Below are 144,179 nucleotides of genomic sequence, written 5' to 3'. Positions count from 1 at the left end.
GTGCATTTCTCACACCGTCCACACTGGCATTGTGGGAGGGAATCACAAAAGAACTGGGCAATCCGCAGCAGTTCTGAAAGGAAGTCAACGCTTTTAGAACTCAGCTTCTCAGTGGGCGGAATTCTGGATCTAGCAGTATCTCAGATCTCTGGCTATTACAGAAACAGGTCAGATCACCAGTCCGATTGCTAGTACCCCCCAGAGCAGGCACATTGAAGCAATGAAACTTAGAGAAATGGGGACCTACCAAGTTCCCACGGATTCACTGTGTCTACTCCAGTTAGGAGGAGCAATTGAATTCAGGCCATTATCTCTCTTTCAAACCAGAAAGAACAGAATAAGGATGTTTCTCTAATGTACAACTATCATGACTATCAGAGGTTGCTACATCCCATACACTGATGAAGCAAAAGCATATTGGTGGCATCTTCCTTTCCCTTCTAAAATGTTCGAGTAATTCAACTGCTGCCAGCACACGTTTCGTAATTTCCCTTTACATAGATTTCAAGTATAAAAAACGATAGATCTACTGGTCTCAGGCAAAAAGTATCTGGACATACTCTAATTCTTAATTTTAAAGTTCAGTTTATTGCGCACAAAAGTTCAATATCTAACCCCCATCACGTGTATTACGATGTTCAACACACTAAAATAAAACCACTTGGAGAGCATTTAGCTAAATTCACAGGCAACTTCTTTTTAAGTGCATCTCAAAGACTTTGCATAGTTCAGATTTATTGAGATTTTCATCACCTGTTTTCTCCCATTAATCTAACAGAAGAACAATTATATGGAAGAGGCTAGGGTGACCATATTTTGGAAAACAAAAAGGAGGACAACATGGTCGCCCCCAAGGGGGCGTGTCCAGCACCAAGGGGGCGTGCCCACCCGAACATAGCCTTGGTCACATGTCTGATTTTACAGCACACATTTAAGACAAATCTCTTCTTCATAACATCTTAATGTTAAAATCACTGAAATAAAGAACAAGTGAGAGATTCAATGTATCTGAAATTAACTTCACTCACTCCTACTTTTGTAGGTTTTGCTGTACTTTGAAGCTTTTGCTATACTCTTTGCGTTATTTTATTTATTTATTTATTTATTTATTTATTTATTTATTTATTTATTTATTTTATTACATTTATATACCGCCCCACAGCCGAAGCTCTCTGGGCGGTTTACAACAATTAAAAATAGTAAACATTAAAAGTATACAAAAATTTAAAAAACATAAAAACAGTAAAAACAACAGTATAAAAAGTGTTCCATTCTCCCCTTCCCTCAAATATTTTTTCTGACTGTATCTTCACTCATTGCAAGCTGCTGTTGATGTTAACAGGGTTTGCTACTGGCCCCAGATCTGTTTCAAATTTGGTATGGCTAAAGCTCTACCTAAAAGCTATCATGGTGCCAACTTTCAGCTCTTTATCTTTAAAAATGACGATTTTAAAAATAATAATTTTAAAACCTCATTTTTAAAAAAATTCTTAAAAAATCAATGGATGAACGGATCTGTTTCAAATTTGGTGTGGCTAAAGCTCTACCTAAGTCCTTTCATGGTGCAAAGTTTCATCTCTTTATCTTTAAAAATGATGATTTAAAAAATAATTTTAAAACCTTAATTTTTAAAAAATTCCTAAAAAATCAGTGGATGAACAGATCTGTTTCAAATTTGGTATGACTAAATATACTAAATAACCCTACACCTACTTACTTAGGAGTAAGCCTTAAATTGACAGTGCTTACTTCTGAGTAGACATGGATAGGAATGCACTGTAAATGTCATTTGCGAACCCAAAGAATGAGATTCTTTGGTGGCATTTCCTTCTACACACACACACAGCACCTGTCTTTCTTCCCCTCTCCTGGGAAGCTTTCTGTTTCGACATCTAAAATGTATTTTAACAGCGTACGCTAGGAACACCCGCTTTCTCCTTTGCTCGTCCTAGCTATGCTCCTGCAAAACGCGGTTGCGAAAGGTTGGAACGTCATCCGCCGAACGATTCCCCCGGTGAAAACCTTTGCACCGGCAAATTCATTCGCTGAATATTCATCTCAAATACATGACTATTCAGGACAGACGTGGAGAAGAGATAGAAATTCTTTGGGCACAGACACCAAAAACTGGACGACAAGGCCATTGCCAATGCGGTCATAGTCTGGGGTGAGCTGGGAGCTAGGCGTGGGTGGAGAAATGTGTTTGGTTCTTCTTCTTCTTCTTCTATTATTATTATTATTATTATTATTATTATTATTATTATTATTATTATTATTATTTCTATACCACCCCATAGCCAAAGCTCTCCGGGCGGTTTACACAAGATTAAAAACAATTAAAAACTATATACCGAATTTAAAAACCACATAAACATACATCACAGAAACATATATCTAAAAACAACTATAAAAACAGACCCAGGATCGATGAAACTCATCACTTATTGCTAAAGGCCTGGGGAAAGAGAAAAGCTTGAACCTACGCTGAAAAGATAGCAATGTGGGCACGAGGCGGGCCTCGTTGGGGAGAACATTACATAATTGCGGGGCACCACAGAGAAGGTCCCGTCCCTTATTGCCATTCTCTGAGCTTTGCTTCTTTGCGAGATCATATAATAATAATCATAGAATCATAGAATAGCAGAGTTGGAAGGGACCTACAAGGAATCCACCCTAAAGCATCTCCGACAGATGCTTGTCCAGCTGCCTCTTGAAGGCCTCTAGTGTGGGAGAGCCCACAACCTCCCTAGGTAACTGATTCCATTGTTGCACTGCTCTAACAATCAGGAAGTTTTTCCTGATGTCCAGCCGGAATCTGGCTTCCTTTAACTTGAGTCCATTATTCTGTGACCTGCACTCTGGGAGGATCGAGAAGAGATCCTGGCCCTCCTCTGAGTGGCAACCTTTTAAGAGATCCTGGTTGCCCTCCTCTGAACACGCTCCAGCTTGTCTGCGTCCTTCTTGAATTGTGGAGCCCAGAACTGGATGCAATACTACTACTACTACTACTACTAATAATAATAATAATAATAATTTTATACCACTGGGTATATTAACATCTCTAAGCGGCACACATTAAAATACCATATCATCACATTGTAAAGTATTATTAGAATATTAATACTATTATATTCAGTATGTTACAAGGTAGCTTCTGTGAGCAGTACTGACTCCATTTTGAAGCGACCCAAAACCCCACCTACAGACTGAGAGCATTCACAGAAGGCCTAGGTCAAGTAACCATTTCCTGAGAGACTTCTTCAAATGCATGCCTCAGAGACAAACTAAGCAGAATATGAATGCTGGGTAGCAAGAGTCATACCTGGTCATACACCTGCTAATGCAGCCCTGTGGCTGAACTCCAGGCTGCATCAAGTACAGCCATCATCCCAAATCACCCTCTTTTGTTCCTATAGCAAGCCGATCTTTAGATAAGATCATACAAAAACCCTCAAGTTGAAGGGAAGGGTGGAGGCTAGCTCTTTCGCTCTCTCTTGAACCAGCAACACAGGGCATACTAGACTTTCCAAAGCACTATGGGTGAGTGCTTTGCCTCGCTGTATTCTTTGCCTCTTCACCTAAGACCAGGAGTTGCAACGCTCCCCAAGGAAAGGTATATTGCCTTTAAAGATTCCCACTACTCTTTCCCCTGCTGTCTCTGTGTGTATTCTCTTAAGTCTAGGGCATATGAAAAGGAGGACAGGACTCCTGTATCTTCAACAGTTGCATAGAAAAGGGAATTTCAGCAGGTGACATTTGTGTATATATGGACAATCTGGTGAAATTCCCTCTTCGTCACAACAGTTAAAGGTGTAGGAGCTATACTAGAGTGACCAGATTTAAAAGAGGGCAGGGCTCCTGCAGCTTTAACTTTTGTGATGAAGAGGACATTTCACCAGGTTCCCCATATATACAAATGACACCTGGTTCACTTTGTGTGAATGACTAGGCAGTGTAGCCGAATCCTACTCAGAAGTAAGTTCAATGGAGTTTAGTAGCGTGACCATATTTTGGAAACCAAAAAGGAGGACAAAATGGCCGCCCTCAGGAGGCGTGGCCACCCTAACATGCCCACCCCCAAGGCGGAGCCAACTCAACATGTCCGGCCCCCAAGGGGGTGTGGCCTCCGTCACATTTATTTATTTATTACATTTTTATACTGCCCAATAGCCGAAGCTCTCTGGGTGGTTCACAAAAAGTAAATGATAGCAACCAATGAGTGCCAAAGGCACACAACTACTATAATAACGTATTAAATACTAAAAAAAAGAATTAACACTTATATAATACTATTTCTTTATTTTTATAACTTAATAAACAACCACAACAGTCATAGAACACATTAGAATAGTGGTTCCCAATTGGTGGTCTGCGTAACCCACCCAGGAGGTCCACCATGGCTTGGCATTTGAAAAACAATATACAATTGTAGAAACATATAATCACAAAATCTCAGCAATATTTTATCAATTGCCATAAACTTCTTTCAATAGGCTTTTAGCCTGTATTGCCACAAAAATTGAAACCATAAAAAAGTAATAAAACATCAAGACTAAAAACACAAATACAAAATACAATATAAAATACAATGCCTAATATGCAGTTTCAGAATTTAACATATTTTTATTTCCTGTACAAATTCTAAGACTTTTCTTCCTGACATGGCCTGGAATATTTTTCACCAGACCTTATTTTTCTTAAAAGGGGTGGAGTGTTTAACAGGAAACGGTAAAACTGCTTGCAAGTCCAATTCTTGTAATTATATTTAAGCTGTAAGAGTCCTTTCAGTGTCTCCACAGACAACTGGCTCCTTTCTTTCGTCCACTGTGTTTCCATCATCGAGAAGATACGTTCCACATTTGCATTGTGTGACGGAATTGCATAAAAGAACTGTGCGATCTTCAGCAGTTCAGAGTAGTAATCTGCAGTTTTTGAACTTTCAAAAAATTTAGTCCACTTTTGATGTGCCATCAAGTCTTTGAAGTCAACGTCATCACACATACTTTCAAAATATTTTTTCAGATTTGCAAACTGATCAAAGCAACTGACATCATTGATGACCACTCCCTTCTCTGTCAAGTACTCCATGGTAGTCTGCACATCAGCCCATTTTGGTTCCTCAGTCAGGGCAACCCATTTGAATATTGAGAACTCTTCTAGGGGTCTCATCCACTTCTGGAGATAGTCAATGCACCTCTTGTACTGCTGATTTATTTGGGCACAGAATGAGTCACACCGTGCATCAAGTCCCTCCCTGCGATTTTTCCCCAGGAGTTCCCTAACTTTAAGAGACAAAAAATTGTTGGTCTCCCGTTCACGGAGGACGTACATGACAGAGTCCAAACATTTCAACACTTCCACCACGGAGTTGTTCTCACGCTCCAGCTCCTCGATGTATTTGTGGAACATGCTCAAGAGTGCGTGCATGTGCCAGAGGTAGATCTCGCTGAAGCTGTCTTCAAAGAACTTCTGGATCTCAGGAGGTGGATCGTCTAGAGAAAGAAAGAAGGACTTCACGGCTGGAAACATCTGTAGTAGCCTTGTTATTGCAGGGAATAAGGATAGCCACCGTGTCCTGCTGTGGGAAAGCATCTGTCTAAAGTCAATTTCCACAAAATGGCAAAACTCCTTCAGACTCTCTGTTCTCACTGTGTAAATGTGGAAGTATTGGTATATGTTAGAAATATTAGTATCCACTTTCACATCTAGTTTCTGTGCCCCGTAATGTACACAATTGTTCAAAATGTGTGCTGAGCAACCCACACCAATCAAAGTGGTCTTCTGCAGCAGCCTTTTCAAGTTTGCAAAGACGTTATTCCCTTGCTCAGCCCGCCGTAGTCCACCAAACATGGTATTGCAGTTGTCACCTGTGAAGGCAATGCACTTCTCCAACAAGCCGTTCTTCTCCAGAGTGCCCTTCACATAGTTTGCAATTGTATCTGCTGTCTCATTTGGTGTGTTTTTCAGTTCGATGAGCTTGGACTGCAACCCACCATTCTTCCAGTCAAAATACTGAACTAGAACTGGAAATATTTTCACCGCACCATGGTTGCTTGCATCCGTTGAGACTCCACAGTATGGAATGTTGTAGTCTTTCATTGCTTGCAGGGCATATTCCACAGACTGTGGTGCAAGCACAGAGCTCACAATTGCTTCTGTCTTGGTGCGAGCACTTGCAAACTTCCGGGCGAGTCAGGGAATAGTGTCTTGAACAAGTCAGAGGTGCAGTCCATTGATCTAAAGGTGTGGTGATGCATCACAGTGTGGAAGGCCATTGTACCCTCCGATGCAGTGATCTCATCCTCCGTTTTGGTTCCTGGTTTCACAAAGAAATCGGTCACTTTGCAAGAAGACTTTTCTCCTCGAACAGCCGCCCTGTGCTTCGCTGAGTCCACATGGTTTTGCAAATCCAAAGCAGCTTTATGTGCAACAGACACGTAAGTGCCAGGCCTGCATATGGTGCACTCAGCCTCATTCTCATCACGACCCTTCTTGAAGCAGGTAAATTTGGCCATCAGCTGTGGTGTGAACTTGCACTTCGTTTTTGGCATGATAATGTATTTATGCAGTGTTATAAACCAGAATCTAAAAGACAAGACAGTAAGAGATCACTGAGCATCTCTGAATCCTACAACAAATCTGTTACTGTCGTGAAATGCAGGAAAAAGGGACAGAACTACAACAACAACACTTCCCTTAACATAGATTTCAACTTTGAAAAACTGTATAACTTCTTGTCCAAGGCAAAAATAATCTGGACATACTAGAATTCTTAATTTTAAAGTTCAGTTGTATCGAACACCAAAGAATCCACATTAAGTGTATGTTCAACACAATAAAACAAAGCCACCTTCAAAGCAGTTAGCTACAATTCACAGGCAAGTTCCTTTTCAATGCAATCTCAAACACGTCACTTATTTCAGCTCACCCTAACAACAACCGTGCCACTACACAGTATAGCATAAGTATATGGATTTAAAGCATCCCTTTTTCAGAAGCAGGTAAGATTCAAGGCTCAAGTACATTTTACACAACTGTTTCACATGCTAAGGAAATTTTGCAGAACTGCATCACATGCAAGTGAAATGGCCCAAAGTTATTTCCTGGTCTGGAGAGCTATGTCGAAACAGTGAGTAGCAATGAAGATGCAGGGCAGTTGTTAGATATCAAGATGTCTATCACATGAAAACACTTTCAGACAACATGTAAAATTACTGGCAAGAAAATGATAAGGTTTAGAATATGTCTAAAGTCATGATTGGCCACCTTTATAACTTTGATCTTGCATTTGCAATGCAATGCATAGCTACTGGGTTTAAAGGCCCAGAGCAGTTTCCATTAAAGATAATGGTTTTTGCAGGTTCAATGCTAATCTATTATCTCCATGGCACAAGGAATTATATTAGGGCGTGGAAAAGTAAAGGATAACTGGCATTATTAATATCATATTATCAGCATCAACAGCAAGAGACGGAGCCTTATTAATATTAAAATCACCATGCATTACAACACCGGCAAGAGACGCAGCCTTATTAATATTAAAATCACCATGCAAGAGACGGAGCCTTATTATAGCATCACCACCCATTATCAACAGCAAGATTATTATTATTATTATTGTTTATTTATATAGCACCATCAATGTGGTGCTGTACAGAGTAAACAGTAAATAGCAAGACTCTGCCGCATAGGCTTACAATCTAATGATTGTAAGGAGCATTTTTAACATTATCACCACCCATTATCACATCACCAGCAGAAGGAGTTTTATTAGCATCACCACCCATTATCTGGACACGTAGATACTGGGAAATAAGTTTGCATGGTCTTGCAACCTGGGCTAGTTTCCCTGGACCCCAAGCCTTGGTCAAATGTACCTGTTTCCCCACACATCCAGCATGGGAGCCCAGCCATCTAGCATGGGGAAAAGACCTGCAATAATAATAATAATAATGGAAACACACTCTGTGTACACTCAGAGGAGCTTTAATATACTTCATTGTATTTAGCACTTTAAAAATATGGACAAATGGAAGAGAAGGAGCATTTACATCACCATTTCCATTTTTCAGGGACAAAACTTGTAAAAAATAGCCATTTTAAAGTGGTTAAAGCAATGAAGCCCCTCTCTCAAGCTCTAGTCTCCCCCCCCCCGCCTTTCCCTAGCCCTGCATCCCAGCCTCTCCCCCCTCCACCTCACCATTATTATTATTATTATTATTATTATTATTATTATTATTATTATTATATTTTATTATTATTATATATTATTATTATTATTATTATTATTATTATTATTATTATCACCACCCCCATGCCAAATTAGGGAGGATGGTGGCCTTGCCTTGTCCTACCTTTTCCCACGTTGTCGTTGCAGAGTTGCCTCCTCCCTCCTCACCTCGTGTCCTGCTGCTGCCTGGTGCGTGGCTGGTGGATGTCCTCCGCCTTCCTTCCGCTTCCGCTTGACCGGCCCACGCCTTGCTCTGCCAGGTTGTCCCCGGCTTCCCTTGTCCTCCTGATGACCACCTTGGTCCGCCACCAGGCTGCTTCCCCCCCCCACTGCTTGTTCTGCCCCCCCCCCGTTGCCTTGCCACAAGCGGTGGCGGGCAGGTGGCACAAGCGGCGGCACTTGCACCGCACCAGGCCGCGCCGGGTCGGGCCGCGCCAGGCCATGCCGGGCCGCCCGCCTCGCTGCTGCTTCTCCTCGCTGCCTTCGGCCGCGCCAAAACGGGCTGCGCCAGGCCGCGCCGGGACGGGCCGCGCCAGGCCGCGCCGCTCGCCGCCTCTGCCTTGCTTGCCTTGGATTAAGACGGCCACCGAAAATGCTGCAGGCAGGTAAGGGCGGCCGCAGCCGAGTCCCCCCCGCCCCGGTGTTTCAGCGGCCCACTCCGGATCGTCCGGATCGTGTGGTTTCCCCAGTGGTTACCGGAGTAATCCGGTTTCTATGGTCACCCTAGAGTTTAGTGAACACAAAAGGAGACAAAGCACTCCATCTGCTTTTCTTCCCCTCTGCTCCCCTTTCTCCAGCAAGTGCAACCCCCTCCTGTCAAGGGAGGTTTGCCATAGGATTACATTGGCCTAAAGAAATGTCTATAACTTTTTTATTTTTAATGATATAAAAATGAAATTTGGTGAGCTTACAGATACCTTGGAGATGCTTAAGGATTTCCAATTTTAGACAGATATTTCCATCAGTTTTCTTGCAATGACTTTTTTAAAATGTGAGTTCCAGTCACTTCAAAGTGCTATAACTTCCTCATTTTTCAAGAAACACACATGTAACTTTGCATTGTGATAGAACCTAAGCGGGGCTTGATGCATGGCACTTTTGAAGCACATATGTTCATCCACTGATTTTTAAGATTATTTTTAAGATTTTACCCTCAAACCATCCCCCCATTTACAAAAATGCATTGATCACCATCATTTTTTAAGGTAAACACACATAACTTGGCAACCGGATAGCTTCTAAATATATCCTTAGGAATGGCAATTTTGAAGCACATGGCTTCATCTGCTACTTTTTAGGGTTTTAAAAAAAGTTTGAGTTTTTAAAATTATTCTTTAAAAATACGCTGTCATTTTTCAAGCTACACACCTGCAATATTGCAGCATGATAGAACCTAAGTAGGGCTAGATGCATGGCAATTTTGAAGCAAATAGGTTCATCCGCTGATTTTTAGTAGTTTTTTTAAAAGTTTTACCATTCTCCTTTTACAAAAATGCATTCATCTCTGTCATTTTTAAAGGTAAAGCCATGTAACTAGGCACCATGATAGCCTTTAAATATGGTAGGTCTTTATAAGGGCTTGATGCATGGCAATTTTGAAGCATATAGGTCCATCCGCTGATTTTTAGTGATTTTTAAAAAGTTTTAGCCAAGTTCAGAAAGCTCTGTGTGTATTGGCAGCCGACAAGTTCTTCAATAAATTAGAAACTTCCTCTCAGCAGGAGTGTTAACCACTTCAAAGGAACACAGGCAATACTAAGACAGGGAGGCCCAGTGGTTTGGCCCAGTATTCGGGGAATTCCAACACATTCACCTGCGGCAGCAAGTGGCCTATCACCTTTCTTGCAGGGGGAGGGGTACTACCGAACAGAAGATCCAGCAGAGACAACCAGCTCAAAAATATGTATAGATTTATTAGTATTTACAGAAGTTTTAAATCAACAGATTTCAGTGTAATGAACCAAAAACATAAAAACATAAACATATAAAAACTACGTTGGGAATACAATGCTGACATCAACTGATGTGTCTTCTTCCCAGCAGAACCCAGAGAGGATTGGAGAATGTCCCGGATCCCTCAGGAGAGTGGAGTGTACATACTGAAACAAGACCTCTGCCTAGCCCACGTCGTGAACCGTCTAGCTGCCATGCCAACTCCTCAGCCGAAACAAGTGCCGACCAGCCTGCCGAAGGTGGTGGAGGCCTTCTTCCAAGGCCCGTGATTGAAAGAAGGGCCCCTTGGCCGAAGCCAGTACAGGGCCCTTGTCAAATGCCAGTAGAGAAGCCTGTGCCGCCTCCAACAACGGTACAGAAGCAGTTGCCGCCTCCTGTGCGGAGCCCAGATATCACCAGGTGGCCAGAGCCACCCCACACGTCTACCCCGAAGCCGGTGCCTCCCCGTCTGCAGAGCCTAGTGACAACTTCGCCGCCGAAGCCACGCCTGACATCTCTCCCGACATCGATGGCGGCCTGCGTGGAAAAGGCCGTGGCAAAGCCAGGGCTGACCGATGGACCCAAGATGGATATAATCAATCCTATGGCACTCTGGAAAAATGAAGGCATAACATGTTAGTCTTCCATTCAGACAAAAGGGTTTTCAAGTGATTCTGTGGAAGGAACTTAAATTATCTTGACTAAGGAGGAATACGGCCCTGAAATGGACTTTGTTGCCTAAACCGTCTTTTCTGTTTCATACCTTGCCAGTAGAGATTCCTGGAAATGAGTTCAAACGTTGGCAACAAGCTCTAGCCACGTGCAGTGGAGGGGGCAAGCGCATCCGTGTCAATCAAGCGACTCTCTTCCAGCCAACTAAACTAGGGGGGTTGGGTGTCCCAAATCTTAGGCTGTACCATGATGCCTTTCAATTGAGGCAACTACTCCAAATAATTAGGAACAAGACCGCAATCCCGTGGGTGTCAATTGAAAGCGCCCCCTGCATCCCTACGATCAGGGCGATCCCCTTTCTTCCAACACTGAAAAAACATGTACAAACCATTAAAAACCCGTTTTTGAAAGCAAATGTCAAGCTTTGAGCAAAATGGGCAAAATGGTTTGCAACAACCCCTTCCCCCTAACCCTGATTTATCAATAGGAATCCTGGCGAATCCTTACAAATGTCGTAGTCTCGTCACTGACCTGTGCGGCGGCTTTGGATAGTAAAGCCGCGTTGGCCTGGACGAAGTCGAAGGTGGTGGGTTGGGTCCATCGGTCTTTTGCCAAGGCGTCTCTCTCGCTTTTGCCGGAGCGGCCTTTCCGACGCAGGTCGCCTTTGACTTTTGGAGAGATGCCCGGCGTGGCTTCTTTGGCGAAGTTGCTCCTCGGCTCTGTGTTGGGGGTGTCACCGGCTCCAGGGTAGTCGCGTATTGTGGGTTGACCCACAAGCTGGTAATATCTGGGGTCCGCACACGAGGCGGCACCGGCTTCTGTACCGTTGTTGGCGGCGGCACAGGCTCCTCTACTGGCACTCCTCGAAGGAAGAAATTATTTCTTTCGGGCCTCGGCAAGGAGGCCTCCACCAACTTGGGCAGTCTGGAGGGCACTTTCATTGGCTGATACGTTGGCCATGGTTTTGCTTGAAACAGAGTGGTTTTACGGCTCCACTCATCACGACGTGGGCTTGGCAGAGGTGTTTCCTTGGTCATTCCTCTCTCCTGAGGGATCCGGGGCAGTCTGAAATCCTCTCTGGATTCTGTTGGGAAGAAGACACATCAGTTTATGGACGCGTTTATTGAACTCCCCCCCGCAAATGGCCAACTTTGATTTTTAAGAACAGATGTTTTGTAGAAAAAATAAAAAGCACAAAACTTGAACTTATTCTGTTTTTTCTTAAAACAGCTAATTGGTATAAAACGGGCGGAATATATTTACCCTCTATATTATATAGAGGGTAAATATATTCCGCCCAATGCCATTGTGGCAATTTTCGACATCCATTCCCTCGATGCTACCCCCCATATTGAGGCACGCAATACTGTTGAATGGTATCTCAAGAAACGGGAGAATCTTTCTCCACCTACCTATGTCCTATTAGAACTTACTGAGATCATATTAGAAAAAAACTATTTTAGGTTTGATGAAAAACAATTCCTGCAGATTCGAGGCGTTGCCATGGGAAGCCCTTTTGCCCCTAGTGCGGCCAATTTAATCATGGCACGGCTGGAAGAGGATTTTATCTCTCATCCGGCTCAAAACCCCTTCTATATTTATTTATTTATTTATTTATTTATTTATTTATTTATCATACTTATACCCCGCTCCTCAGCCAAAAAAGGCTCTCGGAGCGGCTTACATTTAGCAAAAAAGACAGTATAAGGAAATACTATTCTATAAACGATACATAGACAATATTTTTTTTAATTTTTGCAAATCCACATAGTTTCATTGACTTTTTAACCTGGATCAATACTATAGCAACATCAAATTTTACTCTCATCAAGATAGAAATGAGACTGCCTTTTCGGATACGTGGGTTTACTGCCATTCTGATCACTTATATCTAAAAAAGTTTATAAAACCAACAGACAGAAATTCTTTCTTACATTATTCCTCATTCCATCTTCCACATCTAAGAAAAAAATTCTTACCTGCCATGATGTTGAAAGGCCACGACTCTGGAAAGTTTCCCTAATCTCTCTCAGATTCAGTCCTTACCGTCCCAAAGTCCGGTAAGGAATAGGCCACACACTTGCAATGATGTCAACCTGTTTATGGCTGTTCCCATGGTGACCTGGGATTTGTGAGGCGGGCTCAAGGGAAATATTCAAAGTGGGGTATGGTGATGAAAGACGATGTCATAGCAGAAGGTAGGGTGGCCATATGGAAAGGAGGCCAGGGCTCCTGTATCTTCAACCGTTTTAGAGGAAAGGGAATTTCCCTTTTTATCTCAACAGTGAAAGCTGCAGGAGCTATACTAGAGTGACCAGATACAAAAGAGGGCAGAGCTCCTGCAGGCTGAACTGTTTGATGACAAGGGAATTCCATCAGGTACTCCATGCATACAAATGACACCTGCTGAAATTCCTTTCCCTCTACAATTGTTACAGAAGCCCTGTCCTTCCTTTTCATAGAGTCACCCTACAGAAGGCAGAAGAGCAGACCAAGGGCTAAGAATTCAGCTAGGCAGGGAAGAGAGTTAGTGGTTCACAGACTCCCTGTATCTGTCTGTCGAAGAGTCAGTGATCTCCATCTTGACCTCTAGAGAGCAAGGCCTAGTCTGAGATGGCTGAGATAGTTCAAAGAGAATCACTTGAAAGCCCTTTTGTTTGAATGGAAGACTAACATGTGATGCCTTCAGGTTTCCAGAGTGCCATAGTAGTGAAGGGTCCTTTTAGTTACCCTGGCACTAAGTATGACAGGGTCCAGAAGATGGTAGAGACATTACCTTGGATTCCTGTATTGCAGTAAATTTGGTGTGTGTGTTAATAAAGAAATAGCCTTGTTAGTCTATGCGCCCTGAATGCAAAAGTCTTGAGTTCAAATTTCCACCAATGCCTAGGACTCCCTAGATAACCTTACGCAAGCCTCTTGGAAGTTGATTTTCTAGAGCCATTTCTAGATTCTAGGGACAGTCCTCGATTCAAGCTAATCAACCTAGGATTAATCCTATCAATGGGTATTAGTCATGATGACCCTATATTAATTACCCTCAGTGTCAGATGCGGTTTGGCACTAAATACCAGTTGCTAAGGAACAAGGAGGGTGCCACTGCGATCACGTCTTGGTTGTGCATTTCTCACACCGTCCACACTGGCATTGTGGGAGGGAATCACAAAAGAACTGGGCAATCCGCAGCAGTTCTGAAAGGAAGTCAACGCTTTTGGAACTCAGCTTCTCAGTGGGCGGAATTCTGGATCTAGCAGTATCTCAGATCTCTGGCTATTACAGAAACAGGTCAGATCACCAGTCCGATTGCTAGTACCCCCCAGAGCAGGCACATTGAAGCAATGAAACTTAGAGAAATGGGGACCTACCAAGTTCCCACGGATTCACTGTGTCTACTCCAGTTAGGAGGAGCAATTGAATTCAGGCCATTATCTCTCTTTCAAACCAGAAAGAACAGAATAAGGATGTTTCTCTAATGTACAACTATCATGACTATCAGAGGTTGCTACATCCCATACACTGATGAAGCAAAAGCATATTGGTGGCATCTTCCTTTCCCTTCTAAAATGTTCGAGTAATTCAACTGCTGCCAGCACACGTTTCGTAATTTCCCTTTACATAGATTTCAAGTATAAAAAACGATAGATCTACTGGTCTCAGGCAAAAAGTATCTGGACATACTCTAATTCTTAATTTTAAAGTTCAGTTTATTGCGCACAAAAGTTCAATATCTAACCCCCATCACGTGTATTACGATGTTCAACACACTAAAATAAAACCACTTGGAGAGCATTTAGCTAAATTCACAGGCAACTTCTTTTTAAGTGCATCTCAAAGATTTTGCATAGTTCAGGTTTATTGAGATTTTCATCACCTGTTTTCTCCCCTTAATCTAACAGAAGAACAATTGTATGGAAGAGGCTAGGGTGACCATATTTTGGAAAACAAAAAGGAGGACAACATGGTCGCCCCCAAGGGGGCGTGTCCAGCACCAAGGGGGCGTGCCCACCCGAACATAGCCTTGGTCACATGTCTGATTTTACAGCACACATTTAAGACAAATCTCTTCTTCATAACATCTTAATGTTAAAATCACTGAAATAAAGAACAAGTGAGAGATTCAATGTATCTGAAATTAACTTCACTCACTCCTACTTTTGTAGGTTTTGCTGTACTTTGAAGCTTTTGCTATACTCTTTGCGTTATTTTATTTATTTATTTATTTATTTATTTATTTATTTATTTATTTTATTACATTTATATACCGCCCCACAGCCGAAGCTCTCTGGGCGGTTTACAACAATTAAAAATAGTAAACATTAAAAGTATACAAAAATTTAAAAAACATAAAAACAGTATAAAAACAACAGTACAAAAAGTGTTACATTCTCCCCTTCCCTCAAATCTTTTTTCTGACTGTATCTTCACTCATTGCAAGCTGCTGTTGTTGTTAAAAGGCTTTGCTACTGGCCCCAGATCTGTTTCAAATTTGGTATGGCTAAAGCTCTACCTAAAAGCTATCATGGTGCCAACTTTCAGCTCTTTATCTTTAAAAATGACAGTTTTAAAAATAATAATTTTAAAACCTCATTTTTAAAAAAAATCCTAAAAAATCAATGGATGAATGGATCTCTTTCAAATTTGGTGTGGCTAAATCTCTACCTAAATCCTATCATGGTACAAAGTTTCATCTCTTTATCTTTAAAAATGACGATTTAAAAATAATAATTTTAAAACCTTAATTTTTAAAAAATTCCTAAAAAATCAGTGGATGAACAGATCTGTTTCAAATTTGGTATGACTAAAGCCCTTCCTAAGAGCTACCATTGTGCCAAGTTTCATGTCTTTATCTTAAAAAATGACAGCGTTATAAGCATTTTTGTTAATTCCCATTAGAGCTGCTCTTTGTAAAAAATCCGGATTTCCCTCCCCCTCCCGGATTTACCGGCTTACAGTAGAAATCCGGTCATATGGTCACCCTACTGCTAACACCAGAACTGGACACAATACTCTAGATGAGGCCTAACCAGGGCCTAATAGAGAGGAACCAGTACTTAACGCGATTTGGAAGCCATACTTCTATTAATGCAGCCCAAAATAGCATTTGCCTTTCTTGCAGCCATATCGCACTGTTGGCTCATATTCAGCTTGTGATCTACAACAATTCCAAGATCTTTCTCGTTTGTAGTATATATTATTGTATATCGCCTCGGGTAGTCACAGAGTGGAAGAAGAGGAGATTGGAAAATATACTAAATAACCCTACACCTACTTACTTAGGAGTAAGCCTTAAATTGACAGTGCTTACTTCTGAGTAGACATGGATAGGAATACACTGTAAATGTCATTTGCGAACCCAAAGAATGAGATTCTTTGGTGGCATTTCCTTCTACACACACACACAGCGCCTGCCTTTCTTCCCCTCTCCTGGGAAACTTTCTGTTTCGACATCTAAAATGTATTTTAACAGCGTACGCTAGGAACACCCGCTTTCTCCTTTGCTCGTCCTAGCTATGCTCCTGCAAAACGCGGTTGCGAAAGGTTGGAACGTCATCCGCCGAACGATTCCCCCAGTGAAAACCTTTGCAGCGGCAAATTCATTCGCTGAATATTCATCTCAAATACATGAATATTCAGGACAGACGTGGAGAAGAGATAGAAATTCCTTGGGCACAGACACCAAAAACTGGACGACAAGGCCATTGCCAGTGCGGTCATAGTCTGGGGTGAGCTGGGAGCTAGGCGTGGGTGGAGAAATGTGTTTGGTTCTTCTTCTTCTTCTTCTTCTTCTTCTTCTTCTTCTTCTTCTTCTATTATTATTATTATTATTATTATTATTATTATTATTATTATTATTATTATTTCTATACCACCCCATAGCCAAAGCTCTCTGGGCGGTTTACACAAGATTAAAAACAATTAAAAACAATATACAGAATTTAAAAACCACATAAACATACATCACAGAAACATATATCTAAAAACAACTATGAAAACAGACCCAGGATCGATGAAACTCGTCACTTATTGCTAAAGGCCTGGGGAAAGAGAAAAGCTTGAACCTACGCTGAAAAGATAGCAATGTGGGCACGAGGCGGGCCTCGTTGGGGAGAGCATTCCATAATTGGGGGGCCACCACAGAGAAGGCCCCGTCCCTTATTGCCATTCTCTGAGCTTTGCTTCTTTGCGAGATCATATAATAATAATCATAGAATCATAGAATAGCAGAGTTGGAAGGGACCTACAAGGATTCCACCCTAAAGCATCCCCGACAGATGCTTGTCCAGCTGCCTCTTGAAGGCCTCTAGTGTGGGAGAGCCCACAACCTCCCTAGGTACCTGATTCCATTGTTGCACTGCTCTAACAATCAGGAAGTTTTTCCTGATGTCCAGCCGGAATCTGGCTTCCTTTAACTTGAGTCCATTATTCTGTGACCTGCACTCTGGGAGGATCGAGAAGAGATCCTGGCCCTCCTCTGAGTGGCAACCTTTTAAGAGATCCTGGTTGCCCTCCTCTGAACACGCTCCAGCTTGTCTGCGTCCTTCTTGAATTGTGGAGCCCAGAACTGGATGCAATACTACTACTACTACTACTACTAATAATAATAATAATAATAATTTTATACCACTGGGTATATTAACATGTCTAAGCGGCACATTAAAATACCATATCATCACATTGTAAAGTATTATTAGAATATTAATACTATTATATTCAGTATGTTACAAGGTAGCTTCTGTGAGCAGTACTGACTCCATTTTGAAGCGACCCAAAACCCCACCTACAGACTGAGAGCATTCACAGAAGGCCTAGGTCAAGTAACCATTTCCTGAGAGACTTCTTCAAATGCATGCCCCAGAGACAAACTAAGCAGAATATGAATGCTGGGTAGCAAGAGTCATACCTGGTCATACACCTGCTAATGCAGCCCTGTGGCTGACCTCCAGGCTGCATCAAGTACAACCATCATCCCAAATCACCCTCTTTTGTTCCCATAGCAAGCCGATCTTTAGATAAGATCATACAAAAACCCTCAAGTTGAAGGGAAGGGTGGAGGCTAGCTCTCTCGCTCTCTCTTGAACCAGCAACACAGGGCATACTAGACTTTCCAAAGCACTATGGGTGAGTGCTTTGCCTTGCTGTATTCTTTGCTTCTTCACCTAAGACCAGGAGTTGCAACGCTCCCCAAGGAAAGGTATATTGCCTTTCAAGATTCCCTCTACTCTTTCCCCTGCTGTCTCTGTGTGTATTCTCTTAAGTCTAGGGCATATGAAAAGGAGGACAGGACTCCTGTATCTTCAACAGTTGCATAGAAAAGGGAATTTCAGCAGGTGACATTTGTGTATATATGGACAACCTGGTGAAATTCCCTCTTCATCACAACAGTTAAAGGTGTAGGAGCTATGCTAGAGTGACCAGATTTAAAAGAGGGCAGGGCTCCTGCAGCTTTAACTTTTGTGATGAAGAGGACATTTCACCAGGTTCCCCATATATACAAATGACACATGCTGACATTTCCTTTTCAATATAACTGTTAAAGATAGAGGAGCCCTGTCCTCTTTTTCATAGGGTCACCCTATACAGCCCTGTCCTCCTTTTCATAGGGTCACCCTACTTAAGTCTCAAAAAGTCTATTTTTCAGTCTTGAAACTGCTTCTAAGCCTCTACTTGCTCAGCTAATTTCCCCAAAACTAGCTTGTGCCTTTGTATTTGTTTCAGCCTCAATAAATCTGCCATTGTGGCGTTATCCCCTTCAGTGCTGTAAGTTTCTTGAGTAAGAATCGCCTTACTTAGCCACAGACGCTCTATTGCCAAGGGTGTGAGTCTCATTAGAACGTGTGCAAGTCTGTACACGAGTCTAATGAGAGCACATCACGTAACTAATAATAATGATAATAATAATAATAATAATAATATCTGGTCAAGAGAGCCCTGCCCTTTTGATCAGATGGAAAAGAGGGCAAGGCTCCTGCAGCTTTAACTGTTGTGACGAAGAGGGGATTTCACCAGGTTCTGCAGGCGTACAAATGACATGTCATGAAACTCCCTTTTCTATACAACCCTTGAAGATATAGGAGCCCGGTCCTCCTTTCCATAGGGTCACCCTAAGCCTACTTCCTGCTATGCCTGAAAATTCTCTCTGGAGGGTTGTAGGACTTATTTATTTATTGTTGCATTTATATCCCACCTTTTTTCCACCTTAAGAAACCCAAGGCGGCATACCTAAATCTCCTCCTCTCCATGTTATCCTCACAACAACAACCCTGTGAAGTAGGTTGGCCTGAGAGTCTGTGACTGGCCCAAAGTCACCCAGTGGGTTTCCTCGGCTGAACGGGGACTCGAACCCAGCTCTCCTCAGACCAATGCTCTAACCACTACACCACACTGGCTCTTTTTCCCCCCCTGTGTCAACATGCATGAGATTGCACCATAAAACCTCCTCCTGGCACCAGTTTCAAGTTTACCTCTCTTTTTAAAATAATACTAATAATAACAACAACAATAATAATAATAATTCTTCAAAACCACCTAGCCAACTTGATCAACGGCTTCCTGTGTAAACCACAAGGACATGTTTCGTTTCTCAAAGTCTGCATTTATTTATTTTTTAAAAAGAGTCTGAATTTTCGAAAGCGTTTCTCAGACATGTCAAACGTCTGTCGCGGCTGAGTTCTCCACCCTGTCATTGAAGCACCTGGGTGCGAGTCAGCTTTGATCAATTTAGTTATCCGAGAAAGTGTCGGTGCGGTCAGATTTTCTTTCTGAACAACGAGGCGACTAAAACTGAGAGGCTGCAATGAAACTTGGCTCAGCAATACTACAAACGAGAAAGATCTTGGAATTGTTGTAGATCACAAGCTGAATATGAGCCAACAGTGCGATATGGCTGCAAGAAAGGCAAATGCTATTTTGGGCTGCATTAATAGAAGTATAGCTTCTAAGGACCCATGATTCTATGAAACTCTAACTCCCATCATCCCAAGGGAGAGGGCCTTTTCGGTGGTGGCCCCCTGACTGTGGAATGATCTCCCCGATGAGGCTCGCCTGACGCCAACACGGTTATCTTTCAGGCGCCAGGTTAAGACTTTTCTCTTCTCCCAGGCATTTTATTTATTTATTTATTTATTTATTTATTACATTTCTATACCGCCCAATAGCCAAAGCCCTCTGGGCGGTTCACAAAAATTAAAACCACAATAAAACAACCAACAGGTTAAAAGCACAATTACAAAATACAGTATAAAAAACATTTAACAGTATTTCATAGAATCATAGAATCATAGAATAGCAGAGTTGGAAGGGGCCTACAAGGCCATCGAGTCCAACCCCCTGCTCAATGCAGGAATCCACCCTAAAGCATCCCTGACAGATGGTTGTCCAGCTGCCTCTTGAAGGCCTCTAGGGTGGGAGAGCCCACAACCTCCCTAGGTCACTGGTTCCATTGTCGTACTGCTCTAACAGTCAGGAAGTTTTTCCTGATGTCCAGCCGGAATCTGGCTTCCTTTAACTTGAGCCCGTTACTCCGTGTCCTGCACTCTGGGAGAATCGAGAAGAGATCCTGGCCCTCCTCTGTGTGACAACCTTTTAAGTATTTGAAGAGTGCTATCATGTCTCCCCTCAATCTTCTCTTCTCCAGGCTAAACATGCCCAGTTCTTTCAGTCTCTCTTCATAGGGCTTTGTTTCTAGACCTCTGATCATCCTCGTTGCCCTCTTCTGAACACGCTCCAGCTTGTCTGCGTCCTTCTTGAATTGTGGAGCCCAGAACTGGACGCAATACTCTAGATGAGGCCTAACCAGGGCCGAATAGAGAGGAACCAGTACCTCACGTGATTTGGAAGCTATACTTCTATTAATGCAGCCCAAAATAGCATTTGCTTTTCTTGCAGCCATATCGCACTGTTGGCTCATATTCAGCTTGTGATCTACAACAATTCCAAGATCCTTCTCATTTGTAGTATTGCTGAGCCAAGTGTCCCCCATCTTGTAACTGTGCATTTGGTTTCTATTCCCTAAATGTAGAACTTGGCATTTATCCCTATTAAATTTCATTCTGTTGTTTTCAGCCCAGCACTCCAGCCTATCAAGATCACTTTGAAGTTTGTTTCTGTCTTCCAGGGTATTAGCTATCCCACCCAATTTGGTGTCATCTGCAAATTTGATCAGCGTTCCCTGCACCTCCTCGTCCAAATCATTAATAAAAATGTTGAAGAGCACTGGGCCCAGGACTGAGCCCTGCGGCACCCCACTCGTTGCCTCTCCCCAGTTTGAGAAGGTTCCATTGATAAGTACTCTTTGAGTCCGATTCTGTAGCCAACTGTGGATCCACCTAATAGTTGTTCCATCTAGCCCACTTTTAGCTAGTTTGTTAATCAGAATGTCATGTGGTACTTTGTCAAAAGCTTTGCTGAAGTCAAGATATATGACATCCACAGCATTCCCACAGTCCACAAGGGAGGTTATCCTATCAAAAAATGAGATCAAATTAGTCTGACAGGATTTGTTCCTGACAAATCCATGTTGGCTTCTAGTAATCACTGCATTGATTTCAAGGTGTTTACAGATTGACTTCTTTATAATCTGCTCCAGAATTTTCCCAGGGATGGATGTCAGGCTGACTGGTCTGTAGTTCCCAGGTTCCTCCTTTTTGCCCTTTTTGAAGATAGGGACAACGTTATCCCTCCTCCAATCGTCCGGCACCTCACCCGTCTTCCATGATTTTGCAAAGATAATAGACAAAGGTTCTGAGAGTTCTTCCGCTAGCTCCTTCATTACTCTTGGATGCAGTTCATCGGGCCCTGGGGATTTGAACTCATTCAAGGAAATTAGGTGTTCTTTGACCATTTGTTTATCAATCTCAAACTGCAATCCTGCCCCCTCAACTTCTGCTTCACTTTTTCCAGGGGGGTCATAGATCCGCTTTTGGGAGAAGACCGAGGCAAAGTAGGAATTGAGCACTTCAGCCTTTTGTTTGTCGTCTGTTATCAATTTGCCATCCTCATTAAGCAGTTGAACCACCATTTCTTTCCTCTGTCTTTTACTACTCACGTATCTGAAGAAAGCCTTTTTATTGCTTTTAGCATCCCTCGCTAATCTCAGCTCATTCACAGCTTTAGCCCTCCTGACGCCATTTCGGCACTTCTGCGCCACTTGTCTGTACTCTTCTTTTGTAGCCTGGCCTTCCTTCCACTTCCTATATGTATCCCTTTTTGTTTTCAGTTCATCAATAAGCTTTTTGTGGAGCCACATTGGTTTCCTCTGTTGTCTTCTATCTTTTCTCCTTGTTGGAATTGTTTGTAACTGTGCCTTTAAAATTTCATTTTTTAGATACTCCCACCCATCCTGCACTCCTTTTCTCTTTAGGCTCCCTTGCCACGGGACCTTACTTATTATAGTTCTGAGTTTATTAAAATCAGCTTTCCTAAAATCCAGAGTACGTGTATGGCTACGCTCGACTTTTGTCTCCTTCATAATCAAGAATTCAAGTATGACGTGGTCACTTTCCCCCAGAGTTCCCGTAACTGCCACTTTATCCACTAAGTCATCCCTATTGGTCAATAACAAGTCAAGGATTGCTGACCCTCTAGTTCCTTCCACCACTTTCTGTAGGAGAAAGTTATCACCCATACATGTCAGGAATTTCTTGGAAGGGCCGCTTTTGGCAGTAATGGTCTCCCAACAGATATCAGGGTAATTGAAGTCCCCCATCACTACTACATCACACTTCCTTGAAACACTGGCAATTTGTTTCTCAAAAGTTTCGTCCTCGTCTTCTCCTTGATTGGGTGGTCGGTAGTAGACTCCGATTATCATATTCTTTTTATTCCTAGCCCCATTTATTTTAATCCATACGCTCTCGACGGGGCTCCCAATCTCATCCGCCTGTATTTCTGTGCAGGGATAGGTATTTTTAACATATAGTGCAACTCCACCTCCCTTTCTATTTCTTCTGTTCTTTTTGAACAAGTTATATCCTTCAATTGCTATATTCCAGTCATGGGAGTCATCCCACCAAGTTTCAGTTATACCTATCAAGTCGTATTTGCCTTCATGTAATAAGAGTTCAAGTTCATTCTGTTTGTTTCCCATGCTCTGGGCATTAGTATATAGACATCGAAGACCATGTGTTTTATAGTCTGGCTTTGTTCCTACCTTGTTGCAGACACTATTTTGGGACTCTGTTGGAGCTGTTCTCTGTACTGTGGTGCATTGGCCTTCATCCATTGTTGCCTCAAAATTTACGTCTCCCACCCCCGCAAGATTCAGTTTAAAGCCCTCCTGATGAAGTTCTTCATGCTGTGGCCGAACTCATTCTTTCCAGCCCTTGTGAGGTGCAACCCATCCCTTGCCAGCAGTCCATGTTCCAAGTAGCGTAGCCCGTGGTCCCAGAATCCAAAACTCTCACGACGGCACCACTTTCGAAGCCAGTCGTTCATCCGGAGTATTTTTCTTTCCCTTTCTAATCCTCTTCCAAGAACCGGGAGGATGGATGAGAAAACTACCTGGGCCCCAAAGTTCTTCAGTTTCCTTCCCAGAACTTCAAAGTCTGAAATGATTTCTTTGTAGCTCTGCTTGGCGACATCATTTGTTCCCACATGGATGAGAAGAAAGGGGTATGTGTCCGTGGGCTTTATGAGCTTCGGTAACCCTTCAGTCACATCTCTAATCTGTGCTCCAGGGAGACAGCACACCTGGCGAGTCCATGGGTCTTCACGACATACTTGGGTTTCAATCCCACGCAGCAGGGAGTCTCCCACAACGACTACTCTTCGCTTCTTCTTGGTTGACCTACCTTCTGTCTCTTGGTCACTGTTGCATGGTGCCTCCTGTATTTAACTAAGTTTGTTTTTTAACGGACCCCAGGACTGTTGTTTTTAAATGGATACCGTTGTTTTTATACTGTTTATGTTTCTGATGGTTTAAAATTTTGTATGCTTTTTAATGTTCACTGTTTTTAACTTTTGTAAACCGCCCAGAGAGCTTCGGCTATGGGGGCGGTATAAATGTAATCAATCAATCAATCAATCAATCAATCCCCAGCTAGCATCTGGAGGGCACAAGGTTGAGCAAGCCTGACCTAGGTACACCCGTACCCTGGCTATGGGTCCGCACAACACGCCGACCCACACTCCGTGGGTTGTTTGTTGAAACATGAGTTGGTGCGTTGTCTGAACCCAGGGCGTTTTCTGCAGCATGGCTTAATTTTCTCCACCTTGAGAACCCGTGGTTCATTGCTGGGCTGCTCAAGGGGGTTAATGAGCCACCCCGCTGAAAATGCGCTGCATTCAGACAACGCAACAACCCACGGTTCAACAACACCCCACACCCAACCACTGAGTCTGGGCTGGAGTATCGACACCCACCCACCCACCCACCCACATTTCCACATCTCCCTTTCCAACTGACTCGCCTACCTTCTTTCTGCACAAAAGCCCTCTTTAATTAGACAACAAATCCCATCCTCCCCAGCTGAAATAGCTGGGGATGACCAGAGTCGTGTTCCAGCACATCTGGAGGGCTGCAGGAATGCGGATGGAGAGGACTCCCCCCCTTTTTTTTTTGCGGGTACCTGCGCGTTTCCAAATGTTGGAGCTGATTAGTTTCGTTTCTCCGGCGTTGGGTGTCCCCCTACTGGTGCCTGTTTTCCTCTTGAATCATGAATTCTCCGAAAAGGGAGGAAGAGGGACGTCCGGAGGGAGGGACGAGGCAGCGAAGAGCTTCGCTTCGCACTCTGAGCAGGAACTCTTTCTGTTTGAACTTCTCCTTCGATAGGTAGACAGGAGGCCTATGTCCCCTGCCCTTCGTCCCCGACAGGTTCTATGGACGTCAACATGTCAAACAAGAAAAAAATGCTAATTTGTGGCCTCTTCCAAGCCATTGGGTGGTTCCTATTTATCATCTTCTTGGGTTTGTACATCTCGGAATGGCTTTCGGAGCCGTCCGTCCGACTGGCCGAATGCCAGTCAGAGCTACAGAACCAGAGCTCTCAGACTCAGGCTCGGATCGCGTCCCTCGGGCAGTGCATGGAGGCCATGGAGAAGGAGAAGAAGAAGGACGAAGAGGAAGGCGGCAGGCTGAGAGTCCAACTGGTGAACGCCAACCAGAGCGTGGACGAGATGAAAGGGCGTTGGGATGCCTGCCAAAACCAGCTGGTAAATGCTTTGTGTTCTCTTGACTTCACTTCAGAATGAGACGTATTCGCGGAGGGAAAACGCAGCCGCGCAAACACAGGCCTCAGGGAAGCGTTTGCACCGCGAACCAAATGTATCGGCTGTTTGATTATTATCGCACCTTCCCTACCAATGTGTGTGGTTCCCTGAACACATTCGATACTCACAACAACCCTGGGAGGTAGGTCAGGTTGGGAATGAATGACTGGTTCAAGATGACCCCGGAGGGATTTGAACGCAATTCTCTTAACATCTCTTGGTCGGATGCTTTAACCACTATGACGCACGGCCTGGTGCTCTCGGTTAGACAAGGGCCCGTGGACAGAAAGTTGCAAGGCGGAAAGGGAGGCAGAAGAAGTTCATTGATTTATTATTTGTTAAAAAACTTGCTAGCCTCCACCCTTTCCTTGCTAGCTAAACCCGCCTCTACTCTGAGGAGGAGGACCGCCGTGCCCTCTTCTTCTCCCTGCTATAAATGGTATGGGTCTCCCACGCCCCCTTGGGCCGCCTCCCCGGCCCCTTCCTGAATAGAGGTAGTGTGCCTGTGTCAGCGCGGCTGCAAGCATCGAAGCTTCTTCGCGCCTCTCTTTCTTACGCTTCTCACTCTCTCTATCTTCTCTACCATTGAAAATGTATTTGGCTGTGGTGACAATTTGAGAAACAGAGTTTCTTTGCCACCCTGGCTGATGTAATTTGAAATATTCCTTAATGCCAGTCGCTGCTTGATCAACAAACAAACTAACCACCAATGCTGCATTTGTTCAGCCTCCGGATCGATTCCTCCCCATGTCCTCAGCCCTTTTTGAAACCGTGCCATAAAATCGGCTGGGCTCTCGATTTTTTTCTTGGGTAATGGTTTTTTACTTTTGACCAATTGATGGTTTTCCATCCCATGTCCTGTAGCACTGTCAGAGCTCTTTGGTTCAATGTATCCAACGGTCCCTTTTGGGCATCGCTGTTTGGGTTTATTGGGGATGCTACAGGAAAAGATGTGACTACAGTTCCAGCTCCATCTGCTAGAGGGGTGGCTGTCAAATTAGCGGTGAGTCTTCGGCAAAAATCCTGATATTGGGTAGGTTTTAAAACCGAACTTAGGAGATGAGCCAGATCGCTTGGGGTTGGCTTATACATATCAATAATCAGTTTAAATTGGCTCACCGCTCTGTCTGGATCTTCAAGAGGCAAAGGAGGAAGCCAGGAGGCACAGGCCAAGGGATAAAGCCAGCAAGATCTGAGGGTTGAAACCAGACAGCAAGAGCCAAAGGAGGAAGCCAGGAGGCACAGGCCAAGGGATAAAGCCAGCAAGATCTGAGGGTTGAAACCAGAAAGCAAGAGGCAAAGGAGGGAGCCAGGAGGCACAGGCCAAGGGATAAAGCCAGCAAGATCTGAGGGTTGAAACCAGACAGCAAGAGCCAAAGGAGGAAGCCAGGAGGCACAGGCCAAGGGATGAAGCCAGCAAGATCTGAGGGTTGAAACCAGGAAGCAAGAGGCAAAGGAGGAAGCCAGGAGACACAGGCCAAGGGATAAAGCCAGCAAGATCTGAGGATTGAAACCAGGAAGCAAGAGCCAAAGGAGGAAGCCAGGAGGCACAAGCCAAGGGATAAAGCCAGCAAGATCTGAGGGTTGAAACCAGACAGCAAGAGCCAAAGGAGGAAGCCAGGAGGCACAGGCCAAGGGATGAAGCCAGCAAGATCTGAGGGTTGAAAGCAGGAAGCAAGAGGCAAAGGAGGAAGCCAGGAGGCACAGGCCAAGGGATAAAGCCAGCAAGATCTGAGGGTTGAAACCAGACAGCAAGAGCCAAAGGAGGAAGCCAGGAGGCACAGGCCAAGGGATAAAGCCAGCAAGATCTGAGGGTTGAAACCAGGAAGCAAGAGGCAAAGGAGGAAGCCAGGAGGCACAGGCCAAGGGATAAAGCCAGCAAGATCTGAGGGTTGAAACCAGACAGCAAGAGCCAAAGGAGGAAGCCAGGAGGCACAGGCCAAGGGATAAAGCCAGCAAAATCTGAGGGTTGAAACCAGACAGCAAGAGCCAAAGGAGGAAGCCAGGAGGCACAGGCCAAGGGATGAAGCCAGCAAGATCAGAGGGTTGAAACCAGGAAGCAAGAGGCAAAGGAGGAAGCCAGGAGGCACAGGCCAAGGGATGAAGCCAGCAAGATCTGAGGGTTGAAACCAGGAAGCAAGAGGCAAAGGAGGAAGCCAGGAGGCACAGGCCAAGGGATAAAGCCAGCAAGATCTGAGGGCTGAAACCAGACAGAAAGAGGCAAAGGAGGAAGCCAGGAGGCACAGGCCAAGGGATGAAGCCAGCAACTCAAGCGCCAAGGACTGAAGCCAGGCACCAAGAGCTGGCAGGCCACATGAACACAACCAATCAGAAAGGGGTCATGTGACATGGTGGCACATGTCGGCATGCCGCACGCCGCGATTCCGAACTACGGCTCCCAAGATGCACCTCAAAATTGCACATGCCCAAAACCTGAGGTTTCACATTTCAAAGAGAACTTGGCAGCCAGTTCAAACTTGAGCCTAGGAATGGAACAAGTCTTCCTACAAGCACAAACACACACACACACACACACACTTTTCGACACTCTGGCTTCATGGGAAATATGGGTGGCTCCCATTTCAGAGTGAAGTGGTGCTGCCCCCTGCTGGCCAACCTGTGGAAAGAGAGCTGCCGGTTTGCGATTCCAGCTGTTGCTTGGTAAAGAGGACTAGCCTCTTTGTGGAATTTTGGACGGCCGGTGAAAATGATATTGTTTCGTCAAAACATCAAGACTGAATGCCACTCTCCGTTTTGATCCCCAGTTTCAAAATGCATTTTAGGACATATTTAGCCTTTATATACGTATGGAATCATAGAATCGTAGAGTTGGAAGGGGCCTACAAGGCCATCGAGTCCAACCCCTTGCTCAATGCAGAAATCCACCCTGCAGCGTACCTGACAGATGCTTGTCCAGCTGCCTCTTGAAGGCTTCTAGTGTGGGAGAGCCCACAACCTCCCTAGGTCACTGGTTCCATTGTCATACTGCTCTAACAGTCAGGGCGTTTTTCCTGATGTCCAGCTGGAATCTGGCTTCCTGTCACTTGAGCCCCTTAATCCGTGTCCTGCACTCTGGGAGGATCGAGAAGAGATCCTGGCCCTCCTCTCTGTGACAACCTTTTAAGTATTTGAAGAGTGCTCTCATGTCTCCCCTCCATCTTCTCTTCTCCAGGCTAAACATGCCCAGTTCTTTCAGTCTCTCTTCATAGGGCTTTGTTTCCAGACCCCTGATCATCCTGGCTGCCCTCCTCTGAACACGCTCCAGCTTGTCTGCGTCCTTCTTGAATTGTGGAGCCCAGTGTTAGACAAGTTCTTTGCCCTTACGAACGAGATCCAATTCAGCCCCTAAGAACGACTCCACACTTTCCAGCGACAGAGGGTTCAAAAGCGCTTTATTGATTATAATCAAGATCTGAGAGTCTTGAAAGCAACAGTCAGACAAAGAATTGGAAATTCAGCACAGCTTTTCAAGCCTGAAAGGGGCAGTGCCCCATAGCAATATTAACCAATCAGAATGTAACACCAGAGCTTCCTGTCTTCTGCAAAACAATCCCTTTGTAACAGTAAGTTACTGCAAGTTAACTTTCTGCCTGGAGCCATGAAGCTATTGTTTTGGTTAGATAAGACAGTTACATGAAGCCACCCTTGAAGACGCCCTGGTCCGTGACATTTCGCCTGGTGTGTAATGGATACTTTACAGCTTCCTTTAGAAAATGGAGGTGGTTCTGCTAACATAGCGTGACCCTATTTTGGAACCCCAAAAGGAGGACAACGTGGCTCAAGGAGGCGTGCCCAACCCAACCTGCTCAGCCCCCAAGGCGGGCCCATCCTGACATGACCGGCCCCCAGGGGGCGTGGCCTTCGCCACATGTCTGATTTTACAGCTCACAATTAAGACAAACGTGTTCTACAAAACAGGTTAATGTTAAAACCACTGAAATAAAGTGAGCCATTCAATGTATCTGAAATTAACATGAATTTTTAGTTGCTGTAAACATTTCTTTGTGGAGGTTCTTTTTGCTGTCCTCATAGCAGACCAATGCAAAAGAAAATCTATAATTTTCCATTTTTCTAAAGAAAACAGGTCCTGGATTAGAAAAAACAAAGGCTAAAGCGCACTGGGGGGGTTAGGACCTGGTACACAACTGCTAGACTAAACAGAAAATGGGGAACTGGCAGTAAGGAAAGAAATGTCCTACAACTCCCAGCACTGCACAGACAGCATGCAAAGGATTGTGCCCTAACCAAATGCAAGCCTCACTGAGATTAACAGGACTTATTCCCAGACAAGGGTGGAGAAAGAAAAGAGGAAGAATGATTGGGTCACTGCAGCAATCTTTTCTCAGGCCCATTCAATGTGATTGAATATTGAGCAAGAAAGAGCGTCTCTCTTTAAAACATTGTAACACTTGAGATGTAATATAAACTAGATTTTCACAATTTCTATTAAAGGTCTTGCTCCAGGCACAGCCTTTTGCAGATTTTTATCTGTACAATAGTGGGAGAATTGGTGAGAAGCACCCACCATAAGGCCTCAGTGTTGCGTTTCTACCAATCTCTGTTACAACCACTATCAAAACATCTGACTACAAGAGTTAGGTTTTATTTATTTATTTATTTATTTATTTATTTATTTATTTATTCCATTTATATCCCACCATTTTCCCTCTAAGGAACCCAAAGCAGTGCACATAATCCTCCTCTCCATTTTATCCTCACAACAACAAGCCTGCGAGGTAGGATGGGCTGAGAGTCTGTGACTGGCCCCAAAACACCCAGTGAGCTTCCATGGCTGAGTGTAGACTAGAACCCAGATCTTCCGACTCTCAGTCCGACACTCTAGCCACTACACCCCAAACCACAAGTCAGACATTTAATATGCTAGCAATATTAAAGGGATAGTCAGTGTGAAGTTCAGGTTAATTCTGGTTCACTTTGTGTGAATGACTAGGCAGTGTAGCCGAATCCTACTCAGAAGTAAATTCCATGGAGTTTAGTGAACACAAAAGAAGACGAAGCGCTCCATCTGCTTTTCTTCCCCTCTGCTCCCCTTTCTCCAGCAAGTGCAACCCCCTCCTGTCAAGGGAGGTTTGCCATAGGATTACATTGGCCTAAAGAAATGTCTATAACTTTTTTATTTTTAATGATATAAAAATGAAATTTGGTGAGCTTACAGATACCTTGGAGATGCTTAAGCATTTCCAATTTTAGACAGATATGTCCATCAGTTTTCTTGCAATGACTTTTTTAAAATGTGAGTTCCAGTCACTTCAAAGTGCTATAACTTCCTCATTTTTCAAGAAACACACATGTAACTTTGCATTGTGATAGAACCTAAGCGGGGCTTGATGCATGGCAGTTTTGAAGCACATATGTTCATCCACTGATTTTTAAGATTTTACCCTCAAACCATCCCCCCATTTACAAAAATGCATTGATCACCATCATTTTTTAAGGTAAACACACATAACTTGGCAACCGGATAGCTTCTAAATATATCCTTAGGAATGGCAATTTTGAAGCACATGGCTTCATCTGCTACTTTTTAGGGTTTTAAAAAAAGTTTGAGTTTTTAAAATTATTCTTTAAAAATACGCTGTCATTTTTCAAGCTACACACCTGCAATATTGCAGCATGATAGAACCTAAGTAGGGCTAGATGCATGGCAATTTTGAAGCAAATAGGTTCATCCGCTGATTTTTAGTAGTTTTTTAAAAAGTTTTACCATTCTCCTTTTACAAAAATGCATTCATCTCTGTCATTTTTAAAGGTAAAGCCATGTAACTAGGCACCATGATAGCCTTTAAATATGGTAGGTCTTTATAAGGGCTTGATGCATGGCAATTTTGAAGCATATAGGTCCATCCGCTGATTTTTAGTGATTTTTAAAAAGTTTTAGCCAAGTTCAGAAAGCTCTGTGTGTATTGGCAGCCGACAAGTTCTTCAATAAATTAGAAACTTCCTCTCAGCAGGAGTGTTAACCACTTCAAAGGAACACAGGCAATACTAAGACAGGGAGGCCCAGTGGTTTGGCCCAGTATTCGGGGAATTCCAACACATTCACCTGCGGCAGCAAGTGGCCTATCACCTTTCTTGCAGGGGGAGGGGTACTACCGAACAGAAGATCCAGCAGAGACAACCAGCTCAAAAATATGTATAGATTTATTAGTATTTACAGAAGTTTTAAATCAACAGATTTCAGTGTAATGAACCAAAAACATAAAAACATAAACATATAAAAACTACGTTGGGAATACAATGCTGACATCAACTGATGTGTCTTCTTCCCAGCAGAACCCAGAGAGGATTGGAGAATGTCCCGGATCCCTCAGGAGAGTGGAGTGTACATACTGAAACAAGACCTCTGCCTAGCCCACGTCGCGAACCGTCTAGCTGCCATGCCAACTCCTCAGCCGAAACAAGTGCCGACCAGCCTGCCGAAGGTGGTGGAGGCCTTCTTCCAAGGCCCGTGATTGAAAGAAGGGCCCCTTGGCCGAAGCCAGTACAGGGCCCTTGTCAAATGCCAGTAGAGAAGCCTGTGCCGCCTCCAACAACGGTACAGAAGCAGTTGCCGCCTCCTGTGCGGAGCCCAGATATCACCAGGTGGCCAGAGCCACCCCACACGTCTACCCCGAAGCCGGTGCCTCCCCGTCTGCAGAGCCTAGTGACAACTTCGCCGCCGAAGCCACGCCTGACATCTCTCCCGACATCGATGGCGGCCTGCGTGGAAAAGGCCGTGGCAAAGCCAGGGCTGACCGATGGACCCAAGATGGATATAATCAATCCTATGGCACTCTGGAAAAATGAAGGCATAACATGTTAGTCTTCCATTCAGACAAAAGGGTTTTCAAGTGATTCTGTGGAAGGAACTTAAATTATCTTGACTAAGGAGGAATACGGCCCTGAAATGGACTTTGTTGCCTAAACCGTCTTTTCTGTTTCATACCTTGCCAGTAGAGATTCCTGGAAATGAGTTCAAACGTTGGCAACAAGCTCTAGCCACGTGCAGTGGAGGGGGCAAGCGCATCCGTGTCAATCAAGCGACTCTCTTCCAGCCAACTAAACTAGGGGGGTTGGGTGTCCCAAATCTTAGGCTGTACCATGATGCCTTTCAATTGAGGCAACTACTCCAAATAATTAGGAACAAGACCGCAATCCCGTGGGTGTCAATTGAAAGCGCCCCCTGCATCCCTACGATCAGGGCGATCCCCTTTCTTCCAACACTGAAAAAACATGTACAAACCATTAAAAACCCGTTTTTGAAAGCAAATGTCAAGCTTTGAGCAAAATGGGCAAAATGGTTTGCAACAACCCCTTCCCCCTAACCCTGATTTATCAATAGGAATCCTGGCGAATCCTTACAAATGTCGTAGTCTCGTCACTGACCTGTGCGGCGGCTTTGGATAGTAAAGCCGCGTTGGCCTGGACGAAGTCGAAGGTGGTGGGTTGGGTCCATCGGTCTTTTGCCAAGGCGTCTCTCTCGCTTTTGCCGGAGCGGCCTTTCCGACGCAGGTCGCCTTTGACTTTTGGAGAGATGCCCGGCGTGGCTTCTTTGGCGAAGTTGCTCCTCGGCTCTGTGTTGGGGGTGTCACCGGCTCCAGGGTAGTCGCGTATTGTGGGTTGACCCACAAGCTGGTAATATCTGGGGTCCGCACACGAGGCGGCACCGGCTTCTGTACCGTTGTTGGCGGCGGCACAGGCTCCTCTACTGGCACTCCTCGAAGGAAGAAATTATTTCTTTCGGGCCTCGGCAAGGAGGCCTCCACCAACTTGGGCAGTCTGGAGGGCACTTTCATTGGCTGATACGTTGGCCATGGTTTTGCTTGAAACAGAGTGGTTTTACGGCTCCACTCATCATGACGTGGGCTTGGCAGAGGTGTTTCCTTGGTCATTCCTCTCTCCTGAGGGATCCGGGGCAGTCTGAAATCCTCTCTGGATTCTGTTGGGAAGAAGACACATCAGTTTATGGACGCGTTTATTGAACTCCCCCCCGCAAATGGCCAACTTTGATTTTTAAGAACAGATGTTTTGTAGAAAAAATAAAAAGCACAAAACTTGAACTTATTCTGTTTTTTCTTAAAACAGCTAATTGGTATAAAACGGTGACCCTTAAAGGGCAGTACGGCGCCCCTCTGAGGTCTGCGCCCTAGGCGGCTGCCTAGTGGGCCTAATGGTAGCACCGGCCCTGCTTCTCCCAATACGTTGACCATTTCTTGCACCCCTTCGTGGCACAAATGCATTCATATTTAAAAGAAAACTTTGATTTCATCTATAAAATAGAGGGTAAATATATTCCGCCCGATGCCATTGTGGCAATTTTCGACGTCCATTCCCTCGATGCTACCCCCCATATTGAGGCACGCAATACTGTTGAATGGTATCTCAAGAAATGGGATAATCTTTCTCCACCTACCTATGTCCTATTAGAACTTACTGAGATCATATTAGAAAAAAACTATTTTAGGTTTGATGAAAAACAATTCCTGCAGATTCGAGGCGTTGCCATGGGAAGCCCTTTTGCCCCTAGTGCGGCCAATTTAATCATGGCACGGCTGGAAGAGGATTTTATCTCTCATCCGGCTCAAAACCCCTTCTATATTTATTTATTTATTTATTTATTTATCATACTTATACCCCGCTCCTCAGCCAAAAAAGGCTCTCGGAGCGGCTTACATTTAGCAAAAAAGACAGTATAAGGAAATACTATTCTATAAACGATACATAGACAATATTTTTTTTAATTTTTGCAAATCCACATAGTTTCATTGACTTTTTAACCTGGATCAATACTATAGCAACATCAAATTTTACTCTCATCAAGATAGAAATGAGACTGCCTTTTCGGATACGTGGGTTTACTGCCATTCTGATCACTTATATCTAAAAAAGTTTATAAAACCAACAGACAGAAATTCTTTCTTACATTATTCCTCATTCCATCTTCCACATCTAAGAAAAAAATTCTTACCTGCCATGATGTTGAAAGGCCATGACTCTGGAAAGTTTCCCTAATCTCTCTCAGATTCAGTCCTTACCGTCCCAAAGTCCGGTAAGGAATAGGCCACACACTTGCAATGATGTCAACCTGTTTATGGCTGTTCCCATGGTAACCTGGGATTTGTGAGGCGGGCTCAAGGGAAATATTCAAAGTGGGGTATGGTGATGAAAGACGGTGTCATAGCAGAAGGTAGGGTGGCCATATGGAAAGGAGGCCAGGGCTCCTGTATCTTCAACCGTTTTAGAGGAAAGGGAATTTCCCTTTTTATCTCAACAGTGAAAGCTGCAGGAGCTATACTAGAGTGACCAGATACAAAAGAGGGCAGAGCTCCTGCAGGCTGAACTGTTTGATGACAAGGGAATTCCATCAGGTACTCCATGCATACAAATGACACCTGCTGAAATTTCTTTCCCTCTACAATTGTTACAGAAGCCCTGTCCTTCCTTTTCATAGAGTCACCCTACAGAAGGCAGAAGAGCAGACCAAGGGCTAAGAATTCAGCTAGGCAGGGAAGAGAGTTAGTGGTTCACAGACTCCCTGTATCTGTCTGTCGAAGAGTCAGTGATCTCCATCTTAGAGAGCAAGGCCTAGTCTGAGATGGCTGAGATAGTTCAAAGAGAATCACTTGAAAGCCCTTTTGTTTGAATGGAAGACTAACATGTGATGCCTTCAGGTTTCCAGAGTGCCATAGTAGTGAAGGGTCCTTTTAGTTACCCTGGCACTAAGTATGACAGGGTCCAGAAGATGGTAGAGACATTACCTTGGATTTCCTGTATTGCAGTAAATTTGGTGTGTGTGTTAATAAAGAAATAGCCTTGTTAGTCTATGCGCCCTGAATGCAAAAGTCTTGAGTTCAAATTTCCACCAATGCCTAGGACTCCCTAGATAACCTTAGGCAAGCCTCTTGGAAGTTGATTTTCTAGATCCATTTCTAGATTCTAGGGACAGTCCTCGATTCAAGCTAATCAACCTAGGATTAATCCTATCAATGGGTATTAGTCATGATGACCCTATATTAATTACCCTCAGTGTCAGATGCGGTTTGGCACTAAATACCAGTTGCTAAGGAACAAGGAGGGTGCCACTGCGATCACGTCTTGGTTGTGCATTTCTCACACCGTCCACACTGGCATTGTGGGAGGGAATCACAAAAGAACTGGGCAATCCGCAGCAGTTCTGAAAGGAAGTCAACGCTTTTGGAACTCAGCTTCTCAGTGGGCGGAATTCTGGATCTAGCAGTATCTCAGATCTCTGGCTATTACAGAAACAGGTCAGATCACCAGTCCGATTGCTAGTACCCCCCAGAGCAGGCACATTGAAGCAATGAAACTTAGAGAAATGGGGACCTACCAAGTTCCCACGGATTCACTGTGTCTACTCCAGTTAGGAGGAGCAATTGAATTCAGGCCATTATCTCTCTTTCAAACCAGAAAGAACAGAATAAGGATGTTTCTCTAATGTACAACTATCATGACTATCAGAGGTTGCTACATCCCATACACTGATGAAGCAAAAGCACATTGGTGGCATCTTCCTTTCCCTTCTAAAATGTTCGAGTAATTCAACTGCTGCCAGCACACGTTTCGTAATTTCCCTTTACATAGATTTCAAGTATAAAAAACGATAGATCTACTGGTCTCAGGCAAAAAGTATCTGGACATACTCTAATTCTTAATTTTAAAGTTCAGTTTATTGAACACAAAAGTTCAATATCTAACCCCCATCACGTGTATTACGATGTTCAACACACTAAAATAAAACCACTTGGAGAGCATTTAGCTAAATTCACAGGCAACTTCTTTTTAAGTGCATCTCAAAGACTTTGCATAGTTCAGATTTATTGAGATTTTCATCACCTGTTTTCTCCCATTAATCTAACAGAAGAACAATTATATGGAAGAGGCTAGGGTGACCATATTTTGGAAAACAAAAAGGAGGACAACATGGTCGCCCCCAAGGGGGCGTGTCCAGCACCAAGGGGGCGTGCCCACCCAAACATAGCCTTGGTCACATGTCTGATTTTACAGCACACATTTAAGACAAATCTCTTCTTCATAACATCTTAATGTTAAAATCACTGAAATAAAGAACAAGTGAGAGATTCAATGTATCTGAAATTAACTTCACTCACTCCTACTTTTGTAGGTTTTGCTGTACTTTGAAGCTTTTGCTATACTCTTTGCGTTATTTTATTTATTTATTTATTTATTTATTTATTTATTTATTTATTTATTTTATTACATTTATATACCGCCCCACAGCCGAAGCTCTCTGGGCGGTTTACAACAATTAAAAATAGTAAACATTAAAAGTATACAAAAATTTAAAAAACATAAAAACAGTATAAAAACAACAGTATAAAAAGTGTTACATTCTCCCCTTCCCTCAAATCTTTTTTCTGACTGTATCTTCACTCATTGCAAGCTGCTGTTGTTGTTAACAGGGTTTGCTACTGGCCCCAGATCTGTTTCAAATTTGGTATGGCTAAAGCTCTACCTAAAAGCTATCATGGTGCCAACTTTCAGCTCTTTATCTTTAAAAATGACAGTTTAAAAAATAATAATTTTAAAACCTCATTTTTAAAAAAAATCCTAAAAAATCAATGGATGAATGGATCTCTTTCAAATTTGGTGTGGCTAAAGCTCTACCTAAATCCTATCATGGTGCAAAGTTTCATCTCTTTATCTTTAAAAATGACGATTTAAAAATAATAATTTTAAAACCTTAATTTTTAAAAAATTCCTAAAAAATCAGTGGATGAACAGATCTGTTTCAATGACTAAAGCCCTTCCTAAGAGCTACCATTGTGCCAAGTTTCATGTCTTTATCTTAAAAAATGACAGCGTTATAAGCATTTTTGTTAATTCCCATTAGAGCTGCTCTTTGTAAAAAATCCGGATTTCCCTCCCCCTCCCGGATTTACCGGCTTACAGTAGAAATCCGGTCATATGGTCACCCTACTGCTAACACCAGAACTGGACACAATACTCTAGATGAGGCCTAACCAGGGCCTAATAGAGAGGAACCAGTACTTAACGCGATTTGGAAGCCATACTTCTATTAATGCAGCCCAAAATAGCATTTGCCTTTCTTGCAGCCATATCGCACTGTTGGCTCATATTCAGCTTGTGATCTACAACAATTCCAAGATCTTTCTCGTTTGTAGTATATATTATTGTATATCGCCTCGGGTAGTCACAGAGTGGAAGAAGAGGAGATTGGAAAATATACTAAATAACCCTACACCTACTTACTTAGGAGTAAGCCTTAAATTGACAGTGCTTACTTCTGAGTAGACATGGATAGGAATACACTGTAAATGTCATTTGCGAACCCAAAGAATGAGATTCTTTGGTGGCATTTCCTTCTACACACACACACAGCGCCTGCCTTTCTTCCCCTCTCCTGGGAAACTTTCTGTTTCGACATCTAAAATGTATTTTAACAGCGTATGCTAGGAACACCCGCTTTCTCCTTTGCTCGTCCTAGCTATGCTCCTGCAAAACGCGGTTGCGAAAGGTTGGAACGTCATCCGCCGAACGATTCCCCCAGTGAAAACCTTTGCAGCGGCAAATTCATTCGCTGAATATTCATCTCAAATACATGAATATTCAGGACAGACGTGGAGAAGAGATAGAAATTCCTTGGGCACAGACACCAAAAACTGGACGACAAGGCCATTGCCAGTGCGGTCATAGTCTGGGGTGAGCTGGGAGCTAGGCGTGGGTGGAGAAATGTGTTTGGTTCTTCTTCTTCTTCTTCTTCTTCTTCTTCTTCTTCTTCTATTATTATTATTATTATTATTATTATTATTATTATTATTATTATTATTATTATTTCTATACCACCCCTTGCCAAAGCTCTCTGGGCGGTTTACACAAGATTAAAAACAATTAAAAACAATATACAGAATTTAAAAACCACATAAACATACATCACAGAAACATATATCTAAAAACAACTATGAAAACAGACCCAGGATCGATGAAACTCGTCACTTATTGCTAAAGGCCTGGGGAAAGAGAAAAGCTTGAACCTACGCTGAAAAGATAGCAATGTGGGCACGAGGCGGGCCTCGTTGGGGAGAGCATTCCATAATTGGGGGGCCACCACAGAGAAGGCCCCGTCCCTTATTGCCATTCTCTGAGCTTTGCTTCTTTGCGAGATCATATAATAATAATCATAGAATCATAGAATAGCAGAGTTGGAAGGGACCTACAAGGAATCCACCCTAAAGCATCCCCGACAGATGCTTGTCCAGCTGCCTCTTGAAGGCCTCTAGTGTGGGAGAGCCCACAACCTCCCTAGGTAACTGATTCCATTGTTGCACTGCTCTAACAATCAGGAAGTTTTTCCTGATGTCCAGCCGGAATCTGGCTTCCTTTAACTTGAGTCCATTATTCTGTGACCTGCACTCTGGGAGGATCGAGAAGAGATCCTGGCCCTCCTCTGAGTGGCAACCTTTTAAGAGATCCTGGTTGCCCTCCTCTGAACACGCTCCAGCTTGTCTGCGTCCTTCTTGAATTGTGGAGCCCAGAACTGGATGCAATACTACTACTACTACTACTACTACTACTAATAATAATAATAATAATAATAATAATAATAATTTTATACCACTGGGTATATTAACATCTCTAAGCGGCACATTAAAATACCATATCATCACATTGTAAAGTATTATTAGAATATTAATACTATTATATTCAGTATGTTACAAGGTAGCTTCTGTGAGCAGTACTGACTCCATTTTGAAGCGACCCAAAACCCCACCTACAGACTGAGAGCATTCACAGAAGGCCTAGGTCAAGTAACCATTTCCTGAGAGACTTCTTCAAATGCATGCCCCAGAGACAAACTAAGCAGAATATGAATGCTGGGTAGCAAGAGTCAAACCTGGTCATACACCTGCTAATGCAGCCCTGTGGCTGACCTCCAGGCTGCATCAAGTACAACCATCATCCCAAATCACCCTCTTTTGTTCCCATAGCAAGCCGATCTTTAGATAAGATCATACAAAAACCCTCAAGTTGAAGGGAAGGGTGGAGGCTAGCTCTCTCGCTCTCTCTTGAACCAGCAACACAGGGCATACTAGACTTTCCAAAGCACTATGGGTGAGTGCTTTGCCTTGCTGTATTCTTTGCCTCTTCACCTAAGACCAGGAGTTGCAACGCTCCCCAAGGAAAGGTATATTGCCTTTAAAGATTCCCACTACTCTTTCCCCTGCTGTCTCTGTGTGTATTCTCTTAAGTCTAGGGCATATGAAAAGGAGGACAGGACTCCTGTATCTTCAACAGTTGCATAGAAAAGGGAATTTCAGCAGGTGACATTTGTGTATATATGGACAACCTGGTGAAATTCCCTCTTCATCACAACAGTTAAAGGTGTAGGAGCTATGCTAGAGTGACCAGATTTAAAAGAGGGCAGGGCTCCTGCAGCTTTAACTTTTGTGATGAAGAGGACATTTCACCAGGTTCCCCATATATACAAATGACACATGCTGACATTTCCTTTTCAATATAACTGTTAAAGATAGAGGAGCCCTGTCCTCTTTTTCATAGGGTCACCCTATACAGCCCTGTCCTCCTTTTCATAGGGTCACCCTACTTAAGTCTCAAAAAGTCTATTTTTCAGTCTTGAAACTGCTTCTAAGCCTCTACTTGCTCAGCTAATTTCCCCAAAACTAGCTTGTGCCTTTGTATTTGTTTCAGCCTCAATAAATCTGCCATTGTGGCGTTATCCCCTTCAGTGCTGTAAGTTTCTTGAGTAAGAATCGCCTTACTTAGCCACAGACGCTCTATTGCCAAGGGTGTGAGTCTCATTAGAACGTGTGCAAGTCTGTACACGAGTCTAATGAGAGCACATCACGTAACTAATAATAATGATAATAATAATAATAATAATAATAATAATAATAATATCTGGTCAAGAGAGCCCTGCCCTTTTGATCAGATGGAAAAGAGGGCAAGGCTCCTGCAGCTTTAACTGTTGTGACGAAGAGGGGATTTCACCAGGTGCTGCAGGCGTACAAATGACATGTCATGAAACTCCCTTTTCTATACAACCCTTGAAGATATAGGAGCCCGGTCCTCCTTTCCATAGGGTCACCCTAAGCCTACTTCCTGCTATGCCTGAAAATTCTCTCTGGAGGGTTGTAGGACTTATTTATTTATTGTTGCATTTATATCCCACCTTTTTTCCACCTTAAGAAACCCAAGGCGGCATACCTAAATCTCCTCCTCTCCATGTTATCCTCACAACAACAACCCTGTGAAGTAGGTTGGCCTGAGAGTCTGTGACTGGCCCAAAGTCACCCAGTGGGTTTCCTCGGCTGAACGGGGACTCGAACCCAGCTCTCCTCAGACCAATGCTCTAACCACTACACCACACTGGCTCTTTCCCCCCCCCCCCCCCTGTGTCAACATGCATGAGATTGCACCATAAAACCTCCTCCTGGCACCAGTTTCAAGTTTACCTCTCTTTTTAAAATAATACTAATAATAACAACAACAATAATAATAATAATTCTTCAAAACCACCTAGCCAACTTGATCAACGGCTTCCTGTGTAAACCACAAGGACATGTTTCGTTTCTCAAAGTCTGCATTTATTTATTTTTTAAAAAGAGTCTGAATTTTCGAAAGCGTTTCTCAGACATGTCAAACGTCTGTCGCGGCTGAGTTCTCCACCCTGTCATTGAAGCACCTGGGTGCGAGTCAGCTTTGATCAATTTAGTTATCCGAGAAAGTGTCGGTGCGGTCAGATTTTCTTTCTGAACAACGAGGCGACTAAAACTGAGAGGCTGCAATGAAACTTGGCTCAGCAATACTACAAACGAGAAAGATCTTGGAATTGTTGTAGATCACAAGCTGAATATGAGCCAACAGTGCGATATGGCTGCAAGAAAGGCAAATGCTATTTTGGGCTGCATTAATAGAAGTATAGCTTCCAAATCACGTGAGGTACTGGTTCCTCTCTATTCGGCCCTGGTTAGGCCTCATCTAGAGTATTGCGTCCAGTTCTGGGCTCCACAATTCAAGAAGGACGCAGACAAGCTGGAGCGTGTTCAGAAGAGGGCAACCAGGATGATCAGAGGTCTAGAAACAAAGCCCTATGAAGAGAGACTGAAAGAACTGGGCATGTTTAGCCTGGAGAAGAGAAGATGGAGGGGAGACATGATAGCACTCTTCAAATACTTAAAAGGTTGTCACACAGAGGAGGGCCAGGATCTCTTCTCGATCCTCCCAGAGTGCAGGACACGGAATAACGGCCTCAAGTTAAAGGAAGCCAGATTCCGGCTGGACATCAGGAAAAACTTCCTGACTGTTAGAGCAGTGCGACAATGGAATCAGCTACCTAGGGAGGTTGTGGGCTCTCCCACACTAGAGGCATTCAAGAGGCAGCTGGACAACCATCTGTCAGGGATGCTTTAGGGTGGATTCCTGCATTGAGCAGGGGGTTGGACTCGATGGCCTTGTAGGCCCCTTCCAACTCTGCTATTCTATGATTCTATGATTCTATGAAACTCTAACTCCCATCATCCCAAGGGAGAGGGCCTTTTCGGTGGTGGCCCCCTGACTGTGGAATGATCTCCCCGATGAGGCTCGCCTGACGCCAACACGGTTATCTTTCAGGCGCCAGGTTAAGACTTTTCTCTTCTCCCAGGCATTTTATTTATTTATTTATTTATTTATTTATTACATTTCTATACCGCCCAATAGCCAAAGCTCTCTGGGCGGTTCACAAAAATTAAAACCACAATAAAACAACCAACAGGTTAAAAGCACAATTACAAAATACAGTATAAAAAACATTTAACAGTATTTCATAGAATCATAGAATCATAGAATAGCAGAGTTGGAAGGGGCCTACAAGGCCATCGAGTCCAACCCCCTGCTCAATGCAGGAATCCACCCTAAAGCATCCCTGACAGATGGTTGTCCAGCTGCCTCTTGAAGGCCTCTAGGGTGGGAGAGCCCACAACCTCCCTAGGTCACTGGTTCCATTGTCGTACTGCTCTAACAGTCAGGAAGTTTTTCCTGATGTCCAGCCGGAATCTGGCTTCCTTTAACTTGAGCCCGTTACTCCGTGTCCTGCACTCTGGGAGAATCGAGAAGAGATCCTGGCCCTCCTCTGTGTGACAACCTTTTAAGTATTTGAAGAGTGCTATCATGTCTCCCCTCAATCTTCTCTTCTCCAGGCTAAACATGCCCAGTTCTTTCAGTCTCTCTTCATAGGGCTTTGTTTCTAGACCTCTGATCATCCTGGTTGCCCTCTTCTGAACACGCTCCAGCTTGTCTGCGTCCTTCTTGAATTGTGGAGCCCAGAACTGGACGCAATACTCTAGATGAGGCCTAACCAGGGCCGAATAGAGAGGAACCAGTACCTCACGTGATTTGGAAGCTATACTTCTATTAATGCAGCCCAAAATAGCATTTGCTTTTCTTGCAGCCATATCGCACTGTTGGCTCATATTCAGCTTGTGATCTACAACAATTCCAAGATCCTTCTCATTTGTAGTATTGCTGAGCCAAGTGTCCCCCATCTTGTAACTGTGCATTTGGTTTCTATTCCCTAAATGTAGAACTTGGCATTTATCCCTATTAAATTTCATTCTGTTGTTTTCAGCCCAGCACTCCAGCCTATCAAGATCACTTTGAAGTTTGTTTCTGTCTTCCAGGGTATTAGCTATCCCACCCAATTTGGTGTCATCTGCAAATTTGATCAGCATTCCCTGCACCTCCTCGTCCAAATCATTAATAAAAATGTTGAAGAGCACTGGGCCCAGGACTGAGCCCTGCGGCACCCCACTCGTTGCCTCTCCCCAGTTTGAGAAGGTTCCATTGATAAGTACTCTTTGAGTCCGATTCTGTAGCCAACTGTGGATCCACCTAATAGTTGTTCCATCTAGCCCACTTTTAGCTAGTTTGTTAATCAGAATGTCATGTGGTACTTTGTCAAAAGCTTTGCTGAAGTCAAGATATATGACATCCACAGCATTCCCACAGTCCACAAGGGAGGTTATCCTATCAAAAAATGAGATCAAATTAGTCTGACAGGATTTGTTCCTGACAAATCCATGTTGGCTTCTAGTAATCACTGCATTGATTTCAAGGTGTTTACAGATTGACTTCTTTATAATCTGCTCCAGAATTTTCCCAGGGATGGATGTCAGGCTGACTGGTCTGTAGTTCCCAGGTTCCTCCTTTTTGCCCTTTTTGAAGATAGGGACAACGTTATCCCTCCTCCAATCGTCCGGCACCTCACCCGTCTTCCATGATTTTGCAAAGATAATAGACAAAGGTTCTGAGAGTTCTTCCGCTAGCTCCTTCATTACTCTTGGATGCAGTTCATCGGGCCCTGGGGATTTGAACTCATTCAAGGAAATTAGGTGTTCTTTGACCATTTGTTTATCAATCTCAAACTGCAATCCTGCCCCCTCAACTTCTGCTTCACTTTTTCCAGGGGGGTCATAGATCCGCTTTTGGGAGAAGACCGAGGCAAAGTAGGAATTGAGCACTTCAGCCTTTTGTTTGTCGTCTGTTATCAATTTGCCATCCTCATTAAGCAGTTGAACCACCATTTCTTTCCTCTGTCTTTTACTACTCACGTATCTGAAGAAAGCCTTTTTATTGCTTTTAGCATCCCTCGCTAATCTCAGCTCATTCACAGCTTTAGCCCTCCTGACGCCATTTCGGCACTTCTGCGCCACTTGTCTGTACTCTTCTTTTGTAGCCTGGCCTTCCTTCCACTTCCTATATGTATCCCTTTTTGTTTTCAGTTCATCAATAAGCTTTTTGTGGAGCCACATTGGTTTCCTCTGTTGTCTTCTATCTTTTCTCCTTGTTGGAATTGTTTGTAACTGTGCCTTTAAAATTTCATTTTTTAGATACTCCCACCCATCCTGCACTCCTTTTCTCTTTAGGCTCCCTTGCCACGGGACCTTACTTATTATAGTTCTGAGTTTATTAAAATCAGCTTTCCTAAAATCCAGAGTACGTGTATGGCTACGCTCGACTTTTGTCTCCTTCATAATCAAGAATTCAAGTATGACGTGGTCACTTTCCCCCAGAGTTCCCGTAACTGCCACTTTATCCACTAAGTCATCCCTATTGGTCAATAACAAGTCAAGGATTGCTGACCCTCTAGTTCCTTCCACCACTTTCTGTAGGAGAAAGTTATCACCCATACATGTCAGGAATTTCTTGGAAGGGCCGCTTTTGGCAGTAATGGTCTCCCAACAGATATCAGGGTAATTGAAGTCCCCCATCACTACTACATCACACTTCCTTGAAACACTGGCAATTTGTTTCTCAAAAGTTTCGTCCTCGTCTTCTCCTTGATTGGGTGGTCGGTAGTAGACTCCGATTATCATATTCTTTTTATTCCTAGCCCCATTTATTTTAATCCATACGCTCTCGACGGGGCTCCCAATCTCATCCGCCTGTATTTCTGTGCAGGGATAGGTATTTTTAACATATAGTGCAACTCCACCTCCCTTTCTATTTCTTCTGTTCTTTTTGAACAAGTTATATCCTTCAATTGCTATATTCCAGTCATGGGAGTCATCCCACCAAGTTTCAGTTATACCTATCAAGTCGTATTTGCCTTCATGTAATAAGAGTTCAAGTTCATTCTGTTTGTTTCCCATGCTCTGGGCATTAGTATATAGACATCGAAGACCATGTGTTTTATAGTCTGGCTTTGTTCCTACCTTGTTGCAGACACTATTTTGGGACTCTGTTGGAGCTGTTCTCTGTACTGTGGTGCATTGGCCTTCATCCATTGTTGCCTCAAAATTTACGTCTCCCACCCCCGCAAGATTCAGTTTAAAGCCCTCCTGATGAAGTTCTTCATGCTGTGGCCGAACTCATTCTTTCCAGCCCTTGTGAGGTGCAACCCATCCCTTGCCAGCAGTCCATGTTCCAAGTAGCGTAGCCCGTGGTCCCAGAATCCAAAACTCTCACGACGGCACCACTTTCGAAGCCAGTCGTTCATCCGGAGTATTTTTCTTTCTCTTTCTAATCCTCTTCCAAGAACCGGGAGGATGGATGAGAAAACTACCTGGGCCCCAAAGTTCTTCAGTTTCCTTCCCAGAACTTCAAAGTCTGAAATGATTTCTTTGTAGCTCTGCTTGGCGACATCATTTGTTCCCACATGGATGAGAAGAAAGGGGTATGTGTCCGTGGGCTTTATGAGCTTCGGTAACCCTTCAGTCACATCTCTAATCTGTGCTCCAGGGAGACAGCACACCTGGCGAGTCCATGGGTCTTCACGACATACTTGGGTTTCAATCCCACGCAGCAGGGAGTCTCCCACAACGACTACTCTTCGCTTCTTCTTGGTTGACCTACCTTCTGTCTCTTGGTCACTGTTGCATGGTGCCTCCTGTATTTAACTAAGTTTGTTTTTTAACGGACCCCAGGACTGTTGTTTTTAAATGGATACCGTTGTTTTTATACTGTTTATGTTTCTGATGGTTTAAAATTTTGTATGCTTTTTAATGTTCACTGTTTTTAACTTTTGTAAACCGCCCAGAGAGCTTCGGCTATGGGGGCGGTATAAATGTAATCAATCAATCAATCAATCAATCAATCCCCAGCTAGCATCTGGAGGGCACAAGGTTGAGCAAGCCTGACCTAGGAACACCCGTACCCTGGCTATGGGTCCGCACAACACGCCGACCCACACTCCGTGGGTTGTTTGTTGAAACATGAGTTGGTGCGTTGTCTGAACCCAGGGCGTTTTCTGCAGCATGGCTTAATTTTCTCCACCTTGAGAACCCGTGGTTCATTGCTGGGCTGCTCAAGGGGGTTAATGAGCCACCCCGCTGAAAATGCGCTGCATTCAGACAACGCAACAACCCACGGTTCAACAACACCCCACACCCAACCACTGAGTCTGGGCTGGAGTATCGACACCCACCCACCCACCCACCCACATTTCCACATCTCCCTTTCCAACTGACTCGCCTACCTTCTTTCTGCACAAAAGCCCTCTTTAATTAGACAACAAATCCCATCCTCCCCAGCTGAAATAGCTGGGGATGACCAGAGTCGTGTTCCAGCACATCTGGAGGGCTGCAGGAATGCGGATGGAGAGGACTCCCCCCCTTTTTTTTTTTTTGCGGGTACCTGCGCGTTTCCAAATGTTGGAGCTGATTAGTTTCGTTTCTCCGGCGTTGGGTGTCCCCCTACTGGTGCCTGTTTTCCTCTTGAATCATGAATTCTCCGAAAAGGGAGGAAGAGGGACGTCCGGAGGGAGGGACGAGGCAGCGAAGAGCTTCGCTTCGCACTCTGAGCAGGAACTCTTTCTGTTTGAACTTCTCCTTCGATAGGTAGACAGGAGGCCTATGTCCCCTGCCCTTCGTCCCCGACAGGTTCTATGGACGTCAACATGTCAAACAAGAAAAAAATGCTAATTTGTGGCCTCTTCCAAGCCATTGGGTGGTTCCTATTTATCATCTTCTTGGGTTTGTACATCTCGGAATGGCTTTCGGAGCCGTCCGTCCGACTGGCCGAATGCCAGTCAGAGCTACAGAACCAGAGCTCTCAGACTCAGGCTCGGATCGCGTCCCTCGGGCAGTGCATGGAGGCCATGGAGAAGGAGAAGAAGAAGGACGAAGAGGAAGGCGGCAGGCTGAGAGTCCAACTGGTGAACGCCAACCAGAGCGTGGACGAGATGAAAGGGCGTTGGGATGCCTGCCAAAACCAGCTGGTAAATGCTTTGTGTTCTCTTGACTTCACTTCAGAATGAGACGTATTCGCGGAGGGAAAACGCAGCCGCGCAAACACAGGCCTCAGGGAAGCGTTTGCACCGCGAACCAAATGTATCGGCTGTTTGATTATTATCGCACCTTCCCTACCAATGTGTGTGGTTCCCTGAACACATTCGATACTCACAACAACCCTGGGAGGTAGGTCAGGTTGGGAATGAATGACTGGTTCAAGATGACCCCGGAGGGATTTGAACGCAATTCTCTTAACATCTCTTGGTCGGATGCTTTAACCACTATGACGCACGGCCTGGTGCTCTCGGTTAGACAAGGGCCCGTGGACAGAAAGTTGCAAGGCGGAAAGGGAGGCAGAAGAAGTTCATTGATTTATTATTTGTTAAAAAACTTGCTAGCCTCCACCCTTTCCTTGCTAGCTAAACCCGCCTCTACTCTGAGGAGGAGGACCGCCGTGCCCTCTTCTTCTCCCTGCTATAAATGGTATGGGTCTCCCACGCCCCCTTGGGCCGCCTCCCCGGCCCCTTCCTGAATAGAGGTAGTGTGCCTGTGTCAGCGCGGCTGCAAGCATCGAAGCTTCTTCGCGCCTCTCTTTCTTACGCTTCTCACTCTCTCTATCTTCTCTACCATTGAAAATGTATTTGGCTGTGGTGACAATTTGAGAAACAGAGTTTCTTTGCCACCCTGGCTGATGTAATTTGAAATATTCCTTAATGCCAGTCGCTGCTTGATCAACAAACAAACTAACCACCAATGCTGCATTTGTTCAGCCTCCGGATCGATTCCTCCCCATGTCCTCAGCCCTTTTTGAAACCGTGCCATAAAATCGGCTGGGCTCTCGATTTTTTTCTTGGGTAATGGTTTTTTACTTTTGACCAATTAATGGTTTTCCATCCCATGTCCTGTAGCACTGTCAGAGCTCTTTGGTTCAATGTATCTAACGGTCCCCTTTGGGCATCGCTGTTTGGGTTTATTGGGGATGCTACAGGAAAAGATGTGACTACAGTTCCAGCTCCATCTGCTAGAGGGGTGGCTGTCAAATTAGCGGTGAGTCTTCGGCAAAAATCCTGATATTGGGTAGGTTTTAAAACCGAACTTAGGAGATGAGCCAGATCGCTTGGGGTTGGCTTATACATATCAATAATCAGTTTAAATTGGCTCACCGCTCTGTCTGGATCTTCATACAAGTCTGGGTGTTTTTGGCCCACAGAACTAGGTCTTTTGTCTTAAATGGTACATAAGTCCAGTGGTCAGATGATTAATTTGTGCTGGTATTTCCGCATTGTTGGCAGTAGCCGGCTGTATAGGGCGTACTACTAAAGACTGGGGCACTGGCATTAATGGAGTCTGCATGGTAACATATTCAGGCTCCGGAAGTGAAGGGAGTGGTACCACGGTTGCAACACTGGAGGTGCCATTTTGAGTATTCGGCGCCTCTTTAGCAGGCTCACCCAATGCACACTGATAAGCTGTTGGCGGAGCACTAGGGCCAGGATTTTTAATACGTTCTGCTCTTTTATAGGCAACATCTGCCCACAGATACCAGTAGTCCATTTGGCCAGGGCGAGATTCTTCTAAGACATGTCTCAATGATCTTAAAACTCCTTGATTGAAAGAACCAATTTCTGGCCATGAATGACTCAGCAATGGCCACTTATTAACACACAATATAAGCATACGTTTCTTTGACAATCCTGCCATGCCAGGCAGTTTCCCTTTTTCCTACTGTTCACACATGACACTGAGTGGACTCCCACTCGGAATACTCTGACCTTGACCCATTTTGAACAAATTTTCTCCTCTTGTCCTTTGTCACGACAAGTTTAATTGGTGATTACCACGCCAGATAATCAAGTCACCATGCCGGGTGACTATGGGTCACTCTTAATTAATTTCTACTTCGCCGAGTAGATTTATTACCACGCCGGGTAAATGTGTCACCACGCCGGATGACTATAGGTCAGTAAGATTTATTACCACGCCGGGTAAATGTGTCACCACGCCGGATGACTTAAAAATTCCTAAATTTCTAAGGGCCCTCTAAGATTTTTATGAATAAAAGGTTCGTCTCACCTGTCAGGAGCCTCGTCCTTTGATGGAAGCGGAGGAAGACACGTCCCGCCGACGGCTGTGACTTGTAGAAATATCTACCGGGCGCCCACTGGGCCGCAGCGGGGCGAGCCGGCCTCGCGCGACCAGTCGGACTTTCTGCTCCTGGCTGGCTCGCCAATTGATGTGGATGATGGGTTAGGTTGTCCAACCGGACTTATCTCCAAGTGAGACAGAACCAGGTATTCTTAAGAGTTGTTTATTGCATCGATACAGAGACAGGTCATACACGCAAGAGCATCAGCATGTTACACACAGCTCCAACTAACTTGGGAGGATGTGGTATAGAGATATTTATACATCAAGGTACAGGATGCATGCGTATAGCTGACAGAGCCTCTCCGGGCTGCTGCTACGTTCGCCTTACAGCAGTTACTTTGCTCCATATATGGCCAGCTGTGCATTCAGGTAGCCTGATTGGTTACCAAGTGTCTATAGGACATGATCAGGGCCTTCAGATGATACAGACCCCCACATCAAAGCCAGCAAGATCTGAGGGTTGAAACCAGGAAGCAAGAGGCAAAGGAGGAAGCGAGGAGGCACAGGCCAAGGGATAAAGCCAGCAAGATCTGAGGGTTGAAACCAGGAAGCAAGAGCCAAAGGAGGAAGCCAGGAGGCACAGGCCAAGGGATAAAGCCAGCAAGATCTGAGGTTGAAACCAGGAAGCAAGAGGCAAAGGAGGAAGCCAGGAGGCACAGGCCAAGGGATAAAGCCAGCAAGATCTGAGGGTTGAAACCAGACAGCAAGAGCCAAAGGAGGAAGCCAGGAGGCACAGGCCAAGGGATAAAGCCAGCAAGATCTGAGGGTTGAAACCAGGAAGCAAGAGGCAAAGGAGGAAGCCAGGAGGCACAGGCCAAGGGATAAAGCCAGCAAGATCTGAGGGTTGAAACCAGACAGCAAGAGCCAAAGGAGGAAGCCAGGAGGCACAGGCCAAGGGATGAAGCCAGCAAGATCTGAGGGTTGAAACCAGGAAGCAAGAGGCAAAGGAGGAAGCCAGGAGGCACAGGCCAAGGGATAAAGCCAGCAAGATCTGAGGGTTGAAACCAGGAAGCAAGAGCCAAAGGAGGAAGCCAGGAGGCACAAGCCAAGGGATAAAGCCAGCAAGATCTGAGGGTTGAAACCAGACAGCAAGAGCCAAAGGAGGAAGCCAGGAGGCACAGGCCAAGGGATGAAGCCAGCAAGATCTGAGGGTTGAAAGCAGGAAGCAAGAGGCAAAGGAGGAAGCCAGGAGGCACAGGCCAAGGGATAAAGCCAGCAAGATCTGAGGGTTGAAACCAAACAGAAAGAGCCAAAGGAGGAAGCCAGGAGGCACAGGCCAAGGGATAAAGCCAGCAAGATCTGAGGGTTGAAACCAGGAAGCAAGAGGCAAAGGAGGAAGCCAGGAGGCACAGGCCAAGGGATAAAGCCAGCAAGATCTGAGGTTTGAAACCAGACAGCAAGAGCCAAAGGAGGAAGCCAGGAGGCACAGGCCAAGGGATAAAGCCAGCAAGATCTGAGGTTTGAAACCAGACAGCAAGAGCCAAAGGAGGAAGCCAGGAGGCACAGGCCAAGGGATGAAGCCAGCAAGATCTGAGGGTTGAAACCAGGAAGCAAGAGGCAAAGGAGGAAGCCAGGAGGCACAGGCCAAGGGATGAAGCCAGCAAGATCTGAGGGTTGAAACCAGGAAGCAAGAGCCAAAGGAGGAAGCCAGGAGGCACAGGCCAAGGGATAAAGCCAGCAAGATCTGAGGGTTGAAACCAGACAGCAAGAGCCAAAGGAGGAAGCCAGGAGGCAGAGGCCAAGGGATGAAGCCAGCAAGATCTGAGGGTTGAAACCAGGAAGCAAGAGGCAAAGGAGGAAGCCAGGAGGCACAGGCCAAGGGATAAAGCCAGCAAGATCTGAGGGCTGAAACCAGACAGCAAGAGGCAAAGGAGGAAGCCAGGAGGCACAGGCCAAGGGATGAAGCCAGCAACTCAAGCGCCAAGGACTGAAGCCAGGCACCAAGAGCTGGCAGGCCACATGAACACAACCAATCAGAAAGGGGTCATGTGACATGGTGGCACATGTCGGCATGCCGCACGCCGCGATTCCGAACTACGGCTCCCAAGATGCACCTCAAAATTGCACATGCGCAAAACCTGAGGTTTCACATTTCAAAGAGAACTTGGCAGCCAGTTCAAACTTGAGCCTAGGAATGGAACAAGTCTTCCTACAAGCACAAACACACACACACACACACACACACACACACACACACTTTTCGACACTCTGGCTTCATGGGAAATATGGGTGGCTCCCATTTCAGAGTGAAGTGGTGCTGCCCCCTGCTGGCCAACCTGTGGAAAGAGAGCTGCCGGTTTGCGATTCCAGCTGTTGCTTGGTAAAGAGGACTAGCCTCTTTGTGGAATTTTGGACGGCCGGTGAAAATGATATTGTTTCGTCAAAACATCAAGACTGAATGCCACTCTCCGTTTTGATCCCCAGTTTCAAAATGCATTTTAGGACATATTTAGCCTTTATATACGTATGGAATCATAGAATCGTAGAGTTGGAAGGGGCCTACAAGGCCATCGAGTCCAACCCCTTGCTCAATGCAGGAATCCACCCTGCAGCGTACCTGACAGATGCTTGTCCAGCTGCCTCTTGAAGGCTTCTAGTGTGGGAGAGCCCACAACCTCCCTAGGTCACTGGTTCCATTGTCATACTGCTCTAACAGTCAGGGCGTTTTTCCTGATGTCCAGCTGGAATCTGGCTTCCTGTCACTTGAGCCCCTTAATCCGTGTCCTGCACTCTGGGAGGATCGAGAAGAGATCCTGGCCCTCCTCTCTGTGACAACCTTTTAAGTATTTGAAGAGTGCTCTCATGTCTCCCCTCCATCTTCTCTTCTCCAGGCTAAACATGCCCAGTTCTTTCAGTCTCTCTTCATAGGGCTTTGTTTCCAGACCCCTGATCATCCTGGCTGCCCTCCTCTGAACACGCTCCAGCTTGTCTGCGTCCTTCTTGAATTGTGGAGCCCAGTGTTAGACAAGTTCTTTGCCCTTACGAACGAGATCCAATTCAGCCCCTAAGAACGACTCCACACTTTCCAGCGACAGAGGGTTCAAAAGCGCTTTATTGATTATAATCAAGATCTGAGAGTCTTGAAAGCAACAGTCAGACAAAGAATTGGAAATTCAGCACAGCTTTTCAAGCCTGAAAGGGGCAGTGCCCCATAGCAATATTAACCAATCAGAACGTAACACCAGAGCTTCCTGTCTTCTGCAAAACAATCCCTTTGTAACAGTAAGTTACTGCAAGTTAACTTTCTGCCTGGAGCCATGAAGCTATTGTTTTGGTTAGATAAGACAGTTACATGAAGCCACCCTTGAAGACGCCCTGGTCCGTGACATTTCGCCTGGTGTGTAATGGATACTTTACAGCTTCCTTTAGAAAATGGAGGTGGTTCTGCTAACATAGCGTGACCCTATTTTGGAACCCCAAAAGGAGGACAACGTGGCTCAAGGAGACGTGCCCAACCCAACCTGCTCAGCCCCCAAGGCGGGCCCATCCTGACATGACCGGCCCCCAGGGGGCGTGGCCTTCGCCACATGTCTGATTTTACAGCTCACAATTAAGACAAACGTGTTCTACAAAACAGGTTAATGTTAAAACCACTGAAATAAAGTGAGCCATTCAATGTATCTGAAATTAACATGAATTTTTAGTTGCTGTAAACATTTCTTTGTGGAGGTTCTTTTTGCTGTCCTCATAGCAGACCAATGCAAAAGAAAATCTATAATTTTCCATTTTTCTAAAGAAAACAGGTCCTGGATTAGAAAAAACAAAGGCTAAAGCGCACTGGGGGGGGTTAGGACCTGGTACACAACTGCTAGACTAAACAGAAAATGGGGAACTGGCAGTAAGGAAAGAAATGTCCTACAACTCCCAGCACTGCACAGACAGCATGCAAAGGATTGTGCCCTAACCAAATGCAAGCCTCACTGAGATTAACAGGACTTATTCCCAGACAAGGGTGGAGAAAGAAAAGAGGAAGAATGATTGGGTCACTGCAGCAATCTTTTCTCAGGCCCATTCAATGTGATTGAATATTGAGCAAGAAAGAGCGTCTCTCTTTAAAACATTGTAACACTTGAGATGTAATATAAACTAGATTTTCACAATTTCTATTAAAGGTCTTGCTCCAGGCACAGCCTTTTGCAGATTTTTATCTGTACAATAGTGGGAGAATTGGTGAGAAGCACCCACCATAAGGCCTCAGTGTTGCGTTTCTACCAATCTCTGTTACAACCACTATCAAAACATCTGACTACAAGAGGTAGGTTTTATTTATTTATTTATTTATTTATTTATTTATTTATTTATTCATTCCATTTATATCCCACCATTTTCCCTCTAAGGAACCCAAAGCAGTGCACATAATCCTCCTCTCCATTTTATCCTCACAACAACAAGCCTGCGAGGTAGGATGGGCTGAGAGTCTGTGACTGGCCCCAAAACACCCAGTGAGCTTCCATGGCTGAGTGTAGACTAGAACCCAGATCTTCCGACTCTCAGTCCGACACTCTAGCCACTACACCCCAAACCACAAGTCAGACATTTAATATGCTAGCAATATTAAAGGGATAGTCAGTGTGAAGTTCAGGTTAATTCTGGTTCACTTTGTGTGAATGACTAGGCAGTGTAGCCGAATCCTACTCAGAAGTAAGTTCCATGGAGTTTAGTGAACACAAAAGAAGACGAAGCGCTCCATCTGCTTTTCTTCCCCTCTGCTCCCCTTTCTCCAGCAAGTGCAACCCCCTCCTGTCAAGGGAGGTTTGCCATAGGATTACATTGGCCTAAAGAAATGTCTATAACTTTTTTATTTTTAATGATATAAAAATGAAATTTGGTGAGCTTACAGATACCTTGGAGATGCTTAAGCATTTCCAATTTTAGACAGATATGTCCATCAATTTTCTTGCAATGAATTTTTTAAAATGTGAGTTCCAGTCACTTCAAAGTGCTATAACTTCCTCATTTTTCAAGAAACACACATGTAACTTTGCATTGTGATAGAACCTAAGTAGGGCTAGATGCATGGCAATTTTGAAGCAAATAGGTTCATCCGCTGGTTTTTAGTCGTTTTTTAAAAAAGTTTTACCATTCTCCTTTTACAAAAATGCATTCATCTCTGTCATTTTTAAAGGTAAAGCCATGTAACTAGGCACCATGATAGCCTTTAAATATGGTAGGTCTTTATAAGGGCTTGATGCATGGCAATTTTGAAGCATATAGGTCCATCCGCTGATTTTTAGTGATTTTTAAAAAGTTTTAGCCAAGTTCAGAAAGCTCTGTGTGTATTGGGAGCCGACAAGTTCTTCAATAAATTAGAAACTTCCTCTCAGCAGGAGTGTTAACCACTTCAAAGAAACACAGGCAATACTAAGACAGGGAGGCCCAGTGGTTTGGCCCAGTATTCGGGGAATTCCAACACATTCACCTGCGGCAGCAAGTGGCCTATCACCTTTCTTGCAGGGGGAGGGGTACTACCGAACAGAAGATCCAGCAGAGACAACCAGCTCAAAAATATGTATTGATTTATTAGTATTTACAGAAGTTTTAAATCAACAGATTTCAGTGTAATGAACCAAAAACATAAAAACATAAACATATAAAAACTACGTTGGGAATGCAATGCTGACATCAACTGATGTGTCTTCTTCACAGCAGAACCCAGAGAGGATTGGAGAATGTCCCGGATCCCTCAGGAGAGTGGAGTGTACATACTGAAACAAGACCTCTGCCTAGCCCACGTCGCGAACCGTCTAGCTGCCATGCCAACTCCTCAGCCGAAACAAGTGCCGACCAGCCTGCCGAAGGTGGTGGAGGCCTTCTTCCAAGGCCCGTGATTGAAAGAAGGGCCCCTTGGCCGAAGCCAGTACAGGGCCCTTGTCAAATGCCAGTAGAGAAGCCTGTGCCGCCTCCAACAACGGTACAGAAGCAGTTGCCGCCTCCTGTGCGGAGCCCAGATATCACCAGGTGGCCAGAGCCACCCCACACGTCTACCCCGAAGCCGGTGCCTCCCCGTCTGCAGAGCCTAGTGACAACTTCGCCGCCGAAGCCACGCCTGACATCTCTCCCGACATCGATGGCGGCCTGCGTGGAAAAGGCCGTGGCAAAGCCAGGGCTGACCGATGGACCCAAGATGGATATAATCAATCCTATGGCACTCTGGAAAAATGAAGGCATAACATGTTAGTCTTCCATTCAGACAAAAGGGTTTTCAAGTGATTCTGTGGAAGGAACTTAATTTATCTTGACTAAGGAGGAATACGGCCCTGAAATGGACTTTGTTGCCTAAACCGTCTTCTCTGTTTCATACCTTGCCAGTAGAGATTCCTGGAAATGAGTTCAAACGTTGGCAACAAGCTCTAGCCACGTGCAGTGGAGGGGGCAAGCGCATCCGTGTCAATCAAGCCACGCTCTTCCGGCCAACTAACCTAGGGGGGTTGGGTGTCCCAAATCTTAGGCTGTACCATGATGCCTTTCAATTGAGGCAACTACTCCAAATAATTAGGAACAAGACCGCAATCCCGTGGGTGTCGAAAGCGCCCCCTGCATCCCTACGATCAGGGCGATCCCCTTTCTTCCAACACTGAAAAAACATGTACAAACCATTAAAAACCCGTTTTTGAAAGCAAATGTCAAGCTTTGAGCAAAATGGGCAAAATGGTTTGCAACAACCCCTTCCCCCTAACTCTGATTTATCAATAGGAATCCTGGCGAATCCTTACAAATGTCGTAGTCTCGTCACTGACCTGTGCGGCGGCTTTGGATAGTAAAGCCGCGTTGGCCTGGACGAAGTCGAAGGTGGTGGGTTGGGTCCATCGGTCTTTTGCCAAGGCGTCTCTCTCGCTTTTGCCGGAGCGGCCTTTCCGACGCAGGTCGCCTTTGACTTTTGGAGAGATGCCCGGCGTGGCTTCTTTGGCGAAGTTGCTCCTCGGCTCTGCGTTGGGGGTGTCACCGGCTCCAGGGTAGTCGCGTATTGTGGGTTGACCCACAAGGTGATAATTTCTGGGGTCCGCACACGAGGCGGCACTGGCTTCTGTACCGTTGTTGGCGGCGGCACAGGCTCCTCTACTGGCACTCCGCGAAGGAAGAAATTGTTATTTCTTTCGGGCCTCGGCAAGGAGGCCTCCACCAACTTGGGCAGTCTGGAGGGCACTTTTGTCGGCTGATACGTTGGCCATGGTTTCGCTTGAAACAGAGTGGTTTTACGGCTCCACTCATCACGACGTGGGCTTGGCAGAGGTGTTTCCTTGGCGGAGGTCATTCCTCTCTCCTGAGGGATCCGGGGCAGTCTGAAATCCTCTCTGGATTCTGTTGGGAAGAAGACACATCAGTTTATGGAAGCGTTCTCTGTGTAATTCATCCTACACTATACATACAATCTATAGCCGGTGCCAGACTACTTTGAGCCCTAGGCAAGGTGAGCTACTTGCACTCCCACCCCCCAAATGGCCAACTTTGATTTTTAAGAACAGATCTTCTGTAGAAAAAATAAAAAGCACAAAACTTGAACTTATTCTGTTTTTTCTTAAAACAGCTAATTGGTATAAAACGGTGACCCTTAAAGGGCAGTACGGCGCCCCTCTGAGGTCTGCGCCCTAGGCGGCTGCCTAGTGGGCCTAATGGTAGCACCGGCCCTGCTTCTCCCAATACGTTGACCATTTCTTGCACCCCTTCGTGGCACAAATGCTTTCACATTTAAAAGAAAACTTTGATTTCATCTATAAAATAGAGGGTAAATATATTCCGCCCGACGCCATTGTGGCAATTTTCGACGTCCATTCCCTCGATACTACCCCCCATATTGAGGCACGCAATACTGTTGAATGGTATCTCAATAAACGGGAGAATCTTTCTCCACCTACCTATGTCCTATTAGAACTTACTGAGATCATATTAGAAAAAAACTATTTTAGATTTGATGAAAAACAATTCCTGCAGATTCGAGGCGTTGCCATGGGAAGCCCTTTTGCCCCTAGTGCGGCCAATTTAATCATGGCACGGCTGGAAGAGGATTTTATCTCTCATCCGGCTCAAAACCCCTTCTATATTTATTTATTTATTTATTTATTTATTTATCATACTTATACCCCGCTCCTCAGCCAAAAAAGGCTCTCGGAGCGGCTTACATTTAGCAAAAAAGACAGTATAAGGAAATACTATTCTATAAACGATACATAGACAATATTTTTTTTAATTTTTGCAAATCCACATAGTTTCATTGACTTTTTAACCTGGATCAATACTATAGCAACATCAAATTTTACTCTCATCAAGATAGAAATGAGACTGCCTTTTCGGATACGTGGGTTTACTGCCATTCTGATCACTTATATCTAAAAAAGTTTATAAAACCAACAGACAGAAATTCTTTCTGACATTATTCCTCATTCCATCTTCCACATCTAAGAAAAAATTTCTTACCTGCCATGATGTTGAAAGGCCACCACTCTGGAAAGTTTCCCTAATCTCTCTCAGATGCAGTCCTTACCGTCCCAAAGTCCGGTAAGGAATAGGCCACACACTTGCAATGATGTCAACCTGTTTATGGCTGTTCCCATGGTGACCTGGGATTTGTGAGGCGGGCTCAAGGGAAATATTCAAAGTGGGGTATGGTGATGAAAGACGATGTCATAGCAGAAGGTAGGGTGGCCATATGGAAAGGAGGCCAGGGCTCCTGTATCTTCAACCGTTTTAGAGAAAAGGGAATTTCCCTTTTTATCTCAACAGTGAAAGCTGCAGGAGCTATACTAGAGTGACCAGATACAAAAGAGGGCAGAGCTCCTGCAGGTTGAACTGTTTGATGACAAGGGAATTCCATCAGGTACTCCATGCATACAAATGACACCTGCTGAAATTCCTTTCCCTCTACAATTGTTACAGAAGCCCTGTCCTTCCTTTTCATAGAGTCACCCTACAGAAGGCAGAAGAGCAGACCAAGGGCTAAGAATTCAGCTAGGCAGGGAAGAGAGTTAGTGGTTCACAGACTCCCTGTATCTGTCTGTCGAAGAGTCAGTGATCTCCATCTTAGAGAGCAAGGCCTAGTCTGAGATGGCTGAGATAGTTCAAAGAGAATCACTTGAAAGCCCTTTTGTTTGAATGGAAGACTAACATGTGATGCCTTCAGGTTTCCAGAGTGCCATAGTAGTGAAGGGTCCTTTTAGTTACCCTGGCACTAAGTATGACAGGGTCCAGAAGATGGTAGAGACATTACCTTGGATTCCTGTATTGCAGTAAATTTGGTGTGTGTGTTAATAAAGAAATAGCCTTGTTAGTCTATGCGCCCTGAATGCAAAAGTCTTGAGTTCAAATTTCCACCAATGCCTAGGACTCCCTAGATAACCTTACGCAAGCCTCTTGGAAGTTGATTTTCTAGAGCCATTTCTAGATTCTAGGGACAGTCCTCGATTCAAGCTAATCAACCTAGGATTAATCCTATCAATGGGTATTAGTCATGATGACCCTATATTAATTACCCTCAGTGTCAGATGCGGTTTGGCACTAAATACCAGTTGCTAAGGAACAAGGAGGGTGCCACTGCGATCACGTCTTGGTTGTGCATTTCTCACACCGTCCACACTGGCATTGTGGGAGGGAATCACAAAAGAACTGGGCAATCCGCAGCAGTTCTGAAAGGAAGTCAACGCTTTTGGAACTCAGCTTCTCAGTGGGCGGAATTCTGGATCTAGCAGTATCTCAGATCTCTGGCTATTACAGAAACAGGTCAGATCACCAGTCCGATTGCTAGTACCCCCCAGAGCAGGCACATTGAAGCAATGAAACTTAGAGAAATGGGGACCTACCAAGTTCCCACGGATTCACTGTGTCTACTCCAGTTAGGAGGAGCAATTGAATTCAGGCCATTATCTCTCTTTCAAACCAGAAAGAACAGAATAAGGATGTTTCTCTAATGTACAACTATCATGACTATCAGAGGTTGCTACATCCCATACACTGATGAAGCAAAAGCATATTGGTGGCATCTTCCTTTCCCTTCTAAAATGTTCGAGTAATTCAACTGCTGCCAGCACACGTTTCGTAATTTCCCTTTACATAGATTTCAAGTATAAAAAACGATAGATCTACTGGTCTCAGGCAAAAAGTATCTGGACATACTCTAATTCTTAATTTTAAAGTTCAGTTTATTGCGCACAAAAGTTCAATATCTAACCCCCATCACGTGTATTACGATGTTCAACACACTAAAATAAAACCACTTGGAGAGCATTTAGCTAAATTCACAGGCAACTTCTTTTTAAGTGCATCTCAAAGACTTTGCATAGTTCAGATTTATTGAGATTTTCATCACCTGTTTTCTCCCATTAATCTAACAGAAGAACAATTATATGGAAGAGGCTAGGGTGACCATATTTTGGAAAACAAAAAGGAGGACAACATGGTCGCCCCCAAGGGGGCGTGTCCAGCACCAAGGGGGCGTGCCCACCCGAACATAGCCTTGGTCACATGTCTGATTTTACAGCACACATTTAAGACAAATCTCTTCTTCATAACATCTTAATGTTAAAATCACTGAAATAAAGAACAAGTGAGAGATTCAATGTATCTGAAATTAACTTCACTCACTCCTACTTTTGTAGGTTTTGCTGTACTTTGAAGCTTTTGCTATACTCTTTGCGTTATTTTATTTATTTATTTATTTATTTATTTATTTATTTATTTATTTTATTACATTTATATACCGCCCCACAGCCGAAGCTCTCTGGGCGGTTTACAACAATTAAAAATAGTAAACATTAAAAGTATACAAAAATTTAAAAAACATAAAAACAGTAAAAACAACAGTATAAAAAGTGTTCCATTCTCCCCTTCCCTCAAATATTTTTTCTGACTGTATCTTCACTCATTGCAAGCTGCTGTTGATGTTAACAGGGTTTGCTACTGGCCCCAGATCTGTTTCAAATTTGGTATGGCTAAAGCTCTACCTAAAAGCTATCATGGTGCCAACTTTCAGCTCTTTATCTTTAAAAATGACGATTTTAAAAATAATAATTTTAAAACCTCATTTTTAAAAAAATTCTTAAAAAATCAATGGATGAACGGATCTGTTTCAAATTTGGTGTGGCTAAAGCTCTACCTAAGTCCTTTCATGGTGCAAAGTTTCATCTCTTTATCTTTAAAAATGATGATTTAAAAAATAATTTTAAAACCTTAATTTTTAAAAAATTCCTAAAAAATCAGTGGATGAACAGATCTGTTTCAAATTTGGTATGACTAAATATACTAAATAACCCTACACCTACTTACTTAGGAGTAAGCCTTAAATTGACAGTGCTTACTTCTGAGTAGACATGGATAGGAATGCACTGTAAATGTCATTTGCGAACCCAAAGAATGAGATTCTTTGGTGGCATTTCCTTCTACACACACACACAGCGCCTGTCTTTCTTCCCCTCTCCTGGGAAGCTTTCTGTTTCGACATCTAAAATGTATTTTAACAGCGTACGCTAGGAACACCCGCTTTCTCCTTTGCTCGTCCTAGCTATGCTCCTGCAAAACGCGGTTGCGAAAGGTTGGAACGTCATCCGCCGAACGATTCCCCCGGTGAAAACCTTTGCACCGGCAAATTCATTCGCTGAATATTCATCTCAAATACATGACTATTCAGGACAGACGTGGAGAAGAGATAGAAATTCTTTGGGCACAGACACCAAAAACTGGACGACAAGGCCATTGCCAATGCGGTCATAGTCTGGGGTGAGCTGGGAGCTAGGCGTGGGTGGAGAAATGTGTTTGGTTCTTCTTCTTCTTCTATTATTATTATTATTATTATTATTATTATTATTATTATTATTATTATTATTTCTATACCACCCCATAGCCAAAGCTCTCCGGGCGGTTTACACAAGATTAAAAACAATTAAAAACAATATACCGAATTTAAAAACCACATAAACATACATCACAGAAACATATATCTAAAAACAACTATAAAAACAGACCCAGGATCGATGAAACTCATCACTTATTGCTAAAGGCCTGGGGAAAGAGAAAAGCTTGAACCTACGCTGAAAAGATAGCAATGTGGGCACGAGGCGGGCCTCGTTGGGGAGAACATTACATAATTGGGGGGCACCACAGAGAAGGTCCCGTCCCTTATTGCCATTCTCTGAGCTTTGCTTCTTTGCGAGATCATATAATAATAATCATAGAATCATAGAATAGCAGAGTTGGAAGGGACCTACAAGGAATCCACCCTAAAGCATCCCCGACAGATGCTTGTCCAGCTGCCTCTTGAAGGCCTCTAGTGTGGGAGAGCCCACAACCTCCCTAGGTAACTGATTCCATTGTTGCACTGCTCTAACAATCAGGAAGTTTTTCCTGATGTCCAGCCGGAATCTGGCTTCCTTTAACTTGAGTCCATTATTCTGTGACCTGCACTCTGGGAGGATCGAGAAGAGATCCTGGCCCTCCTCTGAGTGGCAACCTTTTAAGAGATCCTGGTTGCCCTCCTCTGAACACGCTCCAGCTTGTCTGCGTCCTTCTTGAATTGTGGAGCCCAGAACTGGATGCAATACTACTACTACTACTACTACTAATAATAATAATAATAATTTTATACCACTGGGTATATTAACATCTCTAAGCGGCACACATTAAAATACCATATCATCACATTGTAAAGTATTATTAGAATATTAATACTATTATATTCAGTATGTTACAAGGTAGCTTCTGTGAGCAGTACTGACTCCATTTTGAAGCGACCCAAAACCCCACCTACAGACTGAGAGCATTCACAGAAGGCCTAGGTCAAGTAACCATTTCCTGAGAGACTTCTTCAAATGCATGCCTCAGAGACAAACTAAGCAGAATATGAATGCTGGGTAGCAAGAGTCATACCTGGTCATACACCTGCTAATGCAGCCCTGTGGCTGAACTCCAGGCTGCATCAAGTACAGCCATCATCCCAAATCACCCTCTTTTGTTCCCATAGCAAGCCGATCTTTAGATAAGATCATACAAAAACCCTCAAGTTGAAGGGAAGGGTGGAGGCTAGCTCTTTCGCTCTCTCTTGAACCAGCAACACAGGGCATACTAGACTTTCCAAAGCACTATGGGTGAGTGCTTTGCCTCGCTGTATTCTTTGCCTCTTCACCTAAGACCAGGAGTTGCAACGCTCCCCAAGGAAAGGTATATTGCCTTTAAAGATTCCCACTACTCTTTCCCCTGCTGTCTCTGTGTGTATTCTCTTAAGTCTAGGGCATATGAAAAGGAGGACAGGACTCCTGTATCTTCAACAGTTGCATAGAAAAGGGAATTTCAGCAGGTGACATTTGTGTATATATGGACAATCTGGTGAAATTCCCTCTTCGTCACAACAGTTAAAGGTGTAGGAGCTATACTAGAGTGACCAGATTTAAAAGAGGGCAGGGCTCCTGCAGCTTTAACTTTTGTGATGAAGAGGACATTTCACCAGGTTCCCCATATATACAAATGACACCTGGTTCACTTTGTGTGAATGACTAGGCAGTGTAGCCGAATCCTACTCAGAAGTAAGTTCAATGGAGTTTAGTAGCGTGACCATATTTTGGAAACCAAAAAGGAGGACAAAATGGCCGCCCTCAGGAGGCGTGGCCACCCTAACATGCCCACCCCCAAGGCGGAGCCAACTCAACATGTCCGGCCCCCAAGGGGGTGTGGCCTCCGTCACATTTATTTATTTATTACATTTTTATACTGCCCAATAGCCGAAGCTCTCTGGGTGGTTCACAAAAAGTAAATGATAGCAACCAATGAGTGCCAAAGGCACACAACTACTATAATAACGTATTAAATACTAAAAAAAAGAATTAACACTTATATAATACTATTTCTTTATTTTTATAACTTAATAAACAACCACAACAGTCATAGAACACATTAGAATAGTGGTTCCCAATTGGTGGTCTGCGTAACCCACCCAGGAGGTCCACCATGGCTTGGCATTTGAAAAACAATATACAATTGTAGAAACATATAATCACAAAATCTCAGCAATATTTTATCAATTGCCATAAACTTCTTTCAATAGGCTTTTAGCCTGTATTGCCACAAAAATTGAAACCATAAAAAAGTAATAAAACATCAAGACTAAAAACACAAATACAAAATACAATATAAAATACAATGCCTAATATGCAGTTTCAGAATTTAACATATTTTTATTTCCTGTACAAATTCTAAGACTTTTCTTCCTGACATGGCCTGGAATATTTTTCACCAGACCTTATTTTTCTTAAAAGGGGTGGAGTGTTTAACAGGAAACGGTAAAACTGCTTGCAAGTCCAATTCTTGTAATTATATTTAAGCTGTAAGAGTCCTTTCAGTGTCTCCACAGACAACTGGCTCCTTTCTTTCGTCCACTGTGTTTCCATCATCGAGAAGATACGTTCCACATTTGCATTGTGTGACGGAATTGCATAAAAGAACTGTGCGATCTTCAGCAGTTCAGAGTAGTAATCTGCAGTTTTTGAACTTTCAAAAAATTTAGTCCACTTTTGATGTGCCATCAAGTCTTTGAAGTCAACGTCATCACACATACTTTCAAAATATTTTTTCAGATTTGCAAACTGATCAAAGCAACTGACATCATTGATGACCACTCCCTTCTCTGTCAAGTACTCCATGGTAGTCTGCACATCAGCCCATTTTGGTTCCTCAGTCAGGGCAATCCATTTGAATATTGAGAACTCTTCTAGGGGTCTCATCCACTTCTGGAGATAGTCAATGCACCTCTTGTACTGCTGATTTATTTGGGCACAGAATGAGTCACACCGTGCATCAAGTCCCTCCCTGCGATTTTTCCCCAGGAGTTCCCTAACTTTAAGAGACAAAAAATTGTTGGTCTCCCGTTCACGGAGGACGTACATGACAGAGTCCAAACATTTCAACACTTCCACCACGGAGTTGTTCTCACGCTCCAGCTCCTCGATGTATTTGTGGAACATGCTCAAGAGTGCGTGCATGTGCCAGAGGTAGATCTCGCTGAAGCTGTCTTCAAAGAACTTCTGGATCTCAGGAGGTGGATCGTCTAGAGAAAGAAAGAAGGACTTCACGGCTGGAAACATCTGTAGTAGCCTTGTTATTGCAGGGAATAAGGATAGCCACCGTGTCCTGCTGTGGGAAAGCATCTGTCTAAAGTCAATTTCCACAAAATGGCAAAACTCCTTCAGACTCTCTGTTCTCACTGTGTAAATGTGGAAGTATTGGTATATGTTAGAAATATTAGTATCCACTTTCACATCTAGTTTCTGTGCCCCGTAATGTACACAATTGTTCAAAATGTGTGCTGAGCAACCCACACCAATCAAAGTGGTCTTCTGCAGCAGCCTTTTCAAGTTTGCAAAGACGTTATTCCCTTGCTCAGCCCGCCGTAGTCCACCAAACATGGTATTGCAGTTGTCACCTGTGAAGGCAATGCACTTCTCCAACAAGCCGTTCTTCTCCAGAGTGCCCTTCACATAGTTTGCAATTGTATCTGCTGTCTCATTTGGTGTGTTTTTCAGTTCGATGAGCTTGGACTGCAACCCACCATTCTTCCAGTCAAAATACTGAACTAGAACTGGAAATATTTTCACCGCACCATGGTTGCTTGCATCCGTTGAGACTCCACAGTATGGAATGTTGTAGTCTTTCATTGCTTGCAGGGCATATTCCACAGACTGTGGTGCAAGCACAGAGCTCACAATTGCTTCTGTCTTGGTGCGAGCACTTGCAAACTTCCGGGCGAGTCAGGGAATAGTGTCTTGAACAAGTCAGAGGTGCAGTCCATTGATCTAAAGGTGTGGTGATGCATCACAGTGTGGAAGGCCATTGTACCCTCCGATGCAGTGATCTCATCCTCCGTTTTGGTTCCTGGTTTCACAAAGAAATCGGTCACTTTGCAAGAAGACTTTTCTCCTCGAACAGCCGCCCTGTGCTTCGCTGAGTCCACATGGTTTTGCAAATCCAAAGCAGCTTTATGTGCAACAGACACGTAAGTGCCAGGCCTGCATATGGTGCACTCAGCCTCATTCTCATCACGACCCTTCTTGAAGCAGGTAAATTTGGCCATCAGCTGTGGTGTGAACTTGCACTTCGTTTTTGGCATGATAATGTATTTATGCAGTGTTATAAACCAGAATCTAAAAGACAAGACAGTAAGAGATCACTGAGCATCTCTGAATCCTACAACAAATCTGTTACTGTCGTGAAATGCAGGAAAAAGGGACAGAACTACAACAACAACACTTCCCTTAACATAGATTTCAACTTTGAAAAACTGTATAACTTCTTGTCCAAGGCAAAAATAATCTGGACATACTAGAATTCTTAATTTTAAAGTTCAGTTGTATCGAACACCAAAGAATCCACATTAAGTGTATGTTCAACACAATAAAACAAAGCCACCTTCAAAGCAGTTAGCTACAATTCACAGGCAAGTTCCTTTTCAATGCAATCTCAAACACGTCACTTATTTCAGCTCACCCTAACAACAACCGTGCCACTACACAGTATAGCATAAGTATATGGATTTAAAGCATCCCTTTTTCAGAAGCAGGTAAGATTCAAGGCTCAAGTACATTTTACACAACTGTTTCACATGCTAAGGAAATTTTGCAGAACTGCATCACATGCAAGTGAAATGGCCCAAAGTTATTTCCTGGTCTGGAGAGCTATGTCGAAACAGTGAGTAGCAATGAAGATGCAGGGCAGTTGTTAGATATCAAGATGTCTATCACATGAAAACACTTTCAGACAACATGTAAAATTACTGGCAAGAAAATGATAAGGTTTAGAATATGTCATGATTGGCCACCTTTATAACTTTGATCTTGCATTTGCAATGCAATGCATAGCTACTGGGTTTAAAGGCCCAGAGCAGTTTCCATTAAAGATAATGGTTTTTGCAGGTTCAATGCTAATCTATTATCTCCATGGCACAAGGAATTATATTAGGGCGTGGAAAAGTAAAGGATAACTGGCATTATTAATATCATATTATCAGCATCAACAGCAAGAGACGGAGCCTTATTAATATTAAAATCACCATGCATTACAACACCGGCAAGAGACGCAGCCTTATTAATATTAAAATCACCATGCAAGAGACGGAGCCTTATTATAGCATCACCACCCATTATCAACAGCAAGATTATTATTATTATTATTGTTTATTTATATAGCACCATCAATGTGGTGCTGTACAGAGTAAACAGTAAATAGCAAGACTCTGCCGCATAGGCTTACAATCTAATGATTGTAAGGAGCATTTTTAACATTATCACCACCCATTATCACATCACCAGCAGAAGGAGTTTTATTAGCATCACCACCCATTATCTGGACACGTAGATACTGGGAAATAAGTTTGTATGGTCTTGCAACCTGGGCTAGTTTCCCTGGACCCCAAGCCTTGGTCAAATGTACCTGTTTCCCCACACATCCAGCATGGGAGCCCAGCCATCTAGCATGGGGAAAAGTCCTGCAATAATAATAATAATAATGGAAACACACTCTGTGTACACTCAGAGGAGCTTTAATATACTTCATTGTATTTAGCACTTTAAAAATATGGACAAATGGAAGAGAAGGAGCATTTACATCACCATTTCCATTTTTCAGGGACAAAACTTGTAAAAAATAGTCATTTTAAAGTGGTTAAAGCAATGAAGCCCCTCTCTCAAGCTCTAGTCTCCCCCCCCGCCTTTCCCTAGCCCTGCATCCCAGCCTCTCCCCCCTCCACCTCACCATTATTATTATTATTATTATTATTATTATTATATTTTATTATTATTATATATTATTATTATTATTATTATTATCACCACCCCCATGCCAAATTAGGGAGGATGGTGGCCTTGCCTTGTCCTACCTTTTCCCACGTTGTCGTTGCAGAGTTGCCTCCTCCCTCCTCACCTCGTGTCCTGCTGCTGCCTGGTGCGTGGCTGGTGGATGTCCTCCGCCTTCCTTCCGCTTCCGCTTGACCGGCCCACGCCTTGCTCTGCCAGGTTGTCCCCGGCTTCCCTTGTCCTCCTGATGACCACCTTGGTCCGCCACCAGGCTGCTTCCCCCCCCCACTGCTTGTTCTGCCCCCCCCCCGTTGCCTTGCCACAAGCGGTGGCGGGCAGGTGGCACAAGCGGCGGCACTTGCACCGCACCAGGCCGCGCCGGGTCGGGCCGCGCCAGGCCATGCCGGGCCGCCCGCCTCGCTGCTGCTTCTCCTCGCTGCCTTCGGCCGCGCCAAAACGGGCTGCGCCAGGCCGCGCCGGGACGGGCCGCGCCAGGCCGCGCCGCTCGCCGCCTCTGCCTTGCTTGCCTTGGATTAAGACGGCCACCGAAAATGCTGCAGGCAGGTAAGGGCGGCCGCAGCCGAGTCCCCCCCGCCCCGGTGTTTCAGCGGCCCACTCCGGATCGTCCGGATCGTGTGGTTTCCCCAGTGGTTACCGGAGTAATCCGGTTTCTATGGTCACCCTAGAGTTTAGTGAACACAAAAGGAGACGAAGCACTCCATCTGCTTTTCTTCCCCTCTGCTCCCCTTTCTCCAGCAAGTGCAACCCCCTCCTGTCAAGGGAGGTTTGCCATAGGATTACATTGGCCTAAAGAAATGTCTATAACTTTTTTATTTTTAATGATATAAAAATGAAATTTGGTGAGCTTACAGATACCTTGGAGATGCTTAAGGATTTCCAATTTTAGACAGATATTTCCATCAGTTTTCTTGCAATGACTTTTTTAAAATGTGAGTTCCAGTCACTTCAAAGTGCTATAACTTCCTCATTTTTCAAGAAACACACATGTAACTTTGCATTGTGATAGAACCTAAGCGGGGCTTGATGCATGGCACTTTTGAAGCACATATGTTCATCCACTGATTTTTAAGATTATTTTTAAGATTTTACCCTCAAACCATCCCCCCATTTACAAAAATGCATTGATCACCATCATTTTTTAAGGTAAACACACATAACTTGGCAACCGGATAGCTTCTAAATATATCCTTAGGAATGGCAATTTTGAAGCACATGGCTTCATCTGCTACTTTTTAGGGTTTTAAAAAAAGTTTGAGTTTTTAAAATTATTCTTTAAAAATACGCTGTCATTTTTCAAGCTACACACCTGCAATATTGCAGCATGATAGAACCTAAGTAGGGCTAGATGCATGGCAATTTTGAAGCAAATAGGTTCATCCGCTGATTTTTAGTAGTTTTTTAAAAAGTTTTACCATTCTCCTTTTACAAAAATGCATTCATCTCTGTCATTTTTAAAGGTAAAGCCATGTAACTAGGCACCATGATAGCCTTTAAATATGGTGGGTCTTTATAAGGGCTTGATGCATGGCAATTTTGAAGCATATAGGTCCATCCGCTGATTTTTAGTGATTTTTAAAAAGTTTTAGCCAAGTTCAGAAAGCTGTGTGTATTGGCAGCCGACAAGTTCTTCAATAAATTAGAAACTTCCTCTCAGCAGGAGTGTTAACCACTTCAAAGGAACACAGGCAATACTAAGACAGGGAGGCCCAGTGGTTTGGCCCAGTATTCGGGGAATTCCAACACATTCACCTGCGGCAGCAAGTGGCCTATCACCTTTCTTGCAGGGGGAGGGGTACTACCGAACAGAAGATCCAGCAGAGACAACCAGCTCAAAAATATGTATAGATTTATTAGTATTTACAGAAGTTTTAAATCAACAGATTTCAGTGTAATGAACCAAAAACATAAAAACATAAACATATAAAAACTACGTTGGGAATACAATGCTGACATCAACTGATGTGTCTTCTTCCCAGCAGAACCCAGAGAGGATTGGAGAATGTCCCGGATCCCTCAGGAGAGTGGAGTGTACATACTGAAACAAGACCTCTGCCTAGCCCACGTCGCGAACCGTCTAGCTGCCATGCCAACTCCTCAGCCGAAACAAGTGCCGACCAGCCTGCCGAAGGTGGTGGAGGCCTTCTTCCAAGGCCCGTGATTGAAAGAAGGGCCCCTTGGCCGAAGCCAGTACAGGGCCCTTGTCAAATGCCAGTAGAGAAGCGTGTGCCGCCTCCAACAACGGTACAGAAGCAGTTGCCGCCTCCTGTGCGGAGCCCAGATATCACCAGGTGGCCAGAGCCACCCCACATGTCTACCCCGAAGCCGGTGCCTCCCCGTCTGCAGAGCCTAGTGACAACTTCGCCGCCGAAGCCACGCCTGACATCTCTCCCGACATCGATGGCGGCCTGCGTGGAAAAGGCCGTGGCAAAGCCAGGGCTGACCGATGGACCCAAGATGGATATAATCAATCCTATGGCACTCTGGAAAAATGAAGGCATAACATGTTAGTCTTCCATTCAGACAAAAGGGTTTTCAAGTGATTCTGTGGAAGGAACTTAAATTATCTTGACTAAGGAGGAATACGGCCCTGAAATGGACTTTGTTGCCTAAACCGTCTTTTCTGTTTCATACCTTGCCAGTAGAGATTCCTGGAAATGAGTTCAAACGTTGGCAACAAGCTCTAGCCACGTGCAGTGGAGGGGGCAAGCGCATCCGTGTCAATCAAGCGACTCTCTTCCAGCCAACTAAACTAGGGGGGTTGGGTGTCCCAAATCTTAGGCTGTACCATGATGCCTTTCAATTGAGGCAACTACTCCAAATAATTAGGAACAAGACCGCAATCCCGTGGGTGTCAATTGAAAGCGCCCCCTGCATCCCTACGATCAGGGCGATCCCCTTTCTTCCAACACTGAAAAAACATGTACAAACCATTAAAAACCCGTTTTTGAAAGCAAATGTCAAGCTTTGAGCAAAATGGGCAAAATGGTTTGCAACAACCCCTTCCCCCTAACCCTGATTTATCAATAGGAATCCTGGCGAATCCTTACAAATGTCGTAGTCTCGTCACTGACCTGTGCGGCGGCTTTGGATAGTAAAGCCGCGTTGGCCTGGACGAAGTCGAAGGTGGTGGGTTGGGTCCATCGGTCTTTTGCCAAGGCGTCTCTCTCGCTTTTGCCGGAGCGGCCTTTCCGACGCAGGTCGCCTTTGACTTTTGGAGAGATGCCCGGCGTAGCTTCTTTGGCGAAGTTGCTCCTCGGCTCTGTGTTGGGGGTGTCACCGGCTCCAGGGTAGTTGCGTATTGTGGGTTGACCCACAAGCTGGTAATATCTGGGGTCCGCACACGAGGCCGCACCGGCTTCTGTACCGTTGTTGGCGGCGGCACAGGCTCCTCTACTGGCACTCCTCGAAGGAAGAAATTATTTCTTTCGGGCCTCGGCAAGGAGGCCTCCACCAACTTGGGCAGTCTGGAGGGCACTTTTGTCGGCTGATACGTTGGCCATGGTTTCGCTTGAAACAGAGTGGTTTTACGGCTCCACTCATCACGACGTGGGCTTGGCAGAGGTGTTTCCTTGGTCATTCCTCTCTCCTGAGGGATCCGGGGCAGTCTGAAATCCTCTCTGGATTCTGTTGGGAAGAAGACACATCAGTTTATGGAAGCGTTCTCTGTGTAATTCATCCTACACTATACATACAATCTATAGCCGGTGCCAGACTACTTTGAGCCCTAGGCAAGGTGAGCTACTTGCACTCCCACCCCCCAAATGGCCAACTTTGATTTTTAAGAACAGATCTTCTGTAGAAAAAATAAAAAGCACAAAACTTGAACTTATTCTGTTTTTTCTTAAAACAGCTAATTGGTATAAAACGGTGACCCTTAAAGGGCAGTACGGCGCCCCTCTGAGGTCTGCGCCCTAGGCGGCTGCCTAGTGGGCCTAATGGTAGCACCGGCCCTGCTTCTCCCAATACGTTGACCATTTCTTGCACCCCTTCGTGGCACAAATGCTTTCATATTTAAAAGAAAACTTTGATTTCATCTATAAAATAGAGGGTAAATATATTCCGCCCGACGCCATTGTGGCAATTTTCGACGTCCATTCCCTCGATACTACCCCCCATATTGAGGCACGCAATACTGTTGAATGGTATCTCAATAAACGGGAGAATCTTTCTCCACCTACCTATGTCCTATTAGAACTTACTGAGATCATATTAGAAAAAAACTATTTTAGATTTGATGAAAAACAATTCCTGCAGATTCGAGGCGTTGCCATGGGAAGCCCTTTTGCCCCTAGTGCGGCCAATTTAATCATGGCACGGCTGGAAGAGGATTTTATCTCTCATCCGGCTCAAAACCCCTTCTATATTTATTTATTTATTTATTTATTTATTTATCATACTTATACCCCGCTCCTCAGCCAAAAAAGGCTCTCGGAGCGGCTTACATTTAGCAAAAAAGACAGTATAAGGAAATACTATTCTATAAACGATACATAGACAATATTTTTTTTAATTTTTGCAAATCCACATAGTTTCATTGACTTTTTAACCTGGATCAATACTATAGCAACATCAAATTTTACTCTCATCAAGATAGAAATGAGACTGCCTTTTCGGATACGTGGGTTTACTGCCATTCTGATCACTTATATCTAAAAAAGTTTATAAAACCAACAGACAGAAATTCTTTCTTACATTATTCCTCATTCCATCTTCCACATCTAAGAAAAAAATTCTTACCTGCCATGATGTTGAAAGGCCACGACTCTGGAAAGTTTCCCTAATCTCTCTCAGATGCAGTCCTTACCGTCCCAAAGTCCGGTAAGGAATAGGCCACACACTTGCAATGATGTAAACCTGTTTATGGCTGTTCCCATGGTAACCTGGGATTTGTGAGGCGGGCTCAAGGGAAATATTCAAAGTGGGGTATGGTGATGAAAGACGATGTCATAGCAGAAGGTAGGGTGGCCATATGGAAAGGAGGCCAGGGTTCCTGTATCTTCAACCGTTTTAGAGGAAAGGGAATTTCCCTTTTTATCTCAACAGTGAAAGCTGCAGGAGCTATACTAGAGTGACCAGATACAAAAGAGGGCAGAGCTCCTGCAGGCTGAACTGTTTGATGACAAGGGAATTCCATCAGGTACTCCATGCATACAAATGACACCTGCTGAAATTCCTTTCCCTCTACAATTGTTACAGAAGCCCTGTCCTTCCTTTTCATAGAGTCACCCTACAGAAGGCAGAAGAGCAGGCCAAGGGCTAAGAATTCAGCTAGGCAGGGAAGAGAGTTAGTGGTTCACAGACTCCCTGTATCCGTCTGTCGAAGAGTCAGTGATCTCCATCTTAGAGAGCAAGGCCTAGTCTGAGATGGCTGAGATAGTTCAAAGAGAATCACTTGAAAGCCCTTTTGTTTGAATGGAAGACTAACATGTGATGCCTTCAGGTTTCCAGAGTGCCATAGTAGTGAAGGGTCCTTTTAGTTACCCTGGCACTAAGTATGACAGGGTCCAGAAGATGGTAGAGACATTACCTTGGATTTCCTGTATTGCAGTAAATTTGGTGTGTGTGTTAATAAAGAAATAGCCTTGTTAGTCTATGCGCCCTGAATGCAAAAGTCTTGAGTTCAAATTTCCACCAATGCCTAGGACTCCCTAGATAACCTTACGCAAGCCTCTTGGAAGTTGATTTTCTAGAGCCATTTCTAGATTCTAGGGACAGTCCTCGATTCAAGCTAATCAACCTAGGATTAATCCTATCAATGGGTATTAGTCATGATGACCCTATATTAATTACCCTCAGTGTCAGATGCGGTTTGGCACTAAATACCAGTTGCTAAGGAACAAGGAGGGTGCCACTGCGATCACGTCTTGGTTGTGCATTTCTCACACCGTCCACACTGGCATTGTGGGAGGGAATCACAAAAGAACTGGGCAATCCGCAGCAGTTCTGAAAGGAAGTCAACGCTTTTGGAACTCAGCTTCTCAGTGGGCGGAATTCTGGATCTAGCAGTATCTCAGATCTCTGGCTATTACAGAAACAGGTCAGATCACCAGTCCGATTGCTAGTACCCCCCAGAGCAGGCACATTGAAGCAATGAAACTTAGAGAAATGGGGACCTACCAAGTTCCCATGGATTCACTGTGTCTACTCCAGTTAGGAGGAGCAATTGAATTCAGGCCATTATCTCTCTTTCAAACCAGAAAGAACAGAATAAGGATGTTTCTCTAATGTACAACTATCATGACTATCAGAGGTTGCTACATCCCATACACTGATGAAGCAAAAGCACATTGGTGGCATCTTCCTTTCCCTTCTAAAATGTTCGAGTAATTCAACTGCTGCCAGCACACGTTTCGTAATTTCCCTTTACATAGATTTCAAGTATAAAAAACGATAGATCTACTGGTCTCAGGCAAAAAGTATCTGGACATACTCTAATTCTTAATTTTAAAGTTCAGTTTATTGAACACAAAAGTTCAATATCTAACCCCCATCACGTGTATTACGATGTTCAACACACTAAAATAAAACCACTTGGAGAGCATTTAGCTAAATTCACAGGCAACTTCTTTTTAAGTGCATCTCAAAGACTTTGCATAGTTCAGATTTATTGAGATTTTCATCACCTGTTTTCTCCCCTTAATCTAACAGAAGAACAATTATATGGAAGAGGCTAGGGTGACCATATTTTGGAAAACAAAAAGGAGGACAACATGGTCGCCCCCAAGGGGGCGTGTCCAGCACCAAGGGGGCGTGCCCACCCGAACATAGCCTTGGTCACATGTCTGATTTTACAGCACACATTTAAGACAAATCTCTTCTTCATAACATCTTAATGTTAAAATCACTGAAATAAAGAACAAGTGAGAGATTCAATGTATCTGAAATTAACTTCACTCACTCCTACTTTTGTAGGTTTTGCTGTACTTTGAAGCTTTTGCTATACTTTTTGCGTTATTTTATTTATTTATTTATTTATTTATTTATTTATTTATTTTATTACATTTATATACCGCCCCACAGCCGAAGCTCTCTGGGCGGTTTACAACAATTAAAAATAGTAAACATTAAAAGTATACAAAAATTAAAAAAACATAAAAACAGTATAAAAACAACAGTATAAAAAGTGTTACATTCTCCCCTTCCCTCAAATCTTTTTTCTGACTGTATCTTCACTCATTGCAAGCTGCTGTTGTTGTTAACAGGGTTTGCTACTGGCCCCAGATCTGTTTCAAATTTGGTATGGCTAAAGCTCTACCTAAAAGCTATCATGGTGCCAACTTTCAGCTCTTTATCTTTAAAAATGACAGTTTAAAAAATAATAATTTTAAAACCTCATTTTTAAAAAAAATCCTAAAAAATCAATGGATGAATGGATCTCTTTCAAATTTGGTGTGGCTAAAGCTCTACCTAAATCCTATCATGGTACAAAGTTTCATCGCTTTATCTTTAAAAATGACGATTTTAAAAATAATAATTTTAAAACCTCAATTTTTAAAAAATTCTTAAAAAATCAATGCATGAACGGATCTGTTTCAAATTTGGTGTGGCTAAAGCTCTACCTAAGTCCTTTCATGGTGCAAAGTTTCATCTCTTTATCTTTAAAAATGACGATTTAAAAATAATAATTTTAAAACCTTAATTTTTAAAAAATTCCTAAAAAAGCAGTGGATGAACAGATCTGTTTCAATGACTAAAGCCCTTCCTAAGAGCTACCATTGTGCCAAGTTTCATGTCTTTATCTTAAAAAATGACAGCGTAATAAGCATTTTTGTTAATTCCCATTAGAGCTGCTCTTTGTAAAAAATCCGGATTTCCCTCCCCCTCCCGGATTTACCGGCTTACAGTAGAAATCCGGTCATATGGTCACCCTACTGCTAACACCAGAACTGGACACAATACTCTAGATGAGGCCTAACCAGGGCCTAATAGAGAGGAACTAGTACTTAACGCGATTTGGAAGCCATACTTCTATTAATGCAGCCCAAAATAGCATTTGCCTTTCTTGCAGCCATATCGCACTGTTGGCTCCTATTCAGCTTGTGATCTACAACAATTCCAAGATCTTTCTCGTTTGTAGTATATATTATTGTATATTGCCTCGGGTAGTCACGGAGTGGAAGAAGAGGAGATTGGAAAATATACTAAATAACCCTACACCTACTTACTTAGGAGTAAGCCTTAAATTTACAGTGCTTACTTCTGAGTAGACATGGATAGGAATACACTGTAAATGTCATTTGCGAACCCAAAGAATGAGATTCTTTGGTGGCATTTCCTTCTACACACACACACAGCGCCTGTCTTTCCTCCCCTCTCCTGGGAAACTTTCTGTTTCTACATCTAAAATGTATTTTAACAGCGTACGCTAGGAACACCCGCTTTCTCCTTTGCTCGTCCTAGCTATGCACCTGCAAAATGCGGTTGCGAAAGGTTGGAACGTCATCCGCCGAACGATTCCCCCAGTGAAAACCTTTGCACCGGCAAATTAATTCGCTGAATATTCATCTCAAATACATGACTATTCAGGACAGACGTGGAGAAGAGATAGAAATTCCTTGGGCACAGACACCAAAAACTGGACGACAAGGCCATTGCCAGTGCGGTCATAGTCTGGGGTGAGCTGGGAGCTAGGCGTGGGTGGAGAAATGTGTTTGGTTCTTCTTCTTCTTCTTCTTCTTCTTCTTCTTCTTCTTCTTCTTCTATTATTATTATTATTATTATTATTATTATTATTATTATTATTATTATTTCTATACCACCCCATAGCCAAAGCTCTCTGGGCGGTTTACACAAGATTAAAAACAATTAAAAACAATATACAGAATTTAAAAACCACATAAACATACATCACAGAAACATATATCTAAAAACAACTATGAAAACAGACCCAGGATCGATGAAACTCGTCACTTATTGCTAAAGGCCTGGGGAAAGAGAAAAGCTTGAACCTACGCTGAAAAGATAGCAATGTGGGCACGAGGCGGGCCTCGTTGGGGAGAGCATTCCATAATTGGGGGGCCACCACAGAGAAGGCCCCGTCCCTTATTGCCATTCTCTGAGCTTTGCTTCTTTGCGAGATCATATAATAATAATCATAGAATCATAGAATAGCAGAGTTGGAAGGGACCTACAAGGATTCCACCCTAAAGCATCCCCGACAGATGCTTGTCCAGCTGCCTCTTGAAGGCCTCTAGTGTGGGAGAGCCCACAACCTCCCTAGGTACCTGATTCCATTGTTGCACTGCTCTAACAATCAGGAAGTTTTTCCTGATGTCCAGCCGGAATCTGGCTTCCTTTAACTTGAGTCCATTATTCTGTGACCTGCACTCTGGGAGGATCGAGAAGAGATCCTGGCCCTCCTCTGAGTGGCAACCTTTTAAGAGATCCTGGTTGCCCTCCTCTGAACACGCTCCAGCTTGTCTGCGTCCTTCTTGAATTGTGGAGCCCAGAACTGGATGCAATACTACTACTACTACTACTACTAATAATAATAATAATAATTTTATACCACTGGGTATATTAACATGTCTAAGCGGCACATTAAAATACCATATCATCACATTGTAAAGTATTATTAGAATATTAATACTATTATATTCAGTATGTTACAAGGTAGCTTCTGTGAGCAGTACTGACTCCATTTTGAAGCGACCCAAAACCCCACCTACAGACTGAGAGCATTCACAGAAGGCCTAGGTCAAGTAACCATTTCCTGATAGACTTCTTCAAATGCATGCCCCAGAGACAAACTAAGCAGAATATGAATGCTGGGTAGCAAGAGTCATACCTGGTCATACACCTGCTAATGCAGCCCTGTGGCTGACCTCCAGGCTGCATCAAGTACAACCATCATCCCAAATCACCCTCTTTTGTTCCCATAGCAAGCCGATCTTTAGATAAGATCATACAAAAACCCTCAAGTTGAAGGGAAGGGTGGAGGCTAGCTCTCTCGCTCTCTCTTGAACCAGCAACACAGGGCATACTAGACTTTCCAAAGCACTATGGGTGAGTGCTTTGCCTTGCTGTATTCTTTGCCTCTTCACCTAAGACCAGGAGTTGCAACGCTCCCCAAGGAAAGGTATATTGCCTTTAAAGATTCCCACTACTCTTTCCCCTGCTGTCTCTGTGTGTATTCTCTTAAGTCTAGGGCATATGAAAAGGAGGACAGGACTCCTGTATCTTCAACAGTTGCATAGAAAAGGGAATTTCAGCAGGTGACATTTGTGTATATATGGACAACCTGGTGAAATTCCCTCTTCATCACAACAGTTAAAGGTGTAGGAGCTATGCTAGAGTGACCAGATTTAAAAGAGGGCAGGGCTCCTGCAGCTTTAACTTTTGTGATGAAGAGGACATTTCACCAGGTTCCCCATATATACAAATGACACATGCTGACATTTCCTTTTCAATATAACTGTTAAAGATACAGGAGCCCTGTCCTCTTTTTCATAGGGTCACCCTATACAGCCCTGTCCTCCTTTTCATAGGGTCACCCTACTTAAGTCTCAAAAAGTCTATTTTTCAGTCTTGAAACTGCTTCTAAGCCTCTACTTGCTCAGCTAATTTCCCCAAAACTAGCTTGTGCCTTTGTATTTGTTTCAGCCTCAATAAATCTGCCATTGTGGCGTTATCCCCTTCAGTGCTGTAAGTTTCTTGAGTAAGAATCGCCTTACTTAGCCACAGACGCTCTATTGCCAAGGGTGTGAGTCTCATTAGAACGTGTGCAAGTCTGTACACGAGTCTAATGAGAGCACATCACGTAACTAATAATAATGATAATAATAATAATAATAATAATAATAATAATAATAATATCTGGTCAAGAGAGCCCTGCCCTTTTGACCAGATGGAAAAGAGAGCAAGGCTCCTGCAGCTTTAACTGTTGTGACGAAGAGGGGATTTCACCAGGTTCTGCAGGCGTACAAATGACATGTCATGAAACTCCCTTTTTTATACAACCCTTGAAGATATAGGAGCCCGGTCCTCCTTTCCATAGGGTCACCCTAAGCCTACTTCCTGCTATGCCTGAAAATTCTCTCTGGAGGGTTGTAGGACTTATTTATTTATTGTTGCATTTATATCCCACCTTTTTTCCACCTTAAGAAACCCAAGGCGGCATACCTAAACCTCCTCCTCTCCATGTTATCCTCACAACAACAACCCTGTGAAGTAGGTTGGCCTGAGAGTCTGTGACTGGCCCAAAGTCACCCAGTGGGTTTCCTCGGCTGAACGGGGACTCGAACCCAGCTCTCCTCAGACCAATGCTCTAACCACTACACCACACTGGCTCTTTTCCCCCCCCCCCCCCTGTGTCAACATGCATGAGATTGCACCATAAAACCTCCTCCTGGCACCAGTTTCAAGTTTACCTCTCTTTTTAAAATAATACTAATAATAACAACAACAATAATAATAATAATTCTTCAAAACCACCTAGCCAACTTGTTAAGCCGACTGATCAACGGCTTCCTGTGCAAACCACAAGGACATGTTTCGTTTCTCAAAGTCTGCATTTATTTATTTTTTATAAAGAGTCTGAATTTTCGAAAGCGTTTCTCAGAAATGTCAAACGTCTGTCGCGGCTGAGTTCTCCATCCTGTCATTGAAGCACCTGGGTGCGAGTCAGCTTTGATCAATTTAGTTATCCGAGAAAGTGTCGGTGCGGTCAGATTTTCTTTCTGAACAACGAGGCGACTAAAACTGAGAGGCTACAATGAAACTCTAACTCCCATCATCGCAAGGGAGAGGGCCTTTTCGGTGGTGGCCCCCTGACTGTGGAATGATCTCCCTGATGAGGCTCGCCAGGTGCCAACACGGTTAGCTTTCAGGTGCCAGGTCAAGACTTTTCTCTTCTCCCAGGCATTTTATTTATTTATTTATTTATTTATTACATTTCTATACCGCCCAATAACCGAAGCTCTCTGGGCGGTTCACAAAAATTAAAACCACAATAAAACAACCAACAGGTTAAAAGCACAATTACAAAATACAGTATAAAAAACATTTAACAGCATTTAACTAAGTTTGTTTTTTAACGGACCCCAGGACTGTTGTTTTTAAATGGATACCGTTGTTTTTATACTGTTTATGTTTCTGATGGTTTAAAATTTTGTATGCTTTTTAATGTTCACTGTTTTTAACTTTTGTAAACCGCCCAGAGAGCTTCAGCTATGGGGGCGGTATAAATGTAATCAATCAATCAATCAATCAATCAATCCCCAGCTAGCATCTGGAGGGCACAAGGTTGAGCAAGCCTGACCTAGGAACACCCGTACCCTGGCTATGGGTCCGCACAACACGCCGACCCACACTCCGTGGGTTGTTTGTTGAAACATGAGTTGGTGCGTTGTCTGAACCCAGGGCGTTTTCTGCAGCATGGCTTAATTTTCTCCACCTTGAGAACCCGTGGTTCATTGCTGGGCTGCTCAAGGGGGTTAATGAGCCACCCCGCTGAAAATGCGCTGCATTCAGACAACGCAACAACCCACGGTTCAACAACACCCCACACCCAACCACTGAGTCTGGGCTAGAGTATGGACACACCCACACCCACACCCACACCCACACGCATTTCCACATCTCCCTTTCCAACTGACTCGCCTACCTTCGTTCTGCACAAAAGCCCTCTTTAATTAGACAACAAATCCCATCCTCCCCAGCTGAAATAGCTGGGGACGACCAGAGTCGTGTTCCAGCACATCTGGAGGGCTGCAGGAATGTGCATGGAGAGGACTCCCCCCCTTTTTTTTTTTTTGCGGGTACCTGCGCGTTTCCAAATGTTGGAGCTGATTAGTTTTGTTTCTCCGGCGCTGGGTGTCCCCCTACTGGTGCCTGTTTTCCTCTTGAATCATGTGAATTCTCCGAAAAGGGAGGAAGAGGGACGTCCGGAGGGAGGGACGAGGCAGCGAAGAGCTTCGCTTCGCCCTCTGAGCAGGAACTCTTTCTGTTTGAACTTCTCCTTCGATGGGTAGACAGGCGGCCTATGTCCCCTGCCCTTCGTCCCCGACAGGTTCTATGGACGTCAACATGTCAAACAAGAAAAAAATGCTAATTTGTGGCCTCTTCCAAGCCATTGGGTGGTTCCTATTTATCATCTTCTTGGGTTTGTACATCTCGGAATGGCTTTCGGAGCCGTCCGTCCGACTGGCCGAATGCCAGTCAGAGCTACAGAACCAGAGCTCTCAGACTCAGGCTCGGATCGCGTCCCTCGGGCAGTGCATGGAGGCCATGGAGAAGGAGAAGAAGAAGGACGAAGAGGAAGGCGGCAGGCTGAGAGTCCAACTGGTGAACGCCAACCAGAGCGTGGAGGAGATGAAAGGGCGTTGGGATGCCTGCCAAACCCAGCTGGTAAATGCTTTGTATTCTCTTGACTTCACTTCAGAATGAGACGTATTCGCGGAGGGAAAACGCAGCTGCGCAAACACAGGCCTCAGGGAAGCGTTTGCACCGCGAACCGAATGTATCGGCTGTTTGATTGCTATCGCACCTTCCCTACCAATGTGTGTGGTTCCCTGAACACATTCGATCCTCACAACAACCCTGGGAGGTAGGTCAGGTTGGGAATGAATGACTGGCTCAAGATGACCCCGGAGGGATTGGAACGCAGTTCTCTTAACATCTCTTGGTCGGATGCTTTAACCACTATGGTGCACGGCCTGGTGCTCTCGGTTAGACAAGGGCCCGTGGACAGAAAGTTGCAAGGCGGAAAGGGAGGCAGAAGAAGTTCATGGATTTATTATTTGTTAAAACACTTGCTAGCCTCCACCCTTTCCTTGCTAGCTAAACCCGCCAGCTCCATCTGCTAGAGGGGTGGCTGTCAAATTAGCGGTGATTCGTCGGCAAAAATCCTGATATTGGGTAGGTTTTAAAACCGAACTTAGGGGATGAGCCAGATCGCTTGGGGTTGGCTTATACATATCAATAATCAGTTTAAATTGGCTCACCGCTCTGTCTGGATCTTCATAGTCTGGGTGTTTTTGGCCCACAGAACTAGGTCTTTTGTCTTAAATGGCACATAAGTCCAGTGGTCAGATGATTAATTTGTGCTGGTATTTCCGCATTGTTGGCAGTAGCCGGCTGTATAGGGCGTACTACTAAAGACTGGGGCACTGGCATTAATGGAGTCTGCATGGTAACATATTCAGGCTCCGGAAGTGAAGGGAGTGGTACCACGGTTGCAACACTGGAGGTGCCATTTTGAGTATTCGGCGCCTCTTTAGCAGGCTCACCCAATGCACACTGATAAGCTGTTGGCGGAGCACTAGGGCCAGGATTTTTAATACGTTCTGCTCTTTTATAGGCAACATCTGCCCACAGATACCAGTAGTCCATTTGGCCAGGGCGAGATTCTTCTAAGACATGTATCAATGATCTTAAAACTCCCTGATTGAAAGAACCAATTTCTGGCCATGAATGACTCAGCAATGGCCACTTATTAACACACAATATAAGCATACGTTTCTTTGACAATCCTGCCATGCCAGGCAGTTTCCCTTTTTCCTACTGTTCACACATAACACTGAGTGGACTCCCACTCGGAATACTCTGACCTTGACCCATTTTGAACAAATTTTCTCCTCTTGTCCTTTGTCACGACAAGTTTAATTGGGGATTACCACGCCAGATAATCAAGTCACTACGCCGGGTGACTATGGGTCACTCTTAATTAATTTCTACTTCGCCGAGTAGATTTATTACCACGCCGGGTAAATGTGTCACCACGCCGGATGACTTAAAAATTCCTAAATTTCTAAGGGCCCTCTAAGATTTTTAAGAATAACAGGTTCGTCTCACCTGTCAGGAGCCTCGTCCTTTGATGGAAGCGGAGGAAGACACGTCCCGCCGACGGCTGTGACTTGTAGAAATATCTACCGGGCGCCCACTGGGCCGCAGCGGGGCGAGCCGGCCTCGCGCGACCAGTCGGACTTTCTGCTCCTGGCTGGCTCGCCAATTGATGTGGATGATGGGTTAGGTTGTCCAACCGGACTTATCTCCAAGTGAGACAGAACCAGGTATTCTTAAGAGTTGTTTATTGCATCGATACAGAGATAGGTCATACACGCAAGAGCATCAGCATGTTACACCCAGCTCCAACTAACTTGGGAGGATGTGGTATAGAGATATTTATACATCAAGGTACAGGATGCATGCATATAGCTGACAGAGCCTCTCCGGGCTGCTGCTACGTTCGCCTTACAGCAGTTACTTTGCTCCATATATGGCCAGCTGTGCATTCAGGTAGCCTGATTGGTTACCAAGTGTCTATAGGACATGATCAGGGCCTTCAGATGATACAGACCCCCACATCAAAGCCAGCAAGATCTGAGGGTTGAAACCAGGAAGCAAGAGGCAAAGGAGGAAGCCAGGAGGCACAGACCAAGGGATAAAGCCAGCAAGATCTGAGGGTTGAAACCAGACAGCAAGAGCCAAAGGAGGAAGCCAGGAGGCACAAGCCAAGGGATAAAGCCAGCAAGATCTGAGGGTTGAAACCAGGAAGCAAGAGGCAAAGGAGGAAGCCAGGAGGCACAGGCCAAGGGATAAAGCCAGCAAGATCTGAGGGTTGAAACCAGGAAGCAAGAGCCAAAGGAGGAAGCCAGGAGGCACAGGCCAAGGGATAAAGCCAGCAAGATCTGAGGGTTGAAACCAGGAAGCAAGAGCCAAAGGAGGAAGCCAGGAGGCACAAGCCAAGGGATAAAGCCAGCAAGATCTGAGGGTTGAAACCAGGAAGCAAGAGCCAAAGGAGGAAGCCAGGAGGCACAAGCCAAGGGATAAAGCCAGCAAGATCTGAGGGTTGAAACCAGACAGCAAGAGCCAAAGGAGGAAGCCAGGAGGCACAAGCCAAGGGATAAAGCCAGCAAGATCTGAGGGTTGAAACCAGGAAGCAAGAGCCAAAGGAGGAAGCCAGGAGGCACAGGCCAAGGGATAAAGCCAGCAAGATCTGAGGGTTGAAACCAGGAAGCAAGAGCCAAAGGAGGAAGCCAGGAGGCACAGGCCAAGGGATAAAGCCAGCAAGATCTGAGGGTTGAAACCAGGATGCAAGAGCCAAAGGAGGAAGCCAGGAGGCACAGGCCAAGGGATAAAGCCAGCAAGATCTGAGGGTTGAAACCAGGAAGCAAGAGGCAAAGGAGGAAGCCAGGAGGCACAGGCCAAGGGATGAAGCCAGCAACTCAAGCGCCAAGGACTGAAGCCAGGCACCAAGAGCTGGCAGGCCACATGAACACAACCAATTAGAAAGGGGTCATGTGACATGGTGGCACATGTCGGCATGCCGCACGCCGCGATTCCGAACTACGGCTCCCAAGATGCACCTCAAAATTGCACATGCGCAAAACCTGAGGTTTCACATTTCAAAGAGAACTTGGCAGCCAGTTCAAACTTGAGCCTAGGAATGGAACAAGTCTTCCTACAAGCACAAACACACACACACACACACACACACACACACACTCTTCGACACTCTGGCTTCATGGGAAATATGGGTGGCTCCCATTTCAGAGTGAAGTGGTGCTGCCCCCTGCTGGCCAACCTGTGGAAAGAGAGCTGCCGGTTTGCGATTCCAGCTGTTGCTTGGTAAAGAGGACTAGACTCTTTGTGGAATTTTGGATGGCCGGTGAAAATGATATTGTTTCGTCAAAACATCAAGACTGAATGCCACTCTCCGTTTTGATCCCCAGTTTCAAAATGCATTTTAGGACATATTTAGCCTTTATATACGTATGGAATCATAGAATCGTAGAGTTGAAAGGGGCCTACAAGGCCATCGAGTCCAACCCCTTGCTCAATGCAGGAATCCACCCTGCAGCGTACCTGACAGATGCTTGTCCAGCTGCCTCTTGAAGGCTTCTAGTGTGGGAGAGCCCACAACATCCCTAGGTCACTGGTTCCATTGTCATACTGCTCTAACAGTCAGGGCGTTTTTCCTGATGTCCAGCTGGAATCTGGCTTCCTGTCACTTGAGCCCCTTAATCCGTGTCCTGCACTCTGGGAGGATCGAGAAGAGATCCTGGCCCTCCTCTCTGTGACAACCTTTTAAGTATTTGAAGAGTGCTCTCATGTCTCCCCTCCATCTTCTCTTCTCCAGGCTAAACATGCCCAATTCTTTCAGTCTCTCTTCATAGGGCTTTGTTTCCAGACCCCTGATCATCCTGGCTGCCCTCCTCTGAACACGCTCCAGCTTGTCTGCGTCCTTCTGGAATTGTGGAGCCCAGTGTTAGACAAGTTCTTTGCCCTTAGGAACGAGATCCAATTCAGCCCCTAAGAACGACTCCACACTTTCCAGCGACAGAGGGTTCAAAAGCGCTTTATTGATTATAATCAAGATCTGAGAGTCTTGAAAGCAACAGTCAGACAAAGAATTGGAAATTCAGAACAGCTTTTCAAGCCTGAAAGGGGCAGTGCCCCATAGCAATATTAACCAATCAGAACGTAGCCCCAGAGCTTCTTATCTTCTGCAAAACAATCCCTTTGTAACATTGGCCTAAAGAAATGTCTATAACTTTTTTATTTTTAATCATATAAAAATGAAATTCGGTGAGCATACAGATACCTTGGAGATGCTTAAGCATTTCCAATTTTAGACAAATATGTCCATCAGTTTTCTTGCAATGAATTTTTTAAAATGTGAGTTCCAGTCACTTCAAAGTGCTATAACTTCCTCATTTTTCAAGAAACACACATGTAACTTTGCATTGTGATAGAACCTAAGCGGGGCTTGATGCATGGCAATTTTGAAGCACAGATGTTCATTCACTGATTTTTAGAATTATTTTTAAGATTTTACCCTCAAACCATCCCCCCATTTACAAAAATGCATTGATCACCACCATTTTTTAAGGTAAACACACATAACTTGGCAACCGGATAGCTTCTAAATATATCCTTAGGAATGGCAATTTTGAAGCACATGGCTTCATCTGCTACTTTTTAGGTTTTTTAAAAAAGTTTGAGTTTTTAAAATTATTCTTTAATTTTAAAAACGCTGTCATTTTTCAAGCTACACACCTGCAATATTGCAGCATGATAGAACCTAAGTAGGGCTAGATGCATGGCAATTTTGAAGCAAATAGGTTCATCCGCTGGTTTTTAGTAGTTTTTAAAAAAGTTTTACCATTCTCCTTTTACAAAAATGCATTCATCTCTGTCATTTTTAAAGGTAAAGCCATGTAACTAGGCACCATGATAGCCTTTAAATATGGTAGGTCTTTATAAGGGCTTGATGCATGGCAATTTTGAAGCATATAGGTCCATCCGCTGATTTTTAGTGATTTTAAAAAAGTTTTAGCCAAGTTCAGAAAGCTCTGTGTGTATTGGCAGCCGACAAGTTCTTCAATAAATTAGAAACTTCCTCTCAGCAGGAGTGTTAACCACTTCAGAGGAACACAGGCAATACTAAGACAGGGAGGCCCAGTGGTTTGGCCCAGTATTCGGGGAATTCCAACACATTCACCTGCGGCAGCAAGTGGCCTATCACCTTTCTTGCAGGGGGAGGGGTACTACCGAACCGAAGATCCAGCAGAGACAACCAGCTCAAAAATATGTATTGATTTATTAGTATTTACAGAAGTTTTAAATCAACAGATTTCAGTGTAATGAACCAAAAATATAAAAACATAAACATATAAAAACTACGTTGGGAATACAATGCTGACATCAACTGATGTGTCTTCTTCCCAGCAGAACCCAGAGAGGATTGGAGAATGTCCCGGATCCCTCAGGAGAGTGGAGTGTACATACTGAAACAAGACCTCTGCCTAGCCCACGTCGTGAACCGTCTAGCTGCCATGCCAACTCCTCAGCCGAAACAAGTGCCGACCAGCCTGCCGAAGGTGGTGGAGGCCTTCTTCCAAGGCCCGTGACTGAAAGAAGGACCCCTTGGCCGAAGCCAGTCCAGGGCCCTTGTCAAATGCCAGTAGAGAAGCCTGTGCCGCCTCCAACAACGGTACAGAAGCAGTTGCCGCCTCCTGTGCGGAGCCCAGATATCACCAGGTGGCCAGAGCCACCCCACACGTCTACCCCGAAGCCGGTGCCTCCCCGTCTGCAGAGCCTAGTGACAACTTTGCCGCCGAAGCCACGCCTGACATCTCTCCCGACATCGATGGCGGCCTGCGTGGAAAAGGCCGTGGCAAAGCCAGGGCTGACTGATGGACCCAAGCCGGATGGAATGCGGCCTATGGCACTCTGGAAAAATGAAGGCATAACATGTTAGTCTTCCATTCAATCCTATGGCACTCTGGAAAAATGAAGGCATAACATGTTAGTCTTCCATTCAGACAAAAGGGTTTTCAAGTGATTCTGTGGAAGGAACTTAAATTATCTTGACTAAGGAGGAATACGGCCCTGAAATGGACTTTGTTGCCTAAACCGTCTTCTCTGTTTCATACCTTGCCAGTAGAGATTCCTGGAAATGAGTTCAAACGTTGGCAACAAGCTCTAGCCACGTGCAGTGGAGGGGGCAAGCGCATCCGTGTCAATCAAGCCACTCTCTTCCGGCCAACTAACCTAGGGGGGTTGGGTGTCCCAAATCTTAGGCTGTACCATGATGCCTTTCAATTGAGGCAACTACTCCAAATCATTAGGAACAAGACCGCAATCCCGTGGGTGTCAATTGAAAGCGCCCCCTGCATCCCTACGATCAGGGCGATCCCCTTTCTTCCAACACTGAAAAAACATGTACAAACCATTAAAAACCCGTTTTTGAAAGCAAATGTCAAGCTTTGAGCAAAATGGGCAAAATGGTTTGCAACAACCCCTTCCCCCTAACCCTGATTTATCAATAGGAATCCTGGCGAATCCTTACAAATGTCGTAGTCTCGTCACTGACCTGTGCGGCGGCTTTGGATAGTAAAGCCGCGTTGGCCTGGACGAAGTCGAAGGTGGTGGGTTGGGTCCATCGGTCTTTTGCCAAGGCGTCTCTCTCGCTTTTGCCGGAGCGGCCTTTCCGACGCAGGTCGCCTTTGACTTTTGGAGAGATGCCCGGTGTGGCTTCTTTGGCAAAGTTGCTCCTCGGCTCTGCGTTGGGGGTGTCACCGGCTCCAGGGTAGTCGCGTATTGTGGGTTGACCCACAAGGTGATAATTTCTGGGGTCCGCACATGAGGCGGCACTGGCTTCTGTACCGTTGTTGGCGGCGGCACAGGCTCCTCTACTGGCACTCCGCGAAGGAAGAAATTGTTATTTCTTTCCGGCCTCGGCAAGGAGGCCTCCACCAACTTCGGCAGTCTGGAGGGCACTTTTGTCGGCTGATACGTTGGCCATGGCTTCGCTTGAAACTGAGTCGTTTTACGGCTCCACTCATCACGACGTGGGCTTGGCAGAGGTGTTTCCTTGGTCATTCCTCTCTCCTGAGGGATCCGGGGCAGTCTGAAATCCTCTCTGGATTCTGTTGGGAAGAAGACACATCAGTTTATGGACGCGTTCTCTGTGTAATTCATCCTACACTATACATACAATCTATAGCCGGTGCCAGACTACTTTGAGCCCTAGGCAAGGTGAGCTACTTGTACTCCCCCCCCCCCCGCAAATGGCCAACTTTGATTTTTAAGAACAGATGTTCTGTAGAAAAAATAAAAAGCACAAAACTTGAACTTATTCTGTTTTTTCTTAAAACAGCTAATTGGTATAAAACGGTGGCCCTAAAAGGGCAGTCCGGCGCCCCTCTGAGGTCTGCGCCCTGGGCGGCTGCCTGGTGGGCCTAATGGGAGCACCGGCCCTGCTTCTCCCAATACGTTGACCATTTCTTGCACCCCTTCGTGGCACAAATGCTTTCATATTTAAAAGAAAACTTTGATGTCATCTATAAAATAGAGGGGAAATATATTCCGCCCGACGCCATTATGGCAATTTTCGACGTCCATTCCCTCGATACTACCCCCCATATTGAGGCACGCAATACTGTTGAATGGTATCTCAAGAAACGGGAGAATCTTTCTCCACCTACCTATGTCCTATTAGAACTTACTGAGATCATATTAGAAAAAAACTATTTTAGGTTTGATGAAAAACAATTCCTGCAGATTCGAGGCGTTGCCATGGGAAGCCCTTTTGCCCCTAGTGCGGCCAATTTAATCATGGCACGGCTGGAAGAGGATTTTATCTCTCATCCGGCTCAAAACCCCTTCTATATTTATTTATTTATTTATTTATTTATTTATCATACTTATACCCCGCACCTCAGCCAAAAAAGGCTCTCGGAGCGGCTTACATTTAGCAAAAAAGACAGTATAAGGAAATACTATTCTATAAACGATACATAGACGATTTTTTTTTTAAATTTTTGCAAATCCACATAGTTTCATTGACTTTTTAACCTGGATCAATACTATAGCAACATCATATTTTCCTCTCATCAAGATAGAAATGAGACTGGCTTTTCGGATACGTGGGTTTACTGCCATTCTGATCACTTATATCTAAAAAAGTTTATAAAACCAACAGACAGAAATTCTTTCTGACATTATTCCTCATTCCATCTTCCACATCTAAGAAAAAATGTCTTACCTGCCATGATGTTGAAAGGCCACGACTCTGGAAAGTTTCCCTAATCTCTCTCAGATGCAGTCCTTACCGTCCCAAAGTCCGGTAAGGAATAGGCCACACACTTGCAATGATGTCAACCTGTTTATGGCTGTTCCCATGGTGACCTGGGATTTGTGAGGCGGGCTCAAGGGAAATATTCAAAGTGGGGTATGGTGATGAAAGACGATGTCATAGCAGAAGGTAGGGTGGCCATATGGAAAGGAGGCCAGGGCTTCTTGAGGGGTATTATATTTATAAACCCTTTTGTTCACTATACCAGTGAATTAGCAGAGTAGCAGCGGTTCTTAACTATGAAAGTCAGCAAAGACCAAATTAACTTTAAGACAGAGTCTGTTTTGTTTGATACAAAAATAAAGTATTTTACTGATAGAAAATAACACAGTTTATGGCAATACAAATTTACACCAACATACTCACACACTTGGTCATACACGTTACAGCAGGGCTCACAGCAGCAGAGAGAGAATATTTTAATCTGGTTACAAAGCTCCAAAACTCTCTTTATATACACTTCCCTGAACAAATGATGAAACCACTAATTGGCAATGGCAAGACAATTAGACTTTTGCATCATCCCAATAATTCAATAAAGTCCACCTGCAAACTTGACCTTTAAGCTGATTGACTGATGCTGAGTCTTCAGTTTCTTCCAGGTTTTGCAGGCTTGTACAAAAATATGGAAATCACAAAAACCAGTCCTAATTCAGGACTCCAACAGGGCTCCTGTATCTTCAACCGTTTTAGAGGAAAGGGAATTTCCCTTTTTATCTCAACAGTGAAAGCTGCAGGAGCTATACTAGAGTGACCAGATACAAAAGAGGGCAGAGCTCCTGCAGGTTGAACTGTTTGATGACAAGGGAATTCCATCAGGTACTCCATGCATACAAATGACACCTGCTGAAATTCCTTTCCCTCTACAATTGTTACAGAAGCCCTGTCCTTCCTTTTCATAGAGTCACCCTACAGAAGGCAGAAGAGCAGACCAAGGGCTAAGAATTCAGCTAGGCAGGGAAGAGAGTTAGTGGTTCACAGACTCCCTGTATCTGTCTGTCGAAGAGTCAGTGATCTCCATCTTGACCTCTAGAGAGCAAGGCCTAGTCTGAGATGGCTGAGATAGTTCAAAGAGAATCACTTGAAAGCCCTTTTGTTTGAATGGAAGACTAACATGTTACGCCTTCAGGTTTCCAGAGTGCCATAGTAGTGAAGGGTCCTTTTAGTTACCCTGGCACTAAGTATGACAGGGTCCAGAAGATGGTAGTGACATTACCTTGGATTCCTGTATTGCAGTAAATTTGGTGTGTGTGTGTTAATAAAGAAATAGCCTTGTTAGTATATGCGCCCTGAATGCAAAAGTCTTGAGTTCAAATTTCCACCAATGCCTAGGACTCCCTAGATAACCTTAGGCAAGCCTCTAGGAAGTTGATTTTCTAGATCCATTTCTAGATTCTAGGGACAGTCCTCGATTCAAGCTAATCAACCTAGGATTAATCCTATCAATGGGTATTAGTCAGGATGACCCTATATTAATTACCCTCAGTGTCAGATGCGGTTTGGCACTAAATACCAGTTGCTAAGGAACAAGGAGGGTGCCACTGCGATCACGTCTTGGTTGTGCATTTCTCACACCGTCCACACTGGCATTGTGGGAGGGAATCACAAAAGAACTGGGCAATCCGCAGCAGTTCTGAAAGGAAGTCAACGCTTTTGGAACTCAGCTTCTCAGTGGGCGGAATTCTGGATCTAGCAGTATCTCAGATCTCTGGCTATTACAGAAACAGGTCAGATCACCAGTCCGATTGCTAGTACCCCCCAGAGCAGGCACATTGAAGCAATGAAACTTAGAGAAATGGGGACCTACCAAGTTCCCGCGGATTCACTGTGTCTACTCCAGTTAGGAGGAGCAATTGAATTCAGGCCATTATCTCTCTTTCAAACCAGAAAGAACAGAATAAGGATGTTTCTCTAATGTACAACTATCATGACTATCAGAGGTTGCTACATCCCATACACCGATGAAGCAAAAGCACATTGGTGGCATCTTCCTTTCCCTTCTAAAATGTTCGAGTAATTCAACTGCTGCCAGCACACGTTTCGTAATTTCCCTTTACATAGATTTCAAGTATAAAAAACGATAGATCTACTGGTCTCAGGCAAAAAGTATCTGGACATACTCTAATTCTTAATTTTAAAGTTCAGTTTATTGCGCACAAAAGTTCAATATCTAACCCCCATCACGTGTATTACGATGTTCAACACACTAAAATAAAACCACTTGGAGAGCATTTAGCTAAATTCACAGGCAACTTCTTTTTAAGTGCATCTCAAAGACTTTGCATAGTTCAGGTTTATTGAGATTTTCATCACCTGTTTTCTCCCCTTAATCTAACAGAAGAACAATTATATGGAAGAGGCTAGGGTGACCATATTTTGGAAAACAAAAAGGAGGACAACATGGTCGCCCCCAAGGGGGCGTGTCCAGCACCAAGGGGGCGTGCCCACCCGAACATAGCCTTGGTCACATGTCTGATTTTACAGCACACATTTAAGACAAATCTCTTCTTCATAACATCTTAATGTTAAAATCACTGAAATAAAGAACAAGTGAGAGATTCAATGTATCTGAAATTAACTTCACTCACTCCTACTTTAGTAGGTTTTGCTGTACTTTGAAGCTTTTGCTATACTCTTTGTGTTATTTTATTTATTTATGTATTTATTTATTTATTTTATTACATTTATATACCGCCCCACAGCCGAAGCTCTCTGGGCGGTTTACAACAATTAAAAATAGTAAACATTAAAAGTATACAAAAATTTAAAAAACATAAAAACAGTATAAAAACAACAGTATAAAAAGTGTTACATTCTCCCCTTCCCTCAAATCTTTTTTCTGACTGTATCTTCACTCATTGCAAGCTGCTGTTGTTGTTAACAGGGTTTGCTACTGGCCCCAGATCTGTTTCAAATTTGGTATGGCTAAAGCTCTACCTAAAAGCTATCATGGTGCCAACTTTCAGCTCTTTATCTTTAAAAATGACAGTTTAAAAAATAATAATTTTAAAACCTCATTTTTAAAAAAATTCTTAAAAAATCAATGGATGAACGGATCTGTTTCAAATTTGGTGTGGCTAAAGCTCTACCTAAGACCTTTCATGGTGCAAAGTTTCATCTCTTTATCTTTAAAAATGACGATTTAAAAAATAATAATTTTAAAACCTTAATTTTTAAAAAAATCCTAAAAAATCAGTGGATGAACAGATCTGTTTCAAATTTGGTATGACTAAAGCCCTTCCTAAGAGCTACCATTGTGCCAAGTTTCATGTCTTTATCTTAAAAAATGATGGAGTTATAAGCATTTTTGTTAATTCCCATTAGAGCTGCTCTTTGTAAAAAATCCGGATTTCCCTCCCCCTCCCGGATTTACCGGCTTACAGTAGAAATCCGGTCATATGGTCACCCTACTGCTAACACCAGAACTGGACACAATACTCTAGATGAGGCCTAACCAGGGCCTAATAGAGAGGAACCAGTACTTAACGCGATTTGGAAGCCATACTTCTATTAATGCAGCCCAAAATAGCATTTGCCTTTCTTGCAGCCATATCGCACTGTTGGCTCCTATTCAGCTTGTGATCTACAACAATTCCAAGATCTTTCTCGTTTGTAGTATATATTATTATATATCGCCTCGGGTAGTCACGGAGTGGAAGAAGAGGCGATTGGAAAATACATTAAATAACCCTACACCTACTTACTTAGGAGTAAGCCTTAAATTGACAGTGCTTACTTCTGAGTAGACATGGATAGGAATACACTGTAAATGTCATTTGCGAACCCAAAGAATGAGATTCTTTGGTGGCATTTCCTTCTACACACACACACAGCGCCTGCCTTTCTTCCCCTCTCCTGGGAAACTTTCTGTTTCGACATCTAAAATGTATTTTAACAGCGTACGCTAGGAACACCCGCTTTCTCCTTTGCTCGTCCTAGCTATGCTCCTGCAAAACGCGGTTGCGAAAGGTTGGAACGTCATCCGCCGAACGATTCCCCCGGTGAAAACCTTTGCAGCGGCAAATTCATTCGCTGAATATTCATCTCAAATACATGAATATTCAGGACAGACGTGGAGAAGAGATAGAAATTCCTTGGGCACAGACACCAAAAACTGGACGACAAGGCCATTGCCAGTGCGGTCATAGTTTGGGGTGAGCTGGGAGCTAGGCGTGGGTGGAAAAATGTGTTTGGTTCTTCTTCTTCTTCTTCTTCTTCTTCTTCTTATTATTATTATTATTATTATTATTATTATTAAAATTATTATTTTTTAAACTGTCATTTTTAAAGATAAAGAGCTGAAAGTTGGCACCATGATAGCTTTTAGGTAGAGCTTTAGCCATACCAAATTTGAAACAGATCTGGGGCCAGTAGCAAACCCTGTTAACAACAACAGCAGCTTGCAATGAGTGAAGATACAGTCAGAAAAAAGATTTGAGGGAAGGGGAGAATGTAACACTTTTTATACTGTTGTTTTTATACTGTTTTTATGTTTTTTAAATTTTTGTATACTTTTAATGTTTACTATTTTTAATTGTTGTAAACCGCCCAGAGAGCTTCGGCTGTGGGGCGGTATATAAATGTAATAAAATAAATAAATAAATACATAAATAAATAAAATAACACAAAGAGTATAGCAAAAGCTTCAAAGTACAGCAAAACCTACTAAAGTAGGAGTGAGTGAAGTTAATTTCAGATACATTGAATCTCTCACTTGTTCTTTATTTCAGTGATTTTAACATTAAGATGTTATGAAGAAGAGATTTGTCTTAAATGTGTGCTGTAAAATCAGACATGTGACCAAGGCTATGTTCGGGTGGGCACGCCCCCTTGGTGCTGGACACGCCCCCTTGGGGGCGACCATGTTGTCCTCCTTTTTGTTTTCCAAAATATGGTCACCCTAGCCTCTTCCATATAATTGTTCTTCTGTTAGATTAAGGGGAGAAAACAGGTGATGAAAATCTCAATAAACCTGAACTATGCAAAGTCTTTGAGATGCACTTAAAAAGAAGTTGCCTGTGAATTTAGCTAAATGCTCTCCAAGTGGTTTTATTTTAGTGTGTTGAACATCGTAATACACGTGATGGGGGTTAGATATTGAACTTTTGTGCGCAATAAACTGAACTTTAAAATTAAGAATTAGAGTATGTCCAGATACTTTTTGCCTGAGACCAGTAGATCTATCGTTTTTTATACTTGAAATCTATGTAAAGGGAAATTACGAAACGTGTGCTGGCAGCAGTTGAATTACTCGAACATTTTAGAAGGGAAAGGAAGATGCCACCAATGTGCTTTTGCTTCATCGGTGTATGGGATGTAGCAACCTCTGATAGTCATGATAGTTGTACATTAGAGAAACATCCTTATTCTGTTCTTTCTGGTTTGAAAGAGAGATAATGGCCTGAATTCAATTGCTCCTCCTAACTGGAGTAGACACAGTGAATCCGCGGGAACTTGGTAGGTCCCCATTTCTCTAAGTTTCATTGCTTCAATGTGCCTGCTCTGGGGGGTACTAGCAATCGGACTGGTGATCTGACCTGTTTCTGTAATAGCCAGAGATCTGAGATACTGCTAGATCCAGAATTCCGCCCACTGAGAAGCTGAGTTCCAAAAGCGTTGACTTCCTTTCAGAACTGCTGCGGATTGCCCAGTTCTTTTGTGATTCCCTCCCACAATGCCAGTGTGGACGGTGTGAGAAATGCACAACCAAGACGTGATCGCAGTGGCACCCTCCTTGTTCCTTAGCAACTGGTATTTAGTGCCAAACCGCATCTGACACTGAGGGTAATTAATATAGGGTCATCCTGACTAATACCCATTGATAGGATTAATCCTAGGTTGATTAGCTTGAATCGAGGACTGTCCCTAGAATCTAGAAATGGATCTAGAAAATCAACTTCCTAGAGGCTTGCCTAAGGTTATCTAGGGAGTTTTGCATTCAGGGCGCATATACTAACAAGGCTATTTCTTTATTAACACACACACACCAAATTTACTGCAATACAGGAATCCAAGGTAATGTCACTACCATCTTCTGGACCCTGTCATACTTAGTGCCAGGGTAACTAAAAGGACCCTTCACTACTATGGCACTCTGGAAACCTGAAGGCGTAACATGTTAGTCTTCCATTCAAACAAAAGGGCTTTCAAGTGATTCTCTTTGAACTATCTCAGCCATCTCAGACTAGGCCTTGCTCTCTAGAGGTCAAGATGGAGATCACTGACTCTTCGACAGACAGATACAGGGAGTCTGTGAACCACTAACTCTCTTCCCTGCCTAGCTGAATTCTTAGCCCTTGGTCTGCTCTTCTGCCTTCTGTAGGGTGACTCTATGAAAAGGAAGGACAGGGCTTCTGTAACAATTGTAGAGGGAAAGGAATTTCAGCAGGTGTCATTTGTATGCATGGAGTACCTGATGGAATTCCCTTGTCATCAAACAGTTCAACCTGCAGGAGCTCTGCCCTCTTTTGTATCTGGTCACTCTAGTATGATGAGAGGAAAATTTGATGTTGCTATAGTATTGATCCAGGTTAAAAAGTCAATGAAACTATGTGGATTTGCAAAAATTAAAATAAAAAATCGTCTATGTATCGTTTATAGAATAGTATTTCCTTATAGAAGGGGTTTTGAGCCGGATGAGAGATAAAATCCTCTTCCAGCCGTGCCATGATTAAATTGGCCGCACTAGGGGCAAAAGGGCTTCCCATGGCAACGCCTCGAATCTGCAGGAATTGTTTTTCATCAAACCTAAAATAGTTTTTTTCTAATATGATCTCAGTAAGTTCTAATAGGACATAGGTAGGTGGAGAAAGATTCTCCAGTTTATTGAGATACCATTCAACAGTATTGCGTGCCTCAATATGGGGGGTAGTATCGAGGGAATGGACGTCGAAAATTGCCACAATGGCATCGGGCGGAATATATTTACCCTCTATTTTATAGATGAAATCAAAGTTTTCTTTTAAATATGAAAGCATTTGTGCCACGAAGGGGTGCAAGAAATGGTCAACGTATTGGGAGAAGCAGGGCCGGTGCTACCATTAGGCCCACCAGGCAGCCGCCCAGGGCGCAGACCTCAGAGGGGCGCCGGACTGCCCTTTAAGGGTCACCGTTTTATACCAATTAGCTGTTTTAAGAAAAAACAGAATAAGTTCAAGTTTTGTGCTATTTATTTTTTCTACAAAACATCTGTTCTTAAAAATCAAAGTTGGCCATTTGCGGGGGGGAGTTCAATAAACGCTTCCATAAACTGATGTGTCTTCTTCCCAACAGAATCCAGAGAGGATTTCAAACTGCCCCGGATCCCTCAGGAGAGAGGAATGACCAAGGAAACACCTCTGCCAAGCCCACGTCGTGATGAGTGGAGCCGTAAAACGACTCAGTTTCAAGCGAAACCATGGCCAACGTATCAGCCGACAAAAGTGCCCTCCAGACTGCCGAAGTTGGTGGAGGCCTCCTTGCCGAGGCCCGAAAGAAATGACAATTTCTTCCTTCGCGGAGTGCCAGTAGAGGAGCCTGTGCCGCCGCCAACAACGGTACAGAAGCCAGTGCCGCCTCGTGTGCGGACCCCAGATATTACCAGCTTGTGGGTCAACCCACAATACGCGACTACCCTGGAGCCGGTGACACCCCCAACGCAGAGCCGAGGAGCAACTTCGCCAAAGAAGCCACACCGGGCATCTCTCCAAAAGTCAAAGGCGACCTGCATCGGAAAGGCCGCTCCGGCAAAAGCGAGAGAGACGCCTTGGCAAAAGACCGATGGACCCAACCCACCACCTTCGACTTCGTCCAGGCCAACGCGGCTTTACTATCCAAAGCCGCCGCACAGGTCAGTGACGAGACTACGACATTTGTAAGGATTCGCCAGGATTCCTATTGATAAATCAGGGTTAGGGGGAAGGGGTTGTTGCAAACCATTTTGCCCATTTTGCTCAAAGCTTGACATTTGCTTTCAAAAACGGGTTTTTAATGGTTTGTACATGTTTTTTCAGTGTTGGAAGATAGGGGATCGCCCTGATCGTAGGGATGCAGGGGGCGCTTTCAATTGACACCCACGGGATTGCGGTCTTGTTCCTAATTATTTGGAGTAGTTGCCTCAATTGAAAGGCATCATGGTACAGCCTAAGATTTGGGACACCCAACCCCCCTAGTTTAGTTGGCTGGAAGAGAGTCGCTTGATTGACACGGATGCGCTTGCCCCCTCCACTGAACGTGGCTAGAGCTTGTTGCCAACGTTTGAACTCATTTCCAGGAATCTCTACTGGCAAGGTATGAAACAGAGAAGACGGTTTAGGCAACAAAGTCCATTTCAGGGCCGTATTCCTCCTTAGTCAAGATAATTTAAGTTTCTTCCACAGAATCACTTGAAAACCCTTTTGTCTGAATGGAAGACTAACATGTTATGCCTTCATTTTTCCAGAGTGCCATAGGATTGATTATATCCATCTTGGGTCCATCGGTCAGCCCTGGCTTTGCCACGGCCTTTTCCACGCAGGCCGCCATCGATGTCGGGAGAGATGTCAGGTGTGGCTTCGGCGGCGAAGTTGTCACTAGGCTCTGCAGACGGGGAGGCACCGGCTTCGGGGTAGACGTGTGGGGTGGCTCTGGCCACCTGGTGATATCTGGGCTCCGCACAGGAGGCGGCAACTGCTTCTGTACCGTTGTTGGAGGCGGCACAGGCTTCTCTACTGGCATTTGACAAGGGCCCTGTACTGGCTTCGGCCAAGGGGCCCTTCTTTCAATCACGGGCCTTGGAAGAAGGCCTCCACCACCTTCGGCAGGCTGGTCGGCACTTGTTTCGGCTGAGGAGTTGGCATGGCAGCTAGACGGTTCGCGACGTGGGCTAGGCAGAGGTTTTGTTTCAGTATGTACACTCCACTCTCCTGAGGGATCCGGGACATTCTCCAATCCTCTCTGGGTTCTGCTGGGAAGAAGACACATCAGTTGATGTCAGCATTGCATTCCCAACGTAGTTTTTATATGTTTATGTTTTTATGTTTTTGGTTCATTACACTGAAATCTGTTGATTTAAAACTTCTATAAATACTAATAAATCAATACATATTTTTGAGCTGGTTGTCTCTGCTGGATCTTCTGTTCGGTAGTACCCCTCCCCCTGCAAGAAAGGTGATAGCCCACTTGCTGCCGCAGGTGAATGTGTTGGAATTCCCCGAATACTGGGCCAAACCACTGGGCCTCCCTGTCTTAGTATTGCCTGTGTTCCTTTGAAGTGGTTAACACTCCTGCTGAGAGGAAGTTTCTAATTTATTGAAGAACTTGTCGGCTGCCAATACACACAGAGCTTTCTGAACTTGGCTAAAACTTTTTAAAAATCACTAAAAATCAGCGGATGGACCTATATGCTTCAAAATTGCCATGCATCAAGCCCTTATAAAGACCTACCATATTTAAAGGCTATCATGGTGCCTAGTTACATGGCTTTACCTTTAAAAATGACAGAGATGAATGCATTTTTGTAAAAGGAGAATGGTAAAACTTTTTAAAAAACTACTAAAAACCAGCGGATGAACCTATTTGCTTCAAAATTGCCATGCATCTAGCCCTACTTAGGTTCTATCATGCTGCAATATTTCAGGTGTGTAGCTTGAAAAATGACAGCGTATTTTTAAAGAATAATTTTAAAAACTCAAACATTTTTTAAAAACCTAAAAAGTAGCAGATGAAGCCATGTGCTTCAAAATTGCCATTCCTAAGGATATAATTAGAAGCTATCCGGTTGCCAAGTTATGTGTGTTTACCTTAAAAAATGATGGTGATAAATGCATTTTTGTAAATGGGGGGATGGTTTGAGGGTAAAATCTTAAAAATCAGTGGATGAACATATGTGCTTCAAAATTGCCATGTATCAAGCCCCGCTTAGGTTCTATCACAATGCAAAGTTACATGTGTGTTTCTTGAAAAATGAGGAAGTTATAGCACTTTGAAGTGACTGGAACTCACATTTTAAAAAATTCATTGCAAGAAAACTGATGGACATATCTGTCTAAAATTGGAAATACTTAAGCATCTCCAAGGTATCTGTAAGCTCACCGAATTTCATTTTTATATCATTAAAAATAAAAAAGTTATAGACATTTCTTTAGGCCAATGTAATCCTATGGCAAACCTCCCTTGACAGGAGCGAGTTGCACTTGCTGGAGAAAGGGGAGCAGAGGGGAAGAAAAGCAGATGGAGCGCTTCCTCTTCTTTTGTGTTCACTAAACTCCATGGAACTTACTTCTGAGTAGGATTCGGCTACACTGCCTAGTCATTCACACAAAGTGAACCAGAATTAACCTGAACTTCACACTGACTATCCCTTTAATATTGCTAGCATATTAAATGTCTGACTTGTGGTTTGGGGTGTAGTGGCTAGAGTGTCGGACTGAGAGTCGGAAGATCTGGGTTCTAGTCTACACTCAGCCATGGAAGCTCACTGGGTGTTTTGGGGCCAGTCACAGACTCTCAGCCCATCCTACCTCGCAGGCTTGTTGTTGTGAGGATAAAATGGAGAGGAGGATTATGTGCACTGCTTTGGGTTCCTTAGAGGGAAAATGGTGGGATATAAATGGAATGAATGAATGAATGAATAAATAAATAAATAAATAAATAAATAAAACCTAACTCTTGTAACTTGTAGTCAGATGCTTTGATAGTGGTCGTAACAGAGTTTGGTAGAAACTCAACACTGAGGCCTTATGGTGGGTGCTTCTCACCAGTTCTCCCACTATTGTACAGATAAAAATCTGCAAAAGGCTATGCCTGGAGCAAGACCTTTAATAGAAATTGTGAAAATCTAGTTTATATTACATCTCAAGTGTTACAATGTTTTAAAGAGAGACGCTCTTTCTTGCTCAATATTCAATCACATTGAATGGGCCTGAGAAAAGATTGCTGCAGTGACCCAATCATTCTTCCTCTTTTCTTTCTCCACCCTTGTCTGGGAATAAGTCCTGTTAATCTCAGTGAGGCTCGCTTTTGGTTAGGGCACAATCCTTTGCATGCTGTCTGTGCAGTGCTGGGAGTTGTAGGACATTTCTTTCTTTACTGTCAGTTCCCCATTTTCTGTTTAGTCTAGCAGTTGTGTACCAGGTCCTAACCCCCCCAGTGCGCTTTAGCCTTTGTTTTTTCTAATCCAGGACCTGTTTTCTTTAGAAAAATGGAAAATTATAGATTTTCTTTTGCATTGATCTGCTATGAGGACAGCAAAAAGAGCCTCCACAAAGAAATGTTTACAGCAACTAAAAATTCATGTTAATTTCAGATACATTGAATGGCTCACTTTATTTCAGTGGTTTTAACATTAACCTGTTTTGTAGAACACGTTTGTCTTAATTGTGAGCTGTAAAATCAGACATGTGGCGAAGGCCACGCCCCCTGGGGGCCGGTCATGTCAGGATGGGCTCGCCTTGGGGGCTGAGCAGGTTGGGTTGGGCACGCCTCCTTGAGCCCTGTTGTCCTCCTTTTGGGGTTCCAAAATAGGGTCACGCTATGTTAGCATAACCACCTCCATTTTCTAAAGGAAGCTGTAAAGTATCCATTACACACCAGGCGAAATGTCACGTAGCAGGGCGTCTTCAAGGGTGTCTTCATGTAACTGTCTTATCTAACCAAAACAATAGCTTCATGGCTCCAGGCAGAAAGTTAACTTGCAGTAACTTACTGTTACAAAGGGATTGTTTTGCAGAAGATAAGAAGCTCTGGGGCTACGTTCTGATTGGTTAATATTGCTATGGGGCACTGCCCCTTTCAGGCTTGAAAAGCTGTGCTGAATTTCCAATTCTTTGTCTGACTGTTGCTTTCAAGACTCTCAGATCTTGATTATAATCAATAAAGCGCTTTTGAACCCTCTGTCGCTGGAAAGTGTGGAGTCGTTCTTAGGGGCTGAATTGGATCTCGTTCGTAAGGGCAAAGAACTTGTCTAACACTGGGCTCCACAATTCAAGAAGGACGCAGACAAGCTGGAACGTGTTCAGAGGAGGGCAGCCAGGATGATCAGGGGTCTGGAAACAAAGCCCTATGAAGAGAGACTGAAAGAATTGGGCCTGTTTAGCCTGGAGAAGAGAAGATTGAGGGGAGACATGAGAGCACTCTTCAAATACTTAAAAGGTTGTCACAGAGAGGAGGGCCAGGATCTCTTCTCGATCCTCCCAGAGTGCAGGACACGGATTAAGGGGCTCAAGTGACAGGAAGCCAGATTCCAGCTGGACATCAGGAAAAACGCCCTGACTGTTAGAGCAGTATGACAATGGAACCAGTGACCTAGGGAGGTTGTGGGCTCTCCCACACTAGAAGCCTTCAAGAGGCAGCTGGACAAGCATCTGTCAGGTACGCTGCAGGGTGGATTCCTGCATTGAGCAGGGGGTTGGACTCGATGGCCTTGTAGGCCCCTTCCAACTCTACGATTCTATGATTCCATACGTATATAAAGGCTAAATATGTCCTAAAATGCATTTTGAAACTGGGGTTCAAAACGGAGAGTGGCATTCAGTCTTGATGTTTACCAAGCAACAGCTGGAATCGCAAACCGGCAGCTCTCTTTCCACAGGTTGGCCAGCAGGGGGCAGCACCACTTCACTCTGAAATGGGAGCCACCCATATTTCCCATGAAGCCAGAGTGTCGAAAAGTGTGTGTGTGTGTGTGTGTGTGTGTGTGTGTGTGTGTTTGTGCTTGTAGGAAGACTTGTTCCATTCCTAGGCTCAAGATTGAACTGGCTGCCAAGTTCTCTTTGAAATGTGAAACCTCAGGTTTTGCGCATGTGCAATTTCGAGGTGCATCTTGGGAGCCGTAGTTCGGAATCGCAGCGTGCGGCATGCCGACATGTGCCACCATGTCACATGACCCCTTTCTGATTGGTTGTGTTCATGTGGCCTGCCAGCTCTTGGTGCCTGGCTTCAGTCCTTGGCGCTTGAGTTGCTGGCTTCATCCCTTGGCCTGTGCCTCCTGGCTTCCTCCTTTGCCTCTTGCTTCCTGGTTTCAACCCTCAGATCTTGCTGGCTTTATGCTTGGCCTGTGCCTCCTGGCTTCCTCCTTTGCCTCTTGCTGTCTGGTTTCAACCCTCAGATCTTGCTGGCTTTATGCTTGGCCTGTGCCTCCTGGCTTCCTCCTTTGCCTCTTGCTGTCTGGTTTCAGCCCTCAGATCTTTCTGGCTTTATCCCTTGGCCTGTGCCTCCTGGCTTCCTCCTTTGCCTCTTGCTTCCTGGTTTCAACCCTCAGATCTTGCTGGCTTTATGCTTGGCCTGTGCCTCCTGGCTTCCTCCTTTGCCTCTTGCTGTCTGGTTTCAGCCCTCAGATCTTGCTGGCTTTATCCTTGGCCTGTGCCTCCTGGCTTCCTCCTTTGGCTCTTGTTGTCTGGTTTCAACCCTCAGATCTTTCTGGCTTTATCCCTTGGCCTGTGCCTCCTGGCTTCCTCCTTTGGCTCTTGCTTCCTGGTTTCAACCCTCAGATCTTGCTGGCTTTATCCCTTGGCCTGTGCCTCCTGGCTTCCTCGTTTGGCTCTTGCTGTCTGGTTTCAACCCTCAGATCTTGCTGGCTTTATCCCTTGGCCTGTGCCTCCTGGCTACCTCCTTTGGCTCTTGCTTCCTGGTTTCAACCCTCAGATCTTGCTGGCTTTATCCCTTGGCCTGTGCCTCCTGGCTTCCTCCTTTGGGTCTTGCTTCCTGGTTTCAACCCTCAGATCTTGCTGGCTTTATCCCTTGGCTTGTGCCTCCTGGCTTCCTCCTTTGGCTCTTGCTTCCAGGTTTCAACCCTCAGATCTTGCTGGCTTTATCCGTTGGCCTGTGCCTCCTGGCTTCCTCCTTTGCCTCTTGCTTCCTGGCTTTATCCCTCGGCTCTTGCTACCCGGCTTTGTCTCTCAGCTCTGACTTCCTGACACGACTCCATCTAAACGCAATTGCACAAAATTCCCTGGTGAATATCTCCGGCTGACGTCATCGAGGATTTGTTGTATAGCATCGTATAGGGCCCTAACAGCCTGGGAATATGAAGTTATACGGTCTAGATTAACAAATCTGAATTCTTTCCCTATGTGTAGGGCCCTGTACTGGCCCCTCTCGTACTCCCAACGCCTCACACGCTCTGCATATACCTGTGGTTGTTCCTCTGAACCCGCTGAGTCCTGGATGGGTTGGGACACCCCTAACGTATCGCTGTCTGCTTCACAAGAGGGTGGGGGGGTAGGGAGTGATATATCTCTGAAGACTCAGCCTCTGGATCTGTTTCAGAAATTGGTGGTGAGGTTTGTCTTTGCTTTTTACGTGTCACAAGTGTTTTTTTAGCTATGTTTAATATTTTACGCACCCTAGCCCTCCAATATGGCTGATGTTTGTAAAGGCCCTTTCTCAGAGCCCCCCTTTTCCAAAACCTTTGACCACCCCCTACTTGCACTTGTTTGAAAAATGTATGGTTCCACCGCGCGTAACTTTGATGTTTTTTAATATTCTGAGAATTTATGACGGAACCCCCACGACCACGGGCGGCGAGTTCCATAGCTCTCTGTACCAACAGGTCACCTCCTTGCTGTGCAATTTCAAGTGCTGATTCAACCCAGGCTGCAAGTTCTGTGACAGTCAACCGTTGAAGATATTCAAAAGTTGGTAAGACTAGAGGGTCTTCATTTCGCTGCTTTTTTGTTTTTGGACCCCCAACACCGCTAGGTTCTGAGCGAGCTCTTTTCACAGCCGCATTTTTCATCTCTGAAAAAACAAAAGACATCTACATTAACTATGTACAATCATCCTTAACACATTTTATTTATTTTACACTGTGACACCGCTGCTACTGTCTTGGTCTTTTTAAAAAAGAGTCTTACTTATTGCGAAATCTTCTGCAACAACAACCATACATATTTTCAGAAGACTGTACCTTTATCTGTCTGTATTTTGACATGATGTTTAGCCTTATGGGTGGCTTTCTTATACTCTGGCTCCTGAACAGTTGAGTTTTTTTCTAAAAGCAAACAAACAATAATAAAGATGTTTTCATTTATGCAAGGATGTATTGTAAAATATTGGGTATTTACCACACACACACACACACACACACACATAGATAACTATTAGCTGACACCCTCAATGCATCCTGAGATGACACAACCACTGGCCTTTTTAAAGGGGTCTTAGTTATTGCGAAATCATCTGTAAAAACAACAGCAACCCATATTTCAGAAGCAGCTACATGTTATTACCTTAAAATATTTTAAAACACAAAAAATAACTTACCCCAGTCTTTATCATCCTGATTTTGGAGTGGTTCCGATCGTATATTGTTATCCATTTTTTCACTTAATTTGTCGCTGGGGATATCTATACATGAAACATGGTTTTTGATATGCCGGTTAGTTTATACATACGCAGACATGTAGGGGCAAGCCCGCCACCATGCATTGTATACTTATTTCTAACATTGGTCTGCAGCAGCATGGATGGGCAAACAGCTAGGCTAGTACATGAATATTTGACCTTGTATGATGGACAAACAACTGGATGCAAGAACCTCGCGGTCATACAGAAAGCAACCTCTAAAATCCAAGAACGGATGAAAAATGAAATTACACCATTGATAAGGATTTTACAGATCCGTTCTCCAGTTGAGGCAAGCCAGATTTTCGACAGGGTTATGGATGAGGAATTTTCAGATGGAGTTATAAATTTTGGCAGAATCTTGACTATTTTTCTTTTTGCAAAAATGCTGATCGAAAGTCTACAAGCATCAGACCTACACATGACTAGAGCAGACCTGGAACATTTTTCTACATGTGCCAGTGACTCTATGAGGCGGCTGAAAAATTTAGTGAGTTTTTGGACACATTGATAGTTATTTAAATATTGCATTGCCTTTATATTCTTTAAAACTGTTATTTATGTATTATATTGCAGGAAAATGGATCTGAAGACAAGAAACCATGGTTATCCTGCTACACTTTGAAGATATTAAGTGCCTGCAGATATTATTTCTCAGTAAAATGGTTGCTCTTGCCTGTTTGAAAATAAAATGTTTTTTTTAAACTATACCTGGCCCCTTTTCTCTTTTTTACTTATGTCTCTTTCCCACAGTTAATGGAACCTAGTGAAATTTTTTCTAAAACTATAAAAATAATTGTATACCACAGTATTAGAAATGCTGAAGGTCATGATTTAAAAGGAGAAATTATAATCATAGAAAATTAGTAAAGGAAAAACAAGTTTTACGTTATGAAGGGGAAAGACAGAATCATGTACATTGTATTTTAAATCATATGAATTACACCTTCGTATAACATTAGTTTTCTAAGAAAACATCATCTTTAACTTCATATGTATGCAATTACATAACAAATATATGTGCCTATTTAGACATTTCAAAATAAAAATAAAAATGGAGAAATATAAAGAACATTTCTCTTAAATTACAGCAAAAAAAAAAAAAAAAAAAAACTAGCTATATCTACACAGACGTCAGACCCTTAGATAAAATACCCCCAAACATTCAGGTAAATAATACTCACGTGTTTTTGTTGCGCTGTATCTGCAGGCCAGGTTCAGGAAAGAGCATACCCGCGCAGCGTCTTTTATAACCCCATGTCTGGGGGCGTCTTCTATAACGATTGGTTCCCCTTGGGATAGTTTCTAATTGGTCATTGGATACATCATGTGACATAGGGCATCTCCACCCCACCACACACACCCCTCCCTACCCAACCAATCACGGGCTTCCCCTAGGGAGAGATTCTAATTGGACATTGGGTACATCATATGATATATGACCGTGCCACCCACCACCACCACCACTCCACCCACCCACCCACCACCCAAAAAACAAACAAACAAACAAACAAAAAAGACCCTGCAAATCAAGCTTTTTAAGTATAATTAGTAAATTGTAGGTCTGTCATATTTATTAAAATATTCTAGAAGATGGTTTTAGGGGGGGTGTGCGATCTACTATTGACCAAGGTTTGATTCTCCAACATCTGCATGAAATAAAAGTTATAGGAGCTCGAATAGGCAGTCTTTTATTGATTTTAAATTGACCTAATTTCAAGAGAGAGGTTATGGGCGAAAATAAAAAATAAAAAAATTGAGGTTACATATATTGATCCCAACTTTTAATGGGGTAAAGCAAAGAAACCAAAACAAAAATAATAAGGTATGTCCTCTTTAAGCCACACAAACAAATTTTTGTGTGTGTGTGTTCAGTGTTAGGATGCCCCGGTGTTGTGTTCCAGATGTAATTGTCCATTTAGAGATAGGGTATATTTCTTTTGAGACCTATATATGGATCCTTATAGGATCCTACAAGTTTCATCACAACTTTTAAAGCACAGCTAAAACCTTTTTCTTTTTCCTAAAGCTTTTAAAACTTAATTTTATTATGATTTTATTAGAATGTAAGCCTATGCATCAGGGTTTTGCTATTTTATTGTTTTACTCTGTACAACAACAACATGTACAGTGATGGCGCTATATTATTATTAATAATAATAATAATCCTTAGGATTTATTACAGGTTGTAAGCTTATTTTCTCTCCCAAAAGCTAAAATGACAATTCAACAATGTTTTATTAGGACCAGTTTTTGTACAGCTGTCAGGAAAAAGGCTGTTGGTTAATTTTATTGTCTGTTGGGATTTTAATATTACAATGTAAGGGTGTTCCAGAAGTATAGAGTTTATTATTGCCTGAGGTTACTTCAGGTCACACAATACGGTGGTTCTCAGAAACACTGGTTCTTGCATTTTACCTTCTAATCAAGATTAAGTAAATTATAATGATTAGTTTATCACCTAGCTGAAGTCACCTTTTAAGCATCTTAGAATGTTTCCCCTGAGAACAATGGATCGTCACGGAAACCTTTTAATCACATTTAGGACATTTTCCCCATCACCCACCCCAGACTAGGAATCTCAAAATGATTAGTTTATCACCTGGCCAGGTCACCTTTTAAGCATCTTAGAATGTTCCCCCTGAGAACAATGGATCGTCACGGAAACCTTTTAATCACATTCAGGACATTTCCCCCATCACCCACCCCAGACTAGGAATCTCAAAATAAGGTGCTGTTTTGTTTTTTCCCCAGTCCTAAAAATAAATTTTTAAAAACATATTTATTTTTGTGATATGAAACACCCAGCTATCAAAAAAGAAGAAGTCTTTTTTTAAAAAACAACAACCCCCTATTAGAGGTTGCTTTTATTGTGAAACTCATTACATGATATACAGCATTGTGATGTTTGGAACATATCTGATCTATGTCTGTACATATTCTTCTGGATTTTTAAAGATTGCACCACCATCCGGTCGTTTCTTTCCAAGTTTCGAGAATACAAGTCTTGAATCTGTCCAAATGTTAAACCCTTAGAGCGCTGTTGAAGAAAAAATATACAGTGGTACCCACAAACCATAGAATCTGGGGCTTGAACTTGTCTTGGTTGATACACAATCTTGCTTGCATTTTTTCTTAAAAATGACAAAATAATTTTAGGAAATTGTTCATAGTTGGGGGGATGACCGTAGGAATCAAAAAATTCCCCTCCCATGCCTTCTGTCAAGTAGATAGCCAACCAATGCTCTCCAGGTAATTTATGAGGATGTGTGTTCACCACCAATGATACAGGCCGCTGTTATAACTGCTGTCTGGGTAGAATGTCGCAGGGAAACACGCCATAGAATGACCATTTAGTATGGGGGTTTGAACTGAGTTCATGTGCTAACTGGATGCTATCCATGTTACATATAGTCAAAAAGTACACTCCTTCTATTATTAATTTCAATTAAGCTATCAAAAACCCCATAAACAATCATATTTATAGTGTCAGGCAGGGCTCTACTAAAGCGAAATTCAGCCCTCAGGTTTCCTGTTTTAATCAAAGAATAGTGGTCACCCCCCTCTTGATCGGGGGTTAGATCAAATGCAAACAGGGTGTAACCTCTGGCATACTCCTCACGGTTAATTAAAAGCGCCCGGTCTTTCATGTGTTTACCAGCAGCCTGTACAAGGCTCATGTATTCTCTGACACAATTTCCGTCCTCAAAACACGGTTGAAAAGGTTTGGTGGGTATCTGTTCTCCATCCAGGTAAAGGGCCGCGAAATTGGTATTAAAATGTTGAAAATTAAATGGGTTTTTATGATAATCACCGCTATAAGAGTCATTGTCGACCATACCGATAATAACTTGCTTAGGTAATTGACCCAAAAACAGGTTTTCCTGATTGGCTACACGGCTCCCTCTAGGAATGCTAAACACTTTCATGCTGACACGGTCCACAGGATATTTGGCGTTAGAGGTCAGCAACGCTTCGGCATGGCCCAGACGTACACCTGGAGCTACTCTGACTTTTTTAACAAAAAGTGAGGCTGCCACAATTTGAAGTTTGAAAGGCCTATCTGCAACGTCAGACATTAAGCAGAAGGCATCTTTGCTCCGGGTAAGTTTGATTTTCACATCAACCCCATTTAAGAGCAGCTTTTCTTGGAAAAACAGGTCGGAGTGGAGATGACCCAACAGATCTATCTTCCTGCTTTGCGCGGTCAGATTTGCCCTTCTAATAAACCCGGTATTATCTCCCTCCAGATCCGCAGATTCATGTTCCCCAGTGGTATCTTTGAAAAACAAGGCTGTAGAGAATTGTGTCTCCAAGGTAGCCTGATTGTAGTTAAGCACAGCTTCAAAATACCCTCGGTAGGGATAGGAATTGTTGCTTTGGCTTATTAAATGATCGCCAAGTGTCACATCCAGCTGACTAAAGAGGGATGCTATTGGATAATTCACCAGGCCTACCTCCTCATTTACAGCAAGGTTGGTTCCGTCAGGATTGACAATTTTGCAACACACATAAAGCAAAGTGTTATTTAAGTCCATATAATCTTCCCCATTCCCTGGAATGTAGAAATCCAGTGGTGCAGAGTCTGAAAGGGCAGAGAGTGGTGGTACCTCTATAAACAGGCTTCTCTCAATACTGGTCTGTGTTGGGCCAATGTTGAATAGATCAAGTTCAGATTTAGCGCATTCTTCAGAGCCGCAGTGGATGAAAGCCATGGCGATGATTTTAAAATATATCTCTTTTATCTGTAACAGACCGTTGTCTCTATGATACAACACGTCTCTTCTGACGTTTCTTTCCTCTCGGTCATTTTCTTTTAAGGGGGCGGGGTGGTCCAACCAATCTAACCCGTGAGGCCTTTCTTTTTAGAGGGCCCCGCCTTTTAATGTACATCAGGCCTGATCCGTCTTGCGGTGTTGGGGTGTTCACTCTGTTCAAAACCTCATGTGTAACATGTCCTATCATGTCTTTAGCAATATTACGTGCAGCGGTTTTTGCATGGGGTTTAATGATGTCTATACCTCTTCTCAACAGGGGTATAGCTTTTCGGAAAAGGCTTCTGAAAATACCACCAAGCCCTGCGCCATACATCAAGGGGGCCCCGTGGTAACCAGGCAATGCATAGCCAGCCTGTGCCTTATAATAATTCCTATAAACAGCTGGATCACCATAGCTTTTCAGAATAGCCATTTTTTAAAATACAAAGGCTCTCCGAGGGCGAAAGTGCAACTTCACAGACACCTTCCCAAAACAAAATGCTACGTTTTTGTTCTGGTCGTTCTTTATTTCAATGGTGATGGTGTCAATGTGGTCCTTGATTACAGGCAGGTAGTGTGGTTTGTCATAACCAATGGTTACACAGCGGTTGTTCTTTCCACTCACGGGTACGCAACGCAGTAACGGTACATAATAGTCTCCTACTATCTGGTGCTCCACGATATCTGTGTACACGTATAAGGTATTAAAGCCCTGGGTAATGTCCGCATGAAAAGGGAATTCTTTCACTAGCATACCAGGCTTTGCGCCTAATATGTGGGCCAACTCTGCATCACATTGAAAGATAACACTTTCTTCGGGGTTTAGACTGACTTTTCTAGTCACAGAGTCGTACTGTAGGACCACTTTATCCCCACCATATATAACTTTGTTCATCGCATTAATCAGCTCGGGGATGTCTGCATAATAACCATTGCACACAACTAAATGATACATACTTTCCTTGTCAGAAATGTCAAATCGTCCGCAGGTTGTTAGAGTCTCCCAGGTGTGTGGATACTGTATTTCAGCTAACCCCACTTCCCAGGGCCCCTGGAGATCCAGAGCTCTTGCTAGTTGTATAGTGTATGCAGAACTCTTGTTGTTTGGAAAAGCTGAAGCACAGGCGTTGCTGGGCAAGGTAACGTAAAACCCTTGATCACCCATACTTCTTCTATACAGGTTCACGTAGATCAGAAGCGTTCACCCAGCTGTTGAACTTGCTAGGCCAACCTAACCATTTAACTAGGTGACATTTTCTTCGACCCCTGCCTTTTGTGGCTAAGATTTCTTCAATCCTATATGCCCTATCCGACCTGGCATTCACTTTTTGTAATTCTTCAGGATAGAAGGTCCCCAGCACTGCATCTCCTTCATAATCTTTTAACAGATATACAGGTCTCTTTGCTCTTTTGATGACTTCATCCACTATAAATAACTCCATGGTAAAATTCTGTTCATAACCCTTAGCAAAAACACCCTTACATTTAGAAACCCGTACATGATCCCCTTTTTTGAAAAGTGGTAACTCTGCCTTTCTCTCTATATCGTGAACATATACTGTTCTCCAAACAGCCAAGGAGTTAGACTTATTAACATCAACGGGCCTAGTTTTGATAGTTCTGTGAAAGCTATGGTTATAACTTTTTAGGAATTGGGGTAGCACATCTATATATGTGTATGTGTTGTTAGCTGTGAAATACCTCCACATTTTTGTTTTTAAAGTCCTATTGAACCTCTCCACAACCCCAGCTTTGACTTCATTATTGGTAACAAAATGGTGTACCCCCTGTTTCTTGAATAGCTGATTCACATCCCTGTTTAAGAACTCACGACCTTTATCTGTCTGTATTTTGCCAGGAACTCTTCCGTCTCGTGTGAAAATAGCTTTAAAAGCGGCGGACACCTGCCTACCTGTCTTGTCTTTTAGAACCTCGGCCCAAGCATATTTAGACAGAATATCTATAACCGTTAAAATGTACTTGTAGCCCTTGTTATATTTAGAAAATTGCTGCATATCGACTAGATCGGCCTGCCATTGAGCATCCACCTCAGACACAATTGTTCTATTCCTTTTAAAATGGATCCTGGCTGGTTTATGCAGGGTGTAAGCATCCTGATCTGACAGCTATCTGATAACATCTCTTCTGCTCAGGTCTTTGCTCTGTTTTTTGGCCTCCTGAAATAGGGAGTTCACACCACCCAACCCCCCTACGTGTCCGGGGTTATAATAAATATCCCTTAGGATTTCTTCATGATCTGCCATATTATAGGTTAACACAAGAATGGAAACGTAAGTTTACAACAAAATGTTTTTATTGACTCCGCGGCATCATTTTTTAAATTTATTTTAGTTTTCATTGTTCAGATTTTTTGGAAACACATGATATGCAGGAAATGTTGACTGCTCGTGAAGTGTCAATCTGCATTTTCTCAAAAGCACCATGGGCCTGTGTAAAAACAAAATATAGGGGTTTTTAGTAACCAATCTGGCCTTAATACTAAGAACAAATTTCATATATAAAAATACTCACATTCTCCGTCATAACGTCCATCGGTTCTTCCATTGGCGGGTATGTATCAGGATCTTCCTGCTCCATTTTCTCTTCAGACGGTAGAACCAATTTCATAAGGCCACCGCCATCCACAGCTTCAACATTGTACTTCTCCGCCTTTAGGCGCACATTTTTTAAATCACAGCCACAATCACACTCTGTATCAGACCATTGCTCGGTACAATCCATTCTCCAATCGAGCCATTGTGAGGTTTCAGGAAAAGAATCTGGCTCTGATGGGTACACAGATGAGGGTAAACTCCCAGGCATTCTCCAATCGAGCCATTGTGAGGTTTCAGGAAAAGAATTTGGCTCTGACGGGTACACAGATCCTGGTAAACGCCCAGTTGGCAGGTATGAGGAAGACCGAAACAGCTCTGGTTTTTGGGGCTGAAGAGGCAGGGGTGCCAGTGGATAAGAAAATCCAGAAGGCCCAATGGATAAGGGTTCACTCATTGTGGCATCAGAACTATTATTTATAATATTCTGTGCTGGCGTTGCAATTTCTCTGTCTTCTGGAGGATATGTGACAGCACGACTCACCCCTTTCTTTCTGTTTTGATTCCTCAGGGGGGTCTGTGGAGGCACTGTTGAAGATCCGCTGGCTGGGGTTGGATTCGCCATCTTCTCTATGCAGGAAAACGTGTCTGGGCAGGCAAAATGGGGGGCTCCCTTCTATACGCGTCTAGAGTGAGGGGGTTGGCCTTACAGGACCACATGCACCCTCTAAAACCCCATCCTATTGGTCGAGGCCGGCCTTCCGCTCTCCGAGAGGGGTCACATGACCCATTGGACCAATCAGCATCGAGATATCAATCTAGGGGGGATTTCTCCAATCCCGTAAGGGTTAGGGCTCTAAAACCCCTTCCTATTGGTCGAGGCCGGCCTACCGCAATCCTAGAGGGGTCACATGACCCCCTTTGAACCAATCAACATTGAGATATCAATCTAGGGGGGATTTCTCCAATCCCATAAGGGTTAGGGCTCTAAAACCCCTTCCTATTGGTCGAGCCCGGCCTTCCGCAATCCTAGAGGGGTCACATGACCCCCTTTGGACCAATCAGCATCGAGATATCAATCTAGGGGGGATTTCTCCAATCCCGTAAGGGTTAGGGCTCTAAAACCCCTTCCTATTGGTCGAGGGTGGTCTGACGCAACCCTAGAGGGGTCACATGACCCCGCTGGGGTCATGTGATCCATGTCAGGTGACCACTCTTTCCGGAGGAGGGACTTCCGGAGGCGGGACTTCCGTCTAAGGCGGGACTTCCAGTCTAAAAGGGGAGGGGCACCTGTCAGGGGGCAGGGCTTAGGAGTTTGATGGATGGTCATACTTGTACTACTTTCTTCCTTTACCTGGAGCCCTTGATCAGCTCCTTAAACATATGTTGCCTCTTTAAGAGCCCTTTTCCTCATCCAATATCTTTTTACCTTCCCCTCTTAGTAACATGGGGTTTTGGCCTTAGGCATGGTTTAAACAATACTCCTGAACACCAGGTTTTAACAGCAAATATTTACTAGGTTATATGACATAAGGCAAAGGCAGATAAACTGAAGGCATTTACTCAAACAGAGCTGTAAGACTTTAAAAGGCATAAAAGAAATAAAAGCACAGTTTCCTCTGGCCTAGCTACTCTCAATTTTTGTGAACTGCCCAGAGAGCTTTGGCTGTTGGGTGGTATAAAAATGTAATAAATAAATAAATAAATGAATTGTAGGCTTTGGCCTAGAGTCCCTTCCAGCCTTCTGGCTGTTCTTCCTCAGAGTCTCTTCTCTCTGTAGTTCTTCCTCTCTCTCTTGTACAATTAACTCCATCCCTTTTTATACCCTTCCCCCAGAACTGGAACCAACCAATTAGGTAACCTAAAACTGGGGAAAAGAAACTTAACTCCTTTAGGGGGAAAATGATACTCAGGGAATGCCCCCTCCCATCAGGAGATTTTTGGGCCTTCAGGCTTGAACCAAACCCAAGCCTATGTAGGCCTCAAACCTTCACACCCTTTTTAAAGCCATCCAGATTGGTGGCCATCACTACATCTTGTGGTAGTGAGTTCCATAGTCTAACTATGTGCTGTGTGAAGAACACAGGGACCGACAAAGCAGGACATGGTGCAACAGCACCCTCCCGCCCATGTTCCCCAGCATACAGGCTAACTGCCTCGGATACTGGAGGTAGCACTACTGGAGGTAGCACGTAACCATCAGGGCTAGTAGCCATTGATAGCCTTCCCCCTCCAGGGATTTGTCCAACCCCTTTGTCAAGGTTCCTCCTTTACCTGGAGCCCTTGATCAGCTCCTTAAACATATGTTGCCTCTTTAAGAGCCCCTTTCCTTTTTATCTTCCCCTCTTAGTAACATGGGGTTTTGGCCTTACGCATGGTTTAAACAATACTCCTGAACACCAGGTTTTAACAGCAAATATTTACTAGGTTATATGACAAAAGGCAAAGGCAGATAAACTGAAGGCATTTACTCAAACAGAGCTGTAAGACTTTAAAAGGCATAAAAGAAATAAAAACGCAGTTTCCTCTAGCCTAGCTACTCTCAATTTTTATGAACTGCCCAGAGAGCTTTGGCTGTTGGGTGGTATAAAATGTAATAAATAAATAAATAAATAAATAAATTGTAGGCCAAAGCCTAGAGTCCCTTCCAGCCTTCTGGCTGTTCTTCCTCAGAGTCTCTTCTCTCTGTAGTTCTTCCTCTCTCTCTTGTACAATTAACTCCATCCCTTTTTATGCTGCCCCTTATGCCTGGAACGCTCTTCCAGAACATTTGAGAACTACAAGTTCAACCGCAGCTTTTAAAGCTCAGCTAAAAACTTTTCTTTTTCCTAAAGCTTTTAAAACTTGATTTTGTTCTGACTTTATACTGTTAGTTTTACCCTACCCTGTGCCTGTTTACCCTACCTTGTGCCTGTTTGCTTTCTCTTCCCCTCCTTATTGTTTTATCATGGTTTTATTAGAATGTAAGCCTATGCGGCAGGGTCTCGCTATTTACTGTTTTACTCTGTACAGCACCATGTACATTGATGGTGCTATATAAATAAATAAATAAATAAATAAATAATAATAATAATAATAATAATAATAATAATAGAACTGGAACCAAACAATTAAGTAACCTAAAACTGGGGAAAAGAAACTTAACTCCTTTAGGGGGGAAATGAAACTCAAGGAATGCCCCCTCCCATCAGGAGATTTTTGGGCCTTCAGGCTTGAACCAAACCAAAGCCTGTGTAGGCCTCAAACCTTCACACCCTTTTTAAAGCCATCCAGATTGGTGGCCATCACTACATCTTGTGGTAGTGAGTTCCATAGTTTAACTATGTGCTGTGTGAAGAAGTCTTTCCTTTGATCTGTCCTGAATCTCCCACCAATCAGCTTCATGGGATGACCCTATTGGGTTCTAGTATTATGAGAGAGGGAGAAAAATGTCTCCGTGTCTACATTTTCCGCACCCTGCATAAATCTGTATACCTCTATCAGGTCTGCCCTTAGCCTCCTTTTTCCCCAAGCTAAACAATCCCAGCTGTTTAAAAAGAAACACATTCTAATGAAGGAACTTTTTATTCTGCCTCTTCTGCCCCTGATGTTCTTGGATTCCTGCACCCAGCTTAGCTGCTGTTTTTCTTACCCCTATTCAGTCCCAGGTCTGCCTGCACATACACTTTGGACCATGTTGTTGCCTCTCACTGCTGAGCTCAAGAGCTTCTTTTCAAAGGAGCTTAAATAGGAAAAACTTCAGAACTATTATTCTTGATGCCCCCCCTTTCTCTCACACAACCCCCCCCCCCCCGCAGTACCATTTCCACTAAAGAAATCAGTAAATGGACACTTGCAGGCCAGGATCCAAATGGATTTTGTTTTCTCTATTACATTGATATGCCCCCTTACTTCCACGATGGGATGGAAGACCATGTATGTAAGAGTCTGCAGGTGGTCTCCCCACAGCCAGACCTTCTTAGCCAGGTTGCTGCACAATGTGCCTTTACTAAACCGCCCAGAGAACTTCGGCTATGGGCTGTCTTTTTCTTCAGAACACTCCTGCTTTCGATGGGAGGCTTGCTAAGTGATCCACAAAGTTTTTATTAAGCAACAAATGTCTCTTCTACCTGAATAGAGCCTAACTTCTTGGAAACGTCCCCCTAGGCAAAACTTTGCAAACTAAGCAAGACAAGCGCCTGGTACGGAGGCAAGTTCTGGCGTAATCGAACCGACTTTCTCACGCCTTCCTTCCACTCTATGCGTTTCAGCTTCTGGTAGACCCTAGCGTCAGCTAGCTTGTTGGGACGCTCACTTCCAGAAGAAGGCTCACTTCCCACCGAGTGTGTAGGATTTGGCTTTGAAGAGATAAGCTCTAGAGAGCTTCCTCCCCCACTGGTACAGGCTAGCTAGTGTTTAGCGTTGCGTCTTCTAGTTCTGAATCTGATTCTGATTGATTACCTGAAACATCTTCTCCCCAAACAGGCGCAGTAGGATTAGACATGACATGGGCAGTATATAAATGTAATAAAAACGACTACTACTAGAGCCATGAAGCTTAAGTCCATTGACCTGAAGATGGGGAGGGGTCTGGCTTTTAGCTTTGTTTTCATTTTTTTTTAAATAATTTTTATTTGTTTTCTACACTATATAAACATACAACATTACAATAGTAATAATAATTAAAAAAAGAAACATCAAACAACTGCTACATACATATTGAATAAATGTTGAGTACATATATGTTGAATAAGTATTACCTATACATTATCATACTACAACATAATCATTCTTAACATAAAAGTGCACCCCCCACCTCGGGATCTATTCCTGAGTCCAAAATCTGATCGTTTCTTCTGCTGGCGGTTTCCCACTTCCCTTAGTAAACACAAATATTAGGAACTGTTTCCAGATTCCTTCAAACTCATTTATTTTAGTTACGCCTTTTCTCCACTTAATATTACATGTCAGTTTATCATTAATGGTTATATCCCATACTTCTTTGTACCATTCTTCAATAGAATATTCCCCTTGAATCTTCCAGTTCCTAGCTACCATCAATCGTGCTGCAACCAGCAAACTCGATATCAGCTCTATAGTTTCTTTTCCACACTTTATATCTTCAAATAGTGACAGCAATGCAATCTTTGGTGTTTGTTCTATTTTCATTCCCACTATTTCTTCAGTTTCTGAAAACACCATCTTCCATAATCTTTGTACATATTTGCTTTGCCACTACATATGTAAATACGTTCCTTTTTCCCCACAACCTCTCCAACAATTTACTGAATGCTGATCATTTATCTTATTCAATCTAATCGGGGTTAGGTACCACCTCCATAAAATTTTAAAATAGTTCTCCTTTATTCTCACTGATAAACTTCTCAACACTCTTTGTTTCCATAGTCCCTCCCATCTCTGTCGCCCTATTTGTACCTTCAAATCTGACTCCCATACCATTTTCTCTGAGTTCTCACTAAACTCCTTTTCTAACAATATTTTATATATTTCACTCATTAACCCTTTTAAAACTATTGGGTCTCCCAAATATAAAATTATACTACGCAGCAAATAGATTAAGACATATTGTAGAAGCAATTATAGGAGTAGGAGATTTATATTGGATGGAAGAAAAAACTATAAGTAACGTAGAGATGAGCTTGGACAATGTCTTTTTTAAAGATGGAGGGAGAAAGTGGGTTGGAAGTATAGATAATCCACTCCTGAGGACTCAATGGGAAATTTGGAGTAAATTTAAAGGGAAGCTGCTTCCAAGCAACTCTCCCTTAGCACCGATAATAATGTTAAAGAATTTCCCAGAGGATCTGAAGGGTAGATTATGTAAAATATTAAAAGAGAAAAGCAAAATGAAACTAAAGGATTGGTTAAGAGATATAAAAACAAGAGAGGATATGGAAAAATTGTTAAAGGAGAAAAAATTATCTTGGTTAGAATATGGGCAATTAGAACAATGGAATAAAAAGTGGATTAAAGATAATAGAGTTTGTAGAAAGATGACGAAGTTTGAAGAGTTAATAGTAAATAAGGAAAAAGGTAAAGGAGTTAGCTTTGTTTTCAGACCTCCCCCAATTCCCTTGCTGCACAGCAAACCGTTGATCCCCTCTTGCCCCCTTGAACCAAATTCTCGTGCTCTGATGTCATCAGACCGAGGGTCCACCTAGTCCAGCACTCGGTTCACACGGTGGCCAACCAGCTGTTGACCAGGGGCCAACAAAGCAGGACACGGTGCAATAGCACCCTCCCGCCCATGTTCCCCAGCAACTGGTGCACACAGGCTTACTGCCTCGGATACTGTAGGTAGCACACAACCATCAGGGCTATGTCAATTAATATTCACTTTCCTTCCTCTGCTGGTCTTTTCACCCCTGGAGTGCCCATTGCATGCTGAAAGAACTTGCCGCTCTTGGGGCAACTTGGAGCCTTTTTTTCTTGACATGGGGACGTCTGTTATGAAATCGCCTTCAGAACCTGCGGTACTGAGCCTTAGAATTGCAACTCTTTCCAAAATCACCCTTGTTACGTAAGACTTGGTCTTCTTCTTTGCGGTCTCTGTGTGGTACGTTGGCCGGGGGGGGGGGGGTGTTCCTATACAGAGCCGTGCCTGGGGCATTCTAGAGCTGAGCCAGTCAAATGTGTGCCCTTCTCTTAAAAGAAGTGGAGGCTCAGGTAAGCCCACCTGCGCCTTCCTGCCCAGTTCCTTTCTGACTGCTGCAGTGGTAACAGCGTTTGGGGAATATCTTTGCTAAATTAGTTTGGCCTCTTCATTCCATAGCTCAGTGGAGACCGCCTGCTTTGGATGCAGACGTTCGCAGGTTCAATCCTCAGCATCTCCAGGTAGGGCGGGAAAATATTATTATTATTATTATTATTATTATTATTATTATTATTATTATTATTATTTATTACATTTGTATTCACACACACACCAATAGCCGAGGCTCTCTGGGCAGTTTACATAGGATAAAAACACTTAAAAACAATATACAAAAATTTTAACTCACAAAAACATACCATTTAAAACCATGAAAACCTACAAAAACAAACCCAGGCTAATTACATATTGCTAAATGCCTGGGAGAAGAGAAAAGTCTTGACCTGGAGCCGAAAAGATAACAGGCGGCGCCAGGCAGGCCTCATCAGGGAGATTGTTCCACAGTTGGGGGGCCACCACAGAAAAGGCCCTCTCTCTTGTTGCCGTCCTCCGAGATTCCCTGCCTGAAACCCTGGAGAAGTGTTGCTGCCAGTCAGCGTCGTGACTCAATATAAGGCAACTACCTATGTAGCTTTTATGCATTCATTTCAGTTCTTTTCTCTCTTTGCTTTCTTGGTTTTTATCTCTTCTCTTTGCCCCTGTGCACATCTTTGGTGCATCAGGGCTTTCTTTTAAAAACTTGTCAGCTTTGCAAGCACTAACGGTGCTGCCTAGAGGGTACTTTTTTTTTGCACAGCGACGCTGAGCCCCCCCCCCCCCCGTTTTGTCTGTGTGGCATGGTGTGGCTTTTGCGGATGGGTTGTGAACGACTGTGTGTCTGGCTGCCTTCCGACGGCCGCGGATGTTGAGCGTGATGGTCTCCTGCCTCCAACCAGCCTCTTTTATCGTCCCCTTTCCTCTGTCCTTTCATTTAAGGGTAATAGCGAGTCTGAGAGTGAGAGCCCCAAAAGAAGAAGCCAAAAGCAAATGAAAAAAAACGTAAGTTTTGAGGCTCGTGTCTTGTTTCTGAAGAAAAGCCGGGTTTCCTTCTTAGAACAGTTCCTATCTGCACTTAACACTTCAAACGCTCGCTGTCCATCTTTTCTGTGTCCTCTGTGCAGTCCGCATAGGCTTCTGTGCTTAATCAGAGCAACGACCCGAACATTTTAGAGCAGGGGTGGGCAATATATGCCCCCCACCACCAATATTGCAGCCCCTCCCCCAATTTTCATGAAAGCAAGGGACCACGCATCTTGTTCAGAAGCAAAGTTCTGCCCCCGAGAAACATCCCCGGGGTGTGATTCTACTTCTGAACAAGGTGCAAACTTTTCACATCCCATGTTGCTGTGCCAAATTGCAGTGGTTTTTTTTTTGCAGCGGGCGATTTTGGCTGCCGCGGTGTGCGTGTGCAAGCTCTAGTACATTCTGGGGGCAGCGGGGAGTAATTGGGCCCCTGACCGCTGGACGTTCCTCACTCCAGTTCTAGAAAGAAGCAAGTCAGACTGTATTTAGGTGCGACAACCTGCAACGTGAGACTCTCTCTTAACGTTTTGAGACAACGTGCCCCTCTTCTTTTCTCTTTAGGATGGTCAGATGCGAAGCTTGTGGAGGCAGGACTCCTGTTATGTGCAGTACTTGTGCAGTGCAGGGAATTTTGGCTGATGCAACTTTTCTCACTCCTGTGGAACAAGCAGCACCTGCCGAAGTCCCCTTTCCTACTCAACAATTAAATCCCCTTTTCTTTTTTAAAGGAAAAATAACCCTTAAACAAAGGAGTGGTAGTGGTGTTGCTCATGTGATCCTGTCCCCCCCTTCCCTCCCCCGGATCAGGCTGCAACCCATTGTGGGTCCTGAGCTACCATTTGAGGACAAATAATGTTATCGAAATGGCATTTATTTAGCAGCGCCAGCAATAATGATAACAATAAATCAGCTGCGGGGAAGGTATACAGAAAGTAAACAAATGCGCCTTTGGGCTTTTTCTTTTTCTTCTAAATCTAGAGAGAAATGGAAGAGGGAGTGTTCTGGGGATGATGATGATGATGACGAAGAAGAAGATGACGACGAAGATGGTCAAGATCAAGGCACCAGCGCGGAAAGTGAGCAGAAGAAAGTGAAAGCCAGGAGGCCTGTCCTGAGGAGGTGAGAGAAGAGATTGGAGGTGCTGTCTTCCTTGGGATCGCCACACTTACTCACTCACACCCCTCCCTGGCATCATGTTCCTCCCATGCACACATTCAGCAAGATAAAAGTTTTCCCAGCGTGGAGATAAAGAGATGATAAAAGTTTCACCCCTTCGATTTCTGCATGCCCACCCTTCCGATTAAAAGTACAGGAGCAGGACTGAACAACTGTAACCTTCCCTGTAATTCTGTGGAATGATCCCTCCCGGCGTTAATTTTTATTTATTTATTTATTTCATTTTTATACCGCCCAATAGCCGAAGCTCTCTGGGCGGTTCACATTTCTGGACTTGGCTCAGCTTCATACATGGCTCCGACAGGCAGCTTGCTTTAGCTGTCCTCTCCCTCCCCACCCCCTGGCTCCACATCCTTCCTCTCTACAAGGCCTGATCCTGGGGTTTCCAACATGATGCCTGTGCACACCAATGTGTCTGCAGGGATCTCTCTTGGTGCCCACCAGACGCCCTGCCTCTCCTGACTTTTATTTTATTGCAAAATATTTCTAATAACTTATTTTTAAAACTGGGAGGCTGGCATGCTGTAAAGTGAAGGGCTGCTCTCCAACCCCATTTTCATTTACATTCAGAAGGGTGGTTTAGGGCTCACTCTTATCTGGATGCCCATCAGTCTTCAAACTCAGAGGCTGGTGGGCATCCTCTACAGCGCAGGTGGAGCATGGAGGCGATCTTTGCTTCTGTGCTTCTGCCACTCTGCTTTTTTGCTAGATGGGCATTTTTGCCCATTTAGCAAGGACTCTGCAGAGTGGGAGGGAAACATTTTTGCTAGATGGGCATTTTTTCCTGTGTAGCAAGGACTCTGCGGAGAGGGAGGGAAACATTTTTGCTTGATGGGCGTTTTGTCCTGTTTAGCAAGGACTCTGCAGAGGGGGAGGGAAACATTTTTTGCTAGAGGGGCATTTTTGCCCATTTAGCAAGGACTCTGCAGAGTGGGAGGGAAACATTTTTGCTAGAGGGACCTTTTTTCCTGTTTAGCAAGTACTCTGTTGGGGGGGAAGCATTTTTGCTAGAGGGGCATTTTGTCCCGTTTAGCAAGGATTCTTCAGAGGGAGAGAGAAACATTTTTGCTAGAGGGGCATTTTTGCCTGTTTAGTAAGGACACTGTGGAGCGGGAGGGAACCTTGGAGAGGCAGCTGGCATTGTCTCCAAACTATCCAATTGCCCCCAGACTCTGTCCAGGGGCCATAGGATTGCTCTCTTAGTGTTTTGGAGTTCAGACCCATCTCTGCTTTGTACTTAGGTTCTGGGGCAAGTAACTTGCCTTTCAGTCTCTCCCGTTTGCCTTCAGGAAAAGGAGTGATGGGTCATCCCCCCTCCCCCCCCCCGGTGGCATCCATTTTATGGAAGCGTCCACAACACACCCTCAAAATTCCAAACGTGCCCACTGGCCCCAAATGGTTGGGAACCCACCCACCCTGGTGTAGCCCTGGTTCAACCCGGCTCCTCGTATTCCACAGACTGTATTATATCTTCCTGTCTTTTGCTCATTTTAGAGCAGTGGCCAAAACCATTGCGAAGAAGGTGCTCAATGTCCAGCATGGGAAGAGGAGGAGGAAAACTGAGTCATCCGAGGACGAGGATGACGACGAGGATGACGAGGCACCCAAAAAACAGACCCGGCACCCAGTGGCTAAAAACGTCAGGTAATGGGTGCCATCAGCTCCTCATGTCTGGGAAGGAGGCCTTTCCAAGGTAATGTCTGGGTCAGAGCGGTAGCCTGCGTGTTGGGCTTAAGTGCTTGGGAGAAACCCAAGGGTTTGAAGATGGGAGAACTGGATCTACTGGTCGATCTCTGATTTGCAGTAGTTGTGCTTTTATAATGTATTTTATATCATGCTTTTATACTGTTTGTTTTATGCTTTGAATGGTTTTAATTTTTGTGAACTGCCCAGGGAGCTTCGGTTATTAGGCGGTATAAAAATGCAATAAATAAATAAATAAATAACTAGATCAGCTTTGTGACTCGCAAGCGTTTAACAGTAGCAGCAAGCAAATGACGTCCCATCCCGTCCCTGCTCACACACACTGTTCATATGCGGAAAGCTTGGGGTAAAAAGCAGTGGATTTTTATGTGGGAGGTTTTTTGTTTTGTTGTTGGGTGTGTGTTTTTTAATGTGGAAGGTCTGAGTTCTGGTGCTCAAAATGAATTTTTGGGCTCAGAATTCTTTAATGTTATGTCTTTTGCATCAGGCTCCAGTGGGTGCAAAAGTAGATCTGGCAAGCTTGAAGACTCCGCGCCTGCAGTCCATTGAGAAGGCGCCTTTGGTTATGTTATACTTGATTTCTGTGCTGCTTCTAGGCTAAAAGGCCCCCAAAAGTCTGTCAAGTATTTCTACACAGAGGTGTCCTTAAGCAAGCGTTTCTCTCTCTGTCTCAGCCTTCCTCTCTAGTCTGCAACACAGAGATAACATCAGTCTTATGGGGCTGTTCACACAACATGCCAACTGAGTGTGGGTTGTTTGTTAAACAATGGATTAGTGTGTTGTCTGAATGCAGCATGTGTTCCTCACAGCGTGTTGTCTGAACACAGTCAGGGTGGTTTGCTAACCATGCAATGTGCCTTGTTAACCACCCTGAAGAACCCAACAACAAACCATGGCTTCTCAAGGTGGCATGTTCAAGGAAAATAAACCACGCTGCATGGTTAACGAGCCACCCTGGCTGCGTTCAAACAGCAAGCTAAACCATGGTTCAACAAACAACCTACGGTTCAAAACAACCCATACTCAACCTCTGAGTGTGGGTTAGTGTGTTGCATGGACAGCCCCTATAGGTGTGTTGTCTCGCTTGGAATTAAGGCAGGCTCCTGCGCCTTCCTAATCCCCAGCTGAACACCCCAGTTGCGCAGGAGTGCTGGAAGAGCACCGCATGTGTTCATGCTTCCTGAGAGCATCTGCTTCATTTTAGGAATAAAGCAGGTCTCTAGCGCTTATGCGTGTGAAGATATGCTTGAACATGTGACGGCCACGTTTGCTGAAGTCTTGCCAATCAAAGAGGTGGCCGAGCGAGGTTTTCAGGGAGGGAATTCCGTATCCGTGCCCCTGAGTAGAGCAAGAGTAAATGATGCAAAGGCGTTAAAACAAACTGCAACGTGAGATTTGCAATGTGCGGGTGTGCTCGTTTTGCATAGTGCATGCAAGCTGCGGTTTTGCTTGGCACCCGAGCAGACTTGCCTGGGCTCAGAGTTCCTGCTTTTGAGAGTGCCGGACATTTGCAGGCCTGCTTATTCTGCATCAGCTCATGGGTCCATCCCACCCTAGCGTTGTCTGTGTTGACCAGTAGTGCCTCTTCCAGGGCTGCACCTCTCTTTAAAGGGCGGTCCCAAGCAAAGTATGCGGTCTCATGCTCTGCGCCTGAGCTGCAAGCCCTTCCCCGCAGCAAAGGACGTGCTCTGCAGTTGCAAAGCATGTACTTTGCTTGGGACCACCCTTTAAAAGAGGCGCAGCCCTGGAAGAAGCACTGCTGGTCAACACGGACAATGCTAGGGTGTGGTGGGCCCATGCTGTCCACGCAGTGCCGTCCACGCAGGGGTTGTGCCTGTCCAGGGTTCCTTTGTGAAAAGGTCGGGACGATCCTTCCCTTTAGTTCAGGGATGGGAAACGCAGGGCCCTGCGGATGTTCCTGGACTGCAACTCCTAGCATCCTTCACTGTGGGTCAGGCTAGCTATGGCTGATGGGAGCTGCATTCCAACAGCATCCAGAGGGACGCACGTTTCCCGCCCCTGCTCTTGTTTGTAGGAAACTCGAGGTCAAAGAAAGAGCCTCACGCCGTCTCTTCTTGCTCCTGCCCCCATAGTTACAAGGAAGATGACGACTTTGAGACGGACTTGGATGACCTGATCGAGATGACGGGAGAAGGGGCTGAGGAGCAGCAGGATAACAGCGAGACCATCGAGAAAGTGCTGGACAGGAGGGTGGGCAAAAAAGGAGGTGAGTGCACTGGAACATAGGAAGCCGGCTCCTACCGAGTTGGACCAGCGGCCGCTCTCAGCTGGCTGTGGTAGGGTGGTGTTCAGTTGAAAGAATGAAACAATGGCTGCGTTCAGACAACACAGTAGTCAATGGTGAGTTAATAATCACCTCCATGGTCGATTATCAATGGGGGCCTCCCTACACGACACGATTATAATCAGCCGTGGTGTGGATTAAGGCTGGCATTGAGTTGACTATTAGTCAACGGTGTATTTGATTGACACATCCCCCACCTTTTCTCCCACCCCCACCCAGCACAGTCCTCCCGCTGGTATCCCATCAGCCATTGCGAGTTCTGCTGGCTGGACCAGAGCGGGAGTTTGGTCACTTTTGCAAGGGGTCTTTGTAGTTGCTGAAAATAACCAACTGTGTGCAACGAAAGAGGCAATGGCACACGCCACGAGAACCAGCGGTCGTTCAAATAATCCACTCTGCACAGCGTTGGTTATTTGCATTGGTTGTTTCGGCTGAAGAACCGAACGTGGTGTGAAAAAGTCCAACGTGATGGAGGTCAGCACGACAAAGAACAGAAATGCTAAAGAAACGGAACCATAAAACGGGCAGGGAAATCTCATTCAGCCTGAAGGCCGGATTGAGTTTCGGAGAAGCCCTTGCAAGGGGCCACATTCCGAAAACAAAAAGGAACCGGGCCAGAGGCAAAAGGCATAGGGTCAAAATGCCGGCCTGTTTTTGCTTCAAGCTCTTCCTGCCTGTCGTGTTTCTCAGGAAACTGCTTTCGATGGGAGGCAAATGATGAGGCTTGCTAAGTAATCTACAAAGCTTTAATTAAGCAACAAACATCTCTTCTACCTGAAGAGAGTCTAATCTCTTGGGAACGTCTCCCTAGGCAAAACTGTGCAAACTAAGCAAGACAATTGTCTGCTCAAGAAGAATAAGAACCCTTTCCCCAAACACCCGTAACTTCAGAGAGCCTGGTGCAGAGGCAGGTTCTGGTGTAATCGAACCGACTTTCTCACGCCTTCCTTCTGCCCCATGCGTTTGAGCTTCCGGCGGACCCTAGCATCAGCTAGCTTGTCGGGACGCTCTCCTCCGGAAGAAAGCTCACTTCCCACTGAGTGTGTAGGATTTGGCCTTTTTTTTTTTTTATAATAATTTTATTTTTTTCTACAACACTTAAACATACACATTACATCCTCTCATAAAGAAAAACAACAACAACATACTACATAATATTGAAACGTTGAATACATAATATCTTATCTAAATACATAATCAATATTAACCTACAAGTGCACCCCCCACCTCGGGATCTCATTCCTGATTCCAGAATCTCATACTTTCTTCTGCTGGTGGTTTCCCACTTCCTTTAGAAAACACAAATATTAGGAACTGTTTCCAAATTCCTTCAAAATCATTTGATTTAGCTATACCTCTTCTCCATTTAATATTACTTGTTAATTTATCATTAATAGCTATATCCCATACTTCTTTATACCATTCTTCAATAGAATATTCCCCTTGAATCTTCCAGTTCCTAGCTACAATCAATCTTGCTGCGATCAACAAATTCGTTATCAGTTCCTTAATTTCCTTTTTACATTTAAAGTCTTCTTCAAATAGTGACAGCAATGCAACTTTTGGTGTTCGTTCTATCTTCATTTCCACAATTTCTTCAACCTCCAAAAACACCATCTTCCACAATTTCTGAACATAGTTACATTCCCACCACATATGCAAATACGTTCCTTTAACCCCACAACCTCTCCAACAATTTTCTGATTGCTGATTGTTTATCTTATTCAATCTAACCGGAGTTAGGTACCACCTCCATACAATTTTAAAATAATTCTCTTTTATTCTTACTGACATATTTCTCAACGCTCTTTGTTTCCATAATCCCTCCCAACCCTGTTGTCCTATTTGTACCTTCAAATCTGTCTCCCAAACCATTTTACCCGAATTATCCACCGTCCCTTTCTAAACCAATATTCTATATATTTCACTCATCAACCCTTTTAACACTGTTCTTTTCTCCCTTTCATTTTCTTTCTTAACTATTAGTTCCTCAAACTTCGTTAATTCTCTACAATCTCCATTATCTCTTACCCACTTTTTAGTCCACTGTTCTAATTGCCTATAATTTAACCAAGTTAATTTTTTATCCTTAAGAACCTCTTCCATATCCTCTCTTGTGTTCATTCCTCTTAACCATTCCCTTAATTTCATTTTATTTTTTTCTATTAAAACTTTACTTAATCTACTCTTTAATTCCTCCGGGAAATTCTTCAACATTATTACTGGTGACAAAGGAGAGCTGCTTGGAAGCAGCTCCCCTTTATATTTACTCCAAATTTCCCAGTGAGACCTCAGAAGCGGGTTATTTATACTTTCCACCCATTTTTTTCCCTTCCATAAAAAATACATTTTCCAAATTAGTCTCTATATTACTTGTAGTTTTATCTTCCATCCAATCTAATTCCACTAATCCTATAACTGCCTCCACAATATGTCTTAATCTATTAGCTACATAGTATAATTTAATATTTGGGAGACTCAATCCTCCCTTTTTTTGGCTCAAATACCATTTACTTTTATTTACCCTCGCTTTCTTATTACCATTACAATAATTATTTATAATCCTTTGCCAACTTTTTAACTCTAATTCTGAGATTTTTATTGGTAGCATCCTAAACACAAAATTAATCTTTGCTAAAATCTTCATTTTTATTAATGCTATTCTTCCAAACCAAGATAAATTTAACCTTTTATATTTCTCCAATTTTGCTAAAATCTCTTTTTTAAACACATTTAAATTCTATTTCTCTAGACTCTCTAACTTCTGCGTATTTTTTATTCCCAAATATCTAATCTAATTCTTAACTCTCAATTCTCTTCCCTTTTCTTCCCAATCCTTCTCTTCCTTTTTAGTATAATTAAACAACATCATTTCTGATTTAGACCAATTTATTCTTAACCCCGTAATATCCTCAAATTCTCTCAATTACTGTTTAATTCTCCCCATCTTCTCTATTGGATTTTTTACCGTCAACAACGTGTCATCTGCAAACATATTCAATTTAATTTCTTTCATACTACCTATTCCTTCAATCTCCTCATCTTCTCGTATTGCATTTGCCAATAATTCCATTACCATTACAAATAGGACTGGTGAGAGCGGACATCCTTGCCTTGTCCCTCTGGCTAGTCGTACTCTGTACAGCTGTTACTCTGTACAGCACCATGTACATTGATGGTGCTATATAAATAAATAAATAAATAATAATAATAATAATAATAATAATAATAATAATAATAATCTGTCACACCATCATTCACTACCACTACGGCTGTATTTTGAGAGTATAACTGTTCTATTATAGCTTTAAATTTATTTCCAAACCCCATTTTATTTAAAACCATCTTTAAAGCTTGCCAGCTCAAACAATCAAAAGCCTTAAAAATATCCAGTGCCAGAATTCCCGCTTTAACCCTAGACTTATTTATCACCTGTATTACATTTAATACTCTTCCCACTAAATTAGACATCTGTCTACCTACTACAAATCCACATTGGTCCTCCCCTATATATTCCTCTATAAATTTATTCAACCGCCTTGCTAAAATAGTTGAAAAAATCTTAGCATCTTGGTTTATTAATGAAATAGGTCTATATGAATCATGGACAGTCAAATCTTTATCTGGTTTTGGTATTAAAATTATTAATGAATGTTCCCATGATTCTGGTGTTCTTTCCCCTTCCAATATGGAATTATACAAATTCAATAATTTTGGTACTAAAATTCTTTTAAAAACCTTATAATATTCTGGGCCTAGACCATCTACCCCCCGGTGATTTACCCAGCTTCAAATTCTCAATTACTTCTTCTACTTCTCCTTGAGTTATTACCTTTTCCATTAACTCTTTATGCTCTATTTTTATTCTCTTCTTTATATACTTTTCTATATAATCTTCCAACTTTTGTTTTTGAGTATCCTTTCCCTTATTCCCTTATTGATAAAACTCCTGAAAAATCTTAACTTTATCCTTCATTGTATGACAATACTTCCCTGTTTATCCTTCAGAATCCCTATCCCATTCCTGGCTTTTTCTTTTTGTGTGAGTCTGGCAAGCAATCTAGAATTTCTATTACTGTTTTCAAAATACTCCATTTTCATATATATTAAATTTTTTTGAACCTCCTCTAAATTTAAATTTTCTAATTGTTTTTTCTTTGCTTGTATTTCTATTAATTTATACTTATTTTTAAATTGCCAATAATCTTTCTCCATTTTCTTAATCTCTTCCTCCAATTGTTCCTGCTCTGCTACTTGTTGCCTCCTTAAATTACACATTTCTCTAATACATATCCCTCTTGATACTGCCTTCATGGTATCCCAAACTACTGCCCTTGACGTTCCTCCCTTCTCATTAATTTCCCAAGACTCTGTCAATTCTCTTTGCATTTTTTCTACCACCTTATTATACTTCAAAAGTTTTGTGTTTAGTTTCCACCTAAACGCTTCTTTATAATTCTTTTTAACTGTAAACTCTAAACTTAGCAATGCATGGTCTGTTACCTTTATTACCCCCATTTCCATTTTACATACCTTACTTGCAAACTCTTTTGAAACCATTATATAATCTATTCTAGAGTATGTCTGATGAACTGAGGAGTAGTAAGAAAATCCCGAATTCGATCCATTCAGTAAACACCAACAATCTACATAATCTTTTTCTTTTACTAGTTTATTCAATATAGTAATATTATTTCTTTTTTCCACATTTGTGGGGTTTGATCTATCTACTCTATTATCCATTACCATATTAAAATCCCCAGCTAAAATAAGATATCCTTCCCTAAACTCCTCTATTTCATTAAATAAATCCATAAAAAACTCTCTGTGTCTCTCATTAGGGCATAAACATTAACTAATGTATATTGTTCACTTTCAATTTGCCCGTTTATCATAAGATATCTACCATTATCATCCTTTTTTACAGTTTTCAATATGAATCCACTTTTTTTTGAAATCAAAATTGCTACTCCATTTTTTTCGACGTCCCTAATGACTTTTCATAATAAACTGACCACTTTGTCCGAATTTCATTTACGCCATCAAGTTTTTGTTGTGTTTCTTGCAACATAATTATATCAGATCTTTCTTTATTTAACATTTGTTGTATTCTCCTCCTTTTCACGACTGCCCCCAGACCTTTAACATTAAGCGTTGATACTTTAATTTTCTTATTCATATTCACCCTTTTGATTTTCCTTCCGATCCCGTGTGCTCTGCAACTCATAAACATACACAACAACAAAAATAAACCCTGAACCCCCCTCCAACTCCCTCCCTCCCACCCTATTAATCCCCCCAACCCCCCTTCCCCCCCACTACCTTCCCCCCCATATCCCCGTGAGTCTACCACTCCGGCCATTATCTAACTTAGGGGAGGGGGGGAGGCGGAGCCCCGCCCTAGCGGCAAGATTTCTATACTTAACTGCTTAACATATTATTATCTCATAAACCATTCCCCATTTTACCCCGTCCCAGACGCCCCCGGTTTGGCTCCATTCCCAGCTCCAGCTCCAAGACTTGCATCCTTAAATAACCCCAAACTCTTCAGCAGCTCCTTGCCCTGCTCCAACGAGGTTACTCTGTGTTGGCCCCCAGCATAGGAAAACTTTAGAAAAACAGGGTAACCCCAAACATATCTCACTGTATTTCTTGTTAGTGTTTCAGTTATTTGCTTAACGCTGCATCTCCATTGGAGTGTTTGCTGACAAAGATCGTTGAATACTTACACTGCTTTGCCTTTATATTTAATCATGACCATAGACCTCAATTTCTTCATCACTTGTTCTTTTTTGTAGTAACTGCCAAATCTCACAAGAATGTCTCTGGTTGATCCTCTATAATTTGCTCCTCCCACTCTATGGATCCTTTCGATATCACAGTCTTTTATATCCAAATCTGGCATCATATCGTTGAACCACTTCAAAACTATTTTTCTCAACTCCTCTGCTGGTTCTTCAACAAATTGTTTAATTCGTACATTACAACGACGATCCTGATCTTGAAGCTGGATCAACTTTAGATCTTGATCTTGAAATTTCACCTCACAACTTTTTTCAAAGACATCCTGTTTTTTCACAAGTGCTTTTACTTCCACATCCAGCTTCTTTATATCTCTGTCATTCTGCGCGATCTTATCTGCAAGCACCCCCATCCTTGCTGCTGCGTTTTTTTCATTAACATCCATCTTCTTGCTCAGTGTTGCAGTGCTGTCCAGAATCAGCTTCTTCAATTCTTCCAATGCAGTTGAAATTGGCACCGTGCCAGATTCCTCAGCCATCTCGACAGATCCGTTACTTTCGCTTCCACTACTTTGTGAGACTTTTTCTGCAGACACTTTCTCAAGACGGGCCAAATTATGATTAGAAGGATGAACTCTTTGCCAAGAAACCTTCCCCGGTTGTTGTTTTTTCAATTTTCTAACGTTCGGCATGGATCTATTTTTAACTCTCAGTCAATGTCCCGTTTACAGTCCACACCGTCTCTCTTCCTACGCAGATAAACTTTCTTCTTCGGTGCTTTTTTTTTAAAGGGTGAATTTACTGCCAATTAAACCTTTCTCTCAGATTAGGAGTATATAAATCACCGCTTTATCAGACTAGAAGACAGGAGAGCTCAACATTCCAAAGTTAGTTTTGTTTTCTTGCTCCCCCCTCCTTCCGTCTGTTTACAGCCAAAGAACGGGCTGCTTTCCTCCCTCCTTATTCTGAGTCTGCTTCCGAAAAACAGGATTTTCACCCTCTCTTAGCAATCGTAATCATCTTCCTTCATTTTCATTAACGACCCATGCCTTTTAAAATGAGATAATTAGCTTTTCAGATCCCCCCGATCAGGAGCTCTTAAGGAGAAACCTTACCCGCCATGGCGTCCGGCTCCGCCCCTGATTTGGCCTTGAGGAGATAAGCTCTGGAGAGGGCTGACTCCCAGCTGGGGTATCGCCCATGTGAGCTTCCTCCCCCACTGGTACAGGCTGGCTGGTGTCTAGCACCGCCTCCTCTATTTCCGAATCTGATTGATTACCTGAAACACCTTCTCCCAAAACAGGGGCAGTAAGGTTAGACATGACACTGGCCGTCGCTGAGTCTTAGGGGAGGTATGTCAACCTTCTTCAATGCAGGGGAAAATAGCACAAAAGCTGGAACACTGTCAAGTGATTGGTGGTTGGGGAAGATGAAGAGGGTGGGCACCTCTGCCATAACACCACAATTTCATCTCAGCTGTTCAACGTTGTCATGACAAGGCCTGTGCCCCTTGGTGTGGGGGAAGGAGTTTCAGGCTATCCATCAGAATCAGATTCTGAAGTTGAAGAAACAGGACTAGAAACGTCCCAGCTTATGCAGGAAGTGGGGGAGGTGATTCTCTCAGACTCTTCTGCAGCCAGGGATGAATCTGCACAGGACAGTATAAATGAGAACATTAACAACACACAGTCTGTGGGAGGTCAGAAATCCTTCAATGGGGAGGGGACGTCAGAGCTGGCCGACCCCAGGGTCCACTGTAGGTTCAAACAGGTGGAGCTAAAGGTAGGTGAGAGGTGGTCAGCTCAGCTAGCCTCTCTCGAAAAGCAAAAGCTTCTTCCAAGAAATCTTCCTTGAAGTGAAAGGGCCTCAGGGAAAAGGCCTTTCTTCCCTTTTCTTGAAAGAACAATTGCTTCGCTTAGTTTAGCCGAGTGTTAGTCTAGAAGAAAGTTCCTAGGCTTTAAATTCTCCTGATGTGCAAAAAGATGTTTATTTACTGAATAAAGCTTTGTAGATTAGTTGGCAGACTTCTTTGTTGTCTTGCACTTCGGCGGGAGGGCAAAGAAACATGACAAACATGCTGGAATGTCTGGACAATTATTTTTTTTAAAAAAAAGTCTTTGCTTGACACTGAAAACACATCCGAACAGGAGCCAGGCAAACCTCTCGGTGTGCTACAACCGAGAAGCCCCACTCACGGATCACGGCCTGCCTGGCACCAACATTGTCATCTTTTCGGTGCCAGGTTAAGACCTTCCTTTAATCTGAGGCCTTTGAGAGCGTATGATATTGTACCACCCAATAGCTGCAGTTCCTTAGGCGGTTTGCAAGGCAAAACTTAAAATCGTAAAATGCAATAACGTAGTAAAAACATAATAGAAAAACCGTACATTTGAAACAGAATAAAACCAAGTAGTAACCAAGATAAAAGCCAGCAGTAGTGCGAAGAGCGAAAGACGCACTGATGCCGTTTTAAAAACTGAAGGGCTAAAAAAGCCGGGCGATTGGAGGAAAGGTCTCCCCCTGCCACTGTAAAGACCACAATATAGGTTCCAGGTGAGCCACTCTGGGGAGCTCATTCCACAACTGGGGTGCCAACACTGGAAAGGCCCTCTCTGAAGTAGCCGCCTGTCTCGCCTTATTTGGTGGGGGCGTTCGGAGGAGAGCTTTTGAATGTGATTGTGGGGTTTGGGCAGGTACATATGGAATGGGACGACCCTTCAAGTAAGGAAGGAAAATGACAAAATAAATCCTAAGCGTGTGGGTGGGGCAGGGTGGAAGAAACCCCAAAAACAGTTCTCTGAAGACTGGGCATGTTTAAGGGACCCAAAATGCTGGCTGACCATTGGAGGGGAGCCCTACACCCCAGTGGAGGCCGGTGTTCTGACTGAAACCCGAAGCAGATTCACCACCCCACGGACATCAGAGCCACCAGCCTTCACAGCGCCCCCCCCTTCCCCAGAAAACTGCATTCCACAGGAGTGTTCCAGGTTGGAACGTTTTGTTGCGGGTCTAATCTAGCCTTAATCGGCCTCCTCTCGACAGCCACCGGTGCGTCCACCACCGTCTACGCCACGGAAGCCAACGGCGACCCTTGTGCCGACTTCGACACCAAGAAGGAGGAAGGGGAGGCCCAGTACCTGATCAAGTGGAAGGGCTGGTCGTACATCCACAGCACGTGGGAAAGCGAGAACTCCCTGCAGCAGCAGAAAGTGAAAGGCCTGAAGAAGCTGGAGAACTTCAAGAAGAAAGAGGAAGAGATCAAGCAATGGTAGGTCTCCCCCTCAGAGGATCTCGTGCCCTGTACTTCGCGAAGCGGCGAGGGATGCAGCTGCATCGCACCTGAAGGTGGCTGGAGTGTGGTTTTGCTGTGGAAGGCCTTGACTTTGGCTCCCTGCTTGCAGAGAAGTAATTCCAGGGCCGGATTGCCACGTCCAGCTCTTAGCTCTGCCGAGGACGCGAAACCATTTCCTGTTTCCACCCAAGCGTCTTCCGGCTCTTCGTGGAATAGTGTGGGCAGGACGGCGCCTGCATGCCTGAGCTCCGCTCAGCACCCTCTCCGCAGAGGGCTTTATCCATCTCTTTCCTGCACAGGCTGGCCAAGGTCTCCCCCGAAGATGTGGAGTACTACAACTGCCAGCAGGAACTGGCGTCGGAGTTGAACAAGCAGTACCAGATTGTGGAGAGGGTGATTGGTGAGTGCAGTGGTCTCTTTTTGCCCCAAGTGTAGTAGGCAGCAGGACCTTGCAAGGATTAGGTTAAATTAATCCAGTGGTTCCCAATTGGTGGTCCGCGGACCCCAGCGGGTCCACGTAACCCGCCCAGGGGATCCGTTGGCACCATTCACATATTAGCTCTGCAAGGTCCACATTTTAATAAAAGAAAATATGCTCAATGTTGATCCAGATTTGAGATTAATGTAGGAAATATTGAACTGGATGTGGAAGGGATTATTTGGGACAAAAAGAGGCATGATTTCTCCCATCACATTTAGGTGTAGTAGCTGCTAGACATGTCATAATTTGTTCAGCTGTAAACTAGACATTAGTAAAATTAAATTCGTCTTTATATTCCTAACTAAATCATTGTTATTTTTGCAAGGTAATATCACAAATTTTATGGTCTGTTTTTTAGTATACCTAAAATCCTTTGCTTATTAGGGCTACCCCTTATTTTCTCCAAAAAAATGCTTCGCACAGTTAACTACCATAGAGATAACAAAATTTTCAAAAGTAGGGGGTCCATGGCTTGGCATTTGAAAAACAAGGGGTCCCCAGTGTGAATAAAGACACAAAACACACTAGGCTGACCAAAGCAAAGTTTAATACGTAGACAAGACAATTAACAAGTAAGGCTTTGGTCTGGAACAGCCACAGAAAAAATAAAGAAACGTGGGGAATAAAGGGAGGGGGAAGGGAAGGGATGAGGTAGATTTATAGCAGATATCACTAACCATAGTTCCATCTAAAAACATGCAACCACGCCACTAGGCCCCCGTTCTCCCGGCCAAACCGTGGCGAGCTTTGTCCTAGAAAACCAGACTCTAAAAACATAACAAAAGCTAACTTCCCTCAAGCACCCCCACCGGGTTGCTTCAGACGTCCATCGCCCCAGGCCGAAGACATTCTGAAGCCTAATCCAATTAGCTCTTTTATCCCTCTTCTCCCCGGCTGTACCAACCCCTCCTCCCTAATGAGGGCACTTGATCTTCTTCACACACTAGGTCCAATTAGCTCAACTAGGAGATAGCATACAGGTGCGAGGCCTCTAACTGACCTCGGGACTTCGGAGAAACTCCGGCCCCCGGGAAACCTCACTCCCGCTCTTTCCCACATACCAAGCTGGGTCCTGGCGCCAGCCGGGTCATAAACATATCCACCAGATACCAGCCATAAAACATATCAAACTAGTCCTTATCGACCCATCACCACTACAGTTTACTACCTAACAGGAAAACTGGTACAATTCAAAACTCAGCAACACTTCACAACTCCCTGGTCCTTCACATGCCCCCTTTTGGAAGATGAGTCTTGAGGGATAACCCCTCAAGACCCTCATCTCAAATCCTAAATCGGTTATCCTGAAGAGCTAAACTCCAATGCAACAACTTCCCATTCGACCCATTCATTCAAGACAACCAACACCAAGAGGGATGGTCAATCTGGGGCTTGAAGGGCCGTCCCCACCCGTACAGCCACAGTTTGCCTAGGGCCCAAACAATGGCCAAACATTCTTCTTCAATAGTTGACAGCGCTCTCTCTCGTTGCAACAACTTCTGGCTCAAATACACCACTGGGTGCAACTGCTGATCTGACCCCTCTTGGAGCAACACGGCTCCCACCCCGGTATCGAAAGCATCTATCCGCAACACAAACTCTTTCTGAAAGTCGGGGGTCAACAAAATGGGGGCAGTTATTAGCCGATCTTTCAGCAAGTCAAAAGCCTGCTGACAGCTGGAAATCCACTGTACCTGCACTGGCTTACGCTTCTGGCACAAATCCGTAAGGGGGGCGGCTGCAATACTAAAGAGGGGCACAAACCTGCAATAATATCCTGCAAGACTTGGGAACGACTGAACTTGTTTCTCGGTCCGCGGCACAGGCCAATCCCGGATGGACTGAATCTTAGCTCCTAGGGGCTTAAGGCTACCTCCCCCCACCCTATGTCCCCAGTCCCCCACTTCCCCCAATCCAGACTGGCATTTTGACGCTTGTACGGTCAGGTTGGCCCTCTGAATACGCTGGAACCCTTGCCGAACCTGGGGCACGTACTCCTCCCACATCTGAGAGTAGATGGCCAAATCATCCAAATAGGTGCAGGCAAAACTCCCCAACCCATCCAATAATCCATCCCTAAATCTCATAAACATAACAGATCCATTCTTTACTCCAAAAGGTAGCCCCGTAAACTCAAACAATCCTTTATGGGTCGCGAGAGCTGGTTTCTCCCCCGCCCCTTCATTCAGGGGGACCTGCCAATACCCCTTGGTCAGGTATCACTGTCCAGCCCCCTTTGGGGTGAACTCTCGATACAACCCCCCCCCTTGCCAGAAGAACCGGGTAGCATGTTGAGGGGTAACGGCAATCATGCCCCGCTCAGCCTCCTCCCAACACCCTGCCAGGGATGGATCACTCCGTTGGGCATTGTTGATGGCTTCTTTGGAGCCCAGTTCCCCCAACCCTGAAGTATTTCCGGCTGTCTCTGTCGCTGGCTGTTGGAGGGGGCCAGGCTTGTTGGGAAAGGGAGCAACCGTGTCCGTGTCCGCCACACCGGGCGATCTTGCTTCTTCCTCCTCCCGCACCTGCTCGATCTCACTACTCCCAGGAGCTCGCTGCTCTCCCTGCTCCAGTTGCTGTTGACATGTTTGACTCCGAATCACTACCCCCATCTTAGCTGCCACATAGGCCAAGTCATTAGTAAACGTGCGCTTTAACTGTCCCGTTTACAGTCCACACCGTCTCTCTTCCTACGCAGATAAACACTTTATTCTTCGGTGCTTTTTAAAGGGTGAATTTACTGCCAATTAGACCTTTCTCTCAGATTAGGAGTATATAAATCACCACTTTATCAGACTAGAAGACAGGAGAGCTCTAACATTCCAAAGTTAGTTTCGCTTTCTTGCTCCCCCCTCCTTCTGTCTGTTTACAGCCAGAGAATGGGCTGCTTTCCTCCTCCTTTTTCTGAGTCTGCTTCCGAAAAACAGGATTTTCACCCTCTCTTAACAATCATAATCATCTTCCTTCATTTTCATTAACAACCCATGCCTTTTAAAATGAAATAATTAGCTTTTCAGATCCCCCCGATCAGGAGCCCTTAAGGAGAAACCTTACCCGCCATGGCGTCCGGCTCCGCCCCGGTTTGTATTTTCTTGGCCAGGTGAAAGAGGTGCTTGCACCAATAAAAATTTCTCAAACCTAATTTTTCCCCTCAAACCTAACCCTAACCCTAACCCTAGCCCTAACCCTAACCCTCAATTTGTATGTCCTGCTGGCCCTGGCATTTCAGAGGAGGTGGGAGCTGAAGCATGGCGCAGAGTGTGATGCGGCATGCTCGGCCAGCATCATTTGCAGGCAGCTCGATGAACAATATCAGTGGGACAGAGTGTGCCTGCCCACGCAGCAGTGGAGACGACGATGGCCGTGGAAGGGAGGACACCTGCACACGCCCATCACCTAGCTCTACATAAGCGTAGGCACTAAGTATGTATTAGTGTATAGGCAAGTTAGCCAATTATTGTATTAGTTTGGGGAACACCCAGAGGGGAGGGTTTGGGCCGTTTGTGTTTGTGACGCGTTTTCGCAATCAAGTTTGTATTTTCTTGGCCAGGTGAAAGGTGCTTGCACCAATAAAAATTTCTCAAACCTAAAAAAAAAATTCTCAACCCTAACCGTAACCCTAACCCTAACCCTATACCCCCCGATAACCAGAAAGAAGCCAATGGGCAGAGTAACAGCGGGAAGAAAGTACAGGGGACAAACTTACTCCTGGGTGTGGAGGTTTTGGATTTACGTGACATTAGACAAGAAAAAAAAACAAAAAACTGCCTGACTCTGTACATTTAAAACCGGAACAGCTTTGTTCGAACCGCAAGACTTTACAAAAGACCTCCACGACTGTGTATTTCAGCCCCGTGCGCCCTAACTCTGCTGGGGAGGAAAGGCAAATAGAGTCCCAGGCTTCAGATTGTGATCTAAATAGGCTAGGCCCCTTGCAGGGAAAGAATGACTCAGCCTTTTTGCAGAGAGTGGAACAGGATGTTCTCTTTGTGAGGCAGGAAATTAGAATGGAAGTCAAGGAAATGACGTCGTTGCTAGAGGGGAGGGACAGATCCCCTCTCAAGTTACAAACAAACTTTACGGCCACGCCTGATTTGGAGTGGCAGGGACACAGTATCCTTCACAGATACATGCAGCTAGAAAGAAATCACAAAGGGACTGTTTCCAAACGCGTGCAATTCAATGCACGGTCAGAGGAGGAAGGTTTCCAGACCCCTGACGTGGTGGTTTCTGTTCTGACCTCTGAATTTTCTGTACGATCGCTGGACGCTGTGCAACGCGGGGAAGGAGGAGATTTGGGGTTTGCCATGCCTAGTTTGCAGGTGCGAGACCCTAGTACGCAGAGATTTCCCTTGGCCCTCCCCGTGCAAGATCACGAAGGTCAAGCGGCACACTTATCTATAGAGGAGGAAAATACAACGTTGCAGCCTGTACAGCGGGACCTAGAACAATTAGTGGAGGGAGACATCGATAACTTCTTAGAAGGCAGAATGGAGAACTGATTTTCAGATGGAGCATTGAGAACGGTGGAGGAATTGGGACGGGGTGCGGAAAGTTTGGAAGGCGGCCCGACGCTTCCGCCCAATTCCAGAGAGAGAATTTTTAAAAAATGGGAAGAGCAAATGCAGAGCGACCTGGAAGACGTGCATAGCTGGCTTCTGCAACCTCCTTATGACGAAAGCGACCTGGTGAAGTTGTGGGGGTTCCTGGTGGCTCATGCCGCCTTTGTCAACGCCCCCGTGGAGCTCAATTTTTCTAAACTCAGCCAAGATAACATTCTAAAGGTTTTCGATAAAATGAGCGGGCCCCTCATGGAAGTATATAAGGGGACCCTTACGCATTCCATGAGAGATGTCGCTAGGGCACTGGTTTTATCCATGAGAGCTGTGGAGAAAATCCTGACGAGAAGAAAGCCCAGGACCTCGCAGAAAGGGTTACCGGAGTGGTTGACCGAAGAAGAATTGATTCGCTTTTTCCAAACGGTCGTCAGAGAATGGGAGAAACCGGTTCCTAGACCACGGGATCCGGAGGAAGTCCCTGAAGCGTCGCGGGAGTGTTCCGCGGGAGGGATGGAGAGTCACGCTCCGGAGAAAGAGGAAGGAGAGACGCCACGAGAGACATCCTGTGATCGGGCCGGAACCAGTGCTCAGGGGATCTCTGCGTCTGCGGAGTCCCCGCAAAGCGGTGAGGAAACGGAGGGTGGAACGACGACTCCGCCAATTCGGTGGAGGGATCGGTCTTTAGCCGAAAGAGATGGGGAGGGTTTCGCTTCCGAAGAGAGGCCTTTAAATTTAGGGACGAGGGAGGATGAATCCAGTGAAATAGAGAGCAGTGACAAAGAATCGGAATCAGAAGGGGGATCGATCGAGACCCCACCGATGGTTAAAAAACGCACCTCCGTTAGGAAAAAATTAGTATATGCGGGTCGAGACCTCATCGGGCGGGCGGATGGAGATAAGAGGGATTTAGGGTTAGACAGTCCTTTGGCAAGTTCCATAAGATGGGCTTCGGACCCCGACCTGCGACATTGGGATGGCTTAGGTGAAAAGGATATGGAAGTGGGTCAAGCGGAGATAGACCGGGTGGGGATGTGTCAACGGGGCGATGGAAGTGAAGGGGAGAGGAGCGAGAGAAGCGGGGGATCAGTGTCTAGAGTGGAAGAACTCGTTCCTGCCGTCCCTTTTGTTTTGTCCTCTTCTGATGTAGCTGGTCGGGAGCGAGAACGAGGGACGGCTTTGACGATAGAACGACAACCAGACCGACGAGAAGAATTTGAAGGACAAACTACAGGGACCAGCTTTGTACTAGGCGCCAGGCTGAAGGACAGACCCGAAACCGGCAAGATGGATAAGAAGGGGGGGCAGGGAGGGAGGCAGGAGCGGGAACCTTTAATAGATAAAAACAACAGGTCTTATGCCGCTACAGCGGCCGGAAACGCTCAAGGGAGGACGGAAGCGCCACGGGTTCGCGGAGCAAACTGGCAGGATCCCGAATTCAAACTTTTTGAGGATGAGGAGTTATTAAATAATTATTATAATCAGATTCCTGACGACCATGACCCCCTTCAGAGGTTCGTGGTACGCCTTAGATATAAGGGACAGGATGAGAATAAATTGTCCAGAGCTTATATAAGGGATATTATCCTATTGGGGTCACTGAGGTACCCCTTGGAAGATATTCTGGCCTTAATTATGCAACCCGGTATGAAAGACGTTTGTTTGAAATCGGAAAGGGCATATCAGAAATTTTGGGACCTTTGCAAGTTTGCTCTTAAAACCAGATCCACGGCCTTGAGCGACTTTGATGTGATCCCTCTCTTTCGAGGGGAAACAAAGGTGTTGACTATTAGTTTCAGGACGACGTGTATTCCCGAAGAAGATATTTCCCTGTGGTTAGCTAGATATTGCAAAGTCCTCATGGAACCGCATAGGAAATTAGATGAAAAGGGAATATGGATGGGGGAATTTAGAGCAATAGTAGCTCTGGAAAAAACTAATTATGCAGGAACTATTAAACATCTCCCCAAATATTTTTTCTTGGGAGCGGACTGGGGGACAACACGCTACATCGGCCAACCCCCCGCCTGCTTTCAATGCGGAGCGTATGATCATCGTCGTAGAAATTGTACGACGCCCCTTTGTTCAAAATGTGGAGTGAGAGGACATGCTACCGTTAACTGTCGAAGAGAGATGACCTGTAGTCTTTGCAAAGAGATGGGACCATTGGCGTGCAGACAGGGGGTTCAGCTGAACCCCCTAATGCGCTGCCGCCGCCATGTTTCCCCGTTCAGGGCCGCCGCTGCCCCTTCACTTCCTCACACTCACACACACACACCCAGGCCCTGCTTCCCCGGCGCGCGAGGAAACGTCCCAAGGTCACTTACACGAGGGCTTTTCCCGCCTCCGGGAGGAACGAGGCTCCGGCGCGTGGGATGAGGGCTGCTCCACTGTACCACTGGGGCCCGCGCGGCTCAGGCAGTGGGCGTCGTCGTCGAGCAGCGCGATGCGCTTGGACGCAGCGGCGGCAGCAGGCGGGGCGCCGGATGGGCAGGCCCACCTCCCAGCCGGACACAGCTCCGACGGCGCTGGGGATGAGCCCGAGCGGCAGGTAAGGCGGCTGCGCAGCCCCGGCCCCAGCCCCAGCCCCAGCCCCAGCCCCAGCCCCAGCCCCAGCCCCAGCCGCGCTTCCTCGTGAGTCAGGGGCCCTGGCGAGGCTTCTCCCCAGCTTCAGGCGCGCTCGCTTCTCCCACCAAGGGAGGCCCGTGCAACTCGAACGGACTTACTTCTGAGGAAAGTAAGGGACTCTTGGGACGCTGCCGTGGTTTTATGTTTGGTGCACAGTTGGCTCTGTGCAGGCGCTCACAGCTTCCCGGCCCGATCCTGTTGCGCGTTTACTCGGAAGTAAGCCCCACGGCGGTTCAATGTGTGTACAAGGCTGCCCCCTGCGTCCGATTCCCCCACCCGCCCCGGGGAAAGTATGTCGAGGCCTGCTTGGGATCTGCTGGAAACATGCGGGCGGCCTTTGCTTCTTTCCTCGTCTCTTGGGAAGGGAGTAGTTGGCCGCGCGGCGTGTACTTTGCCCCTGCGCGGGTCGGACCCTTCTGGCAGGGCAGGGGGCATAGCTGCGGCTGCGATCCTAGGCACCCTTCCCGGGGAGTAAGACCCCTGGCACCCGGTGGGACTGACTTCCGAATAGACCTGTGTAGGACTGCACTGCAAGGCTGCGGTTCTGTACCCGTTTCTTTGGGAACAAACTCCACTGAGCGCAATGAGACTTACTCTTGAGTAGGTATGCGTCGCATCTCGCTGTAAAATGCTATATTAAAATGCCATGCATTCACAAACATATAACACACCCGTCATAAACAAATAGCAGACCTTTTCGGTTGTTCTTAAAGGACAGTATTTATTAGATAGCTCTACAAACTTACTTGGAAGCAAATCCTCTCCAAGGTGGCGGGGAGTTACTTCTGAGTAAGACTCTTGGTATTGTGGTGTTAAGCACATTTCAGCTGTTGCTGTATTGATATTTTTGAGAACTGGAGGGAGGGAGGAAGGGGAGGAACGCCTCCTTGAAAAGCTGAGGCTGTAGATCCGATGGTCTACCCAGTAAGATTGCCCGGAGCTGCAGATTGGGGCCCTCCCCCCTTCGGAGCTGCTGCCCTCCTCTCCCCATCAGCCCTGCAGGTACTGTAATGTTTGGGAGAAAGAGGGAGAAGCTGCATGTTTGCGTGCCTTCTCTCCTCATCGCTGCCCCACCGCCCACCCCAGTCTGGTCTCCAGCAAGAGAAAAGAAAGGGGGAAGTGGGGAGAACTGCAATGCCCCCCCAGGACCTCCTGGCTAAGGAGGGTTCATTCAGCAGCACCTTTTTCAGAATGCATGCAAAAACAATTCTTATCTGCCCTTGCTTATTTTAGGGTGTCCATCCCCCTTTTTTCAAGCCATTCTTTTGGTAAACATTGGATGTGTGCATCTTGTGTCACTTTAAAACAGAGCTGCAGCACAATCCTATGTATGTCTACTCAGAAGTAAGCCCCACTGAGATCAATCAAACTTACTCTGAGGTAAATGTTCACCAGATGCAGCCTGAAAATGAAGAGAGGATGAAGAAAGGACAGGAGAAAAAGAATTGTAGAAATAGAATAGCAAGGTAATTGTGGGTTATTTAACCATATTAAGTACATCCCACACTGGGATATTTAACCATATTTAAAATAATACAGTATGTGGGTATGTGGTGTGGTTTGGCTTGAATTGCTTGTGTCTGGATTTCCTTTCTGGACTGTACTTGCTGGTTACATGACCCACAAGGCCAGGTTGTGGTATAGTCCTCTTCTTCTTTTGTGTTCAAAAGCCGTAAAGTATCCTGTGAGATCTGGAAGACTCACAACTTTATTATGGCATAATAAGCTGTTGTCCACTGGCCTCAAGTGCCAAAATGACTTTACTGGCTTTGCACTGTGAGTTTGGGGGTGGGGTGGGGGGTCATGTCATTTGCTATTCCACTTTGGGCAGCAAAATGTCTTCGGCCAGCCCTGGCAAGAGCTGGCTATAATTTAGATACTGAACAACATGCATTGGGTTTCCTAGGTGTACAGGGCCCAGGTGTCTCAAGCAGGATCTACACTACTGTTTTCATAGAATCATAGAATAATAGAGTTGGGAGAGGTCTATAAGGCCATCAAGTCCAACCCCCCGCTCAATGCAGGAATCCAGCTTAAAGCATCTCTGACAGGTGGTTGTCCAGCTGCTTCTTGAATGCCTCTAGTGTGGGAGAGCCCACAACCTTCCTAGGTAACTGGTTCTATTGTCATACTCTAACAGTCAGGAAGTTTTCCCTGATGTCCAGCCGGAATCTGACTTTCTGTAACTTGAGCCCATTATTCCGTGTCCTGCACTCTGGGATGATCGAGAAGAGATCCTGGCCCTCCTGTGTGTGTCAATCTTTCAAGTATTTGAGGAATGTTATCATGTCTCCCCTCAGGCTTCTCCTCAAGGCTAAACATTACCTCTGTTTCCTCTCCCCTCCGGGACACTCCTACTTCTCCTGTCTGCACCCTCTCTCCCTCTTCTACCCCCACACATAGGGGCATTTCTCTCTCTTCTTTCCCCAGGGCTCCCCCTACGCCAATCCTCTTCTTCTGCCCTTATTTTATTTAGAGTATTTTTATTTAGAGTATTTTTATCCCGCACCTCAGCCTAAAAGGCTCCCGGAGCGGCTTACAATTGATCAGTAAAGAAGAGTGATGTGCCCTTGTGACGGTTTCCCATCCTCTCTTTTCTCCTTCATCTCCTGTCTTCTGCCAATAGCCCCTTTGCGGCTTTCCAGAGATGTCCCTACTTCCAGATCTCCTACACTCCCCCAAGTTCTCCAAATCTTGCCAGCCAGCCCTCTCTTATGCTAGGCTCGCAGCCACCCCTCGTCCTCACTATATTCACCCCAGACGTCTCTCTCCTGGACCTCATTCCAAATTCTTTGCTCAGCAGCACACAGGGCAATCTTTTAAAATCATTATTAGGGGATTTTAGGTATGGTGTATTCTATGTATGGTGCTGGAACTTAAGATGACACTCGTTAATGTGATAGAATCTGTTTTAAATGTGAATCTGTTTTAGTAAGTTTGGATTAGGTCATTATCTGATTAAATTTAAAGATGGTGAAAATTGACTGTATCTTTATATATGCCTGGTTATCACTACAGCAAAAAAATAGTATTCAGAGTCTCCATTTTAAAATGTGTATTTTTAAAGTACAGATTACTTGTTAATTAAAAAAATATAGTTTACTTCAATTTTCATTTATTTTGTTTGATGAATGAAAAAAAGTCTTTTATTACTGTATATTTAATCAATGTTTACCTTAAAAAAAATCCCTGGCTGATCCCCCTAATGAAATGTGCTGTGCACGCCTATGGCATGGGACATCCTTATTTGTGGTGCCCCAAAGCCAAACATAATAGGGAAAACCCAAGCAGGCTCAGAGAAGCGTTCCTCAGAGCGCGCGAGGGAAAACAAAGACAAAATGAGAGAGAAAAGAAACAAGAACAGAGACAAGAGCAAGGGCAGAGAGAGAAAGGGCAGAGTGAGAACCGGGACGCTACGAGGGGAACGAGTCAGGGAAATGGGGGGAGAAGGGAAGAAGAGGAGGTAGAACATAGTTTGATGAGAGAGATAAGGGAACCGGAGGAACCGGACGGACTACCGGAACGACAGAAAGAGTGGGAAACGGTCAAAGGAAAAAGAAAGGAAAAATTCAAGGGCGGAGAGGGAAAGGAAGGGGTGCAGGCGAGAGAAGGGGGCCCCAGGAGCCAGAAAAAACCTAGTCAGATTCCCCAGCGTAGCAACAGGTTTGCCCTTTTGCAAGAGGAAGGAGGGCAGT

The 144,179-nt window shown here is 44.3% G+C and overlaps 1 protein-coding gene across 1 annotated transcript; it reads left to right on the top strand.

The window, feature by feature from the left end:
• The first annotated feature begins 67,225 nt into the window (after positions 1-67,225).
• Positions 67,226-136,723, top strand: LOC134408719 (chromodomain-helicase-DNA-binding protein 2-like). Its single transcript, XM_063141114.1, has 10 exons — positions 67,226-67,238; positions 79,705-80,016; positions 81,496-81,636; positions 118,336-118,593; positions 119,636-119,720; positions 121,272-121,421; positions 123,575-123,708; positions 132,570-132,795; positions 133,119-133,219; positions 136,644-136,723. The coding sequence occupies exons 1-10, from the start codon at positions 67,226-67,228 to the stop codon at positions 136,721-136,723; spliced, it is 1,500 nt and encodes a 499-aa protein (XP_062997184.1).
• The last annotated feature ends 7,456 nt before the right edge of the window (positions 136,724-144,179 follow it).

The sequence above is a fragment of the Elgaria multicarinata genome, chromosome 14 (assembly GCF_023053635.1).
Source record: "Elgaria multicarinata webbii isolate HBS135686 ecotype San Diego chromosome 14, rElgMul1.1.pri, whole genome shotgun sequence".
In the NCBI taxonomy this organism is placed as follows: domain Eukaryota; kingdom Metazoa; phylum Chordata; class Lepidosauria; order Squamata; family Anguidae; genus Elgaria; species Elgaria multicarinata.
Note: the sequence above shows the minus strand (reverse complement) of the source record. Positions and strands in the feature narration are given on the sequence as shown.

Excerpts from the sequence above, each read along its gene's own strand:
- LOC134408719 (XM_063141114.1), top strand. Across the intron at positions 118,594-119,635 it reads AAACGTAAGTTTTGAGGCTC|ATGACGACGAAGATGGTCAA; the intron begins GTGTCTTGTTTC and ends ACGAAGAAGAAG. Across the intron at positions 121,422-123,574 it reads CCAGTGGCTAAAAACGTCAG|TTACAAGGAAGATGACGACT; the intron begins GTAATGGGTGCC and ends CTGCCCCCATAG.